The sequence below is a fragment of the Prionailurus bengalensis genome, chromosome B4, assembly GCF_016509475.1.
Source record: "Prionailurus bengalensis isolate Pbe53 chromosome B4, Fcat_Pben_1.1_paternal_pri, whole genome shotgun sequence".
Classification (NCBI taxonomy): Eukaryota; Metazoa; Chordata; class Mammalia; order Carnivora; family Felidae; genus Prionailurus; species Prionailurus bengalensis.
Window position 1 is genome coordinate 73177861 of NC_057358.1, and position 139649 is coordinate 73317509.

Consider the following 139649-nt stretch of genomic DNA (forward strand, 5'->3'; position numbering starts at 1 on the left):
TTTATCTATCCTATAGGTCTTCTCTTTGGGTTTATTTTTCATTATTTGCAATTACATTCTTTACTAATTTTTTCAGAAATGATTTATGGTTGATAAATTTTTTGCATCTTTACATTTACAAACATGTCTTTGCTTTCAAAGTGAAGTTATACTTTGACTAAGTCAAAATTTGGGGGTCAATTGTTTTCCTTAGAGCTTTGAAGTTGTATAATATCTTCTTGATTTCAGTATTATTGACGAGGTCTGATGTTAATATTATCTTTGTTCTTATGTAGGTTATCTGTTTTTTACTCTCTAAAGCCTTCATTATTTTTTTTAAAGTAAGCTCTATGTCCAGCATGGGGCTTGAACTCATGACCCTGAGATGAAGAGCTGCATGCTCTACTGACTGAGTCAAACAGGTGCGCCAACTCTCTAGAGCCTTTAGAATGCCCTCTTTATTATTTTTGTTCTGAAATTTCACAAGAATGGATCTAGATGTAAAGTCTTTTTTCATTTTTCCTGCTTAAATCCCATTAGACACCAATATGATTTTTTTTCTGAGAGAAATTTTATTTTATTAATTCTTCAATTATTTCCTCTCTTATATTCTCTGTTCTCTTTCTGGAACCCCTATTAAATGGCTATGGGAATCTGTGACTCAATCTTTATGTCTGTTAACTTTTCTTTCATATTCTCTTTGTTGTTTCTCACCATGTTTTTTTTTTTTAAGTTTATTCATTTATTTTGAGAGAGAGAGAGAGCATGTGAGCAAATGAAGGAGAGGCAGAAAGAGAGAATCCCAATCAGGCTCCACACCGCCAGTGTAGAGCCTAATGCAGGGCTCAAACCCATGAAGCACGAGACCACATTCTGAGCCGAAGTCAGATGCTCAACCGACTGAGCCATCCAGGCCCCCCTCCTACTATGTTTTGAGACAGTTCTTCAGCTTGGTATTTCAAAATGCTACTCATGTGTCCATTCTACTATTAACTCCCAAACTGATCCTTTTATTTTAATTATAAAATTTTTTATTTCTACAATATTCAGTTAATTAACTGTTTTAGTTACAGTTTCCTACACTTTTCCAGAGATATTTTTACACTTATTCTGAAACCTTGTGAGTTCTCTTACATCTTATTCTTCAAAATTCTTTATTTGTTGAATTTTGGCCTTTGTTGCAAGGTGTTAACTTTTCCTGAAATGTTTGCATAATCTTGGTTGTTTGTTTGTCTTTTGAGAATCAGTACATTGGTCTGTTCTGTTCAAACGCTGTGTGGGACAGGCAAGATGTGCTAGGGGTTCAGGTTGGTGCTGGTAGCCTGTCTTCTCCCACCCCTAGAGGGTGCTCTTTTTGGTTTCTTGCCCTGCTTCTCCAGCTCCAGGGCATAGCTTTCTGATTTAGCCAATGGATTGATACTACTACTTTTGTCCTGATTTTGTACATTTCCCTGTATCTTTCAGACCCTTACTTGGCTTGCCCACTGCCCCTTTCCCGCTATTGGCTGACATTTCCTGAGACGAAGAGAATTGGATGATAAGGTCTTTGCTACCCTCAGATTCATTGTTGTTGTTTTAGCATCTCTTAGGAACTCAGGGAGTTACAAATCTCCACAAACTGGAAGAAAAAAAGAAAGTATGTTTAACCAATAAAGTTGGGATCCCTACCTCAGACTACGTAGTGCTGACTTCTTTAGCCTCCAATGCTAGTTAAAATGCAGGATATGAAATTAGGAAAACTGATAGGAGTTTCACTTCTGCCACTTTTTCTAGGTGTTGTGACCCATTTCTGAACCTCAATTTCTTATTTTTTCTTCATCAAGACATTGAGGATAATAAGATTATTTGCTGCATGTGTTCTGTGAGGATGAAATATGGCAGGAAAGTGAACATACTTTGTGAGTGTCAAAGAGCTACTGAAAAGCCATTATTCATTACACTAAATAATGCCTCCTCAGACTCTGGGGTGGAGAGGAGTAGGAAGTACTACATGAAGGAAGGAGAAGAACATGAGAAAGTAGGAGAGCATGAGAAATGACCAAAACAACCAAGATGGGAGAGGAGGAGACTGCCACAAGGTCTTGCCCCAGACTTCTGTTTTATAACCACTACCCTCAATTCCATAGACTTTTTAAAACTAAAATTTTCCATGTGTCAAATCCAGAAAGCCTACTTTCTTTATGGTATAAAATGTAGTCAAAAGAATCACTGTGAAGATTCTCATTTAATCAGAGTTATGGGGGAGAAGAGGGGAAGGGATGGCTATTGATAATAATCCTAGTAGATAGGATTATAAACTCAGATTAACTTTTCCCTAGGACTTTTTCAAAGTGACAGTTTTATATATATCTTGCTCTCTGTGTAAAAGAACTTGGAATTATCTAAAATATGTATCTGAAAGTATCTTCTATGAAGTGAGGACTTTGTAGTGGGTTTTTTTTCCCCTCAATGATGAAAAAACTGGATAGAACCATAAACACTTCAAACAATCTGAAATCCTTGTGGGCTGGACTCATAACCAGAGTCCCCACGAGGATCTCTCTCCTCAGAGGATTCTCATGCTCTTCCCTTCTTTAGGGAATGCAATTTCTTAGGCAGTTCAGCCCAAGATGTGCTACAGTTACAGTACTGACTTTGGGGCTCAATGTTAAGAGGTCCAATGAGAATCGATAATACTACAATGCAATGGATACAGAGATTTCCTTCCAGTGTGCTTTCATATGGGTTATAACAGATGGCCTTAGCTAAGATTGGAATTCTGTGTTTTACTTCTTGGTTAAAATAATTCTTTGCCAAAACGTTTTCTTTACTAGTGTGAAAATGTCTAGCTGAATCAAAATGATGCTGCCTGCATACAGATTTCTTATGTTGGCTGATTATTGTTTTTTTGTTTGTTTGTTTTTTTCTTTAGGAAGGAGAGAATATTTGAATATTTGTTTCCCTCCATTTTCATTCAGGGATTATTTTGTCATACAGGTTTCAGCATGGTTTACCCAGCCCTCACTCACTATTCATAAAGGATGAGTTTGGTCCAAGGTTTCCTGTATTTTAAAGGGTGCCTGGGTGGCTCAGTCGGTTAAGTGTCCGACTCTTGATTTCAGCTCAGGTCATGATCTCATGGTTTGTGAGTTCGAGCTCCACATTGGGCTCTGTGCTGACAGTGTGGAGCCTGCTTGGGATTCTCTGTCTTTCTCTGCCCCTCCTCTGTTCTCTCTCTCTCTCTCTAAGTAAATAAACTTTAAAAAATGGGTTTTTTTTAATTAAGGAACCTAGTGATGGTCAGGATTCAGGGAGGGAGTGGATTTAATAGACCAGAAGGAGGACAAGAGACTGGACTCCATCTGGGGTCATTTTCAGCCAGATCAGCCAGATTGTTATTAACCTAAAGCTGGCAGCTTTTCTGTGGCCTGCACAGTATGAATATACTGAGCTCAGCCAATTCTCAACTGACTGACTCTCATGTTTCTAGGCATTCCAGCAGTGGTTCCCAGAATGTAGATTACATGGACAAGTGCAATTAAAAAAATAAAAGAAATATGGAGATAAATAGAAGACCAAAATCTTGGAATAAAAGTCAGCCCTTTAAATTTCAAATGTATAAAAATTTTCACTGTAATATCTTCCATTTTCTCATTTTTTTTTCTTGACCAATGAAAATCAGATCTTGGGTCAGTACTGAGACAAACAAACAGATGTGTGAAAACCCCTGTCCCTAGTCCATGGAGTAGCTTGTAGCTTTTCAATCTGCAAATCCATTCCAGATGTTTAAACAGCACCTACTCTGTGGGAATATGAAAGTGAACAAAAGCTCTCCATTGTGAATACACTTGTGCAACTAATTACTCAGAACACTTCACCAGTAATGTCTTATTTGAGTTCACTATTCTTTCAAAAATATGTGTGCAATTATAATCACTCAAATAGCTGTTTATGGCTATTACTTCAATCACAAATCTGAATGATGCTGAGGTGAATAAAAGGCTAATGTTTAAAAGTTAAAAGTTTTTTGGGAGCGCCTGAGTGGCTCAGTCAGTTGGGCATCTGACTTCAGCTCAAGTCGTGATCTCATGGTTCCTTTTGGCCCCGTGTCCTGCCTGAAATTCTCTCTCTTCCTCTCTCTTTGCCCCTCCCCGACTTGCACTCACTCGCTCTCTCTCAAAATAAAATAAGTAAACTTTAAAAGACAATTAAGAGTGTTTTTGTATTTGAGCTGATGATTTTAAATATCTGCTTGCTGAAAAAGCAAGAAAGGGGAAGTCTGAAGAAGCATGAAGTATGAAAATGAGTATGTATATCTAAGTGAGCTCATTTCTTTGGTGTTAAGTCTGCATGCCTAAGAAGCTAGAATTTAGATAAATGAATTGCAGTCTTAATAGCATGCTCCTGGAAAACCAAAACTGCATTTCTCTTTTGTCAGGAATGGAAATACGCATTGTTGCCCAATTAAGGAAAGGTTAACTGAAGGGGAAGAAGGTTTCACTCTTCTGCCCTTACTGCTCAAGGAGCTTGTTTAACAAGCTAAATGTGGAGCTGGGGTGGGGGGACTGCTTCACTCTCAGTATTATTGGGCAGTTGCCAAACACAGTTTAAAAAATAAACTGAAATAAAATTGCTCAGGCATCTAATGCCGTGGAGTACAAGATTGACGTGTTGGGGCTCGCAGTTTAAGTTACAGCCAACTAATTACCACATACGTAATTTCTAGTTATGGATAAGTGGCCATTTGCACAGCATCTAGTACTTTTCATATTATCTCACCCAGGCATCTGCAAATTAATAGGGGTAATATATTATTATGGGAAAAGATTGAATCTGACGATGATCTCAGGCACTGAAGGAACAGGCTGTCCTACAGCACATGTGAATTTTTCATGTTTCTTGGAGACTAGTGTCCTTAAACTTCCACTGGCATTAATTTTTACTGTTAAGCTTTTGCCCTTGTGGCCCTGTTTCTATGGCTCAGCAGACCACAGATCTGATGTTACAGTGTAAGTCTCCCTGTCCTCTGCCAGGAGTCTCTGCTCTGTGCACACTTTCCCAATAAGATTCTACACTGCTTTGACTCTTGACTGCATCAGTCTCTGCCAATTACCCCTGTGAAAAGAACTCCTTCAAAGCGAGCGGTGTGTTTGGCTTTTATACAATGGTCTAGTCACAAACTGTGACGACTCTACCTTGAGTAGCCCATGTGGGAATCCAGAAGAGCTAGGGCTGCATTTGGACTCTCTTTAACTACAACATTCTTTTGGCTTTTCTTCTGGCCTCAAACATGGTATACACAGTGATTTTGTTCTTGCTGAGTAGAGTTTTCTCACTGGTTTCTGCCAAAACGTGGAATGCAGGCCCACAGATAAGATCATCACAATGATAACAGGTAACCTTTGTTACAGGCTTACTATGTGACAGGTACTGCACTGAGCAATGTACAATGTCCCCTCTCTTCCTCACAACCACTCTGTGGAATGGCTATGATTATTCCCATTTTATGACTGAGGAAATTGAGACTGAGAAAGATTAAGGAAACCTGCCCAAAATCACATCGCTTGTATGTGGTAGAGGCCTGATCCCAGCTAAGGTCAGTCTCAGTTCAAAGCCATGTACAGTTTCTCTAAGGCAAGACATTTGTCCTTGTTCTGTGTGGGTAATTCTGGAAGAGAAGATCAGGTATCACACTCACACACACACATACGCACACACACACACACACACACACACACACACACAAGTCTAGGTTTGCTCCCAATCCAACATGGGATTAGTACTTGTAGAGTTGACTGAGGGAGAGTCTCCACTCTGCTTAGGGCACCAACTCTCTCCAAAAGACAGTCCTTTCCTGAAGCCTCTGCTGGTGGTGGGTGGCCATGATACACCATTTTGTTCAGGGCAGTTCTCCACCCCAAGAATGAAGCTTTTCCCCTACCCAAACCACCTAAGGACCACTTTCCAAATGGGAGACCCAAGCCAGTTTTCTAAAAAGCAGGGTCTCATGGATGCCTCTTTGGCAACATGGAAGACATGTTTCCTGTGTTATTCTCGTTTTCTGTAGAGGTTTGATCTAAGGCTTCTTTGGAGGCAGTATTGTAGTACTGATATGTAGGCGACACTGCCTTATGAGGACAACCTCCTTTGTCAATTAACAATTCTCTTTACCAACTTGCCATATAAGATGGACCCTGCCTACCAAATTCCTCTCTGTAGTAACTAGTGTTATGCAACCCTAGATTTAATAAATTTACAAAGTATTCAACCACCTCTCCCAAAGAGAGGAAAATTTTGAGAACTCACAACTAAAACGTGATACAGAAATAGGGATGCCTGCCTGGCTCAGTCGGTAGAGCATGTAACTCTTAATCTTGGGGTTGTGAGTCAGAGCCCCACGGTGGGCATAAAGATTACTTAAATAGATAGATAGATAGATAGATAGATAAAATACTAAATAAATAGGAATTCCAAAATGGCAAACATTTCCGTGTACTCTTCTGAAATGGTGATTAAGAGAACTTTTCTTTCTCAAGACAACTGGGTTCTGCAGAAACAGGGTATGTTGAAAGTTTCCTATTCTCTGAAAGGGTTTTGGCATTCTGCTTGATTGCCAGAGGTAGTTGGAGTATGATTTAGATAGTGAGATAACTCAACACCAAAAATGGGTCTGTTTGGAATTATCCCAGAATCTGCTAAATTCTCTTCAGCCTCAAGGATAAGAGAAATGAACTGGGCAAAAAGAGCTTCCTTTGAATGTCTCTTTGATGAAGCTGACTTGTTTTATTTTAGAGAAAAGCTGGAATGATAGGAATTTTAGTACATAAATTTCTTCTATTGAACTTCTCTTTAAGAAATATTCTGGAGGATCTTAAGATTATCCAATTATTTGCTAAAATAAAATTGAGTGATAGCTTTTGGAGGAACTTTCTTAGATATGACCTTATATCTGTGCTGCTCAGTCCATGGGTTGGTCTGCAAGGGAAGCATAGCCAAGGACTGCATTTCGTGAATACATTGTCGTAAATAATGGATGATGTCACAGATGACAGGCTGCCTAGCATAAATTGATCTTGAGCTAACTGATATCTGGAGTCATATTTTAGCTTTAGTTTCTTCTGTGTTCTTGTATTTGGTGTGAAGCTGTCCACTTTCTCCAAGAGGCAATCCTTAAATTCAAAGGAAGTATTGGTCTGGAGTTAGGGGCAAGGCAATTTAAAAGTTCAACCAGAAGAAAAGAGTAATTTGTATGCCTGGTTAGTATATGGATTGGTGCTTCTACTCCTCCACCTAATAATAAGAAGAACAGAATAAAATGGGTCACAGAAATTATTGAATCAAGTCAATTTCATCCGTTAAGCTCCTAACTAATCCCAAACATGGGTTCTTTTCAAAATAAATTCTTCTTTTTTATGTTTTTAAAAGTGAAATAAGAAGTGTGAAACACCAAATAAAAATTAAACAGCCTAGACACATTAAACTAGGGCAAAATAATCCCCTTCATTTATAGCAGTGTTTCTCAAACTTCAGTATGAATCAAAATTATGTAGGGAGCTTATTGAGTGTACATGTTTCTGGCCTTACCACATGATTTAATAAGTTTGGGAAGGACTCAGGAATTTACATTTTTAAGAGACATCCAACTATTCTTATTCAGGCAACCACAGATCGTACTTTGAAAGACATTGAAATCATTCAAGAAAAGATTAATGTCTGTAGATGCTAATATAGTCCTTCAGGGAGAGAAGCTTCAGGGAGAGAAGGCTGAGCAGAGAGTCTTGGGAGCAGAGATTTAGATTCCTACTCTAAACCAGCAGGATTAGATTCTTGGGAACCGTCTTTGGTTCATTCCCTCTGGATTAGATAAACCACATCCAGGAAAAAATGGGAGCAACATCAATACACACACACACACACACACACACACACACACACCTACAATTTCTAGACTTATTAATATTTTCTACAAATATATTCTAAGGTACTTATTTCATCATTAGCAAAGTCTTTCTTTACATTGAATAAACCTTTGACCTTTCTTACTTTCTTCATATCTGGACCGTGTAGAACTCTGCAAACTCCAACCAGGACTGATAAGGGACCTCTCAGCTAACACTTCCACTTCTTCTCCAAGCTTGTGGGGATGTAAGGGAGCTGCTGACCTTTTTTTTTTCCTTTCTGTACACCTACTCCTTTCTTTTTTTATAAATTTTTTTAATGTTTACTTATTTTTGAAGGAGAGAGAGACAGAGTGTTAATTGAGAAGGGGCAGAGAGAGAAGGAGACACAGAATCTGAAACAGGCTCCAGGATCTGAGCTGTCAGCACAGAGCCGGACGCGGGGCTGGAACTCATGAACCACGAGATCATGACCTGAGCTGAAGTCAGGTGCTTAACTGACTGAGCCACCTAAGCGCCCCTCCTTACACCTACTTCTGCACTGATTAGACTCTCTTGTTCAGATCTGTCAGGTAGACTTCATCTATAAGCTCTGACCTGGCCCAGTTCCCGATCCCATTTTGTCTGAAATAAGCAGGATGTTAACAGATTTAGGTTCCTACTCTAAACCAGCAGGATTAGTTTTTAAATCACTTTCAATTCATTCAACAACATATGAATGCCTACTCAATATCTGACTGCCTACTATGTGCTAGGCATTGTTCTAAACATTGGGATACATAGTGAACCCAGCAGAAAGATCGCTAATCTTGTAGAGTTTATATTCCAGTACAGGAGACAGACAGCAAACAACATAATTAAGGCAATAAGTGCTATGAAAAAATGAAAAAGTAGAGCAGGAGATTCGCACATGTGTGTGTATGTCTGTGTGTTTTCATATGTTTTGCATGGAGTGATGTGGGTCAGCCTTATTGAGAAATTCAGAATTGTGCAAGGATTAAAGGATGGGAGGGAGTTAAAGGATATTTGTGAGGAAAGCACTGTAGTCAGAGGGATGAGCTAGGGCAAAGACCCTATGGCAGGGGTGTGCCTGGCCTGCTCAAAGAATCGTCAGGAAGCCAGTGTCACTGGAACAGATTGAATAAGAGGCTAATAGAAGGAGACAAAATAAGAGATAATGGTGGGGAAAGTCAAGAAAAACGTCAACTGTTTTCTGCCAGTTGCTAGAAGACTGGAGTTGACATCAGCTGAGGCAGGGAGGGCTATGGGTAGGAGGGCTGACATGGAGCGAGTTTAGGGAACAGGGAGAAATCAAGAGGTTTGTTTTGGAAATGTCAGACCTCCAAGTGGAGACTTTGAGTAGGCACTCGAGTTCTTGAGCTTGGAGTTCAAGAGCAATGTAAATATGGAAATCATTAGCATATAGTTTTTATTTAAAGACATGGGACTGATTTAAATTACCAAGATAAAGATAAAGAAGAGGTTCAAATTCTGAGCTTTGGGGAATTCAAACATTAAGAGGATAAACTAAGCAAAGCAAACAGCAACAGAAAGGAAGCAATCACAGAGATAGGACACAATGAGAAAATGTGGTATGCCAGGAGAATATTAACAGAGAGAGAGCACCATAAGCTGCTAACGGGTCAAGGTCTGAGGTCTGACCATTGTAATTAACCACATGAAGGTCATTGATAATGCTGCCGAAAGCAATTTCTGCAGAGTAATGGGGGTAAAACCTGATTGGAGGGGGTTCAAATGGAATAAAAGTAAGAAAAGTGGAGACAAATAAATATACACAATTCTTTCTAGGAATCCTGCTACAAATGGAAAGGAAAAGAAATGAGGTAGGAACTCATATGGGGTTAAGAGAGGTGTTGTTATCACCATTGTTTTCAAGTGGGAGAAATAGAAATATGCCTATATGACTAATAAGAACGATCCAATAGAGAGAAAAGGGTTGAAAGTGTGGGTGAGACAAAGTAAAATTGCTAGAGTAACATCCTTGATTAGATGAAAGGAGTAGGAATCCCAAAGCCAGAGGGACTGGCTTTGTAAGAGAGTTCACGTAGTTCATCTATGGTAATGGGCAGGAAAGCCAAGCATGTAGGAGATGATGCCATTTGGGCACATGAGATGGTATGAGTTTGGAGAAGTTCTCTTCTGATACTTCCATTTTCTCAGTGAAGTAGGAAATAAAACCATCTGTTAAGAATGAAGATGAGGATGAGGTTTTTGGGGTTTAAGAAAAGAAGAGAAGGTGTGAAAATGTTATCTGAGCGGGAGAATGAGTGATCTTGACATATATGGTATGATTGCCTGTAGGTGTCAGGGGCCCAGTTGTGGTTTCTGGGTATGAAGTTAAAGTACAACTTGTCAGGAGTTTGTGGTTTTTCTCCAGTCATATTTAGCTACACAGGTGTAGGCACAGAATAGGCTGATGATTGGGTTTAACCCAGGGAGAAAAGGGAAGGCACTTTCAAGAGGAGTTGATTGAAGAAAATGTAACGGAGGGACAGTTTTCAAAGGCTCCAGCAATGTGAAGAAAATCAGCAAGGTTGGTGCAGCACCTCAGGGTTAACAACAGTAGGAAGCCATTACCACCTCCAGGCTGAGAGGGCAAGAGATGAGTAGTTATCTGAACCCTGTGAGAGGTGCAGTTGCAGCAGAAGGACCTGTCAACCCAGGGATGCGGCCTTAGAGAAACACAGCCACTGCTGAACTGCAGCCTGACCTGGAGGGAGCAGAGGGTTAATACCTCTTCTCCTTTTCTCCTCCCCTTTCCTGCTGGCACCTCTCATTGGCTGAACCTAACTGGTACTTAAAGGGTAAAGGAGCCTCGTGGACCCATCAGTAAAGGGCAGCTCTTAACAGACAGAGCAGAGTGGAGGATGGAGAGTGGATCTGGAGGAGCAAACACAGCTGGACCAGAGTTGTGCTTTCGCTGAATGAGTGCACTGGACTAAGAGAGGGGCAAGTGAGTCAAGCCAATATGCAAGGGAGTGATTTTAAGAGTTGCCTATGGAATTCAGATGGGTAAAGAGGGAAAGGAGGACATCAAGGGCATGAGGAATGGTGAGAATACAGAGGAATTGCCATCAGTGAGAGTCAAAGATAGCTGGCCTCCAGGTAATAGAAGGAGTAAAGACAGGAAGTAAAGGTAGAAGGTGGGTGGTGTTCAAAAAGGTCAAAAGTGAGATCATGGAGGTATTGCAGGTATTGACAAGGAGATGGTCTGGATATTGTGCTGTGAGTGAGTGGTTAGGGTAGGGTGAAAGACGAAGTCATCAAGGGTGGGGATGTCAAGGAACTAAGAGGTCAGACCTGGGATCTGGCGTTATATTGGCCACTGGGCTCAAGAGCTACTCCCAGACCACTGCTTGGTATTATCAGATATGACAGCGAGGTCCTCCCGTTGCTCTGCCTGCTTGCTGCCTCAACCAGTGTCACCTGTTTTTGCCTAAGTACTGGTTTCTAAGTTCCAACCAGTACCCTGTTTAGTACTCTGGTCCCTTCTTGGAGACTTGCCCTGAAGTCCAGGACAGTTGACTCTGGCTCTGTTTTCTTTGGAAAGTTTCCTGGCCAATGCCCATAGTTGTCCTGACCTGGGAATCACTTCTGATTTCCTGTTGTAGAGTTGCACCACTAGGAGGAACCTAGCCACTTTCTTCTTGGACTCTGTCACTTTGACAGATAGCTGATCATGACTGAAACTGGTACAACACTCCTTCTGGGCCTCCCTCACCTCCCCAAACCTTCAGAGTCAGTTTTGGCAGCTGGGTGGGTTCCCTAAAGAGCCTATCCTCACGCAGAACCTCTTAACCTCCCTGCCTGTTCAGAATGCTACCAGGCCATTTTATAACTTGAGTCAGAGGACTGAGTTATGAAATACTACCAAAGGGGGGATCTATAAATGGACACAGGAAAAATGGCAGGTACTAAACACATAACAGTCTTTTTCAGAGGAATCCTAGATCCAACTCCAAATCCTCCACACCTAGAAATCTTTCTCATAAATATTTGGATCACATAACATTCCTTTAGTCCATGGCTAAAAATTAAGCACTATGTGAAACCTTTCTGGTAAAGGAAAATCATATGAGTTATATATAAAGCACATAATATAAAGCAGAAATAGCTTACCAAATGTACTATAGATTTTCAGATCTAGAATAATGATAATGCTAAAAAGAAAAAAAAATGTCAGTGATAATTTGACAATGCTGGGAATGAGGTGCTTCTCACTGACATAATAAAACAAAGCATCTGGAGTCTGCTAATAATCAGAAATAAGGACAGAAAAATACTCAGTTTAAAATAGTGACAAGGACTATAAAATTCTTAGGAATTAACTTTTTTAAAAAGGAAGGTACAGGGCCTATATGAGGCAGACTAGAAAATCCTGCTGAAAGATATAAAATAAGATTCACATGAATTGGGAGATATTTTTGTTCTGGATGGGAGGGAGACTTACTATAAGAAAAATTCTTCCCAAGTAAATAAGAGTCAAGTATTGGCATTCCAGCTTGAATCCCAGTAAGTTCTTAAAAAGCTGGGCAAAATAATTTAGAGTGAAAATAGAATCTAAAAGTGACCAATAATGTTTTTATTTTTTTCTTTCTTTTTAAATATTTTTAATGTTTATTTATTTTTGAGAGAGAGAGAGTGCGCTAGAGTGAGAGCAGGGGAGGGGCAGAGAGAGAGGGAGATACAGAATCTGAAATAGGCTCCAGGCTCCAAGCCGTCAGCACAGAGCCCAAAGTGGGGCTTGAACTCACAGACTGAGAGATAATGAACTGAGCCAAAGTCGGACACTAAACCGACTGAGCCACCCAGGCGCCCCATCCAATAATATTTTTAAAAGAAGGACTGAGGGGGGATGCCTCACTGGTTATTAAAATACAATATGAAACAACTGTGACTGTAGTTAACACTGTATTGTGTAATTAAAATTTGCTAAGAGAGTAGAAATTAAATATTTTCAACAACAACAAAAAGATAAATATGTGAGTTGATGGTTGTGTTAATTAACTAGATGGGAGGACCCCTTGCGCAAAGTATATACGTATCAAATCATCATGTCGTACACTTTAAATATCCTACCATTTTGTCAATTACAACACAATAAAGAGGGGCACCTGGGTGGCTCAGGCGGTTAAGTGTCCCAACTCTTGGTTTTGGCTCAGGTCATGATCTCATGGTTCCTAAGATCGAGCCCTGTGTTGGGGGCTCAACACTGACAGCACAAAACCTGCCTTCAGTTCTCTCTCCCTCTCTCTCTCTCTCTCTCTGCCCCTCCCCTAGTTGTGCTCTCTTTCTCTTGATATAAATAAACAGACATTAAAAAAAAAAAGTACATTAAGTCAATTGAAAACCAAAAAATAAAAATTAAAAAAAGACTGTAATTCAGAAAGTTTTAGCACAGGACTACAAACATTGATAGGAAGAATAGAGTCCAGAAACAGATCCAAATACAGGAACTTCATAAAAAATGGACAAATCGTGGTTTATATAATAAGTGGTGCTGAGTTAATTACATATTCATCTATAAGAAAAGTTCTAGTCCCACCTCACATACACAAATATACTACAGATGGATTAAAACCTTGAATATTATAAATAAAATGATAAACATGTTAAATGGAATTAGGAGGATATGTTTATTACTACTAAGAGAGAATTTCTTATAAAGACTATAAATATAGAAACAGGAAAACCAAAACCCATACAGTAAAGGTAGCTTTATTTGACTATGTGAAAGCAAAAAAAAAAAAAAAAAGGATTCCAGATATCATAAAGTCCCAAAACAAACATGATAGACTGGGGGAAAAATTAATATTTTACAACACATGCTGTGAACAAAGCATTCCTTTGTCCCTTTTACACAAATTAATAAGAAAGAGACAAACAATCCTATTGGACAATGGATAAAGAATTTGAATAGGCATATCATAAGAAAGGAAATGAAAATGGCAATGAATAGGGGGACCTGAGTGGCTCAGTCGGTTAAGTATATGCTTGATTTCCACACAGGTCCTGATCTCATGGTTTGTAGGATGGAGCCCTGCATTGGGATCTGTACTGACAGGTCGGACCTTGCTTGGGATTTCTCTCTCCCTCTGTCTATGCCCCTCCCCTTGGTCATGCACCCTTTTTCAAAATGGAAAAATAAACTTTAAAAAAAAAATAAAGAAAATGGCAATAAATATATGGGGACAATGATCAATTTCATTGGTAGTTTAGCAATTTAAAATAAAATAAAAGCAATATCCCATTTTTTGGTCATCACTTGACAAAAACTTTCAAAGTGGCACAACTTCCATTTCTAGTGAAGAGGCCAAAAAAGGGGCAGATTGTATATGATTTGTGGGTGTGTGGATTACTACTAATAGTTTAGAAAGTAATTTGGTAATTTCTATTAAAATTCAGTAACAGACCTTTTGGTCCAGCAATCTTAGCTTTGGGATTTTTATCCTAGAGAAATAATACACCAATTTATAAGGTCCTACAGTCATGGATATTTATTGTAGCATATATACTGTAAAAATCTTATGTCTATCATAGGAAAAAGATTGAAAAAATACACATCCCTGGCTAATTCATACCAGGGAATGCTAATGTACCTATTCATAGAAGGAGTTTAATCTGTAGGTACTGTGTTGGAGAGATATCCAAGATCTATTGTTAAATGGGGAACAAACTAGATAATTTGCTTAGCATTTACATTATGATGTATACTACTGTGAGTTTCTGTTCCTATTTTAATTAAGTCAGTTAATCCTCACAGCAATTCTCTGGAGAGGTTCTGTTATTGCTTCCATTTTACAAAGGCAAAATCAGGCATTAAGATACTAAAGTAATATGTCTGAGCTTGCAGATCTGATAAGTTTGAATCCACTCAGTCTGACTTCAGAATCCGTGTGTCCAACCACCATACTGGAAGTCATATTTTGGATGTTTAGTATATCAATCTAGTGTTCCAAAAGGAAACAAACAAAGCCAGTCCTACATCTATGTACATCTGTATGAGCATAGGGAATAAAGGTGATAATTTTGGCTACCTCAAGGTGTGGGATTATGAGAAGATTATTACCCATTTAAAAATTTTGAGTTGATTTGATTTATTTTTCTTTAGAGAGAGATAAAGAGAGTATGCACCCATAAGTGAGCATGAGCAGGGAAGGGGCAGAGGAAGAGGGAGAGAGAATCATTAACCATTTCTATTTTATTTTATTTTATTTTATTTTATTTTTCTTTACTTTATTTTATTTTATTTTATTTTATTTTATTTTATTTTATTTTATTTTATTTTATTTTATTTTATTTTATTTTATTTTATTATTTTGAGAAAGAAAGAGGGCACAATCTGGGAAGGGGCAGAGAGAGAGGGAGACAGAGAATCCCAAGCAGACTCTGTCCTGTCAGCACAGAACCCTGTGTGGGCCTTGAACTCCTGAATTCTGAGATCATGACCTGAGCCAAAATCAAGAGTCAGACACTTGACTCAAAATCAAGAGTCATACTGAGCCACCCAGGCACCTGTCATTAACCATTTCTTAATACATCTCTGTAATGTTTGACTTGTTGCAAGGAGGGGTTTATAAGTTTTTAAAACCCTTATAAAGAAAAACATCTTAAAATTAAATTAAAAAATTTTAAAGGCTTTTAATTGCTATTTTGTACACTTGAAACTAATATAACACTGTACATTAACTAAGGGGAATTAAAATAAAAACTCAAAAAGAAAATTAAAAAAGGGAAGAAAAACAAATCTGGGAACATGGTGTTGAATCCCGCATCTAATTATTCCATTTACAGAGGGAAAGTAACTTAATGTAAACCCTTTTATTTATTCATTCACTCATTCAACAAATATGTTTTGAACACATACCCTGTTCCAGGTACTGGGGAATATAGCAGTGAAGAAAATACACATAGACCCTGCTCTGACAGAGTTAAATTCTAGCTAGAAATATACAAATAAACAAGCTACCTAACACATTTCAGATGGAAATAAGGGTTCTAGCAACAAAAATAAAACAAAATAAGGGGTATTGGAAGTGAGGTATGAGTGAGTGCTGTAGGTAGGTGAGCTGCTGTCTGTTGTAGAATGGTCAGAGAAGGTCTTAGGGATAAGGTGGTATTTGGGAGGAGAACTGAAGGCAGTGAGGCTAACTGCCATGTGGATAACTGTGGGAATAGTGTGACAGGAGAAAGAACAGCAAGTGCAAATGCTCTGAGGTCAGTATGCTTGGTATATTCAGGGACTAAGAAGATCATTTTGGGGTGAGGGTGGTAGGGAGGAAGAGATCATGGGAAAACCATGTAAATAAAGGATTTAGCTTTTTCTGTGAGTGGTGTGGGAAGCCAATTGGAGGATGTCGAACAGATAATGACATGACGTGACTTACTAACCAATGATGGATATTAGTTGGTCATTTCAAATTTGAAGGTAGTACAGTATTTGCCATTTGCACACACAAATGCTGCAGTGATTGTCTCCTGAGAGGATTATTTGAAAAGAGAATTTTCAAATGGCCTGGGAATGTTTTCAGGGAAGTCTGAGAGGGCAACCAGGTGGGATCCCAGAGAGCGATTAGAAATCCCACCCTCATTTGAATGGACCCTCCTTGACAGAATGTGCTGTCCTGTGGCTTGTTTTGTGGTTATCCCATTCAGAGAAAGAATCTTGGAAAATTGATAAGGACATTTTATTCCCGAAGGAGGATTGTTTGTTTGTTTGTTTGACTTTCAGCAAAGGTGAGATGGCTTCACAGGACTTATCTAAGGCCTGAATTCCTCCCCCCAAAACGAAAACAAAACAAATAAACCCCCCAGGATTTTGATTTGTCAAGAAAGCTCACAACAATATGGGGGAAATGATTATTTCAAATATGTTTTACACACTGTAGGCCTAGGCAAGCTTAGTGTCTTAGGTTGGGTTCCCCAGAAGCAAATCTTGAGGCTGATTTGTGTAAAAGTTATTTATTGGGGAGTGTTCCTAAGAAGAACTACAAGAGTAGGGCTGGGAAGGGACAGAACCAAGCAAGGAAACATGCAGTATCAAGTCTGAGGGGAAACAGGCACCATGGCACAGGAGAGTTCTGCAGACAGGAGGCACACCTCCATGTTGGCCCCATCTGGGCAAGTTTGCTGCACTATTTAGCTCACACCTTAACGTCAGTGACACCTTATGTCATCATTGGTCAAGTGCTGTAGGAAGGGAGGAAATGCTAAATCCTAAGGCATACAGATCACAGAACGGACTCCACTGAAAATCTCTGAGAGAAAAGGTCCAGGATAAAGACATCATTTGACTGCCATAGGAGTCTTTGAAAACTATTAGTGGAAAGTATATCTCACTCTTTTCCTTTCATGCTCTTCCGAACCATCATGCTTCCACAGGAAAATAAACCTTTGCCTCAAACATCAACTTAGATGTTTGAAGAGTGAAAGCAAGATGCTTCTCTAGCAGAAAAGACAGCTTTTTTTTTTAACTACTTAGAAGAGCTGTCTTTTCAAAAGGTATAGACGGTATATAATACTTTCTCTGATGCCCAATATCCAAGTTCATGCAGACTTGGTTGCCAATTGCCTGACTGAGGAAAAAGGCACCCACTAGTGGTCAAGAACCTATCCTGCTCTCAGACATGCTTTGTTTGACTGCTTATGTTTAAAAATTGGAATTGCAATATTTGTCTGCATATATCTTGCCCCCAAAGAATGTATCAATTTATTCTGTGTTCGGAGTGTTCATATTATGAATAAAAGGCTGAGAATCAAAGATATAAAAGAAGCAATGCTGGTCTGGGTGGCTCAGTCGGTTAAGTGTCTGACTCTTGATTTTGGCTCAGGTCATGATCCCTCAGTCATGGGATTGAGCCCCAAGTGGCGCTCTATGCTGACAGCGTGGAGCCTGCTTGGGATTCTCTCTCTCTCTCTCTCTCTCTCTCTCTCTCTCTCTCTCTCTCAGCACATGTGTGTGTGTGTGTGTGTGCGCACATGCTCTCTCTCAAATAAATTTTTAAAAAATCCTTTAAAAAAAATAACCTATGCTAGGGACAGTGAGTATAGCAATATAAAATATCACAACAGAGATAGGAATTTCACATCCTTCAGATAGTTTCCTTAAAAAACATAATAAGCCAAAGGTAACACACAGCCAACCTGGAGTAAGATGGTAAAACCAATTTAAGGGGCACTTTGAGGAACTGATTGTTTATTGGCCTTTTAAAAGGGGTGATAAAATAAGATTGCTAAAGTAGATACTAAGTTTTTGAGGTTGTATTTCACTTGGACAAAATCATTTGCATCTCTATTAGACAAAAAACGAGAAGTAAACATTTAACATGCAAAGTACACATCCTAACGTAATATTTACATAAAAACATACATGTAATTATGTTATTACATATTACAAACCACATATGCAAATATGTAATTACATATTACATTTAAGTATTACAATATATAATATCACAACATACAGGTTTATCACAAAACCTGGGCCTTTAGTCAATAGTAAACAGTGCATCAAACAAAAGTACATTCCTCTAGGGGCATCTGGGTGGCTCAGTCTGTTAAGGGTCCAACTTTGGCTCAGGGCAGGATCTCACAGCTGGTGAGTTCGAGCCCCACATTGGGTTCTGTGTTAACAACCTGGAGCCTGTTTCAGATTCTGTGTCTTCCTCTCTCTCTGCCCCTCCCCTGCTCGTGCTCTCTGTCTCTCAAAAATGAATAAATGTTAAAAAAAAATAATAGTAAGTTAAAAAAAAAAGTACATTCCTCTAGATGATTAAATAATGTATGGGTGGGATTGGTAAATAATGTCCTGGTCCAATATTATATCCTTCCTTTGTCTTATTTTTAAATTTGGGGGTAGTTTTTAAAATATTTCTGGCCATGCTGCTAGAGATTATAATTTAATTGGTCTGAAGAAGGACCCTGGCATAATTATTTTTTAAAAGCTATCCTAAATTCATAAAATACATAAAACCCTACCCACCACCATTTTGGAACTGGCTATGAAGAGCCAAGCTGTGGTTGAGCAGGCATCTACCACCAAAAATTTTCTGATGCATAAGGCCAGGAAATGTCTCCAGTTTCTATCTATGATACGGAGCTAAGCTAACTGGGAGTCTGAGTATGGAAAATAAGGGCTGGGGGCTGGGTTTATGTGGGGGGAATGTTAACATATGGACTGTCCTAGGGCTTATTAAGAGAAGAGATGAAGAAACAGAATAAAGGACAACAGAAACAGTAGAAGAAAGACCGGAGTATGAATTGAGATAAAGAGAGAGGAAGAGAATCTGACAGTATATTGTTCACATATTTTTGTACCTTCTGAGTTAGAAAAATTCACAGACAGAATTGATAGGGCAAAAGTTAAGAGCATTTACAATATTAATAGATTTTGCCAAGTTTCTCTCCAAAAAAGTTGTAACAGTTTACACTCCCATTGGCCAAATATGAAAATGGATGTTTCTTAAATCCTTACCAGAACTATAAGAGCAACTGTTTTGATTTTTGCCAATATGAAAGGAATAATTTTAAAAGGCATACACAGATGTTCTAATTTTCATTGATTTGATATAAACTTTTTTAAATGTTTGTTTATTTTTGAAAGAGAGAGAGAGAGAGCAGGGGAGATACACAGAGAGAGGGAGACACAAAATCCAAAGCAGGCCCCAGGCTCTGAGCTGTCAGCACAGAGCCCGACATGGGGCTCAAACCCATGAGTGTGAGATCATGACCTGAGCTGAAGTTGGACATTTAACCAACTGAGCCACTCAGGTGCCCCCTCTAATTTCCGTCTGTTTACAACTATGACTTAGGCTGTTAGATTGAACATCTTTCCAAGTGTTTCTTTTTCTGTCAGCTTTTTATATCTGTGGATCCCATTTTTCTACTGGGCTTTAAATTGCTTTTTTCTTAGTGATTTTTAAAACTTGATTTATTAAGGAGATTAGCTCTATGCTGTGTAGTCAAGGACTGTGTGGGCAGAACCTTAAGAAGCTTCTCAGTACTTCTTTTTGAAGACAATTTAGTCACTTTTAAACAAGGAAGACTCAACTGAATGGCCCTTCTTAAGTTCTATATAGGAGCCAAACTGGCAGGCATCACCCCTAGGGAAAGATGTAACTGGAACATTTTGTGGTTTAACTATGACTGTCCAAAACCACACATCCCTTGGTGTGTTGACACAGGAACTGTTGAAAGGGTCAGGCAAATTTGCAGAGGCACCAGGAAACCTCCTGGGAAGATAGTGTTGTATCTTCTACCCAATTCCTTCCCTTTTGAGTTTTACTAGTTTCAAACCCCTCTTATAGATTGAGATGGTCCCAGAAGGGGCAGGAAACAGTCGTAAGAGTCTCAAAGGGAAACTCACCATAAGGAACATTTGGAATTGAAACCTGAGATCAATATCGGGTTTAAATGCCCATGGATTCCGAAAGGAGAAGGATTGGCTCTGATACAGTTCTCAGCTCTAATTGGAGCCCCTTTTGAGCCAGATGGCCTGGAGGGCATGAACTGGGAGGAGATTTCTGGCAAACTGAGGAGCTATTCATTGCTTGAGCTCTCAAGGTGACAGCTACCATCGCACTGCATGGATTAAAGCCATCCTTCCTCCTTCCTATGAGGTGATGGAAGGTGACCTGTGAGGGCACCATTGTTGCAGTAGACACATGTAACAAACTGTGCAGTGCTGGTGTTCAACAGTGACCCCATGTGGCAGCAACAGAAGCTGCACCGCAGTGGGGAAAGGGGCCTGATGTGAATGGATTAAATTCACCAGTTCTCTTTTGCCTGGAATTTGGAAGCAGGCAACCCTGGGATCAAATGCCTCAAGGGTTTTTAGACAATTTGGAGGTAGGAATATCAAGAAAGAGATGTTGAATAATCTGGTAATTTGACCGAGGGAATATTTTGAATAATTTTGACCTTAAACTTGAGAGACGTCTTACCTAGTGCAGCATATGTGTGGCGAATGTGTTTCACCTCTAATCTGGGATTTTAGTTTTTGTTTTTGTTTTTGCATTTTGGCACTTTTATAATCGTAGAGAGTTTTAAAATATTTATTAGTCAGTTACTTCCTTTGTGACTCTTGTGTTTTGTACCAAGAAAGACCTTCCCTTCTTTTAAGATTTTATATATATGAGATACAGAATGATAGTGCCAGGAAAATTGTGAAAGACCTTGAAATGAGTAAAAAAGATTACTGAATGATCTTTCAGTGGCACATTACCCGGCTTTTCAAGGTGATGTGGAAGAATCATGATGATAGAATGGATGCCCATTAACTATCATAGTATGTTAGCCATAGCATTCAGTCTCATTATCAAATAGGTTTCTGCTTCCTGAAACTTTTCCTGAAGTTCTGTAACTAACTACAGGGCAAAATCTGGTTCTCAAGCAAAGACAGACTCCCCCAGAATCTCATGGAGTTGGACTGTACCAAGTACATTAAATTATTGATGCTTCAAAGAGTAGACCCTTGGGTACAAGCTTGAGCAGCCACAGCTTCGACAACTTTCAGTCTGTACCTGTGGCAGGAGTGTGGACATCTAGGACTCTATTCCAGAAGCGGACAACTTGAGCAGAATGCTGAACCCAAGATCCCATGGAATAGAATTTCACAGGATGAAATGAGCTGATGAGGGAAATTTTATTGTGGTTGTGTTGAGGCTGTTTCAATGCTCTATTTTCTGTATATATGAGGAGGCCATTCCTCTTCTTAAGAGATTTTTAGTCTACAATCCAGTAGGCTCAGCTTTTGTAAAGTGACATTAAAATTTTTTTCTGCCTCTCACTGAACTCCTTACCACTCCTAAATTAAAAAGCTCTGAGTTCCCTTACTTTTTCACAGCAATACACTTATTTGCATAGGTTCAACAAGAATATTTTCCTTTCTACTGGTACATAATTGGAAAAAATTGATGGTATAACCATGGCCTTTTTTGGAATGTCATTTTTGAGAATGATGCACATGTAATCAGTTATGTCCAACAACTCAAAGGAACAAAGGTTGATTTTACTTATGGAGCCAATGCCTACAAAACCATTCCAGGAAAACTGGCCTGGTACTGCCCTTAAAGGTGGTAAGAAGTAGTGGGGTACTTTTTTGAGGGACTCAAGTAGAGAGGAATTCACCCAAATTTACAGATACTTGCAAGTGAAATATGGTAGAGTTTCTTGGGCTTGCTTCCCAAGTCTTGAGCTAGCAAACAATAGAAACTTTTAAACGTGCAATTAGCTGTGGCTCCAGTAGCTGTTCAATACTGCATTGGCTCTCAGTTTTCAAAGCAAAACCAGGGAATCCTATATGATTAATTAATACTTCTTGCACCTATGAAAATTATCAGGCCAAACCAAAAGAGTCCAGCCTTTTTTTATGACCAAAAATAATCTTTGGGATTTTTATGGTCACAAAAGGGGAAGTTGTTAGGAAAATTGGAGACTTTGAAAGGGGCAAAAAAAAAATTACTGGGAATACTTTGATGGTATACCAGATATCTCTTCTGGGTTATCTGATTCTATACACATTTTGCCTTTTTTTTTTTTTTTTTTTTTGGCCTTTAAGTTATTTTATAGCCTTGTAAATTACAGAAAATTGATGTAGAAATGAGCATTGCCCAGAGAAGTAAAAGAATTCTGCTGGTGGAGATACAATTGATTTCACTGTGGAGGCCTGTTTTGCATCTATTAGCAAATTCATTTCAGCTCCTGATTGCTTATGTATGTGTCTGTTCTTTGAATTCTCCTTTGAACCATTTTGTTAAACATCTTGTTCTTTCATTAATAATGAGCTAAATAAAATTTCCAATACATGGCCGCTTTATGAGAGTCATAGATTTACACTTGTGAAAAGACATATTTAATGCATGTGTTGTGTTTAAAGTCTTAAATATATTTGAGCTCTTTAGATATAAGGGGTAAAACAGGGACCTAGATTTACTTTTCTTCTAAAAGCTAGTCCTTTTTTCAGTATTTATTGAGTAACCCTTACTTTCCCTATTGATTTAAAGGCCACTGTTCTGATGTTATTTGGGCCATTTATGTGCTATTATGATCCAGTCATTTATTTCCACATCAGTAAAAATCTGTTGTAAATGCAGTAGCTTTATAATACGCTTTGATAATCTGACCAGTTAATTTGATGTTGCACTGAGCCCATAGAGAAAGAAGAGATTACCCTGCCAATTTGGATTAGTCTAAAATGTAAACCATTTAAAGATAAAACATTGGTATACAAAAAGTTGGCCCAGTTATTTGGGCCTCATAACTCCTTCCAGACTATCCTACTCAGACAGAATACAACTAGAGGTCCAGAAGGTAGGTGAACAGGTCTTCTGAGTTGCAGGGTTAGTAAACCCATAGTTTATTCCCTAGGGGAGGTAGAGAATAACTCTTACCTCAACAATTATATATAAAACAGAGCAGACTAGAACGGTAATGGCAGACATTCATGGATAGTGGAAGAAGTCAGAACTATCAAAACCACTAGTGGATTAGACCTTTTGATTTAGAACAAAACCTGCTCGTGCACTCAATGGCCTTTTGGGTGTTCATACTTTTAACAACTGCTTGAGTTTGAAAAGTAATAATGACTTATACCCTTTACCTTTGGAGTTTTGATCAATTAAGACATAGAGACAAGAGGCTCATATGCATAAAAATATCAGCTTTATTGTTAATGAAGCTAAATTGGAATGCACAGCTTGGACTCCTGTGCCCCAAATTTCCACCTTGAGATCCGCATGTGCTCTGCAGAATTGGCTATCAACCAGGCAGCTCAGGGAGAGTCAAGAAGGGCCTCATACCCAGTTATATGAGGTTGTTTTTGCAGTAACCCTGTCCAAAAAAGGAATTTGGGTATCAGACTCTGGCCATGTTGCTGGTCTGATAAAACTTTCCTAAGATCATGGAGAGGAGGAGTCAGTGATGGATAAAGCAAAGGCCAGGCTGCAGAAGCTTTTCTCTTAATAGTTCCTGGAGAAATGGAAGTACTAATAGAAGTTTCTGTTTTATGGGGCGCCTGGGTGGCGCAGTCGGTTAGGCGTCCGACTTCAGCCAGGTCACCATCTCGCGGTCCGTGAGTTCGAGCCCTGCGTCGGGCTCTGGGCTGATGGCTCAGAGCCTGGAGCCTGTTTCCAATTCTGTGTCTCCCTCTCTCTCTGCCCCTCCCCCGTTCATGCTCTGTCTCTCTCTGTCCCAAAAATAAATAAAACGTTGAAAAAAAATTTTTTTTAAAAAAGAAGTTTCTGTTTTATGATGGCTACAATATGAGTAGAGGAAGATTAAAGTCTTGATTACAACATAGCACAGAAATTAATATTCATAAAGAAGAACCTGAGTTTAAAAAAATTATGTTCAACCTACTCTGATTACAAGGAATGGAGAAATATGTAATGTTTCAAATCAGATAGGTTTCTATCAGAAGTACTTTAAGTTTGGGGAGGTAAATATAAGCTCTCATGAACATACAGTGTTCTAGAACACTGACAAATGTGTGCAAATCTGTCTCCAACAACCAAATGCCCCCATTTTAGTATTGCATCCCAAAAGAATGAAGGCAAGTTCAAAAATACTTTTAGTTCACATTTTTAATGTTTAAAAACTATGTTAACAGAACAATTATAGAACAGAACTTCTTATATTTCTTTATTTACACCACATCCTGGGGGGAAAATAAACTATTTGATTAACCATGAATAGCAAAATTTTGTGACTTGTGACATTCACTTCTATCACCCATCTGAAAGTCATTTACACGTTTTTACATTAATAAAACTGTGGTGTGCTACATATATTGGACTTATATGAAGTCTAAAATACAACTGGACTCTGGAGAGTGGATTAAGTACCAATGATCAAGATTCAAATGTTTTGGGTAGAAATGGCTTCAGACAGTCTATGTTGGCGTCAACACTGAAAATGAAAGGCAGACATGCGAGATTTTCAAAAACTTGATAAAATGGTCCGTCCTCCCCCCCTCCCCCCGCCCCTTCAAATTCGTGTTCATAGTTAATGTGCAGGTTTTTCCCCCTTTCAAAGATCCCAAAGTTTGGGAAATGCAGCAGTTCAATTTTGGAAAAAATTCTCCCCAACTTCTGTTTTTATAAACACTGTATAGTGGTATCAGTGTTAACAGTGAAAGAGCAGTATGAAGAAACAATTTGTCATTTTGAGTATACCTATATGACAATAACTTGGGTTTAAATATTCCTTATTTGTAGCTCAGAGGATTATCTCTTAAATAATTGAGCTTAATACCAGTATAAGAAATCAATACAGCTATTTCTCAGACATTTTGCTTTCTAAAACAATTAAGATTTTTAGATTCCAAGTTTACACTGAGAGAACAATGTTACCTGGGAGAGAATGTAAATTTGTCTAGTTCCCAAACAAAACCACTAATATCTAGGACAACATTTATTCTTGATATGTAGACTAGATTCTTGATATGCAGACTTCTATTTCAGTGTGGACCAACGACTGAAAAAATATACAGCCTCCTGTTTATTTACAACATATTTACATACAAACGAAGTACTTCCTACAATAAACCTCAGCTGCATAGATTCTTCCTTTTAAAAACACAAATTCAAACTTGTAGATAGCCAGGCCCAGTTCAAAGCCCTTCCTCTGAGAAAACCCTAAAGAAGGAGAGTGTCTGAGCCTTGTGAATTTTACAATTTCCAAGAACTTTCCCTTTTAGATTTAGTGATATTTTTCAGTTGTTAGCCACCCCATTCCCAATTTGTACCTGAAAGCCCTATGTCATCATAAATAATCCACTGTGTGTATTTTAGAGGAAGTGTGTTCTTCGCTAAAGGATTCTCAGATCTGCCATCCCTAAGGAAAACCATGTATTAGCATTGCTAAATGATATAGTCTGTACCTTCTTTGTTTTGAGAGCAGCTACAAGTTTACACAACCAGAATGGAGGAATTCTATTCTTAAAGCTTCGCCCTTTCTAAGCCTCAAGCCATTTACATTGATAAACTGAGGGAAACTAATGGCTTTTGCTCTAAGGCATAAAATCAAATCTGATCTTATCATCAACTTCCTCCCCACTCCAATAAATGTGCCCTTCAGCATTCCGATCTATTGAAATGGAGCTGGGCTCTACATCCTTTTCTGAGCAGCTTGGAGATGCTTATGATGAAGTGCAGAACTTTCTAGAGAATTCAATTTAAAAGAGGGACAGAATGGGTCATTACACAACGCACACCAACACTGTGGAGAGCTTACTCATGACACTAATTCAGTATCCAAAATGCATGTACAGAGTGTGTTTTCTTTTCATTCTCCACACACACACACACACACACACACACACCTCACCTCCTTCGCAGCTTCAAAAAATGTAATCTTAGTGTGCCTCAGCCCAGATACCCCCGAGCGCAGGCAGCCTTCCTTTATGATTGTACACCTGCACCAGCGTTTCCTAGGTAACATACTCTGAGGTAGGACTAATGGGGAGAACAAGTGAAAGACAAAGTGACCTGGAGTGGTTCTCAAACTTGATGTGCATCAAGATTGCCCAAAGAGCTCATTCAAACCCAGACTGCTGAAGGCTTCCACCTTGACAACTTCTGATTTCATTAGTTCTGGGGTGGGGCCCAAGAACCTGCATTCTGACAAGGCCTCAGGTGATGCTGTCGCTGCTGATCTGGGGGCCATACTTTGAGAACCACTGGCTTAGAGGCCTAAGTCCAACTCCAGAAAGAAGTCCGTTGCAGGGCAACTGTCTCACGTGTCCCCTGAGACACTGAGGAATCTTACCACAGCTCCTTGTCCACCCCCAGCCCCATGACCATCACCCATGTGCACCTTTCTCAACACGGTCTGGAAGTATAAAGAAGGAAGGTCAGCAGAGAGCTTTTTTACACCGATCTGATTACTAGGCAGTTAAACAATGGTTTGTTAGCACTAAACCCATTAAAAGTGCTGTGTGCTTCAACGACTGGCATATAGGAGAAGCTAGGCAGCAACATCCTGTTCTGTAATGGGCAGGGAAGGAGACAAACGATAGGAGCAACAGGTCCTACGAACAGAAGAGTCAGGCCAAGCCTGAGAACTCCAGGCAAAAGAAAGGATAGCAGGGGAGGCACGTCCCTGGTGGTTTCCAGCCCACAAGAGGTCCCCTCATCCTCCTTCATCCTCCTTCTACCACCAGGCTCTCTGGTGGCCCTGGATTTATTCTCCCCCTCCGACACCCTGCTTCAGGCCACTGTGGTCACCACTAACTGGTGGTGGCTCTACCCCCACCACCCAGCAGCTGGTGTGTGGCTGGCGTGGGCAGTCCAGACTTCATTCACAGGAATGACATATTCTTGGCAACTCTGAACAAATACTCCTTAGAAACAATATTATTTTTGGTGGTTAGGCTTTTTAGCAATCATGTTACATTATCCTATTCTGCTAAACCATGGGTCTGATCATCTTTCCTAGCTGCTCTGGGAGCCTAAACACCATGTATAACATAGTTCCCGGAGGAAAATACATTCTGGCTTGCAAACAACCAACTAACAGGGCTTTGTAACATGATCTGCTTATAAATTGGGGACAGCCCGTGTTTCACAAGACTAGATTTCTTTCCTGTACACAGTTTACTACTCCACTCCCAGTAAGTAACGTTAAGTAAATTAGGGATTTACAGTATATTGTGTTATAAGAACTAGAGAACAGTTCTAAATCCAAAGTATGAAACTGGCACTGTTCACTAGTGTTAAGGTTCTATCTACCAAAGGAAAACGTGCTGCTCCCAATGGCTAAGGTATAATATTCTTTAGTCTACTAATTTAGCAGAAAAAACTTCTATAGCACTTGACTGTTGTTTAAATTCTACCTAACATCTGTGATACATGTATTTTTGGCTACCAGTTCACTATTCTGAACAAGAATTATTGCAGTACATTGACAGCTAATCCCACACAAATGATGTAATTAATCAGCGGTATATAACAAATGAACAGTGGGGTCTATTATATTCAGTCGATAATGAACTTAGATCACACACAAAGAAAATTTTAAAAACCCATGGTATCACAGACATCAACAACGTGCCTCCTCTAAATAAATATTTTAAATAATAATAAAAATTCCTTGTGCTGACACATAAAATCCAGAGATCCAAAAATACCACTACACATCCCAAGAGTTCATGATAATTTTCTAAACTGACTTTGTGAGTGTAAAAGAAATTGTTATAAATTAATGAGGAAAATACAAAGTAGCCTAATATTGCTTTGTAAACTAAACTATGTATTTTTTTATGGAGGGTCAGTCCACTACCTGGCTATTTCACTACTCGGTGCTCTAGACAAGCCTCCAAGGGCCAAAGGACTTGCTTTGCTTTTCATCCAATATGGAAGATACTGCTGAAAGGGACAGAGGTGGCTGTGGATTTTACTAGGTTAGGTATTCATGTATAGGTAGGCATTCATATCTAATTACCTGGACTCTGTCTGACCTAATGTGGATGTAATTCAGGAGCATTACATTAAAAGCTATAATGATCCTACCAGGAAATGCAGGAAACAACCTTTCCTTCTCCCAAAGAGGATCACAACAAGGTACTTTGATGATGCCTTTTCTATGGGACATTAGTCTGTAAAGGGGGAGCGGACAGTTCCTTGTTACTCCCAGTGAATGGTGAGCAGAGGCCTTTGGGGATTTGAGTGAAGGAGGAACAGAACTCAGAGCTAAGTGCTTGGAAATCCTGCTAAGAGTCTGCAGTTAGATTCTGATCTCTGGATAAGAAATCCGTGCTCGGTGAACTTAGGTGTTTGAGAAATTCAACCAGAATATAAATGAAATACAAATCCTGTTTCAAGAGACCAGCTCACAGAACACAAACATTTCTTACTGTGTGATATAGACTGTCCAATCACAGGTGATTGTCCAGCTTAGGGAACATGTGGTTCTAGGTTTCCTTACTTTCCCCCAACTTTCCAAGCTGTGTGACTTGTCCCCAACTCTCTTCTTTTTCAGTCTCTGTGGATTTTCCCTCTACCCTGTTTAGGGGACAGTGGGGCTGGGGTAAGAGTGTGAGGCAACTCTGTCCTCTTTGTGGGTCACGTCAGACAGGCAGTAATGGCCCACTCCTTGGTTAGGGACAAGAAGAAGAAACAGCACAGGCACCAGAGTCCCCATCTGAGGGAAGGAAGGTACACTGATTTTGTCACAAGTTCTTCTCAAAGGCTATTTCTGAGGGTGCTATGTTTCTTTTCTTTTTTTCGTTTTTTGTTTTTTTTTTTTCCAAGACTCTGGGTGGATTGTTAATGGAGAAGAAATAGGAATGAGGCTTATATTTAAGGTACAAAAATCTTGTATTTGTAATAACCTAAATTTATAGATATAAAACAAGTCTTTTAAAGACCCCCCTAAAGTACCCAATATAAAACAGGAATTACTTCTCTTAGATCGTCCTTGGCTAGATACACATTATTCCCTGTGCAAAAAGCTGGTGGACATGAGTAAAAGCTGCTGGGTTCATAATTTAAGAAAATGCTTTTTCTCCTTTCAACAATATAGGTGTAGGGTTGAAGGCCATTTGTATCAGAGGAATATTTTCTTAAGCATTTTGGATACTCTTGCTTCTCAATTTATTGCAAAGGTGTCATGGGTCTCCCTCAGTGGAAGGTGACTCAGCTTAGAGTAACTTTGACACAATTTGCCAAGAGGAAAACAAAACTTCACTTGCTAGGTAACCCAAATGTGTGGTTTAATATGTTTACCAAGGTAAGAAGTCATTCTCACCCCCTTCCCAGCTGAGAACACTCATTGGAGAATGTCTCTGCATAAAGCAGGATGTAGTACCAATGAGGCCACTGGACTGCTAGAGCCCCCCGGCTGCCGGGTGATCAGAGCCACCTCAAATATTGGGCAGGTTCTGATCCAGCAATGGCACACACCCTGTCACTCTCTTACAAGTATCCCTGTGTGCTATGTTAACCAAAGTAGGCAAAATACTTATGAAACCATTTTTTTTTTCTGTAAAGCAAAATAACTATATACAATTCAAGATTCTTTTCTAAAAAGGTACAGATGATGTGAGTGGAACATCGGCAGGAAAATTATTACAGAATCTGGATGTGTAATAAATAAACATGATTGATGATCATGTTTTCAAAGTTTTAAGGGACCAGGAAGTCACAAAAAAATAGAGTTAGAAGAGTGAAAAATAACTGTGAAGAGCACGGAGATACACAATTGCATGAAACTTAAAAAAAAAAAAAAATATCCACAATCCTTAAATTGATCTGAAATCTTAGAGGGACTGGAACCATTATAGAAACTGGTTTCTGTTTTGCTACCAAAATGTTATTCCATTTTAAGTATGTTGTGAATTTCTGTTTGCTTCTGTAAACTTGCAAAAGAAGTGATGAAGATTGCTGATGTGGGGTGACATGGCCGAGCAGCGGTCTGGAAATGTCTCCTGTCCTCAGCTGGTCTCAGTGGCCTTCGTCACTATTTGATGAGCAGGCCCAGTCATAGATGACCAATGGGATGCTGACCAGGGAAAACAACACCCCCAGGCCCAAGAAGAGGGCAGCCTGGAGCAACACAAAGGCAAGGGTTATTTTCAGTGAAGCCAACCACATACACCTGGGAAAAAAATAGAAATGCCTTCCCTCTCTTTTTGTGTCCCCTTGTATTTGGGGTTTGTTACAGCCATTGCTGACCTGTGAGAATCATTCCAAGGCTGTATGGATCTGATTCTCCAAGGATGGGGAAACGAGGACTAAGCTATGCAGGGCCATCCTCTCCATTCTAGTTCTTTGACTTCATGGTCACCTCAGAATGAATCCATTCTGTAACGCACTGGGTATCCTTACAGTTTCTTTCACACTCAGACTACAACTAAAAGGGAAAAATGGTCTTTAAAACCATACAGGTCATTTCGTTGCTTTTTACCAACCAACCTAGGTTATCGCTGGCAGGCAAACATTTCTGTTTGAAAAAGTGGGGAGAAAAGATATATAAGAGCAAAGTAGATTTGATCAAGTGAAATAGGAAATGAGTATCCACAACTAAGTTATTTTAAGGGTTGAGGAAGGCCAGAGTGGGGATAGGTTACTAAATCCAGAATCTGAAGAACATGAGGTTAGAAATTGCTCGGCCTTAAAAGTGTCCAATGAGAGCTTTGCAGGGAGAAGGATAAAGCAACAGAAGAGCCAAGGGGCTGGACTGGAGCCTGGAGGACAGAGCTAAGGGAAGGAGAAAAGGTGAATGGTGGAGTTGTACAGACTTCACCGTCAGAGAGCTGGTCTGACTCCCAGTGGGGCCCCACATGGACAGGATCCCTTGTCTAATGCTGTCTGGTAGATCCTATGACCAGCTTTAACATGGGAGCAGGGTTGGGGAGGCCCAGCGAATTCATGGGCAACAGGCCTCTACCATTTTCTGATTTAATCTGAGTATATTTTACTGCTGTGCCAAAGTGACTGCTCCTTCTCTGTCCTTGTGAAACCCCTACTGGGAAGGTTTAGAAGGGTTTGGGACATACGGCTTCAGGGATAATCCTGTTGGGGAGGTAGGTACTGTATCAGCATCAATGCTGCCTCTCCTAAATGTACAAGGATGATCCCTCCTGCCTACATCTCTGCTGACTCTGTAATACGTGCAGTTGGAGCGCTTACACTATTTGGGAGGGCAGCTGAGAAGCCTTCTCCGAGGCCAAACAAAATGGTGCTCCAGAAGGTACTCATGTAGCAGCCACTTCACCCCTGCTTCCCTCACTTTCTCCAAGTGCACCACCTCCAAGATGCCTTTGAACTTCACCAGACCTGGAAACAAGAATCCCAATATAGAAAGGTAGTTTCTGAATCCAGGTCTGTTGTTCCAAAGCATTTTTGTCAAACCATAAAAAGGCTCTTTAAGCTAACTCAGCCACCTTAATTAAGGTGTCCCATGTTCCCTGGGTTGTCGGAAGGAGTTGCAGGACTAGGAATTCTACAGAAAACAGTGGGCTACATGAAATCTTTGAGTCTCTTTCCCTTTCCTGTCTTGATAAAGACAAAGCATTGCCTTACAGAGAAATAGGATGACAGCTGGCCCTAACCCTAGCTCAGAGCAAAAGCTAAGGCACAGTAAGAGTAACACATTTTGAGAGAATAGAGAAGATTCTGATGTGATATTTTAAATCTCCCAAAGGGGAAAACTATAGGACTGGTGTCCCCTTTTCAGGTCACTAACAGTAGGATTAGGTGGTAGAGATGGACTATTAATTTGGTAAATTTAAATGAAAAACTAATCAGAAAACTTAGAGTGGCCGGCATGAGACATACCCAAATTCTTTGAGTCCCTTTATCTCCATCCTGACTTGTGATTTTTAAATAAAGAGATGAAGGAAGAATGAAAATAAGCATATTGGCAGATGTAACTCCTGTAAAATAAGAAAAAAAAAAAAAGTTTGAAGTTGTTACGGTGAAACTGTAGCATTCTAAGCAGCTGTTGTAGAATGAGGAGCATAAAATAAAGCCATACCCATACCTACGACTCCAAAAATATCCTTCATGGAGGGTATGAAGATCACCAACAAGTTGATAATAACCAAGAGTATGAAGGTAACCAAGACATGACGACATAAATTAAACTTTGTTTTCTTAGCCAGTTCAAATAAAGATGAACGAACCTACAGGATCAAAAAACAAAGACTCTGTGAGGGCCTCTGGCCCGGCAACCCTCACATTCTCAGCAGAAACGAACATACTGGTGCATGGGAATCTGTGAAGTGTTTTCTAAGACCTTGTGCAGTATGACAACCAGGGGGTCTTGATTTCAGGCAGGTATTTTTATTTATAAATAGGTAGTTTTCTTTTGTGGGGAATAATTTCTGTGTGTGTGTGTGTGTTTTTTAAGTTTATTTATTTATTTTGAGATAGAGAGAGTAGGGGGAGGGGCAGAGAGAGAGGGAGAGGGTGTGAGCCTCATGAGGGGCTCAAACTCATGAACCATGAAGTCATGACCTTAGCCGAAATCAAGAGTCAGAAGCTTAACTGACTGAGCTACCCAGGGGCCCTGATAAATATATTTTTTTAATGTTTATTCATTTTTGAGAGACAGAGTGCAAGAGGGGGAGGGTCAGAGAGAGAGGAAGACACAGAATCTGACAGGCTCCAGGCTCTGAGCTGTCAGCACAGAGCCTGATGTGGGGCTTGAACCCATGAAGCACGAGATCATGACCTGAGCTGAAGCCAGACACTTAACCGACTGAGCCACCCAGGTGCCCCCCACTTTTAAAAAAAATTTTTTTAATATTTGTTTATTTTTGATAGAGAGAGAGACAGAGCACAAGTGGGGGAGAGGCCGAGAGAGAGAGAGAGAGAGAGAGAGAGAGAGAGACAGGGAGGGAGAGGTAGAATCCAAAGCAGGCTCCAGGCTCTGAGCTGTCAGCACAGAGCCCAGCACAGAGCTCAAACTCATGAACCATGATGAGATCATGCATGACCTGAGCCGAAGTTGGACACTTAACCGACTGAGCCACCCAGGCACCCCTGGGTGTTTTTATCTATGACTAAGTATTCTCTTCTGGTCCTTTTATGTTCTCTCATCATGGACAATCAAGATTCAAACATTCTATCTACATTTCTCTGTAAAGGAGGAACAGATTAATTAGAATTAAGATTCATTCCATCAAAGGCTACCCTATCTCACTGATCCTACTTTCTTTCTGAAGAGCCTCAACCGAGTCTCGGGGTCCTTTCCTGATACAGTTTCAGTGACACAGGATAGTTACCTGCAGCAGGCTTTCTCTGGAACAGCCTCCTTAACACAGAAGGAAAGGCGAGACCTCAACTTTTCTCATATTGCACCGAGGCCTTTTACTCACCGTGAAGAATAACACCGGCACTGTGAGGATGACAGCAACAATTACAGCCAGCCGCACTGTCAGGATGAGAATGTCATCTTTACTCTGGTACTTGTGAAGGAGGTCTGATTGCACATTTTCTAAACCGAGGAAAAGAGAGTATTAGAAAGAAAGCACATGGCCGAATGACAGTTTTTCTGAACATCAAAGAATTTATAAACTAGAGGGCAAGGAAAGCAATGTTCTGGGTGTTGAAATAACTATTAAAACAATTTATAAAGTTGAAAAGAAAAATCCCCGGTGTGAGACATGCTCCACCTGTCCATATGTAACTTCAAAAGGAATTTATAGTAATCACTAGAAAGAAGCTACACAGTGTAGGGATGCTTAATTTATACTAAATTCAACCTAGGTGTGAATTGGGATTAAAAATAACATACAGCTGAAGAACAAAACCCTTCTGGAGCACCTGAGTGGCTCAGTCAGTTTAGCGTCCGACTTTGGCTCAGCTCATGATCTTAGGGTTTGTGGGTTTGCGCCCCGTGTTGGGCTCTCTGCTCTCAGTGCAGGGCCCACGCCGGATCCTCTGTCTCCCTCTCTCTCTGTCCCTGCTTCACTCACACGCACTCCCTCTCTCTCAAAAATTAATATTTTAAAAAATGTTTTAAAATGCTTTAAAAACCCTTCTAATAATCTAGATTTTCCCTCCCTTGTTGCCACTCATCAAACAATGCCAAATTGCTGCAGTCTTGCTGAGGGGACTATGGGCTACATAGAGCGTTTTTCAAACCCTCCTCTTTTCGCACAACTTCCAGTGGCCAAGCAACAGAGGTTCTAATGGAACTTCACCACAATCAGGAAGTAATTCTCTTTCATGTATGGTTTTCTTATTTAAAAAAAGTATTTAGCTTCTGTACCACTTTGAACTTTTTCTTAACTCTGAGCTTCTGAATGTTATTTCAAAGACAACCAAAGCTAGAATGAACCAATCTCAAGAGTCTGGGGGTGGGATTCCAATTCTATGCTGGGCCATAGACTGGCCTCAGTTTTGGAAAAAGGAGCCTAGGTTGTAATAAAAATCTCATTGGTTTTAATTTTCTTGATTTAAAACTCATAACCATCTAAAAATAGCTGAGCCTTTCGCTTTAACCTAAGAGTATGAAAGGGTTTGTATTCTACTTTATGTGGAAAAAGAAATGGATTTGCAAAGAAAACTCAAAGCTTGAACAAGATAACAGTGAGACTGTTCAACTAACATGAAGCTCTCCCTCCCTCCCTTTACCACCCCCTCTCCCAGGCCTGCAACTCTGCAGGAAACTTAGAAACACCATTTTTATGCAAAAATTTAATGTGGCATTTATGGATTCATCAGACAATGCTGTCTGCCACTGCTTGTGAAAATGGTAACAATACAACTATATAATCAGGGTAGCCTTTCTCTCCAGGCTGAATTAATCATCTCTAAACATGTTTAAATTTTGAGGCGTTTGTGTTTATGAAAAAAAAAAAATGCCCCAGAGAAATATTATTTAATAGAGAACAATGTGAAATATATGTATTCAAATTTAAATCAGGTCCCAAATTATAATAATAATGAAACATGTTAAATACAGCTGGAGGATAATTTGAATAGGAGAGGATGAAGACTTAGTAAAAGAAGGTAAACTATTCATACAAGGTCAATAAATTACAAATGAAATACAGTATATCTCTTTTTCAGGTTTCATTCCTTTTAACCTTCTCTGCCATTCCTTCAAATCTTTGCAGGGCTCCAAATTGCAGTGAACAGTCAGGCGTTTTATTTTTAATTAACACAAGTGTCAGGAGGGTAGCGCCCTGCTCTTTCTCACTTGCAAAATCTGTCTCTGTCTCTTTTCTATTAATGGAATCTGACCCAATTCACAATAGCAATTAAGAAAGCCTCCTCTGGTATAGTTTTAAACTTTCCTCGGTAAAAGTGGAATACTTATAAAATGCAATTTCTTTTAAAGACAGTAGTAGGAGAAAAAAAATACAGTATCTTGTTTCAGTAATTATTCTACTGTGCAGTCTGCACAGATATATAAAGGAGTCATCACCATTTGTATAAGGAAAGACCAGCAAAATCAATGGGTAGATTTGTGGCTTTTTTGGGCTATCACGTTAAAAGTTATTTGGATACTAATTTTCGCTGATTTATTTACAAACACCTCTATTTATGTGCTAACAGAAGCCACTTACCATAGAATGTCAAGTAGCCAAAAATGGCAGTCAGGAAGTACATAACAAACATGGCGAAAAAGGAGATGTTGGAAACCATCTGCATCTTTTTCTGTGATCGACTATGAAAAAAGATAAAGGAATTTTAAAAATTAACAACCATGCTACTGAACTTAAGCGCCAATGTTAATACTGAAGAATAATAACAGCCTTCTATCAGGCTAGGACAGATCTGACCAGCTGAAATTACCTCCCTTTCCCGAACCCTCCCCTGCCCCCTGCAATTTCGCCAGCTTAGAATAACTTCTTTTATACCAAATGGGTATTGTGACAGAGAGATTCATGGAACTAACAATCCCTTGAGTGTTCTTCCCCATTCTTTTGAAAGAATATCAGGTTCTCATCTGAAGGGCAGAGAATATTTTTTAGTATTTGTTTTTGATATTATCTCCATACTCAGCATGTACGAGGAAAAGGGCAGAATAAATTCAGATGCTGTTCTCCCAGCCCCAGAGATCAGGGGCAAAGCTGGAACTTGACCTCAGGTGTTCTGTTGCTAAAGCTGCAGTTTAGGTTCCTTTTTTCCCACTGAATAGCCCAGGGATGCACCAGAAAGTCTCCGTTTCCAGAGCGATTAGTACACAAGTGGTCATGGATACGATGATGAAGGGCTCCTAACTCTTAGGTCAAGTTTACCCTGAGAGTTTGGACAAACCTGTAAGTTGCTTTAATGGCCCAAATAATTAATCTACAAGACTTGTGCTCAATAAGAGACCACGACAGTCCTAACTTTTGTTTGTGTCGTAATAGGAAATACGGCAAACAAGAAAAATTGAGAATTACACACATCAGAAAATTACAAATGAAAAGCTGGACTATTAAATTTAAAAGATGTTAAAGACATATGTAAATACCCTAAGTATAGGATCATAAAGTATGATTGATGTACATTATGACTGATGTACACATAGGTAGCTGTAGGTATTTCAAAATTTACCCATATATCAATTAAATATGAAAGAGTCCTGAGTGAATCAATGCTAAATGACATCTATTTTATTTTTGTTTCAAAATGGAAATAGACAGCTATATTGTATACATTTGCTGAGCTTAAGACTATGCCATGATGACTATTTTTGTATGGAAAGTCTGCTGACAGTGGGCTAAAAAGAGAACCCAGGATGGAATTTATAAGCAGGACTTTAATTTTCTCAAGAACAGCAATCAAAAACGTATCTATAGAATCATCTTAAGAGTTTAAAATGAATAATAATATACTTTTGTCCAGTTTGTGGCCTTAACATTAATTTCTTTCTGCCTGATTGAGCAGCCTTTTCCATCTAAACCAAGAGGCAAATCAGACACAGCGCATTTTGCAACCTGATTATTATTATACACTTATAAAATAAGCGTAAGTTACGTAAAGCAACACAAATACTTGAACTCGCCTAAGTAACACAGTATCTGAAAAATCAATTTAACAAAAAAGTCCACACACTTGGCCGCTTTATATATTTATGGTCAAAATATGCTGCAGCTTTCTGATGTTTCTTGCTCTTTTTTTTTTTTTTTTTAAATATACTACTTGCTCAAGAATGTGAGAAAGTAAATGCTGAAGCTGGGTGATGAGTCTGTGGGGTTCATTATACAAGTCTATTTATTTCAATATAGGATTTTCCCATTAATGAGGGAGATTATGGGGAGAAAAATTATTAAGGGGAGAAAAAAAATCTCTTACTCTTTAAGTTCACTGTAAATCGGCAGGACTGATGGGTGACAGACAAAAGCAAACGCAATGGTTGGCAAAGCATACACGGTCTATTGGGAAGAGAGAAATAAACATTAAGAAAAAGCATTCTTACCATAAACATTATTCAGCTCCAGTATTTTTTATTATTATTAATACGTTTAGTTATTTTTGAGAGACAGACAGAGAGTGGGTTGGAGAGGGGCAGAGAGAGAGGGAGACACAGAATCTGAAGCAGGATCCAGGCTCTGAGCTGTCAGCACAGAACCCGACCCGGGGCTCGAACCCATGAATCGTGAAATCATGACCTGAGCCCAAGTCGGATGTCTAACAGACTGAGCCACCCAGATGCCCCTTTCTGAGCTGTCTTTTTGTCTGATAGCTCTTCAGAATCCCCGGATTATTTGGTTATTAGGAGGGCTTTGATCTCTAAAATAGAAGCAGCTTTTCTAAGAGGTCTTATCTAGCTGGAGACATTAGGCACTTGGCACAGAGGGGTTCAAGGTTCACCTCACCTATAGCATATTTCACATACTTCAGGCATAGCATCGTGCTGGCTGGTCACACAGCATGTTTCTTACGTTATTTCACTGAGTCTCTACAACCATACTGATTAGTAGACAGACCACTGCTTTTCTCCTTACTCCCTCCAACAGGTTAGGTGACATGCCCAGGACTTCCGCCTCTATTTCACTGCTCTTTGCTTTATAGGGCATGTCAATCAGACATAAAAGATGGCTCTAAAAAGAAAACTACTTCCACATTCACTACTTTGGCTGTATCATTAGAGTTGAGAGAGAGAGATCTATTTAGTTTTCTTAGATAAGACTTTTTAAAACTCAAACTCAGTGAGACTTCTTATGCAAAAAGAAGGAAGAAAAGTAACAATATATCATGCTCCAATTCTGCCCGAGCACTATACCAGGCACATTCTAAAAAATCCCGTAAGATACAGAACAGAATCCTGTTTTTCACAGGGTTTGGTAACTTGCCTAAGGATTTAGACCCGAGCCTGACTGGTTCTATAGTCCACTGTTCCCCACACTATTAACAGTATCTCAACAGTATGCAAGTTTCTTAAGCGCCAGTTTGTGGTGGTATCTGTACTTCTGCCACCAGCAGATAAGGCGCAGTGGGCTAAAGATGTTATTTATCATTTTTAAAGATCTACAAGCAAGAGAGGAGCTGAGACAATTATCCAGAGAGAGATTTTCGCAGAGAAAGCTTAAAGTTGCCCTATGTGTAAACTGGACAAGATGGAGCATGAAATATAATATTTGTCTATTTCCCAAAGGTCTCTCGATTGTGGGAATTTGGAAGTACTGGTATGCTGTTCTATCGAGAATGAATATTCTCATCAAGGCAATTTAACTACAAATATGAAAAATATAATTCCCTCAATAAAATGCTCTTTATTATATTTAAAAGATAGGGAAACTTACCTTTGAATTGAAGGTAACATATTTTGGTGTACACATGTCAGGATTGGTTAAATTAGCACTTGTTGTTGAATTTAGCTCTGGAACAATGCAGGGAATTTGAAATTTCTTGTAGATAACCTGGTATTAAGAAATATGGGAAAAACAATATAGACTTTATCAAATAAAGCCAAACAATGAAAAATTGCTGTGTGGCCTTGTACTATGGCAAAACCAAGCCAACCATTTTCGTCAGCACTTACCACTATTAGGAAAAAAACCATACAGCTCAAAGAAAAGCCACTGGTATAGCCAAGATACCCTAAAAGAAAAGTTGAAAAAATTTATCGTTATTATTTCACACATCACCTTGTTTCCTCCAATGCATCATTTCAAGCATAGTTCCAATAATATACAAATATGCTTATGTAAATATAAGACTTATTACTTGAGAGTGCTACTTGATTTGGCAATATAATGGTGACTTTAAATAAAAACATCATATTAATGTTCTGATTCCAGTTTTCGCTGATAACACCAGACAACGCAGATTCCCAGATCTAGGGAAAAAGAGACTCCCAAATGTGGCCATTGCTCTCTTTTGCTATACTCTGATGGATTCCTATTGCCAAATCCATTTACTCTTTGACTCTGATCTACTCAATAGTTCTTTACTATGCACCTATTGTGCACGTACTGAATATCAGCTATAATGCTTCTCTTCTCTGATGAGGGGGATGCACAGAGGAGATGAAGTGATTTCTAGGAATAAACTGAGCATCTGTGGATCTTCACACTGGCTGCCTTGGAATCCCCCAACCCCTATAACCTCCACATGGGCAGAGTTAAGTTGTTTCTGGGAGGATGCGCTATTCTTATCCCTGGAGAAGAAGAGGCCTTCCCTCCTTAAACTGCAAAGAGCTATGTGTATATACATAGACAAGCCAAAACACAGACCTCAAAACCAGAAAATTAAGTCACTTTTTAAGAAATATACCTATTTATAGGGGCACCTGGGTGGTCAAGTGGTTAAGCGTCCAACTCTCAATTTTGGCTCTGGTCATGATCTCACAGTTCATGAAATCGAGCCCTGCAGTGGGCTCCGCGCTATCAGCAGATTGGGATTCTTTCTCCTCTCTTTCTGCCCCTTTCTGGCTTGCGTTCTCAATCTCTCTCTCTCTCTCTCTCTCTCTCTCACAACAAATAAAAACATTAAAAAAGAGAGAGAAATATCTATTTATAGATTTTACAGAACAGCTACAGAGGCTTGGTATTTTTCATACAAAACACTATGGTTAGCAATCATTTGGGGAAGAACGTTAATCTAAAAATGTCTGCCTTGAGGGGTGCCTGGGTGGCTCAGTCGGTTGCATGTCGACTTTGGCTCAGGTCACGATTTCACAGTTCGTGGGTTTGAGCCCCGCGTCGGGCTCTGTGCTGACAGTTCGGAGCCTGGAGCCTGCTTCAGATTCTGTGTCTCCCTCTCTCTCTGCCCCTCCCCTGCTCACACTCTGTCTTTCTCAAAAATAAATATAAACATTAAAAAGAAAATGTTTTTAAAGGTAAATGTCTGCCTTGAGTTAGCCCAGAATTAAAGGAAATGCATTTTGGATTGGATAGCAGTTTGGCCACATTACTCAATGTGTAAAATTCCCATAACATCAGGCACGTCTGTCTCTGAATACACACAAAAAAATGTCAGAACCAAATGGATGGGACTTAGTGATTATCTATTGAGTTTGACTTCACTTCTCCCTTCTTCCTCAGTAAAGCAAATAATTGAAAATGGTTAGACTGATAATTTAAGAGTGATTCATAATACTTTTGGGGATAAATATAAGCAACTTTCTGTCTTGACAACAGATTTTTTTTTCTTAAAAATTTTTTTTTAACGTTTATTTATTTTTGAGACAGAGAGAGAGACAGAGCATGAACAGGGGAGGGGCAGAGAGAGAGGGAGACACAGAATCGGAAGCAGGCTCCAGGCTCTGAGCCGTCAGCCCAGAGCCCGATGCGGGGCTCGAACTCACGGACCGCGAGATCGTGACCTGAGCTGAAGTCGGACGCTTAACCGACTGAGCCACCCAGGCGCCCCTTGATAACAGATTTTAAAATCTACGTATCTAAATTATCAGGATATATAAGATCTTGTGTAAGGAGAATTCCATTTTTGGAACTTTTCTCAGAGGAGCCTGTAGGTTATGCTATTGGACATAGCACTGTGTGTGTTCCTGACCCCAGAACCTCCCTTTTCCCTCCACAGCCTGGTAGAGGGATTGCTGAGGAGGTCACATATTGACCAGTGTTTTTATCTCATATTAAAGTAAAGCCTGATTAATACTTGTAATTTATCACTCACTTAATCTTGACCCTACAAGGGAAAGTAGAGGGCAAAGTTGTTCATTTGTATTAGGTTTCTGATTCATCTGGGTTGGGCACTGTAGAGACTATGATAAAAGCAAGATCTTTCCTTACCTAAGTTCTTCAAGAGACACAGAGGGAGGATTATGCCAAAGGTAACTACCACCACCAAAACACGGCCATCCACATACCAGGCTCTGAAAAAGGCGTTTAAGTGGTTGGGTCATATTTTCTTAGAAAGTATTATTTTTTCTCAAATGTAACATTTCACAATTTTACTAATTTTTTGCTATCATTATTTTCTATTATTGCTATTATTATTTTGCTATTTTTTGCTGTTATTAATTTTTACCATGAATTTCTATCATTATTCAGGCTTACCCAAACACTATAACCCAACCAACCACTCCTGTTTACTACAGTCTCTCCCAAGTGATGGAAGAAAGGGATTATTTCCCGTCCCCCCATCCGCTAACTGTGGCATTCCTTTGAATTATTTACCTGGTTTCAAAGCTGAATGCATACACTGCATTCAGTCAGATTACAACATGTCTGATCAATTATTTAAGGAGAAGTTCCTTTTTGTTGTGTTTGGCTAATACCATTGAAAAACAAGTCACCACAGGTAGGCATTGCTTTCTCCCTAATCTCTTGTACTTGACCTTGAGCCCTGGTGCTACACCACTAGGAACTCTGGCTTCTAGGATTCTCCCTTGAAAGAAAACAGAGAAACTAAGACTAACAAGAGCAGTCAAAGAGGAAGTCAAAACAAGGGATATGTCAGGTGCAGCTGTAGCGTTTTCCAGTTGGCTCATGTAAATTTCGCTCTCCAAGACAGAGACTAGGGTCTTCATGTTGTTGCATGTTCCACTTCTGTGTTAAATATACTTCTGTGTTAAAAATACTCCCTATCTGTTCTATTTTCTAGAAACCAGACATAGATTTTAGGCGCTTGGGGAGATGTAGCATCTATTGTTTGCAGCATGACAGATAAATCTACCTTTTAAATGTTCATATTCAAATAGCTTTCCCTGCTTCTTTCATTTACATAACCCCAGGGAAATTTGTTGGAGCTAGGAAGAAAGAGAAAAACAACCTAGGGAAAGCTAGGGTTTCTGCGGTTTTCAAAAGACACAAACTTTGGTCAGTCCACATTTAAGTTAAAAATATTTTAGTTATCTCACAAAGGGAAAAAAATGGTCCGAAACTTACGAAAATGCCTCTTCCTTTCCCATCAGAAACTTTATGGCAGAGGGTAGTTCATTTTTTACGATGAAGAGGTAGCTCAGCATTGCTAGAGGAAGATGAGAACATTTTTAGAAAGGAGATACTAAGGCTCACGTTGCAGGCTGCATTAAAGGCTAACAGCCTGTTCTTACACTGACCTTCAATAGGACACAAAGACAGTTTTAGATACTCAGTATACTTGGTTTTGAGTAAGTGCTCTCTCTGCTTCACTTTCCATGTGCCATTTAAGCAATGAGAAGGACACTGCTTCCATTTTGTTAAAATTCATGTGGCCACCCAACCACCAGAATTAGAAAAGATAATAATATTCACATACTTCAAAGTTATGTATAGAAAAGCGAGTTCTTTTTACCTCCAGTGTTCTGTAGAGAGGTGGCTCCGAAGATTACGAGCTTCCCTGTGGTGCCAAAGACCTGTTCTCCCAGCTTCTCATAAACCATGCAGCCTATTTAAAAATCATAGTTGAGGACACAAGAAATGACAGCGTTCTAAAAGCTAAAGAAAGCCAAGATTTCATCGTTCTATTGACTATTCCCCAAGTTATTCTGTGTCTTTCTCAAAATTACACAAATGGCCTTTATGGCTTTGCAAGGGTTAAGGTGTTGCAACCTCTTGACATTTTAAAATGTCAGACATGACCACTATTTCTCCTTTTTCAGGTTGGCTACAAAAGCATTCCAATTAAATTGTTAGGTCGTAAGGCTTATTTTTGACTATCTCAAAGAGTCTTCCTACTTTACTGGGGGGAAATTCCTACTCTGACCTCATTCTCAGGTTTGGTGCATATCATTAAAATAAAGATTTGATTTAAAAATAAAAATCCTGATGACTGGGATGAAAGTTTCCTTTTGAATTAATTACATGAACTGATTAGGCTAACAAGGAATTATCTTAATAATATTCCATGAATGCCTCATGTGTCCTAAATAGAGTAACAAACTTAGAAACATAATAGTCAACACCAGAATTTTGATCATTTGTAAAATTTACTTCAAAGATATGCCACTCACAAAAGAGACCAATAGATAAATCTGTCAAAAGAATAATTTGGCTACAGCAAAATCCTAAAGTGTTCAATTGGCTCATCTCAGTAAATACTAAACTGTTAAACCATTCATTAAAAAAACATGTTTATATTTCTTTATGACGGTTCAGCTCATGTTTTCAAAATGTTTACAGAAAGCAATATGGGTCAGACTATAATTAAACCTTTGTTTAATCCTTCATAAGACTGGTGTTTAAACTAGACAATGGTAGATCCTCCATCTATTACAAAATGTCCCAGTTAAATGGAGCCGTCTATGTACAATAATAGCTGGCCAATGTGGTTTTAGCCAATGTAAAAGTCAGAGTATTACAAACAGAATCCATTCGTCCCAGGAATAGAAAATAAACACTTCAGGTAGGACATTGCCCAGAACTTGGAGCCTTTCCACAGTACCCTCACTCCCACGTTGCCTTGGGAGTAACATTTTCTCCTTGGAATATACACAAAAAAAGAATGAAAGCTCTGTTTACTTTTAAAATCGTGAAGGTTATAATATCAAAACATGGGATCCTTGTTCTGAATTTACAAAGAACTAAGGAAAAACTGAAGCCTTTCACATGGAGTCATCTTAAACTAGAAAAACAGGTATAATTGAGGGTTCACTTTAAATGGCAACGCTATTTTCTCAATGTTCATGACAATTTAATTTCTATGGTGCTGTATCTATTTCTCTGGGTAAATACCACTAGAGGTTTTCAAGTGACTGTAGGCCAAAGTGCTCTTCAATAATCAGTGGCTGAACTGGGAGGGTATCATTTGTTCACAGTACCCTGGCTTTCACAAAATAGACATATTATCAGCTTACCTGTTTCCTTTGAACAGATCAAAAGAAGGTTTATTGAATATATAGACAGCAGTGTCACAGAAGTCAAAAGTATCCTAAAGCAAAGAAAATAAGTCTTGTAATAACTATAAAAGAACATACTCTGACCTTACATTTTTTAGAAGGGCAAAGGCTTGTTTATATTGTTAACACTATTCGTTAGTAGCACCCAAATTTTGGGAACTATTACTCATGCCCTCTTTAAAATCCTGAATAAAAATGTTCTACCCAATAAAGAACTGCTATTTAGAATCAGAGTAGCCCTAACAGTGCAAATCCCCTACATAATTCAAAGTCTAAATAGCTCTCTGAGGTCATTTCAGTTGAGATGACTTTCAAACAATATTATGAAAGATAGCTTTTATGGTCTATGATGCACTTTCCCTTACATCCGAGTGAGAAAGTGTGAGGAAGGGGTGAGGGGATAGGGTGAGGGTGGGGGCTGAGGAAAAGGCTTTTGTGACTCTTAGGTCAATGACCATGTGACTTTAGGCAACTTGCTCAATTTCTCCCATCCCTAGATTCCTTACCTATAGCATAGACACAGGCTCAGTGATGTCTAAGGTACTTTTCATCTAATTACTCTAATTACTCTGTGGCTACTTTTGAATCTATACACTGGACCACAAAGATAACCCACTGTTTTTTGCACCTGGTACCTTACTCTTAAAGAAAAAGCACTTCTTTTAACTGATGGGAAAACTTTGATAAGAAAAATAAAAAGACTTTTTTGAATGACGACCTCATGTTTTTGTTTTAGTACATCCGGCTCATTATCAAGCCCTCCTCAAGAAAAAGCACAGTTAAAATGATGCAGGAGATTACACAGATTATTTCTGAATCATTTGGTTCATATTTAGTAATTGAAAATAAAGCCTATTTACTAAAAAGAAAAAAAATTCTAGTCCCCGTAGTGAAACCAGTCACTTTTCTGAGGTAGGGAAATATAACCTTAGAACAATACGTTACTGCAGTTGATTCAACGTTTGAGTAATTAAGGCAATGATTTTTCTAGCAAGTGCCATTGAGAGGTACTTGGCACATCATGTGTGGGCTCTCTCTTCCCAACCCTTCCCCCACCTTGCACACCCTCTGAACCACTGCCCTTGGGCCCAGCTCAGATGTCACCTCCTTGGGTGCCTTCCCTTGCCCCAGGCAGAAAGACAGCTCTGTGGCTCTCTCTTGTCTTATATCTCTCATGGCAGTTTGCTTCTCTTGTGTGCAGTGTGGCCATCAGGAGATAAGTGGGGACTACAGAATGGTTAACTGCAAAGTAGATGGAATGCCAGAGATTGGCCACAAAACATAAAAGAGGGACAGAGCTCAGTAGAGGTAAAACAAAACACTGGGAGAAATAATAGAAAAACCTAACACTTTGGGTGAAGACCAAACTGACCAGCTAATAAAAAAGGGAATTTAGGTTAAGATAGGATTGTAAGAAAGTGCATTCAGACACAGATTGACCTAGCTAAGATCCTTGAGTAGGAGGGTGATTAAGAGGGTAAGTCCCTTATTATCTATTCTGGCTGAGGGACTCGAGAAATAGATAGTTTCTCAAGAAACTGAGAGCAAGCATTTATTAACCAATCCAGTAGTTTTGAGATATGGTAATGGAACATGATTTTATATACTCTGTCAGATAGGAAGATATAGGACACAATTGTGGTATGACTTTTCTTTCATCTTGAAGAGATAAACAATATTTATTTTAAAGAAGCAAGCTATGAAATTCACTCAGAGCTCACTCATACTTTTTGGGACACTGAACACACACTGGCAACTCCTACATGAGCATGCAACAAGCCACAGAGAAATTCTGTGTGACACAGAATAGCATGGACTTCCAGTTGGGGACAGGATAGATGTCATTTTAGGAATCGCCATGGAGTGACCGACATGTCCCCCATTGAGTCTGTTCTCCCGCAACTGACCTGGGGAGGAGAGGGGATATTGCCACTGAGCCCCAGGCTAATGAGTAAAGAGCATGGCCTTGCAGGAACTATGTGCCTAGCAGGCGAGAGACTTACCAACGTCTACATAATGATTAACCAAAGGCCCTAAGCCGAGAAGAACTGGGTATTTATTAGCAAAAGAAACATTATCAGGAAACATCGGTTACTCAGCTAAGTAGCCCCTGGGACCACATGGTTCTCACACATGGTTGCCTCTTAACATGTTCTACTTGGTTGAATCTCTTTGTAGGTGATGCTCGGCTGGCCTGTGGCCCTTGGCAAGAAGAAAAGGATTTCTTCATAAACTCCTATCACCTCTTTTTCTTTTGCAAGTGGGAGAAAAGTGTTGGTCAGGGAAGATATTAGCAGGGAGTTCACCTATTTTTTTCCCCACACTGAACAGCAGCACAGCGAGGTCCTCCCATGGTGAAGGAAACGACCCTCCCACTCCCATGTTTAAGAGACATAGCATTGCACCCCCACAAAAGGACCTGTAGTAAGAGCCTGACAACCTCTGCCTTTAACCACCCAGTCTCTAAGACTATCTTCTCCATTCCTCCCAAAATATAAATCTTCCCTTCGAAAACTGAAAACTAACATAAAACAAAACCCTTTTTCTATCAGGTCATAAGAGACAAATTCTGTATGTAAAATGTTAAGACTGCTTTAGGCTGTAAGAGAATCTGGTGGTATTCACAGAATTAAAATTTAGAGAAGGACACCTTCTTGTCTAGATTCTTAGAAACACTAAGTTGTATAATTGGCTGTCATAGATCCTAGAATAGTGTAAGGGGATCCAGAGATGTCAAAGACACAAAACATAACATCAACAAGAGTAGGAAGAATGAGTTGGGAGAGAATGTAATGACTTATTTGAACATTTCTCCTGTCTTGAGCATTGTGATTGTGCCTCTGTTTGTCCAGTTAGATATTTGTATACAGTTGTGGTTTGTTGGAAGAGAAATATAAGCTGGAATTCGTGTTCTGAGAGGAACATGTGATGCATTGTTTTCGTCTCATGTGGATATCTAGACACACTTCTCATATTCACCAAAAGTTTTAACATGGTTATGGCAAAAGCTGCATGCTGAAAAAGGTGTTCCGGTGGGAACTAAACCTCAGCAATAGGAACTGAGCTGTCAATGTTGATATTTCAGTCTTATGTTTAGCCTTGAAGAGAAGGGGATTCAGAACATGTGACTGGCTGGACATGGGCACTGGGGAAGCAGTGGCAGGAGAGTTCTCTTGTTAAAAATGTGGTCAGGAACTTCTGAGAACCCTTGTGTCATTAACACTTTGAAGATATGTATGGTGTGGGGACATCCTCAGAGAGTTTGTGTCCCCTGAGAAGAAAGAGGCCTGTTAGGAAACAATTCTAGACTCCTGGATCAGGGAGACAGCTTAGAGGCCACCCTGTCCAGCTTTGCACCCAGCACAGGAAACATCTATGCTCCATCCAACACACAGACATCCAGATCTATAGAGTTATCTTACCGGGGACACATATGCAACCCATCGTGTTTCTGGAAAGTGCCATGCACGGGAACTGAGGCTGAGCTGAAACTACCGCTACTATTTTCTACCCTTGGGTCCTCATTTCATCCTGTAAACCTACTTGAATCTGCTTGAAACCCTCTCCCACCAAACGGTCCATCTGATGGGCACTCATTTTAAGACTGTACCCTTTGACCCAAACCTCTCCAGTTCTTCCAGCTTTTGTCCTGTGATGGAGTGCTCAGGCTCTACATCTCAGTCATGGTCCAGTTCCTCCACTGTACTTTTTAATGGCTGTATGCCAAGAAAAGCACAATGCTGTCACCTCAGTTTCAGGCCCAACAGTACAAAGCATGTTAAGATTATTAACTTGAGTTGGACATCATGCTTTCTTTAAGGCAACCTATTTCAGTGTTTGTTTGTATGGTAGCCATGCTACATTCTTCATTCTTGAGCTTCTGCTGTAAACTGCTATTAGGCTACTCTTCCTGGTTCTATCCTATGTACTTTTTTTGAAAGCTAAGTGCAGGACTCTGCACTTATTTCCACTACATTTTAGCTTTTCAGTCTTGTGACATCTTTTAGAATCGTTGATCCTTTCTCCTTATGTGCCAACTACCTCATCAAGCTTCATATCTTGAATTTGCCTTCATCCAAGTCACTGGTATCAACTTTGAATAGAACAAGACCATCTAGAAAATGGCCCACCATCCAGTCAACTGCTCAAGCCAGAAACCTGGGAGTCACCCTTGATCTTTTATCTACCCTCTTATCCCTCATACCTAATTCACTGGCAAATGTCCTATCACTTCTACCTCCAAAACATATCCTAAATCCATATGCTTTTTCCCCCCAATCTCCATGGCCACTACTCCAATCCAAGTCACTATCACCCATAATTTCTGGGCAATTACAGTAGTCTCTATCTGTCTCCTGTTTCTTGCCCCAATGATCCATCCTCTACCCAAGCACCCAAGTAATATTTTTATTTCATTGCTTTATTGTGTTCCTCCATTACTGGACAGGCCATGACAGTTTAATTTGGAGTCATGGCCTATCCTCTTTGCCTGTTTACATACAATACCAAACGAAGCACACTCTCAGCTAAGAATAAGTGCATTTACAAAATATTAGAATCTCATTTGTAAGTCATGTGAGATTATGCCAAATGTCCTGCTAAAATCAAGATACACTTTGCCTAAGACAGTCCTGTGACCTACTAGTTCACTGTTGTCTCAAAAGATGAAGCTAGTTTAACACAACTATTTAAGAAAACACTACTGGCCTCTGTGGAGCAATATTTTCTGCGGTATTTGCACATAAACAAGCTGTTTAATAAATTGCCCTAGAATATTACTTGGGATCTACTTTTTACCACTTCTGAAAGCTGGGATGAAACTTGCCTGTTTCTAGTTCTCTGGCGATACTACCGTTCTCCATGGTCCACGATATATTTACTGTATTTGGTGCAAGAAAATTTTGACTCCTACCTTAAACGGTAACATCTAAACATCTATTTCAAAAACATTTATTGATTGTTTTGAATCACATTGATAAGACAGTAATTCTTTGTTCTTCCATAACTTACCCAAAGATTACATGGGTGACCTTATAATAATTTCATTTCTTAAAGCACTGTTTGCTTAGAAAATGGAAAACCATGAGAATAAACAGAACCAAAACATTCAAGGCATTTGAAATGTTCTATCCCATGACTGTGGTGGTGATTTCACAACTGGATTTGGGCAAACTTATCAAATCCTATCCTTTAAATTGGAAAATTTTGTTGTATATAAACTATACCTAAAACAAAACAAAACAAAGGACCAATGCCACATCACTTTAAGGATGATGAGATTATCTTTTAAAAGCCTAGCTGAATAACAAGAAATCATATGACACACTCCCCACCCAGCACCAGAGCCCTGGAAAGAGGTGGAGATGAGGCAGCAGTCACTGCTGCGGATCCAGAAATAGCACTGATGGGGGTGTGCAGAAGGGGGTGTTCGGGGCTGCCATGCAGGTGAGCGCTTTCAACTTCTCCAGGACCCACCCACTCCTCTTAAAACATAAGGGAACCCTTCCCAATTACTCTCCCCGCATTACTCTCCCTGTCCTCTTCCCTTGCCAAAGTTTAAGGCAGCTGTCCTCAGACTTTAATGCTCTATACAGATCTCCTTAGGATCTTGTTAAAATGAAGGTTCTAACTCAGTCGGTCTGGGGTGGGACCTGAGATTCTGCATTTCTCCCAAGCTACCAGGTATTGCGGATGCTGCTGGTCCAGCACGTATCTAAATCTGCAAGCTCTGGCCCTGTGGCATACACCATTCAGCGTTTCTGTTTCTCACAACCGCTGAACTGGTGCCGCATCGCCTGCCACACTGTCTGGGTGAGGGGCCATGCCAGCACCACAACGTGATTAGCTGTAACACGGACCCCATGGCTGTCCAGGTAAGACTGCAATGAAGGGAAGCATTTGCAGCTGAATCATTATTGTTCCCGTGGGACACTGACTGGCTCTCAGTGTGAATGCAAGGTCTGGTCGACTTCCTCAGGGCATTAGGGCATCACTTACTTGACCAACGTGTATATTTTTAAGTGATTTTCAATGCCAGACCTCTCCCCCCGACCCCACCCCCCAGCCAGGTCTCTTTCCTTCCAAAAGGGATCTGAGGCTCACCACACTTTTTAATTCTTCCTCTTCTAAACCAGGTTAAAAGTATAAAACTTTTGGGGCACCTGGGTGGCTCAGTCGGTTGAGCGTCCGACTCTTGATCCTGGCTCAGGTCATGATCTCACCTTTTGAGTTCGAGCCCCACATCGTGCTCTGAGCACTGACCGTGCTCTCTCTGCCCCTCCCCTGATCGCACTCTCTCTCTCTCTCTCAAAATTAATCAATTTTTTTAAAAAAGCTTAAAACTTTTACTGTCCTCATGGCTAGAACAGTCCATATAAAAACTCCCAGCACTGGAAGAAAAGTAGTCTTTAGTATTAGTCTTGCTTTTACCTACCATCATCTCCCGCCAAACCCACAGCCCCTCTCTCCAAAACTCAGAGACATGTAAGCTGGTTGAGGCAGAATACTTACAAGAAAATTTAAAACTCCAATACAAGGGAATTGGACAAACTGTAGGAAACATATTGTTTTCTGGCCCACCATCTTTCTCCAGTCCTTATCCTTATTACTGGTCTCTCCCTCACTCTCTTCTACCCCTTCCCTTGGTCCTACCTTTCCCAACTGTCTCCCCCTTCCTGTCTTCCCCCTCTCCACTTTTCCCTCATCTCTAATCTCCACTAACTCTCCCTACTCTTCCATCCCCTCCCTGCCAACTCCTCCGAAGGGAAGTATCAAAATGAGGTGAGTAAGGATTTAAAAACACAGAGAGCAGAGCGCTAGCTGGGGATGAGGGAAGGGTTGGGCAGCATGGAGAACCCAATTGAGGAGGAATTGAAAGTGTTACCCATCTGTGTGGTTAGATAGAGCTCAGTTTCAGGGGGTTTCCAGCTAGTGTGACAGAGAGCCAGTGGAGAAGGGAATTTTAGCGTGTGGGAAAGAGAGGGGTTTTCAAGTGAAGGGCTTGTGACAGCCACATGGGACAGGAAAAGCAGCACAGTCCAGAGGTTCTCCATGACAGTAGAGGACAGGCACAGTGGCAATATCCAAGGGAGGAGCCTGGAACTGGAGGGGGCTGTGGTCAGTAGTAGGATGTCCGGCGGGTAACTGCAGAGGTAGGGTGGTGCATGCCAGCAGAAGGAGACAAGAGGAAGGATTGTCTATTTAATGAGAGCCCAGATGGAAGGAGACATCCCTGAAAGTGAGGAGAGAAGAATGAGGTGTCTGAGTCCCTAATTCAGTGAAAATTTTAAATATTTTGGAAAATTCAAAATTATCTTTTGTATACAAATGCATTTCCTAGAACTTTAATAGGGACTCAATATAATTACTAAAACACTTCACTGATCATTACCAATAATAAATTTAGCATATTTCCACTATGCCAGGCCCACACTAAGCCCTTTTTTTATTAAATATTTCACCTATGGGTAGTACTATTACTACTTTACAGATAAGGAAATCGAAGTTCAGAGAGGGTAAATATTTGTCTAAGGTCACACAGCTGGCATCAGAGCCCCAAACCCTTATAGTCTGATTCCAAAGTCCTTACCCACTATGCTATATTGTCTGCCAAAGTCAAATGTCCACAGAAGAATGAGAGTATAAAAGGTAAAACCTGGGGCGCCTGGGTGGCTCAGTCGGTTAAGCGTCCGACTTCAGCTCAGGTCACGATCTCGCGGTCCGTGAGTTCGAGCCCTGCGTCGGGCTCTGGGCTGACGGCTCAGAGCCTGGGGCCCGTTTCGGATTCTGTGTCTCCCTCTCTCTGCCCCTCCCCCATTCATGCTCTGTCTCTCTCTGTCTCAAAAATAAATAAACGTTAAAAAAAATTAAAAAAAAAAATAAAAGGTAAAACCTAAGCAAAGACAAAAAAACTTGGAATGAAATATGCCACAATGTTACCAGAGCCTGTTCTAACAGTGAGACTCTAGGTGATTTCTTTACACTTAATTTATTTTATGTATTTTCAAAATGGTCTTTAATGATTATCTTACTTTTACAGTAATAGTATTAAAATGAAAAATATTTCAAATGATAGTATTATTATTCGAAACTTTTTTTGCGGGGGAGGGGGAAGAGTTGCATTTGTTTAAACCCCCAAGGTCATTCATTAATATTGTCCCTATGTCATTTAAAGAGCTCACAAAATACTTTAAAGGAGCAGAGGGGCGCCTGGGTGGCTCAGTCAGTTAAGCATCCAACTCTTGATTTTTTCAGCTCAGGTCATGATCCCACAGTTCATGAGTTCGAGCCCTGCACTGGGCTAACAGAATGGAGCCTATTGGGATTCTCCCTGTCTCTCTCTCTCTTTGCCCCTTTCTTTTTTTTTTTTTTTAATTTTTTTTTCAACGTTTATTTATTTTTTGGGACAGAGAGAGACAGAGCATGAACGGGTGAGGGGCAGAGAGAGAGGGAGACACAGAATCGGAAACGGGCTCCAGGCTCTGAGCCATCAGCCCAGAGCCCGACGCGGGGCTCGAACTCACGGACCGCGAGATCATGACCTGGCTGAAGTCGGACGCTTAACCGACTGCGCCACCCAGGCGCCCCTCTCTTTGCCCCTTTCTTGCTCATGTGCTCTCTTTTGCTCTCTCTCTCTCAAATTAAATACATAAACATGAAAAAGAAAAGGAAGGAAGGAAGGAAGGAAGGAAGGAAGGAAGGAAGGAAGGAAAGAAAAAAGACAAGAAAAAGAAAAGAAAAGAAAAAAGAAAAGAAAAGAAAAGAAAAGAAAAAGAAGCAAAAATGTAAATATTCAATCCCAAAGTGCACTTTTTATCATTAGATCCTGACTGACTTTCAACATTCTAAGGAGCAGAGGACCAGCACACCAGGTCTGATAGCATGCAATTATTTGTAATATTTACACATTAAACTAGGGAATGAAAGGGATGGTTTTTAAAGGCTGAGCCAGGAACAGGCAGGGATAAATTCTTTGTACAATTCCTTCCATTTATTTCCTCGTAGGTAAGTCTAAATTGGTGCAAAGTTGCTCTTAAACTAACCTCACTGCTGGTTAAGTATTTTGTTTTGTCTAATGAAAGAAATATGTCTCACTGATGACCAAATCAAATAATATCTAGTATAATCCTAAAAAAAAAAAAAGAAGTATTGAAAAGAGGTATGCAGATAGAACTTGTTGGTTTAGTTAGTGCTTTAAGAGGTAAAAAATTTAGGAGGAGGTCTGACTTTAAATGAGGAAGCTGTACTGGTAAGAAAGAAAACTGTGCACCACCACCACTTCCTGTTTTTGCCTCCAGTCCTTAGAGGGGGTTGTGGGTTTTATGAGCTCTCCCTTTATAACTTGACATGTCCTCCTTCCTCTTCTTCCACTCCACAAGAATAACTAGCTTCCTTTCCCCTCAAACCTAGATCCTTACTTTTCAAAGTGATGCCCTCTTTATCACATTCTTAAAATGTATCTCCTGAGTGACAGAAAATGCCATATAACCATTAAATAAAGGTGTGTGCTGTTTGGGGCGGGTATTTTGGACTTCCACTCCAGCAGGAATGGTGGATCTGGAGCTTCATTCATACTTTCCTACTCTTTTTTTTTTTTTTAATGTTTATTCACTTGAGAGAGAGAGAGAGAGAGAGAGACAGAGGGAGGGAGGGGGAAGGGCAGTGAGAGGGAGACACAGAGTCCCCAGTAGGCTCCAGGCTCTGAGCTGTCAGCACAGAGCCCAACATGGGGCTCAAACCCATGAACTGCAAGATCGTGACCTGAGTCGAAGTCGGAGGCTTAACCTACTGAGCCACCCAGGCGCCCCCCTCTCTTTTTTTTTTTAATGTTTGTTTCTTTATTCTGTAACGTGGGAGTGAGCAGATGAGGGGCAGAGAGAGAGAAAGAGAGAGAATCCCAAACAGGCCCCACATTCAGGGCAGAGCCCTATGTGGGGCTCTATCCCATGACCATGAAGTCATGACTTGAGCGGATGTCAAGAGTCAGACCCAAAATAGACTGAGCCCCCTGGGTGCCCCCCCATTATTCTGTTTCCTTGGTAACAATTCACATTTAAGGAGAGATGGAAGAGGTCAGAGGACTACACCAGGGGCTTGTTCCCCTCCCTCCCCAGCCCCACCACCAATCACACAGTCATCCTAACAAGTTCCTTAGCCTCGTGAGTTCTTAAGTTTCTTTACCTACAAAACAGGAATGATAACTAGGGGTTGTTCTAAAGATCCCATGACACACGTATACTTTATAACTAGCTTCTTTTTTTTTCTAACTCTTAAAAAAAGTAAAAGCTATTCTCAGTCAGCAAGCCACGCAAAAAAAAGAGGCTGCAGGTCAAAAGAGGTTTTGGTCAGTATGTTGTAGTTTGCCAACCCCTGGGTATAGACGTAGATCACTGATACGAGGTACCTGATGTGAGGTGAAGCTTGTGGTCATAGAACAAGGCAAAACTAACTGGCCCACACCAGGGCGGTTTTCCACTCTACTAAACCAACTACCACTCTGAATAGTAAAAGTTCAAGCTAACTCGGAAATCCCAATTTCTGAACTATGCTGACCTGCAGTGCGGATACACATCTGGGAAACCCAGGAAAGTGAATGAAAAGGCCGTGTGCATCATGGAGGTATTAACACCGGTAAGACCTTAGAGAGTACACTTAAGTTGCCTCTTGCAGGCTACGAAAAACACAGTGCTACAAAATAGAGGCCACGCTCTTCTCCTTGGGTCCTCGTCCTTGCCCGACAGCAGGTGCAACTCAGCATCAATAGGACGGAGCCCACTCTCCGCACATGCTCTTGCGCCCGCGCGCTGCACACACACGCCCACCTCTCTGGGGCCCCGAGAACTGCCTTCTCGGAACCCCTTATCAGACACATCTTAGATGACTCACCAACTAAGCTTAACTGCTCAACTTTTAAAAACAATGGGTGGGACTCCTCTCCTACGCTTGCCAACGCTCTCCGTTTAGAAAAGAGGCACTCGTTTTAAGCACAACATTAACCACTTTCCTATTTCCCTATTTCTGAAAAGCTTCTTAATCCAATGCATTTCATTAGAGTTCAATGGCACTGCCACTGTCCTTTCTACATGTATTTCAAATGTTGGCAAGCCTGAATGTGCCACTTCTCCCCTTCCAGCATTATTATTCCCAAACAAGAGGCTCTGATGCCAGTGATTTTCCCTGCCAGCTGAAGGGCAACAATTTTCTCTTCAGATCATTTCTAAGGAACGGTGACTATAACTCAAAGAATTTTAAAAACAAGTAACTGATTGACAAGAGGGTAGATGAATGTGACTATACGGATGGGCCTCCCAGGATCACTGGAAGAGCAGGGCTTCCCTATTGACTTCCTCTTTAATCGCATCATTTTTAGATCACAAGATCCAGCGTCGTCTCTCCTCAAGAGGCAAAGAACTGCCGGCTTAGGAGCGCACAGGGGAAGACAACTTAACATTTACAAGGAAGAACCTGATAAATAGCCACACAGACCATCTTCATTACTGCTAAGAGCAAAGTGACCCTCTTGGCGAGTGTGATTCATACTTTTGGGAATCTACATAAAGTAACGAAGCAATGGCGGTTCTTGAACGTGCAGAGTACATATTTGTGAAGCTGTGCTGCAATCTCACCCGAACTCATAGAATTTGCTGGAAAAGATGCAGACTTCAGAGCTATGCTGAGGCACTTATGTAAGCCTTATGCAAGCCTCCTGATATCAGGAGAAGCCCATTTTTGGTGACAGGATAATAATGATGAAATACCTGTAAGACATGAACAGGACTTAGGGCACTGTGCTGATGGGTCTCTGGTTCCAATTCCATTTCTGTCTTCCTTTATGTAGGCGAAGGCCCCTGGAAGTCTGATCTTGGTTTACAGAGATCCTTATATTTTAGATTTACCCTTACTGGCATGGCTATTTACTGGTATGTTTGTAAACACTGTAATTATAGGTAATACAATGTTGCATCTTTTTGGTGGAAGGATAATGAAAAAAACGCTCCACAAAGGTAAATATTAAGAAATAGACAGAGAGAATTCACCTACAATTGAGGCAAACACTCAACCACAAAGTGAAGGTAATTGCTGTAAACTAAAAATGACAATTACTGTCCTTTTTGCAAGTAGCAATTTAACAACAAATGCCCTTTTAGCAACGCAATACCAACCTCTTACAGTATTTAACAGCCTCTGAACTATTTAGAATTTTCACATGAAGGAGGCAATCCCAGGAAAGTAACCAAGTAATCACTTGTGGTGAGTCCCGTGCTAACCTTGTTATTATCATTATATCTCCAAAGCCCATTTCAAATTTGAGGGTGAACTAAGGGTTTTGGTTGATATTTTCCCTCTGATAAGTCTGCAATAATTATGAGAGCCCTTGTTTTGCCCTAAAGCCTTGTTTTTTGTTTTGCAAAATCTAATTCTTATATATTCATTCATTCATTCATTCATTCATTTCAATGAAACTTTATTGAGCATCATCTTATATGCAAGCAACTATTCTAGATCTTGTCGGGGCAGAGGGGATGTTTGAACAAGGAAGAATTAGACATTAGTCCTGCTCTTGTAGGGCTCAGAGTTCAATTGGGAAGGTAAAATATATGCCTAATTAATGGAAGTAATACTTGTAATTAGAAAGGTAGAGATTACACTGGAAACACAAGAGAGGGAGAGCTTCCCCTGCACGTAGGAGGATCAGGAAAACATTTTTGGAGATAGCATCCAACTGGGCTTTACAGGCCTATTGGCATTCAGCAGCAGAGACGGGCACAGGAATAGGGAGGTGAAAAAATCAAGGTGACGAGGACAGTGCAGGTGACCTTTACAGAAAAGAAGGGGATTAGTGTAGCTGAAAGGGAGGCAATCTAAAGGGAGATGGGGTTGAAAATATAGTTTGGAACGGGTGGCACAGCACCAACGGCTTATTCTCGCGCTCGTGGTCTAAACATCAACACTGAAAATCTGTTTTTCCTCAAGTTTTCTGTAGGCAAGAGGGAAGAAAAAAAGCCTTATTGCATTGGTTTTAAGTTCTCTAAAACACAAGGTTTTTTTCCAACTAGATTCGTCCCCCAAAAACACATGGTAGAAAAGAGAATACAGGGGCATCTGGGTGTCTTAGCTGGTTAAGAATCCAAATCTTGGTTTCAGCTCCAGTCATGATCTCATGGTTCATGAGTTCAAGCCCTGCATCAGGCTCTGTGCTGACAGCTTGGAGCCTGCTTGGGATTCCATCCCTCTGTGCCCTTCCCCCACTAGCATTCTCTCTGTCTCTCACAGGATAAATAAACTTTACTTTAAAAAAAAAAGAGAGAGAGAAAGAAAATACAAAGAGTGTAAACTTTGCACTTCTGCTCCACCCTAAACCCCGTGTCACTCTCCAGAAGTATCCACTGTCCACAGCTTGCTTATGTGCCCTCCCAACTAGTCTGTAGGGTATATACGTATACAGTCTCCCTCTCTGCTCACTTCCACCCAGCATTCAGGTTTTTTCACATAATAATATTCCGGGGAAATTTTTCCACACCAGTACATATAAATCTAGTTTACTCTTTGACATAGTAGCCTAATATTTTATTTTATAGAACTACTATGATTATGTAAGCAATTCCCTAATAATGGACTTGGCATCATCTGACATTGCTAGTACTTGTGTTTTAATTCTCAGGAAGAAAATTTAAATCTTTGGAAGGAATTAAATTCAAGGCCTCATGAAGACAGTGGGGAATCTTAAATAGCCACATGAGACCAAGTCAGGTGTAGATATGACAAATATGAAGCAGTTCAGAAGTTATATTGGTTTTATAATATACTTTAGGCATATATTTTACTGGCTGTGACCAGGAACTTGACCACTGCTGATCTACAATTTGGTGCATTTGATATTGCAGAACTATTTCCATTACAATGGTTCTTTTCGAAACAGTAAAATAATCCAGGAATACTGACAGATTATACAAGATGACTTTATTTTTTTTCTTCCAAGATTTTATTTAAATTCAAGTTAGTTAACATATAGTATTGGTTTCAGGAGTAGAATTTAGTGATTCATTACTTACATATAACACCCAGTGCTCATCACAACAAGTGCCCTCCCATACAAAGTGATTTTAAAGCTAAAATATTAACTTGCTAGTATCTATTGATAAGAATAAAATTTCTCTTGTGATGTACAGTAATAATGCAAATTTGGTTATGGAAGAGGCATCACTAAAAGGCAGTATAGTGTTTTGTCCCTTTTTCTTTTTAATGTTTATTTTTGAGAGAGAGAGAGAGAGAGAGAGAGAGAGAGCACACAAGGAGAAGAGGGGGGTGCAGAGAAAGAGGAGGACAGAGGGTCCAAAGCAAGCTCTGTGCTGACAGGAGAGAGCCTAATGTGGAGCTCGAACTCATGAACCATGATATCATGACCTAAGCCGAAGTCAGACACTTTAATAACTAAGCCAGCCAGGCACCCAAGCAGTATATAGTTTTAGTTTTATAGTATATAGTTTTAGATCACACAGGTTCTAGAGTCAAGAAAGCCTGGATGGAACCCTGGTTCCCCAACTTGCTAAGTAGTTATTAAGCCTCAGTTACTTCATCTGTAAAATGGAGCTAATACTTCTGAGTGGTGATGAAGATTAAATGAGATAATATGGCAAGTAGAATAGTGGTCAATAAATGTTAACCGTTATTTAGTGACTACCTAATTAATACTTCAGCAAATACTTACCATATAGTGCTACTGAATACCAGGTGTTAACATTACTGGTACTCTCTTCATCTCTTTCTCTCCCTCACACACACACTCACAACATACACACCCACACCCACACACCCACACACTCTCTCATAGCAGCCCTATGAGGTTGGAACAGTACATAATCTTCTTGCATGCCACTTTTCAAAGTGTTTTTAGCTATTTATCTTTTGTATCCTTACAGCCATAGAAAATAGAAAACAAGACTCAAAAAAGTCTGGAGTTGTAATGAACCATAATAAAATTTAAACTATTGTATACATAGATTGTTATGTTGTTTTAGAATTATATTTCAAACAGATGGTTTAAAAACGCACTGTTTACAATAAATGATGACATCATTGAGCTCTCAGAAGTATCATGAATTACATTCTCCTTTTTCGTGGTTTTATACCTAAGGGCTACATTATTAAAATAATAATAAACAATAACACCTGCTAAGAAGTTATGGGAAAACATAAAGCATTTATTGCTTTGTCAGATTCTGTGTAGTTTAATAAACCTCTCATTTACCTACTACTATGAGATGATACGTTCTAAAGACATTAACTTTCTATATAATGTATGCCTTTAATAGATATCTTTAGAAATGTAACTTTCCCGTTTTGGGCCAGAGTGAGGGAGACGGTAAAGTGAAATAAAAACAAAACCTGCCATTCTTACATGCCAATATTTACTTTTGATGCCACTTTGGCTATGACAAAGTTAAGGAGAAACTATGTAAAAAAAAAATCAGTGGTAGAACAGGAAGTTACGGTGGAAGATTCTTCAGCACCCATTGCATTTTCCTAGGATACCCACTCTTAGGAAAACTCAATTCAGTGGGTGCATTTTACCCTGAGATACTTGTGCCTCAGCACATCCCCAAACGGCTGCCTCTGGGTACGGCCCCGTTTTGTTTCCAACAGAGAACACCTACTGTCAGAACAATGGTCAGCTGAGATTCCCCATTCCCATACCTCCTGTTCCTCAGATGGAATTATAGGGCTTCGGAATTCAGGAAAACACAAAACTGAACTGTATTCTTACAACAGGGCAGAGTTCGCCGAATCCAACTGAATCAGATGTGTGTTAAACAGGGATGACAGCCATTATGGTTAGGTCAAAAAAAAAAAATGAGCCCCAAACTCATCCAAGAAAAAGAAATCACTCCCGCAAGTTTTCAGATGACTCCAGCGAAGAGCTCCGCACCCAGCCTCAGGGAGACTCGGAGGAGCCTTCCGGCTGCTTTTCTAAAGAAGTTTGGACAAGCTTGGACTCTTTTTCCATGTTGGCTAATATGAGTCTGGAACAGGGCCTTGTACCAGATGAAATATCTTGATCCTGCCAACTGCTTCTTGGCTTTGAGCAGCTGTAGGAGCAGCTGGTTTTACAACACACAGAGTGAGTCCTTGTTCTACATTTTGTGAAAAACTTTAAGTTTGGGTCTTTATACAGCTACCTTCGTGAGCTTTCACTGGATGATTTGTTGCGCCCGCTTTTCATGCATCTTGCAAATAACCGAATGATCTATAATAATTTTATGTAGGGGAAGTCTTCCTGCAACCATAAGAGTCAAGTTTTTCCAGTTCTTTGCTTCAGTTGGAAACTAAAGAGTCATGAGACAAGAGATCAATTATCCCTGAATCACTATAATTAAAAGTCAACTGAATTCTAGGAATGGTAGATTGAATACAAGAACTTACTCCTGCTCCCTCCTAAGAGCATGAGAGGACAATAATAACAAAATTTCAGAACTGGAAAGCAGACAAAGCTGAACCTTAAATTAGCAGTGGAGAAAGCCAAGACCAATCTAATTTTCACCACAGAATTCTCAAAAGGCCCTGAGGGCATTACTGGAAATAGGGAACACTGGAAGGGATGAGCTAGAATAAAGGGGATCTTCAAGAGATAGTGAGATTCCCCAGACCAGGCCCCTGTTCTGTAAAGCTATGATTGCTCCCCCTCCATCTGGCAGAAGTATATACGTGAAGATACATTCTCTGGAAAGTATAAAATATAGGTCTCTGGGTGAGGGACTCAATACAACTTGTTGGGGAGTGGGTACTGTCATGAAAGCTGGGATTCGGTGAACACATGCAAGTGAGATATTCACCACAAGCCCTACCCCCACCTTGGTTCCCAGAAAGATGGCAGAAATGCTCAGACCCTCCGGCAGGAGACAGGAAGATGCTGGGCAATCTGAAACAGCCAAAGAGTTACTGACACTGGTGGTTCCCCAAGTAAAGGGCTGTAGACAACCCTTTTAAGTGAAGCTATTGCCAACAAGCTCCCACTCACCTGTGCCGGGCTTGAATTAGGCTGGTTTCCCCCATCCCTTATTTTTAAATATAACAGACAAAGAAGGACCACCTGATATCTGAGGAAGGATTCCAAAATGAAAGATAGAGTCCAAAGCCAACAAACAAACCAAAAATGAACTTGCAACAGAGATTACAATCAGCACAATTCAGACTGTGGGACCTCTATAGGACAAATGGCCCAGTTTCTTCAACAAATATATGGAATAGAATACAAAGGAGAGAGAGAATTGGGGGAACCTATAGATTAAAAGAAATTAGAACACATGTCAACCAATTGCACTATATGGACTTTATCTGAGTACTGATTTGGAAAATCCAATTGGTTTTTTTAAAATGAGATAAACAGGCGATTTAAATATTGTTTGGCTATTTGATGATATTAAGGAACTGTTGATAATTTTTAGGTATGACTATTATGGTTATGTTTTAGTAGTCCATTATATATGTAGGTATATGTATGTATATGTATGTATATATGTATACGTATATACATACATATACACACATATATATGCAATACATATATATGTAATAAATATACATATGTATACATATGTAATACATACATATATGTAATACACATATATATATATATAAAATGAGAAATATACTGAAATATTTATGGATGAAATGATATGAGAGCTGGGATTTGCTTTGAGAGAATCTAGGTGAGGTGGATGATTAAATAAGTGAGGCCAGGAGATGACGGGAACATGGGAATCTCATACTATTCTTTCTACTTTATGTTCAAAATTTTTCGTAAAAGAGGAAAACTGTCATTAGAATCCTTGGAGAATACACTGAAATCATAAAACAAAATAATAGAATATCAAAAAAGAACATTCCAAGAATTTTTTAAAAGCTCCTGTAAATAAAAAAAATAATAACAGAAATAATATTCAGTAAAGAGCTGGGAAAAAATTTTCCAGAAACTACACATATTCCAGAAACTACAGAGAAAAATTATCAAAATGAAAATTTAAGAAAAGAATAAAAATTAGAGGACAAGTCCAGAAAGGTCCAGAATCTGGGAAGTAGTTCCAGAAAGAGTAAAAAGGGGAAAGAGGAGGAAGAAATTCATTAACACAATAGTGTATAAGAAAATGTCCCCGGGGGCACCTGGGTGGCTCAGTCAGTTAGGCTTCCTACTTTGGCTCAGGTCATGATCTCACAGTTTTTGAGTACAAGCCCCATGTCAGGCTCTGTGCTGACAGCTCAGAACCTGGAGCCTGTTTCAGATTCTGTGTCTCCCTCTCTCTCTCTCTGTTCCTCCCTCCCTAGCCTCTGTCTCTCTCTCTCAAAAATAGATAAATGTTAAAAACATATTAGAAAATGTCCCCAAACTGAAGACCATGAACTTCCAAAAGAAAAGGATGTACCAACAGCCTGACACAATGGATGAAAACAGGCCCACATCAAGACACATCACTGTAAAGCTGCAGAACATGGGGGACAACATCACTGTAAAGCTGCAGAACATGGGGGACAAAGAGATTCAACAAATTTCCAGAAACAAAATAAAATAAAACAAAAACCCTGGCTATACAAGGACCGGGAATCAGGAGGATATGGGACTTCACACCAGAAGAGACGGGAAAACAAGGGAGCAATACGTTCAAAATTCTGAAAGGAACTTACTGCCAATATAGAGTTCTATATCGAGCCAAACTGCCAATCAAAGGTGAAGTCAGAATAAAGTCATGTTGCAGACATGGAGGCCTCAAAAAATTATTTCTATTCATCCCTTCTCAGCAACAAAAGGAAGAACATTCAGAAAGAGGAAGAAATGGAACATGGGGAACAAGGGAAGGGATCTAGCAGAGAAAAGAGGTGAAGGGGATTCCCAGAATGGTGACAAAGAGAGATTCCAAACTAAAAGTCTGTTCTCTCTGTCTTGGTTCCCTCATCCATCAAGCAGGGAAGTACTAATAGGACCTATCTCACAAAGTTGCAAGGATTCAGCAGAGAACACTTAAGAATAGTACCTGCTACAAAGTAAGAGCTGCAAGAGTTGCTGTTGTCACCACCATCAAAGAATGGACCCTTCACTATGTTAAACATAGAACTAACTACTTGATATACTGCAGTAACTAAAAAAAAAAAAAAAAAAAAAAAAAAAAAAAAAAGTAAATCAATGTAAAACACATTTCTGAGCTGAACATATTTCCAGCTTTGGAATAACTAAAATTAGTCACAGAACCATAGGGTTTCGGAGGTTGGCAGGGTTCTGAGATTTTTCTAGGGCAATTTCCTTGTTTTACAGAATAGGAAACTGAAGCTCAGAGTGGCCAAGTCACTTGCTTAAGATTACACAGCCATTTAGAAGAGGAATTGGGACTAGCAGTCAGGTGTCTCCTGCCACTGCTCTGAAAACCACAAGCACAGCTGCACAAGCCACCCCGTGGCACCGTCAGAGAGTCAGAATTCCACAGATACCAATAAAAAAATCGCCAGAGAAATATTTTGTCCAACTCTTATCATTTTACCCTAAAACCTGGCACCTGGCTCAAGATATACATAAACAGAAAGGCTACATAGAAAGATCCACCCAGGGCAATAGAGAGAAGAGGCTAAAGTTGGATTTACTGAGTTGGATGGACAATAAAGAAGAAATGCATTGAATTCACTGTCCTATACAGAGTTTTAAGTCTAGGAAGGACATCTTTAGTGATTTACACATAACAGTATTAATCACTAGAGGCGCCTGGGTGGCTCAGTCGGTTGAGCGTCTGACTTCGGCTCAGGTCAAGATCTCGCAGTTCACAAGTTCCATGAGTTTGAGCCCCGCATCGGGCTCTGTGCTGAGAGCTCAGAGCCTGAAGCCTGCTTCGGATTCTGTGTCTCTCTCTCTCTCTGCCCCTCCCCAGCTAGTGCTCTATCTCTCAAAAATAAATAAAAACATTTTTTTTTTTAATTTATAAAGAGTATTAATCCCTAGTGCTACTGACCAGTATGGCACAGCATGGCTGGACATCACTGATCCCTGAGTAATGGAATGGGTAACAATGTACTTTCACTGCAGTTTTCTAAGTCTTTCTAAAGGTGTATACACAATTTGTAGGATTACTAGCCATTTCGGTCACTGCTTCCAAGCATAGATGATGCTCCTATCTAAACGACCCAGGGATACAGACTACTCAGCAAGGCCAACAAAGACGTGAGTGTAGTCTTGTGGGGAAAAGGCTGGAAGAAGAGAATGTCCTCCTTGCCTCATCAGGCAAAACACCCCTGACACTCCTTAGAGGTTTGAGAAGGGAATCAGGCTGGGTGAGAATTTTCCTGGTATAAATTCTATGTCTGTTTTCATCTTGTTCCAACTAAAAATAAGCTCTCTGTACATTTGCAGAAAATCCCATTCAACAGTGTGAGAAAAAGTTATTTAAAAACAAAATTGCTTAATTTCTTTTAACTAACTCTCAGAGAAAAGTACATGCTAATTTCTCATCTGTGCTTCTTGGCTATTTATTACAAACAAATTTACAATCACCTTTGGATATAGTACATGTTCCACTGCAATCCAAACACCGAAGTGGTGAGTGGTTGGATTAAATACCTCTTAATATTTTGACCTTTTAGCTGAGATTTAAAATGACAGGTAAAGAATCCAAAAATACCAAAAAATGCTATCTTGAAATCTTTTAATCCTTTTTATAAATGCTTATTTTGGTGTTTCTGATTAATGAAAAGATTTTCTCCTTCCACTTTCTTATAAACATTAGGTGCAACTTGGAAAAATCATTCCAATAAACAATATAAAAGTATGTACTCACAACTTAGCCAAGTTAGTAAAAACATAAAATGAAATAAAAACTACTTGGAAATATTTCCAGTGTCTTCTGTACATGAACAGGAACATACAGAAAATACAGTTTTAAAATGGAAATTACAGCACTGTCAACACTCACAGAAAAAGTAGAATTCCGGTGTTTGCCAGGGCAAAGGCGAGTCCCAAAATCCCACTGCCCATAATGGCATTGCTTAGGTTAAAAACAGACATGCCTAAGGAGGTTGTTCCTGGAATCTAAACACAGAGACAAACATAAGCAAAACCGTCCCCAAGAAAGTTCATCATGTCAAAGTCTTTAAAGCACTATTAGGAACCAGTGCAGAAATAAAATTCAAGAAATACTTGTTTAGTGGTCTGGTTATTTTCCAAAATGGGTTTCAGGAGAAAACACAAAGGGTCCATGGAATATCCTGGGGAATATAAATAGCTATACTTTTGGTAGGATGCTACATGCATTGAAAACATCTGTCCCAATTTATGGGATTCAAACAAATAAGCAAACTTTATTATAATGACACTTACATAGTCATCACATTTCTTTTTTTCCAAGTGGCTGTTAGTGAGACTTCTTCTACTTTCACGATCAGAAATAAATTTGCTGTAAAGACATGCAGAATAATTTAATTTCACAATAATGATTGAAGGTTAACATTATTACTTATCAAAACATCACACAGGGAAAGTTATCAATTACTTAAGAGTTTACAGCCCTATTCAACCACCTTTCTGTTTTATTTTGCTTTGTCCCTTGCCAGTATTAGTTGTTTACACTCTTGTTTTACCAAGTAAACTATGAGTGTCCCAAGGGCAGATACTTTGCCTCATTTGTTTAAAAATTTTTTTTTAATGTTTATTTATTTTTGACACAGAGACAGAGCATGAGCAGGGGAGGGGCAGAGAGAGAGGGAGACACAGAATCCGAAGCAGGCTCCAGGCTCTGAGCTGTCAGCACAGAGCCCAACAAGGGACTTGAACTCACAGACCACGAGACCATGACCTGAGCCGAAGTCGGACGCTCAACTGACTGAGCCACCCAGGGGCCCCACCTCATTTGTTTTTATACCCCTCACTGTACTTAGTACAAAACACTATTAACAGCAGGTGCTCATCCTGAGATGAAATGAAAGACAACCCTAAATCAAAAAGAACTATAATCTCGAATCATTCAGATTCGAATCATTCAATACTAATAAATGACAATACACAATACAAGCTAACTTTTATGTAGATTTTTCTCTAACTGAAAATTAGGTAATGTCAAGGATACTATAAAGCTGGCATTTATTTTTTTTAATGATTATTTTTGAGAGTGGGGGAGGGGCAGAGACAGAGAGAGAGAGAGGGAGAGGGAGACAGAGGGTCCAAAGTGGGCTCTGCACTGACAGCAGAGAGCCTGATGTGGGGTTCGAACTCACAAACCATGAGACCATGAGTCAGATGCTAACCAACAGCCACCCAGATGCCCTATAAAGCTGGCATTTAAAAGAATACTGGAGCGGCACCTGGGTGATTCAGTTGGTTAAGTGTCTGACTCTTGATTTTGGCTCAGGGCATGATCTCAAGGTTTGTGAGTTCAAGCCTTGTGTTGGGCTCCTAGCTAACAGCCTGCTTGGGATTCTCTCTCTCCCTCTCTCTACCCCTCCCCCACTCGCACACACACACTCTCTCTCAAAATACATAAAAACATTAAAAATAAAAATAAAAATAGGGGCGCCTATGGGACTCAGTCGGTTAAGCGTCTGACTTTGGCTCAGGTCATGACCTGGCAGTCCGAGGGTTCAAGCCCCACGTCAGGCTCTGTGCTGATAGCTCAGAGCCTGGAGCCTGCTTCAGATTCTGTGTGTCTCTCTCTCTGCCCCTTCCCTGCTCATGCTCTGTCTCTCTCTTAAAAATAAAAAAAAAAAAAACTTGACCCTCCCCCACTCATGCTCTCTCTCTCTCTGTCTCAAAAATAAATAAACGTTAAAAAAAAAAAAAAAAAAAGAGGGGCGCCTGGGTGGCTCAGTCGGTTAAGCGGCCGACTTCAACTCAGGTCATGATCTCGCGGTCCGTGAGTTCGAGCCCCGTGTTGGGCTCTGTGCTGACAGTGCAGAGACTGGAGCCTGTTTCAGATTCTGTGTCTCCCTCTCTCTCTCTGACCCTCCCCCACTCATGCTCTGTCTCTCTCTGTCTCAAAAATAAATAAACGTTAAAAAGTAAATAAATAAATAAATAAAACTTTAAAAAATTAATAAATAAAATTTTAAAAAGTATGTTTTAAAAAATTGAAGCAGGAATTCAGAAAGCTCTAAGAATCATCAAATATATTCCGGGTTAATATGAGAACTTTATGGCCTAAATTTCTAATTAAAAAAGAAAATTCCCCATTAAGAAAACAAATGTTATTATTGTCAAAGAAAGGGCCATTCATAGGTACACTGTTGTATGTATTAGTAAAACACGTTAGGGATGATTTTAGGCTCTTCTGAAAATGTCATTGTCCGGTCTCAGCAAGAACTAGTCACAGTGAATTTTTTCACTAATAAACATGAAGCCGCTTGAACTGGACTATTTTCAAGCAGGTATCTTTAAACCGTACACTAGATTTTCATAAGCTGTTTTGAATGATGTGGTATTTCACAATAAAACATTTTTAAATGAAAGACAGATATCATCAATGTTGGTTTACTATAGCTACCTACCTTTTTCATCTTTAATCTAAGAGGTCTGGCTTCTCCCTGGCATTACTTCTCCAAGTTTGCTTCATTTTGCCCTGACAAACTAAAGACAAGCAATATACATACTATGAACTTCCTCTGGGACCATCACCTCATATAAGCAGCACAATCTCTGGCTTATTCCCTTCAGCATCTGCCTGTGTCTACAACCTGTCCAGTTACCGTGAGAGAGCGAAAGGAGGTAGAAGGAAACCTCGGTCTCCTGAAACTCAGGAGAAACTGTGCCACTAAAACCAGAATAGGTTTGACTGTGCAAACCTGAGATGAGATCAGGAATCCAGAGAAGGAAACGCTTCTTCTATTGGGTGGGACTAGCCAGAGGAAACTTAAAGGCAGACGCCTAAGAAATAGTATTGCAGGCTCTTAGCAAGAGAATGACATAATGAAAGTATCTTTGGAGACCAATCTGGCAGCTGGATAGCATTGTTATTAATGATTGGTGTGGCCCTTCTTTTGCCCTTAACATTTTAAAACTTTACACAGAACTGAGGTTTACAGATCTGGCTGAAGAGGGGCAAGGGAAAGGTGTCTTCCTTTTCACACGGGCAGCCCAAAGAAAGTGGGTGCTGGACTTGCCAGGGTGAAATGGACTCCTATTTAGCGTTGCTATTAAGTAAAAGGCTCTATTTAATCAGGTTAATTTTAATAACTCAATTCTAACCAAATCTTCATCTAGAAGCTCCCTCATTTGCCTTTCTTGTGGAGGGACCTGTTTTCCATATAGAATTTCCATTGTTTTTTTAATGTTTACTTATTTATTTTGAGAGAGAGAGAGAGAGAGCGCGTGTGCACAAGGAACACACAAGCAGGGGAGGGACAGAGAGAGAGAGAGAGAGAGAGAGAGAGAGAGAGAGAGAGAGAATCCCAAGCAGGCTCCGTGCCATCAGCACAGAACCCAATGCAGGGCTTGAACCCACAAACCATGAGATCATGACCTGAGCTGAAATAGAGTCGGATGCTTAACTGACTGAGCCACCCAGGTGTCCCCAAGAATTTCTATTATTTTTAAGTCAAAAGAAAAACCCCAACATTTTCAAAGAAACCAAACCAAACACCGATAAAACACCTGTGACAGCAGACCTAAGTTCCTAGCCTGGCGGCACTCAGAGCTGGTGGCAGAGGACTGGTGGGCAGGGGATGGGCCACAGACACCTTGACACCAGGGGCCTTCAGTAGGGTCAAACATTGTGCAACATAAAAGGATAAAGAATAAAGTCCCTGCATGATTGCTGGGTCTTTCTTACGGAACTTCTACAGAGGGAGTATGATAAACTGACATACAGTAGCAAGTAACCATTAAGAAGCACATTAGAAAACACTGTGTATCAAGTGTCTCCCTGATTCTGCCTCTTCCAGTCTACTTTCTGCGGAGGTTAGGCTTAATAGGTTTTCCCAAAAATCTTCACTGGCTCCCCCACTGAAAAAGCTTCAAGTACAGATTCCCTGTACTGCTTAATTTAATTTTGTCTCAATGTCCCAATCTTAGCTCCCCCTGCTTCTCAAAATGATCTTCCCAAGAGGGGTGAGGCCTGAGACAAGACCAGTGCATTTTGAGAACAGAGACTGAAAACTCTGAAAAACAAGTACAGTTGACCCTTGAACAACACAGGAGTTAAGAATGCTGACCTCCTGTGCAGTTGGAAATCTGTGGGGAAACAGGTTTTGCTTACATAAATGGGTTAGAAGTTTAGGACAGAAAGCCGCCACCATGGGGCGAAAGCACCCAAGGTTAGCTAGCAAGATATTATAATGGGATCACGAGTGAGACTTGTTATATCACTTGCAGGAAATTACTTTCCATCTGATGCCAATATACTATTGTGCTTTGATCACAAACTCCACTTGCCCCCCAGACCCTTTGCTTCTTACACACATAAGTTAATGATTACTGTCTGACTGTTTTCTCCATGCTCACGTGTGTAATATCTGGTTTTCTTCATGCTCACCATGTGGGTAATATCCTGTGAGCTCAATAAATACGGAGACAAAACACCTGTTTGGGGCTCTTGTCTCCTCCCTGACATTAGCCTCTCTTGTATTCAATTCTGCATTTGCTCTCTTTCTGGACAAGAGGGCACTCCAGACTCATAGTCTGCAACAGAAATCCACGTATCACTTTTGACTCCCCCAACACTTAACTAGTAATAGCCTACTGGAAGAATTACCGATAACACAAACAATTGATTACACATACTTTGTATGTTACATGTATTATATACTGTATTCTTACACTGAAGTGAGCTAGAGAAAAGAAAACTGTATTAAGAAAATTATTTCCGGAGGTGTCTGGGTGGCTCAGTCAGTTAAGCGTCCCGACTCGTGGCTTTGGCTCAGGTCATGATCTCATAGTTTGTGAGTTTGAGCCCTGCATCAGGCTCTGCACTGACAGTGTAGAGCCTGCTTGGGATTCTCTCTCTGTCCCTCTCTCTCTGCCCCTCCCCTGCTCTCTCTCTCTTTCTCTCAAAAACAAATAAAAACTTCTAAAAAAATAAAAAAAAATTATTGCCAGTACTGTACTGTATTTGCTAAAAAAATTGGACCCATGCAGTTCAAACCTGTGTTGTTCGAGGGTCAACTATAGTCGGAATCCACTCTCTCTTCAGGAGACCCTCCTCTCAGCCAGGGCAGTTCTGCCTGTTCAAAATGCGTTTTTTTTTTTTCTTTTTTTAAGATTTTAAAACGTTTATTTATTTATTTATTTTGAGAGACAGAGAGAGAGAGAGACTGCAGGAGGGGCAGAGAGAGAGAGACAGAGACAGAATCCCAAGCAGGCTCTGCACTGATAGCACGGAGACTGATGCAGGGCTCAAACTCAAGAACCTTGATATCATGACCTGAGCCGAAATCAAGAGCTGGACACTTAACTGACTGAGCCACCCAGGCACCCCTGTCCTCCCAGTTCAAAGCCCTCATCTTCCATGAGTCTTCTTATACTCTGGTCTGAATGGAGTTTTCTGGCTCTGACCTATTTACTATTTTTCTGTGGCACAGACTGAGCCATGAGGTCACTTTGCATCCCGAGCGGTTATGTGGTGTCCTCACTCCCTCTCCTTCCAAATGTACCTGCCCATGCAGTAGCAACTCAGAAGACCCTCCACAAACCAAATATGCATCTTCTTTTTAGGAATTATGGAGTAGCTTAGGCTGCAGGGAAATCTAGCTCAGTAAGAATGAAGTACTGAAAGAACGCCTCTTTATTCTCTTTGTGTTGTTCCAAAATGTTCTCCTCTTTATATCTCTTTATATCTTTGTATTTCTGTAAACTATTTTCTAAAAACAAATAAAGCCAACCCTTTTTGTAATGGAAAAGTCTATTCAAAATAACTAGGTCATGCAGCTTATCACAAGTTTCTGTTATCTCACCATTTAAAAAATGCAATTGTGTGTTAAAAAGCACTGACCTCTGGCAAAGAAACTGAAATAAAATTTCTATTTACTGACTTAAAAATGGGCTATGGGCAAGGGTGCCTTTGACATGTGGTCTCAGATTATAAAGGTATTATTAAAAAAAGAGTTTCCACAGGGTCGGTCTGTACCCACAAAGCAGAATTCAACCAACTCTTAGGTAGCCAATTGTTCTGCAAACAAAACAAAACAAAACAAAAACCTACAGTGTCTGTCGTGGTGACCTTCAATAGACAAAGCCTTAAAGAGGATGTAGGCATTATACTGAGGTAGTGTGAAAGGAGGAGAGAAACATAGAACAGTTATTTAAAACCAAAAATAAATCAGCAACAACAACAATCCAGTTAAGGATGGGTTGTACAACAAGAAGAAAATCTTCCTATTGTAATCTCCACCAATCAGGTTCTTACTAGATTATAGTGTTTCATTTGAAGATTCGTCACACAAAAGGGATGAGTGGTTGAACTTAAATGACCTTTGTGAGTTCCTTCCCTGAAATGTTAACAATCTATTAAAAAGGAAAAGGAAAAAAGAACAAGAGCAAAGAAGCAGGTAACAAAGAGACTGGAAAACATGAAAGAATGAAAGACACAGGAAGGCATTTCAAGAGAAGACTGATACAGATGGTCAACAATACATGGAAAGATGATCAACATCACTCATCATCAGGGAAATGCAAATCAAAACCCCAATCAGATATCACTCCACACTTGTCAGAATGGCTTAAATTAAAAAACACAAGAAACAATAAGTGTTGGTGAAGATGTGAAAACAAAGGAACCCTGGGGCGCCTGGGTGGCGCAGTCGGTTAGGTGTCCGACTTCAGCCAGGTCACGATCTCGCGGTCCGTGAGTTCGAGCCCCGTGTCGGGCTCTGGGCTGATGGCTCAGAGCCTGGAGCCTGTTTCGGATTCTGTGTCTCCCTCTCTCTCTGCCCCTCCCCCGTTCATGCTCTGTCTCTCTCTGTCCCAAAAATAAAAATAAAAAACATTGAAAAAAAAATTAAAAAAAAAAAAACAAAGGAACCCTTTTGTACTGTTGGTGGGAATGCAAGCTGGTGCAGCCACTGTGGGAAACAGTACAGAAGTTCCTCAAAAAGTTAAAGATAGAAATACCATATGATCCAGTAATTCCACTACCAGGTATTTACCCCAAGAATATGAAAACACTAATTTGAAAAGATACATGCGCCTCTATATTTATTGCAGCATTATTTATAATAGCCAAATTATGGAAGCCACCCCAGTATCCATTCACAGATGAATGGATAAAGAAAATGTGGTATATATCTACAATGGAATATTTCTCAGCCACAAAAAAGAATGAAATCTTGCCATTCACAACATGAATGGACCTAGAGGGTATTATGCTAAGTACAATGTCAGTCACTGAAAGACAAATACCATGATTTCACTCATATGTGGAATTTAAGTAACAAAACAAATGAATAAAGAAAAAAAGAGACAAAAAACAGACTCTTAACTATAAAGAACAAACTGATGGTTACCAGAGGGCAGGTGGGTGGAGGGATAGGGGAAATAGGGGACTGGGATCAAAGAGTGCACATACTGTGATGAGCATGGAGTAATGTACAAAATGTATACAATCGTTGAATCACTATATTGCATACCTGAAACTAATATTACACTGTATGTTAACTATACTGGAATTAAAAAATAAATTAATGAAAAATTAAAAATAAATAAAGAGAAGACTGAGAAGTAAACAAAGCCTTACTTGATGGGTAAACTCTACTGAAAAGAGAAAAAAAGGAGGGGAAGGAGACTTTAACTGGAACAGGATCCATTAAAGAAAGGAAAGAATTTTCTGACATGAAAACTGAATTCAGGAAGTTATGGAATCTCCTTCCCTAAGGTTTAGACAAGATAATTAAATTTTCAAGGGTCCTTCCAAGTGATACATATTTAGTACATAAATTCTGAAAGACAAAGAGGGACCAAAACAAAGGCTAGTACAGGGCATAGTGACAAGAGTTGTCCCAGATTCTTTTAAGAAAAATCTTAGTTAAGACACTCAAATTTTGTTAGATGCTTCTAGGGTCGTAACAACACTAACTCTACATCGAGATGAGAACAGCAGTAGATAGATATTAAAATACATGAATATGTGCATGGACACAGAATAATCTACTAATATTTCGACAACTTTAACATTTCAACAGCTTTAAGGTAACAATAACCGGCCACCATGCAAAACCTTAAGCAATGCTATTATTCCTTGGGGTGGAGAAGGCAGACATGCTTACCAAAGAAAGAGGGTTGCACTGTTATTGATACATACTTTTCTCATACTAAAAGGCTTACTATTGCCGGACACTGCCAAGTATTTTACATGGGTTTTCTCATCTGTTTTCACAATAATTACACGGGCTAGTACTATTATTAGCTCCATTTTATAGAAATTAAGTAACTTGACCGAAGTCACATTGCTAACAACTAAAACTCTTGAGCCAGGATTTGAATATGAGCTGGCTGAATGCAGAGCCTGAATTTTAACCTACAAACAGTATAACAGTATTGCATTTAATATTCCCCAGCGATCCCATGAGGTAAGGTATTATTATTATCCCTGTCCCACAGGGATGGCACTAAGGTTCGAAGCACCAGACCACACAACATCTATTGATGGAGCCAGGATTCAATACAAGTCTAAATCCAAACCATGCACTAACTGTTCTGTGTGTGTGTGTGTGTGTGTGTGTGTGTGTGTGTGTGTCTTTGTCTGTCTCTCTCTCATTTAACAGATATTTTGTAACATCCACCCTGTACCAGGCACTATTATCATACCATATCATACCATTACAAGGTATAAGAAATAGAAAGATGATTAAGATGGCTCTTTCTCTTAAGCTTACACCTAGAAAGTTTAGAGCTTGCTACTACTAAAGTGTAGTCCATGGATCAACAATACAGGCATCACCTGGGAGCTAGCTGGAAATTAGAATGTCAGGACCCATCCCAGACTTCCTGAACCAGAATCTGCATTTTAACAAGGTTTCCAGGTGTTTCATACGCACGTTAAAATATCACCACTACTGGTCTAGTGGACATTTTGAAAGGATTTGCTGTTTCAGGTATAGTTTTCTATGACTACAACCCCAAAATTAGGGCATGAAAGAAAACAAATGAACTGGAATAAGGGCAGGTGTCCTAATACCAAAATGGCTCTACTCTATTTTTAACTAAACTTAAAAAGACTAGTCTTTTTTTTTTTTAAGTTTATTTTTTTTATTTTTTGAGAGAGACAAAGACAGTGCTAGCTGGGGAGGCGCAGAGAGAGGGAGGAGACAGAGAATCCCAAGCAGGCTCTTCAATGCCAATGCAGGGCCTGATGCAGGGCTTGAACTCATGAAACCATGAGATCATGACCTGTGCCAAAACCAAGAGTTGGATGCTTAACCAACTGAGCCACCAGGTGCCCCAAAAAAGATGATTCTCATAGTATCCTAGTGGGGAGTTTCTGGGCAAAGTTACCAGTTACATGCCAGGTAAGGAGAGACCAACATTTGTTTTCAACATTCTCTCTAGCTTCCTAAAAAGAGGCAGTGTGACCTAAAAACTCACTCCTTTGGGAGTTGGCTCTCTTAGATTCATATAATTGAGCCTACTTTCCTCTCACCAATGTGAAAAAGCCACAAGAAGTGTGAAAGGTATTTAGGTACAGCTTTTGCAGGAATCATGATGGGTGTCTTTTTTGTTTTTTTGTTTTTAATTTGCCTTTTTTTTTTTTTTTGGCTTCTCGTTGTCATATCCTGTTTTTAATTTGAATTGTCCTAGAGCCAGGAATGAAGCAAGATTCATGAACTGTGTCAGTGAAAGAGAGGATATTAAAGAAAGAAATGCCTCACACTGTATTTGCAGCAGCGGAACCAAATTCCACAAAGCAAGCGGTCAGCACCAGCCAGCTCTCCCGCTGTAGCTGCTTACTGCCTGAGTCACAGCCTGTGAGGAAGTGAGCTCACCCAGGCAAGGTGCCCAAGCCACAGGCGAGAATGGATATTTCCAGTCACTGCAAGCTGTAACCTCCTCAAAAACTTAGTATTTTCAGTTTAGTAAGTACAACATTTAAAGATCTGGCTCAGATTCTAAACTGAATATTATCAATGACTCACTTGAAGGTCCTCCAGGTTTGCACTGCTTTGGGAATGAAGCTTCATTATCAAACCAAAGTGTCCTAGTTGTGAAATGGTTAGAATCCCATGCACCATTAAGTGGAGGTCAGCAGTGACTGCGGGACGCTCCAGGTATACAGAGCTTAAAATAGCACTGGTAGAGTTAAATAAAACCAGTAAAGACGATCTTTTTCATTAATGCCCCAGCATTATAGTCAGAGGCGGCAGGAGAGGAGCAGAACGACAGGGATTTCTCACAGTCCTGCGTGTGCCCTTGGGCAAGTTACTTTATTTCTCGGAGCCTGAGTTTCCTTATTTGTAAAACGCATTTTTAAACCATCCTTACTTGCAAAAGAATGCATTGCATGATGTTATAAGGAAAAATGGCAATATATGTAAAAACACCTGGCGCTCAAGAAATGGTAATTATTATTGACAATTACTCAGAAGAGGTGCAAGAAGCAAATTTGCATCCAACAATAAGAAACATCATAACACAGTGAACTTGGATAATAACGAGGAAGTGTCTGGGTTGCAGACTTAACCTCTAAGAACATTTAAGGAAGGGATAAAGGGAGATGAGGCAGGGTCGGAATTTCTGACTTGTAAATGATGGCAGCTGAGTCCTTTGCTGGACTTCCAACTGTACACCGTATCAGAACACAGAGCAGATTTCCAGAAACACTTTCCACAAAGATGCCTGGTGAGCTGACATGTTTTCATTTTCCTCAATCCCAATTTCCTTCTGACCACCCCCCCAAATGTATAGATCGGTGGTGATCCCAATTTCCTTCTGACCACCCACCCCCCAAATGTGTAGATCGGTGGTGTTCTAATAAGGGGTCGTGTCTACTCTGCTCTCTTCCCCTGGTCTTTTAGGAGGGCTGCATTCTTCAAGCAAACCACAACACTGAGCCTCAAGCTGGAGAGCGTCCTGCTAAGGGATCTACATATGCTGGCTATAAAATCAGTATGTCAGAGAATGCCTCAGATCATTTTTTTTAAAAAGACACTGGTCCTGGGACACCTGGGTGGTTCAGCTGGTTAAGCGTCTGCACTCAGCTCAGGTCATGATCTCACAGTTCATGGGTTAGAGCCCTATGTCAGGCCCTGTGCTGACAGATTCTCTCTTCTTTCTCTGCCCCTATACTGCTTGCACTCTCTCTCTCTCTCTCAAAATAAATAAATAAATAAACAAACCAAAAAGAAAAAAGACACTGGTCCTACTCTTCTAACTTAAGAAACATAGGACCCGAGAGCTGCAAGGATATGCTGAGGTCACAACTGGGGCCGAGAACTCTGAGGGCAGACTCTTCCCATCTGCCTCCCTACTTTCTCTCACTCGTGCTCTGTTTTCTTTCTGTTTCATGTACTAATTCTCAACTACATTTTCTCAGAGAGCCACTGGGGCTAACCCATTGTTATTATTATTTAAAAGCTGTGTCATAAATGATGCTTGCAATAATGTGTTTGCAGTTTTAAAATGGGAACATTGGCAAATAAGACGTGGACCATTGTTGATTAGTATGTGGGTGAGGGCAGACGAGAGTGTTACACACTCAGATACGGGATGCAGCGAAATTCCAGTAGTCTGTCTAATTCACAAGCACAGAGCTTTGAAAAGTTAGGGCTGGTTGGGGTCCAGTGTATTGACATTTTTTTATTAGACTCAATTGAAAGGATGAATAAATTACTTTCCTATTTGTTTCATCTGCTATTGCATACTGTGCCCAACAGATGTCACATAAGAAATTCAGATTAGATTTTCAAATGGAGCATAACTTTAGTAATGAATAATTCAAGGGAAAAACTGAAAACCAGAATAATATTTTAGAGACATTTCTTTCATTGGATAGAAAGTGTTAGTGGAAAAATACTCACCTATTTATCTGACCATTTTCTACTTCAGTGAAGTCATTGGAATCGTTGCTAATGTTATCATCTTCAGGCACCGTCATGTTTTGCAACTCTGTTAATTCGAGTCCACTTTTGAAATGCATCATGTTTAGAAAGTATCTGTGGTCAAAAAATTAGTCCAAATTCTGCTCTGAGTGTATTACAAAGGGATAGCAGCAAAAATAGAAGCTTGACACCCCTAAAATACAACACAAGAAAACATTATTAAACATATGAATACCACCACTGATTAAAGATAAACTATTACAAGCAAAAAAAAAAAAAAGTTTACCGATCATTTAACACATTTTGCTATCTAATGCATTAAAGCAATCTTTGTACATCTAGTTATAGAGGCTTATCTCTAAATTTTATGCCTGTCATAAATCTCTCTCCATCTCAACTACAGAGGGAATCATGTGCTGTAATCTTTGTGTTCACGTTTATAGGAACACCATGTCAGCTGCAGGCAATACCGATGCCCTTTTATGAAACAGTGTGTTTAAGATGAAAGCGACTCAGTTATTTTAGTGCATCTGATCACAGGGCACACACATCGTGGGTGCAGACGACAAAGACACAAAAGCACCTCTGATTTAGCAATCCCAGTTTAATAACAATGCAGATCCTCAATAAATGGCATCATGAGGGATCAACTACCCAACCTGGAGGTCAAGCAGCAAAGGACAAATCTGTGTTTTGAAATTTAGCAAACACTTTATCCATCAACTGCAAGAGATTAAATCAATCTCTTCAATGAAATCACTCCATGTCAGGGAATTAGGGAATTAAAAACTCATACTCTGGGGATTTAGGTTAATCCACCTAAAACTATATTTCCTCTCCAGAAACAAAAGACTTGCAGAGTTCATATTCTCCCCCACATGGATGAGCAGAACTTACATTTCAATGGTGTAGAAGAAGGAAAAAAGTTTCAGACACACAACATCACAAATTAAGAAGCAGATGGCAGAGTGCCTGGGTGGCTCAGTCGGTTATGCAGCCGACTCTTGATTTCAGCTCAGGTCATGATCTCGTGGTCCATGGAGTCAAGCCCTGTGTTGGGCTCTATGCTTAGGATTCTCTCTCTCCCTCTCTCTCTGCCCCTCCCTCGTTCACTCTCTCTCTCAAAATAAATAAATAAACGTTAAAAAAATAAAAAAAAGAAACGCAACCTAAAAACCCAGGTCTATGCACATAGAGGAGCCTCAGCAGGATCATCCCAGTGAGGGGATAGAGACCATGGAATGAAGCAGAATGCCAATAAGTTTGTTCTTCTTTTTACCTCCAATGGTAAACCCTTTTGGATGACATTCTGTCTGATCCTGAAACCTGTAAGATGACGGTAGCCTAGTTAAGAGTCAAAACTCTAGGGGCTCCTAGGTGGCTCAGTTGGTTCAGCGTCTGGCTCTTGATTTGGGCTCAGGTCATGATCTTGCGGTTTGTGGGTTTGAGCCCTGCATCCGGCTCTGCGTTGACAATGTGGAGCCTGCTTGGGATTCTCTGTCTCTCCCTCTCTCTCTCTGCCCCTCCCCACTCACACACATACTCTCTCTCAAAATAAGTAAATAAACTTAAAAAAAATAAAGGGTCAAAACTCTAATGTGCCCAGCTAAGCATCCTAGTACATCCCAAGAAGCATTTTGCGAATTGATAAAATTTTCAGGACCCATAGAAAGTACCTTAGAATGATACCTTTTTTAGAAATTTTCTTCTTCTCTTTCCCACAACCAGGCCACACAGTATTCCCGTTTGTTCATGCAGACTCACATCTAGAATGAAACTTTCCTGGCTCCAGAATCCTTTACAACTTCCAGCAGGGAGATTCCCCCAGTGCTGGGGACCTTCTGTTCCCCTTTGTACCTGTCCTCTTGAGCCTGGACCCCCAAAAGGATCGGGAGAAACTTAGACACCAGGCATGGATGGGGATCCATGGGGCCAGGGTAAATGGACCCCGGAGTGGGGGCCTGGAGCTTCCTCCCACGCCCCCAGAGAGAGGGGGACATCTTTGTCCTCTGCTTGTGAAGACACTCTCACTGCCCACTAGCAGTGAGACTGGGGAAGCTAGGCTTCAAAAAAAAAAAAAAAAAAAAAAAAGGAAAAAAACATTTCCTAATGCCTCATGTTTTGAGAGCCTCACCTGCCTGCAGGGCAGGGCCTCTCCTGGAAAACAGGAAGCCAGGACAGGGAGAGTTGAGTGCCATGTCTCCTGGGCTAAGGCAAACCTGGCAGCTCAGGGCTGATTCTTCTAGCCAGCTAGCAACAGGGCCTCTCTGTTTTCTGTGCCTTCACACAGCAGCAATGTTTACAACTGCCTTTACTTCATAAAAGCTGAAGTGCGTTAACATGTGCTCTTACTTGCTGACCGCCTTAATGAAAGCTGCACGGATGGGCTAGACTGGGCACTTCCCAGGAGTCTTGCCACACTAGCTGTCTCCTGTGCAACTTCCTCAGAGTCTGAAGTGACATGAAGTGATACCGATTCAGATACTGAAGTGACACTACAGGGCTGGTAGAAAGTTGATTCACTGGATGGCGTTTCCAATTTGGGTTGAGTCCTTTTCTCTCTCCAAATTGGTAGAAAATAGGACACTGGACAAAAATTTTCTGGGGACAGGAAAGATCGACTGATAATAGATCTAAAGTCTCCTGTTTGAATTTCAACTTTCATATCAATATATATGTGTGTGTGTGTGTGTGTGTGTGTGTGCATGTGTGTATACAAATCATTTAATAAATGGGCATAAAAGCAAAAGAATAAAAAGACGAGAGGAAGTCCTGGCCATGAAAATATGTATTAGGCAAATCCCAGTACAAAGTTAATCACACAGAATTAATTCCCCCCCCCCTCCCCCTTTGGCTTAAAGAGAAAATATTTTTTCACAGTTCTGGAGACCAGAAGTCCAAGATTAAGGTGTCAGCAAGTTTGGTTTCTCCTGAGGCCTTTGTCCACGGCTTCTGGCCAGCTGCCTTCTCTCTGTGTCCTCACGTGGTCTTCCCACTGTCTGTGTGTTGTCTGTGTCTTAATCTCCTTTCTTTCTTTTTTTTTTTTAGAATAAATTTTTATTGTTATGAAATAACCTATCTGAAATCTAACTTGTTCTTGAAAATGAAAACTGGAAAATGGGGTAAATTAACAAAGTTAGTGACACCTCTCACCAAGGCTGAGGTCACATTTAGAAATTACTCTCTATTCAGTTTATTTATTGAGGCTAGATGATTAAGGAATTTAAAAGGTTGAAAAAGGTCAAATTCAGGGATCTGAGGCAGCTTTGTAGAAAAGTCACATTTGGACTGCCTCTTGAAAAAGAATTTTTTCTTTTTCTGATTCTAAAACTAATACATACTCACTGTATAATCTTTAGAACAGAACTTGCAAAAGAAATCCCACCTGCGGGGGAGCCTGAGTGACTCAGTGGGTCAAACATCCAACTCTTGATTTCGGCTCAGGTCATGATCTCACAGGCTTGTGAGTTCAAGCCCCTCTGTGCTGATCTCTCTCTGCCCCTCCTCTGCTCTCTATATCCCTCTCTGCCCCTCGCCTTGCCCTCTAACTCTCTCTCAAAATAAATAAAAATAAACTTAAAATAACATTAAAAAAAAAAAAGAAATCCCACCATCCAAAATTGGGCCACTGTTAGATACTGGTGTGTTTCCTCTCTTCTTTTCTTCTTTTTTATTCCCCTTTCCTTCTTTTTCTTTTTCCCTCTCTAGCTCCCTCTCCTCCTCTTTCTCTTTTATTAACATTGGGATTTTAGACTCTTTTTAACCTACTTTTCTTCATGTAGCATTACATTATAGGCATTTTGGAGAATAGAAATGTTTTTTTAAAAACATTACTTCCTTATTAACGAATAATATAAACCTTTATAGAAAAATTAGAAAATACATGTTTGTTACACAAGTAAAAAGAAAAAAGTCACCTCGTATCTCAGCAAACAGAGAGTATGACCTTCCAGGGCTTTTCTATGCACATAGATACAGTGCCTGGCATACAGCAGGCACTCAATAAATACCTGTGAAATGAAAAGAATGAATACAAATAAAAAATAGGTATACATTTACAAACATGGAAATTGTACCAGAGTTTTTAAAACGTATTTTTTCACTTAACAAGATATGATCTCCTACCCTGAGTTATGTCGAGAAAGTAAACACGGCCTACACCATTACTGCAAATGCTTGCTTATCTGCTTGACTGTGCCATAAACTGACATCCAACCTTTACTGCTGGACAGTCACACTGCTTGACAGACAAGTGACTGACTAGAGATGGGGCCTGAGCTGAGACGTCTCAGTAAAGGAGAACATGGTCAATGGCACAGAGGCAGGAAGTGCAAGTTGAGCTCAAGAAGCAAAAAATTACAGTTTCACTGAAATACAGACGCGATTATCAGATCACATACAATTAATTAAAAGACCTAATAGGATCATTGTGTGAAGATCATGATGTTAGCCCAACCATAATTACTATCTCTCAACTTTTATAATAGCTTATAAATTAAAATTTACTCAGCACAGAACATCTTTTATCCTTTACCACAACCTTGTGAGGTACTCTTAAGCAAGCATTATCTTGGTATGCTTATTGGTACATTTTACTAATAGTACCAACATAAAATACATAAACTTATTCTCTATTCTTCATAGTGTTATATATCAAAGGAGAAGATCTACAGAAAAACTCGTCTGGCCTTACACTGTTTAGACCCTGTTTAAGCAAGGAAGACCATCCCATATAAAGTGACAGTATACTATAAAATATCTGCATGATAGAGACCAAACTATAGGGCAGAATAAAGAAAAAATCCAGAAAGATTTCAGAGATATACAGACATACCGATGTACAGAAGGAAGGAAGGAAGGAGGGAAGAAGGAAGGAAGGAAGGAAGGAAGGAAGGAAGGAAGGAAGGAAGGGAGGAAGGGAGGAAGGGAGGAAAGGGAGAGTTAGAGAGTGGGAGGGAAGGAAGGCGGCAAGAAAGAGAGGAGAGAGGAAGGAAGGAAGGAAGGGAGGAAGGAAGGAAGGGAGGAAAGGAAGGAGGGATGGAGAGAAGGAAGAAGGAAGGAAGGAAGGAAGGAAGGAAGGAAGGAAGGAAGGAAGAAGGGAGATGGGAAGTTGGGAAGGAAGGGAAGGAGGGAAGGAGACAGGTATGAAGGGAGGGACGGAAGGAGAGAGGGATGGAGGGAGGGAGGGAAGGAAGAAGGAAGGAGGGAAGGAAGGAAGGAAGGAAGGAAGGAAGGAAGGAAGGAAGGAAGGAAGGAAAATAAATGGTTGCCTGGAGAAATTGCTAAGGTTTTACAAAGAGTTAGAACTTGAACTATGTCTAAAAACAGGTGGATTTAGACCAGGGGGTTGGGAAGGCATTGCTTGTACTGGGAACAACACAGGCCAAATGTACACAGAACAGCCCTGAGTGACCATTTAGATGAACCTACCTAGAGTAAAGGGAGCAAGGTACATGTTCTTAAGTAGTAGAAGTTTTATAGGTTTGGTAAAAGCCAACTGAAAGAAAACCAAACCAAAGAATATATTGTAACTTAAACAATGTCCAAAATCATTTTTAGGGATAAATACAATTTCAATTGCTCATGTACTTTGTGGTGGATCCTGCTCAATATTTGCTCCTACTTCTTTCTAGTCTAGTTCTGTAGATGATGGAAAGTTGATGGCATCCATTCTGCTGGTACAATTCTAACAGGTGCAGCAGAGAGTTCTGGAGCCAACAGTGTGGCTATGGATTCCTGATCATTGGATGTGGCTCAAGCGATGTGTTCCTGGAGCACGCAGTTGAGACAATAAGAAACTGGCTTCATGGTTTCCTGCCTTCCTGACAGAGGCACAAGTAGCAGTTCCCTTAGCAGACTGTTTTTAAGTGGTGGTATTCTGGTAATTATTTCTAAAGACCCAGCCTCAGGCGATCTGCCATCTCTTCTAACCATCTTACAGGTATTTAGTTGTCTGTATTAAATCTCTTTCACTTAACATACATAGGAAGATCTCTGTTACATGCGACTAAACCCTAATTGATATTCTTATTTTTATTTCCCCCCTTTCAAACTTTTATGATGGGAACTTCTAAATACATATACAGAATAGTAGACAGAATAGAATAATGAACCTTCATGTACCAACTTCAACAATTATCAGGTCAGGCCAATCTTACTGAAGTTTTACCCCCAACCATCACATAGAATTATTTTAAAGCATTCTGATATCGTATCATCTGTAAAATATTTTAGCACATATTTGTAAAAGAATGCTTGTATAAAACAATACCAACAGATCACTATCAAACCTAAAAACTAACAATAATTCCTTAATATCACTAAATGTCTGGTCACACATACTTAATTCTAAAATTGTTATGAATCCCTCTTGTTTTTTTTATTATTATTATTCTGAAAAACTAATAACATCAAACCTTTCCTAGTTCAACTCCTGAGAATCAATTATAATAACGGGGCCAATAGTTTTGAGAGAGTGTTAGGCCTTCAGGCCAGTGATGGTCCTCTTCCTCCTGCCGTCTCTTCCCGGGCCTGAGCCAGTTTACCCACCTGGGATCCTTGGATCACCTGGCTCTTAGCTGGTAATAATGCGAACCCATGAGCTGCTTTTGTGTATCTCAAAAGGCCTCAAACATGCCAAACAGGTTGACTAAATGTCAGGTATCCTTGCTTTTAAGTAGATTGCATTAACTTGGTGTGATGATCCTAAATTCTAACTGGCAATTTTATGTTTCTTTGAATAACAAAAATAGGAAATAAATTCATATATTAAGGTTGTAGTCAAAACCCATTAAACGGTATCCTTAAGATCTAGATATTGTATCTCATATAAATTATATTTCAATTAAAACAAAAGCTTAAAGGGGTGCCTGGGTGGCTCAGTTGGTTAAGCGTCCAACTTCAGCTCAGGTCAAGATCTCATGGTTTGTGGGTTCGAGCCCACGTCGGGCTCTGTACTGATAGCTCAGAGCCTGGAGCCTGCTTCGGATTCTGCATCTCCCTCTCTCTCTGCCCTTCCCTTGCTCGCACTCCGTATCTCTTTGTCTCTAAAAAATGAATAAATATTTTTTAAAAATTTAAAAAAAGAAAAGCTTAAAACTGATAGAATCTTTGAAAACCTGTGATCTTTGGACCATGGGGAATAATACGAGTGCCTTTTGATAGTGAACAGGCTGGGAGCCAGTAAGCAATCTCAAACTGTAGATGTTTTCTCTCTTTCTTACTCAAGACTCACGTGTTAACCAAGTGCAAGTGGCCTCAGCCATGCCAGCACTTTGAATCACCACTTCCTCTCCACCGGTTTCCCTGACTTCCGCCAGTTACTCTCAGCTCCATATCTGGGAAGTGACTTTGTCTATAACCTTGAAATACCACCCCCACCCCCTTTACTGCCAACAGTCTGAACAACTTGCTCCTGTCTTCATCACTCCCCTGAAACCACACTCAAGTGGCAAATTCTGGCTCTACCAATTAGGAGCTGTGGACCCTGGGCAAGTAGGTTTTCTCTTTGCCTCAGTTTCTTCATCTGCAGACGGGAGACGCAGAATACCCACCTCATTAGGTCGTTATAAAGATTCTACGATCGGCGGGGGGGGGGGGGGGGGGGGCCTGGGTGGCTCAGTCAATTGAGCGTCCAACTCTCGGTTTAGGCTCAGGTCATGATCTCACGACTTCATGAGTTCGGGGCCCACATCGGGCTCTGTGCTGAGCGTGCAGAGCCTACTTGGGATTCATTCTCTCTCTCTCTCTCTCTCTCTCTCTCTCTCTCTTCCCCTCCCCAGCTCACACTGTCTCTCTCAAAATAAATAAGTAAACTTAAAATTAAAAAAAAAAAAGGAGATTCCACTATCGGGCACATGGGCAGCACATACACCAGTACCTGACCTGGTGCCTACAGGCTACTGTGACTATGCTTGCTACCACTGCTATGACTTCTAGTCAAGGCAGGTGGCCTTGTCTCAGTCCTCATTTTCCTCAACTCCTTCCACGACAGGGAGCACTGCTTCCTGACCTCCACCAACATGCTCCGGAGCACTGCCTCCAAGCCTCCTTTACCAGCCCCCTCGCTCCTCCCTTATGCGGAAAGAGGGGTAGCTCTTCGGGCACACGCTCCAAATTCTTTCCTTTTTAAGGTTTCAAGCTCATAGTGTCAGGCTTCATCCCACAGAGGCATCTTTCCGATTTCTTTCCCCAGTCTTTTTCATCTTATAAAACTAGCATTCCTTTGCATTACGCAATAGGATCTCCCTTGTAAATACTACTTGATAATGATCGAGTCACTTAACATGTCACATGTTTCTTCATCTGTAAAATGAGAAGGCTGGAGGGAAAGTGGATCTCTCAAGCTCCTTCCTGCTCAGAAAAATTTCCACAAGTTCTTTGTAGACTCCAGCTGCCCGCTGGACTTCTCCACGTGGATGTTTGCCATTACCTCAAACTCTGCATGCCGAGCTGAACACATCACTGACCTCACGCATCAACTGTCCTATTCCTGTTAAAGATAACGTTCCCTCTCCTCATCACTCAGACTTGGAGTCTGGGTATTACTTTAATGCTGCTGAGTATCTAATCAGTCACCAGCCCCCATCAACATTCTTTCATACGTGCCCCCATCCTCTCTGCCCCTCATTCCTCTCCGCCCACAATCCTAACTTGCAGAGTTCAGTGCCTCTGTGCTACCTGCTGACTCTACCCTCTCCCTGCTGCAGACACACGTTCTGGCCCACTTCTCTTCCCCTCTTGCCAACTGTAACTTCCCAATGTCTGCAGGATGAAGTCTAATCTCTGGACCCTTACAATGCAACACGGATTGCTCATAACAATCTTTAATTTTCTCTCCCGTGATGTTCCTCCTGAACTTTCCGTTCCCCACCACGGATCTAGTTGTACGCAGTCTTCTGCTTTGTTCACACCATTCCTTTGGCCCTGAACATGCTTCCTTCCCCCTTCCAGTGAAGCCCATGCTTACTTAAGGACAACATTTCTTTCAAAGCCCAGCTTGTTGACTTTCATGCTTTTTTTTTTTCTTTTTAATTTCAAACCAACCTTCTCTGTGATATCTTTTTCCCATGACCAACCCACGACAGATTGTTTACCTGTGATGAATTCTTTCAGGACTTTTGTATAGATTACTCATTGGCTTACACAAGGATTCTTATATATCTTAATAGTCTCCTTGCATTCTATCATCCTTCCTAATTATAATCTCAACTCCTTGAGGCAGGGACCATAAACCTCACAGCTCCCTAGCACATGGTAGCAGCAAATATGTTAACAATAATAATGATAACTAAATTTAAAAAGCAAGCTATGATCATCTGTCTGCAGATAATGTATCAGTGCTCCCCACAAACACACTTTCTCAGGAAAACAAAATAACAGGTTGACCCCTGTGCATCCTACCTTGTTCACAGTATCCCAACCCTGGCTCTCACGGCTCCCAGAATTCCTCTTCTGTTCTGGTTCCTATATGCTCTTTCAAATGTCTGTTATCAAAATGCCCAGCCTATGATGTCCGGGAATTAACCTAATCCACATTCAGATGTTTTGAAACTACTGTGATTTCTCTAAGACAGAAAATACTGATAAACTTCAGAAGTCAATGAAGTCTCTGTATTTAACTGTAACGCTGGATTTAAGAGGACAAACTGTATGTTACATTAAGAAAAATCCACTTGAAACTTAATTTAATGAGAACAGCGAATGTATCTGAGCAGTGTGTATACCACAAAATTAAAAATCTTCCTCAATGGGTTCCTGGGTGGCTCAGTAGGTTAACATCAGACTCTTGATCTCTGCTCAGGTCATGGAGATCAAGCCCCAAGTGGACTCCATGCTGACAGCACAGAGCCTGCTTGGGATTCTCTCTCCCTCTCTACCCTTCCTCCACACGTGTATTCTCTCTCTCTCTTAAAACAAATAAATAAACATTTAAAAAAATCTTCCTCATCTACTGAAAATTCATAGATGTAAGTAATTCCTAAAAACACAGAGTTGAAAGCAACCTGCAATAGTTCAGCCTTTGAGAAAATTCTCTTTCTTTGCACATGTATATTTTTGCTCTAATGATATTTTTGATTATGGTTGAACTAAAAACACTGGATGGGATTTTCTTTGTTATTAAGGCTTAGCTAAGCTATGACAGCTAGCTCCCAACAAAAATACTCAAGAAATAATAGAAATAAGGAGAATTTTAAAGCATCACAAAGTGGTACATGTAAAAAGGATAATTTGTAAAAGAAAAAAAAATTTACAAATATGCCTTTACATGAAAATAGAAAATGAAAAACACACTATACCCTAATACCAAATGATATAATAATCCTTGGACAAGTTTTTCTTCCCTCTAGGCCTGTTTTCTCACTTTAAAATAGGAAGATCACATTAACTGATGCTCTCTCAAAGATATCCTCCAGTTTTAAAACCCCCTGGATTTATGATTCTATAATGTTTCTTAATGGATCACTTTCAGAGATAAGAAATGGGCTTGTGGACAAATCTTCTGAATAGGTGACTTAGGCTAGAAGTTGTCAGTTCTAGACAGAGAGGAATCACCTTGGGAGGTTTTTTTTATTTTTTAAATAACCTAACACACACCAGTTTCTGATTTAATTGGTCTAGGGTGGGATCAAGCATGGATATTTTAAATGCTTCCAGGAGAGTGTAACGTGCAGCCAGTACTAAGGTCTACAGATGCATACCAAGGGTTGCAAATGCAAACAGTGCCCAGGTCCACGAGAAAATGGGCAAGACAGACTGGCATAAGGAACCGGAGAACATGTACCCTATCTAGTTCAGTGGGAATAAGCCAGATCTTCCCTTTTTTTTTTTTCCAACAGATGCAGATTTTAAGTGAAAATCTGATGTTTAAATACTGACAACAGGGGCGCCTGGGTGGCGCAGTCGGTTAAGCGTCCGACTTCAGCCAGGTCACGATCTTGCGGTCCGTGAGTTCGAGCCCCGCGTCAGGCTCTGGGCTGATGGCTCAGAGCCTGGAGCCTGCTTCCGATTCTGTGTCTCCCTCTCTCTCTGCCCCTCCCCCATTCATGCTCTGTCTCTCTCTGTCCCAAAAATAAATAAACGTTGAAAAAAAAAAAATTTTAAATACTGACAACTAATTCCAAACAATTTTAAGAGAAAGTGTAGGTCACACAAAATGTACTCACAGACTTTATTTGGCTTTATAGTCACCAGTGTACAACCTCAACAAAATGAGTCCCATCAATCAAACACAACTTTTTCTCTGCACTCTGTCCTGTCTCTCCTGCTCAGAGCCTCTTCCTCCTATACCTGGGTCAGAACCTATCCCTTTCCTTTTCCTTTCCATTGTCTCTTTCTTTTCCAATCTTCTTCATCACTCCTAAAACAAGGAAACTGAGATCCACACATTTAATCTTTTATGTGTGGCCCTGGCTGTATCACTGGACAGGATTTTGTGCCTGGGAAAATTCAGGTTGTAAATTGTAACCTAAGGCTATGGTCCCATGATGTCAAAACTGGTTGGGTTAGTCAAATCAGGGAAAAAGTCAGTCAAGCTCACAATTCTGCATTACTTAGACTTTATCAAGCAACATACGGAGGTCTTCATTTGATTTCTGACTTTGTTTTGTTTGCTTTAAAATCTAAGCCACTCAGTCAACTCAGTCAGTTGAGCATCTGACCTTTGATTTGGGCTCAGGTCACGACCCCAGGGTCGTGGGATCAAGCTTTGAGTCAAGCTTGCGAGAAGCATGGAGCCTGCTTAAGATTTTGTCTCTCTCCCCTCTGTCCCTCCCCTGCTCGCGCATGCATTCTCTCTCTCTAAAATAAAAAAAATAAAAAAAATAAAAATTAATAAAATAAAATCTAAGCCACTGTGATTAGAATCATCCTTGGTGTTTTTAAAAAGCTCCTAAGTCTGGGCTCCACCCCAGGTCAACTAAATCTAAAGATCTAGAAATGGAATCTAGGCATTCACTGGTAGCTTTTCAAAGACCCCAAGTAGGTCTAATATGAAACCAGAGTTGAGAATCACTAATCTAACTCATCCCCTAAAGCAGTGGATTAGCAGCACATTTAACTCCAGATAACTGGTCATCTTGGATGACATCTTGAATAGATCTTTTAACTTGTTCAAGGGTTTCCTCAGCAATATTTTCATTGTTATCTTCACAACTCTGCGAGTCAGGGAGCTCAAAAACTATTACTAGCATTGGAGAGATGAGAAAATGAGGCATAAAAACGTTAAATGATTTGCCCAAGTGTGCCCAGCTAGTTAATTGGCAAAGACACATTGTAACTTGACTTGAGGCAGAGTTCCTGGATTGTGAACTTGGTGCTTGCTAAATTTCCCCAAAACATAGTGCCTTCCTGATCACCAAATTCCTTCACTCTCAGTAGGTAACCCTAACACATAGGTGGGCACTAGAAAGTCAGTGACTATAATGTGGTCCGATTTCAGAAATAAGTATAACAACGTTTTTAAAAGCCTCGGTCTAGGGTCAGTGGTCCAAGGTGTCTTTTTCTGAAGTCTATGATGTGATTTTGAAAGTGCTTACTTCTACACGCACCCTTCCCCCACCCCCACATCCCCTCTCAGAGTTTCCATTAAGGTATTATTTTGAGAAAAGCATTTTGAATGATTAACTATGCACACAATTTCAGAGGTAAGGGGAGCTTTGCTGATCAACTTTCCCAGCACCTCTGATAGATGACAAACCGAAAATCTCTTTTAATTCAATACATACGCAACACTAACATGGTGCCAAGCACTTCATACCCGTTATCTTAACTACATCGTCAGGCTAACTCAATGAGATGGGTACCACTACCACCACCATTGTCATTCTCTTCATTCCCATTTAACAAACAGAAAACAAGGCAGAAACCCTGAAGTTTAGAGATGCTAAACAAGCTGCCCAATATCCCTGGGCGGGTACGTTGGGATCTGGAATTCGTATCTGACTCAAACCCTCTGGCCTCATCCCCTACCTTCCATCACCAGGGGTGACAAAAGTGCAAGAAGTAAAAGATAAATCCTTCGTAAAAAGTAAAAGGAAATGCTAAGAGATGATCAGTGAACACTTATTTGAAAGGGCAGAGAAGTGGTATTTAGGCTAGGCCTTCACAGATCCATAGGATTTTAGTAGGCATTCCAGTCCAGAATCAACACCGATATTGAAGCAGAAAAGCAACAGGAAGAGCATTGGTGGACTGAGAGAAAGAGAGGGAAAGATTCAAGGAGTCAGATCATGGAGAGTCCTGAGTGTCCAGCTAAGGAACCGAGACTGATTTTAGGCAATGGGAACCCCCTGAAGGTTTTTTTTTTTTTTAATTTTTTTTTAACGTTTTATTTATTTTTGAGACAGAGAGAGACAGAGAATGAACGGGGGAGGGGCAGAGAGAGAGGGAGACACAGAATCGGAAGCAGGCTCCAGGCTCCGAGCCATCAGCCCAGAGCCCGACGCGGGGCTCGAACTCACGGACCGCGAGATCGTGACCTGAGCCGAAGTCGGACGCTCAACCGACTGAGCCACCCAGGCGCCCCGAGAACCCCCTGAAGGTTTTTAGAAGCAAAGTCATTAGGAAAGCAAACTGAGTTTTAGAAATTCAGATCTCATGGAAATGTGGAGATTGAATTAGGGGAGCAGAGCTTGGTACTGGAAGAGAGCAACCAGAAAGCTGTTAACACCTCATTCATTCCCTGCTTCACTCTTAACCACGCGTCGCACTTCGATGAAGCACTGGTTTCTTCAGGGCACCTCCACATCTGTTTCATGGTCCTCATATCCCAACACACTACTCGAATTGCCCTGTCTAGGTCAGGTGACAGGAACCTGAACTTGGGCAAGTGGGAATGGAGATGAGAAGACAGGTTGGAGAGGCATTTGCAAGGGCCTGGTAACCCAGGGGATAGGGGAGTGGGTAAGAAGTAGGGAGACGGTAAGAAAGAAGGAGAAGCAGGGGAGCCTAGTTGGCTCAGTTAGTTGGGCATCCAACTTCAGCTCAGGTCAAGATCTCACAGTTCGTGAGTTCGAGCCCTGTGTCAGGCTCTGTGCTGACAGCTGGGAGCCTGGAGCCTGCTTCAGATTCTGTGTCTCCCGCTCTCTGCCCCTCCCCCACTTAGGCTCTGTCTCTCCCTCTCTCTCAAAAATAAACAAACATTAAAAAACCTTTTTTTTTTAAAGAAAGGGAAGCAGAGTTTAAAGAAAAGAAGAAAAAAAAATCTCTCATATTTAAACTTGGGAGAAAAGGGAACAAATGAGATAGAAAAAGGAAGGGATGGTCACCAGTAGCATAAAGAAATGAATGAGGTGGCTAAGGTCTCAATCCAAGAGGCATTTATTAAGCTGCTGCTCTGTGCTGGGCACTAGGGGAACAACAGTGAGTAAGATTGGTTTTTGTCCTCAACTATCACCAGGAGGGAGGAAAATATAAAACTAGAATAACCAGATGCCTGGCCTTCTAGTCTCTGGACAAATGTCACCCTCCCACACAGGCCCCGCTAGAGGGTTATCTATTTCAAGCACCCATCCCTATCATGTGATCCTGTTTTACTTCTTCAATGCGCTAACAAAGATCTGAAATTCATTGTATGTGTGTTTATTGTATGTTTCCCCCACAGAAGCAGGAACTTTATACAGTTACAAATAGTTAAGTCCTCAGTAAGATATATTTATTGAATGTGCTGGGGGGTGGGGAGAGTAAATAAACCTCATCAAGGTTTCAAGACCTCAAATCAAACTAGGCAAGCCTCCTAGATGCCGAGAATTGAAGCCACTCTGAAGAGTAAAACCCGTTTTGAAGTTGGGACCCACAACCGGTCGGTGCCCCAGCTGGACTGTTTCACATAGCTTTCAACCCACCCCGCCTGAGATGTTTAAGAATGAGGCCGGCCGGTCACCTAGCTCAGGTTTTATTTCCGTTGTTCCTCTGACGTCAGAAAAAGCACGAGTTGCCGCACAGTTTCTTCCATCAAGGTGACAATTACAGCCTCGCTGTGCCCCGCAGTCTGCAAACCATACATTTATTCTCTCCTCCCCCTTATGTTAAAAAAAAATTTTTTTTTAAACTTCACTGCAGAGATGTCAAATCCCCATTTGCGTGTAAATAAATACCGTTTCTTAGTGCTGGGGGTCTTTTTCACTCTTAACTACCTAACATCGCCACGGATTCGTCAGAGAAAGTACGTGATCCTGGCGGCTCTGAGGTTTCCACCGGAGAAGCAGTGCTATAAAAACCGGGCCCGCGCCGCAGAGCGAGACACAAAGGACTCTCAACTGTAGCACCACCTTCTCAAGCCCCAGACAGCCTGTGAAAGGCATCCCGAAATGCGGTGACGCTGTGACCGCGAAATTCCTTTTGCCGCCATAGGCTCTTGTACACCCTGATTACAGTTCACCCCAAACCCAGGGGCGGACGATTCCGCAGGGAAGCAGCGCCCGTGCAGCCCCGTAACCTGTGGGGTCGCAGTGGGTGCTGAGCAGTTCGACGCTAGGGAAGCGGATTATGGGGGGGGGGGGGGGGGTGGACGGGCGCCCCAGGGCGTGCATTAGGACCGAGGAGCGCTTTCCTTCCGGCACAGACGCGGCGAGTTCAAAGGCCTTTTGTGGCAACATTTAGGAACGCGAGCGAGGTGCCGGGGACTGGGGGGAGGCGGGAGGAGAGGAGGCGAGGGCAGTCCGCGCCCGGGCCCCGCGCGAGCGGTGGCCTTTTGTTCGCCAGAGGAATCCAGCTCTCAGAACAGCACTTCTCTTTCTCCCCTTCTTCATTTAGGAAAGCACCTCTTCGGGGCGGGAAAGGGCAGTGAATCACCGCCGGCATCCTTTAGTAACCTTCCCCCCGCATCCTCCTACTCTAGTCTCCCTACAGAGAGAGGCAGACCTGGAGGAGAGACTGCAAACGTGCTCCTGTTTACTCGCGCTCGGCGGCTCGGTTCCCCGGCGGCGCCCAGGCCTCCAGCCCCAGCCGGACGCACGCATACCCCCGGGGGCATCACCTGCCCTCCTCTGGGCCAAGCGGACGCAGGAAATTCCCTCCAAAAGTCCAGGATTCGAGCACTTCTCGCGTACGCAGCAGCGCCCTCACGCCCGCTATACTCCTCGCCTCCCCCCGCCCAGACCCGCGTGGTCCCTGACCCCTCGTATCGTTTAACTAGATAACTAGATCTGAAGCCACACTCTCCCGCTATGAAAACAGACCCAAAAAGTAAGCCACAGCTCACGCAAAGGTGAAATCAGAGGCCCCTGCGCCTCCTTACGCTGCCGAGTGCGTCTGAAAGAACAGAGGACCTGGACTTTTCCTAAAGGCAAAATCCGAACGCATCCGGTAGAGCCGCACACTCATTCCTTCCATGCCCGCATGGGTGCCTTGTACGTTACCGCCTCCTCTCTCGCATCTAAAACATCCCTTTCCTTCCCGCTGCCGCTCCCTCAAGCTCCCCTAGAAAAGCAAAATCGCCTTACCTCGGGCAATAAAGGGAAAAGTGGCCAAAGGAGACCAGGTGTCCGCCCTTCCGGGATTCCCCCCCGGCCGTGTGATGTCCTTTGTATCAAGGTCTGGCTGTCTCGGCCGGGAAAAGGTGGCCTCCGTCAGCGAGGGCTGGGCGGGGAAGCTTGGCGTGGCGTGGCGGATTTCCGAGGAAGGTGAAGGGCGGAGGTTCCCGGCGACCTTCAGGCAGAGCGGCGTGGCCACCCCAGCCCGCGCTCTCTGGCTCTCCTCCTCCTTTCTGGGCCGATTGCATCAGAGCCTCCCCCCACCGCCAACCCCCACCCACACTCTGCTCGCCAGCCTCGCACTTACATCCACACGCTAGGGCGCGAAGGGTCTCGAATCGCAGTCATTCTCCTACTGGGGGGCGCGTCGCCTTTGCGCATCCATGGCTCGTGATGGTTTAAAGGGGGAAAGTCAGGCCATTCCTCCGCATCCCGCGTCCCGCCGCCTCCCCTTCCGCGCGCCCGCTCTTTAACCAAAGCTGCGTGTCACTGAGCGGTGCCCGTCACATGGTGTCTCCGCTGGCGGCCGCGCCTGGCGACCTCCCTCTTGCCGCTCTCAGAGGATGCAGCGACTGCGACTGGCGGAGACCGAGCATCGGGGAAGGGGCGAGGGAGGGGTTGCGGGGCGTGCGTGTGCCGGGCGCACTGACGGCGGCACCGGGAGCGGAGGCGGCGTGCAGCCTGGACACCTGCCCCACGCCCCCCCTGGGGCCTGGCAGCGGGCCCAGAACCCGGCTGCGGGGCCGGCTGGAGACCCGGAGCCCTTGGGAATGGAAGTGGGGGCGGCTAAGAGGGCGCCGGCGGAGGAGGGCTGTGTTAGGGGGCCGCATTTCGGGGTACGCCAGAGAGCAGATGGGCCGAGGGAGCCAGGGGAGTTGCATTGTGGGAAGGGCGCAGCGTGAGGATGGCCGCGGGAGTGGCTGGTCCGCGCGCAGCCTTGCAGGCGGCTGGCAGCGTCTGGAGCTGCGGGTGGCGATGGAGCGGTGTGTTGGCTCGGGGGACCGCACCGAGACGGGCCGGATCGGCTGGGGACGGGGGTGGGGGGCAGCAAGGGCACCTTTGGAAACCCTTTGTCCCTACCCCGCGGTGGGAGGCGCCTCCCCTCTTCCGGATCCAGCACCCGCAGACCTAGCCAGTCTTCCCTGAGACCTGTGCTTTGGCGCTCTGTTTGGGGGTCTGGGTGTGACGCGACCCCATAGATTTGCCGAGCTCGCAACGCGCACCTGCCTGGGCGCGAAGGGGCGCTCTTAATTCAGGGGCAGTGGGGAGCGAGGGATCAGGATGCAGGGGAGTGGGCAATTCGGCCAGTTTCCCTTTCTTTTGCTTCCTCTTTGTTTCAGGCACAGACCCTTTTAACTGGGCACTTCCCTGCAGGGGAGTTGTGTTTCCTTAAAATGGCGACAGGAAATCCCACCTGCGTCCCAGCCAATTAGGCTGTCATTATAGAGCGAAGTTGCGGGGTGGAAACTCGAGCTTTTTATTGACAGGAATCGTTCAGTCTCCGTGTTCCATCAAAACAGGAAAGGGAAGGTGAATCATAATTCAGAAATTAATCTACCTGGAGCGTTTCAACCGGGCAGACTGAATACGCCCTTATAGTAGTGGAGTGGCTATCACTTTTTTATTTTTTAGTTTTTAATCACTGCTGCAAAAGTGAGAGGACAACCAAATTTCAGACTCTTGACAACTAAAATCCTTTTTCCCTTTGAGCGGCAGTAAATGGGTTTCGTTAATATAGCAGTAGCCTCCTGAGAACCCTATTTCGAAGGTAATGTTCTTGCATAAACCCGACAAATTGAAAATGCAGTGCAAACAGAAGGGGGCAGAATCATGGCCGCTTACCTCCCATGGACCTGTGTTCAAATTCTGCCTCTGACAGTGCTGCCCTCCCAGGCCTCACTTTTGTCCTAGCCCTGTTTTCCCAACTTGTTGACAGAGGGTTAATTGTACCCACATCATAGTAATGTTCTACAGGTCCTCAAAAAGTTGATTTCTTTCCTACAGGAAGCTAATTTAGTATGGACTTACTAATTTGAAGTAGTGTGTGCATCTTGCCTGGCAAAATAATTCTGATAAATAAGGAAAGAAATCCGAATAGGCAAGATAGGTTAAACCGTGAGCATGGCTCTATAAGTCTCTTGAAATCTTTACTGTATGGGACAGAAGGTATATTCACCAATATTTGTTCGGAGAGCATATGATCTCAAGCTCATCTTTTGATAACTTATTTGCCAGTTTCAGGGTACCAAAAATGCTGCAATTACCTGGCATTTTTTTGAATTGGATTCAAGAGTGATGAATTCTACTCCTTGCCAGCTTCTGTGCTATGCACTTTACACATAAATATTATCTCATTTAATCCCTTCAACCACTCAATTAATTGGGTATTATCCTCTTTGTATAAACAAGAAAGCAGGTTCAAAGAGGCTGAATTGGCCTTGTTCACTGAAGGCAGAACAAGGTGAAGGTGGAAACCGGGAAGTGATCCCTGGTCAGGTCTCAACTGAAAGTCTGTGCTCGAGTCTTAGCCTTTTGCAACTAGACACTCTTGGTCCTGGAGTTGAGAAAGATCTTTGGCCTCATCTGGATGTTAGTTGACAACCTGGAAGGGGAGTGCAGGCATCAACATGGAAGCTGAAATGAAGGACTTCTGCTGTGTGGAGAGCTTGGGGAAAGGAGGGAAGAGGTAGTGTTCAGGACAAGCGACCAGTCACTGCAGTTGGTGTGTTTTTCTTCAGGACTGCTTGTAGGTGAAACTTCCTTTGAGTAGCTTAGCACTTAAACCCAAAAGCTGTGGCCTCAAATGGGGACCAAGGGTGTCATGGGGACAACTCCCCCATTCACTTGATGCTTACTGAGAGATCAGCATCAGGATAAGCACTTTACAGATGGTTTCTTATTTAATCCTCGAGACATTCCTAAGACGTACAGACCATCTGAATCTCTGATTCAGATGTTCAGCAAATCATCGCAAGTTCACACAGGTCTAATTGGCACATCTAGCTCTAGAATCCCAAGCTGACTCCAAAGCTGATTCTCTGTGTGTCTGGCTCTAACATGTTCCCCGACATGTGAACAGCTTTCTTTGGAGGGCCAGGAGGTGGGACAGGCCCCAGGCCACTCCACCTTCAGGTCCTTATGACGGCCCTGTTTCTGGAGAGCTCAGGGAGTCAGTTTGCTCTGAGTTCCAAGGGCATTGTTCCCAAACGGTACTAAGGTGGTCAGGACACATTAACGGTTGTATTGTGGGCTGCCCTATGCAACTGAGAAGATAAAAATTCTCTGTCTGCCCTGAATGTAATGCCGGAGAAGGAATCTATACTGTGAAGGGAGAGTTTAGTCCTCTCGGGTCACCTGGGAGTTTTCTAGTACCCCATGGGTCCTTTCTGGACGGTTCCAGGAAGGAGGGGTGGGTTTGTGAAGAAAGATCCCCAAAGGAGATTCAGCCTGAACTTGAGTCACATCTGCTCTCAATCCAGCTTCACCCCGTACTCACCTGGGCTGCAGGTTGCCCAGGAGGACAGTGGGAAGGGTCACCACTAGCTGCTCACTTACAGAGACACTATGCCTTCCTCCATGCATTTCCAGAGCTTTCCAATATTTCTTGTGGATGAATTTTGAGTAATAGGATAAAAACTGTCTTCTGAATATGTAGTTTTTCTTTTTAATCTATAAAGAACTGTTCTAGGACAGTCTGAATTTTAAGAATGGCGAAACCAGAAAAGTCAACTGGTGAGGTTAATTCAGTCTAAGCGTCCTGTACTTTTTCTGCTTGTAACAGAAGCAGTACAGCCATCTGTGAACAAACCTTACCTTGTTAGAAAATAAGTTATTTATTCTGAAATCAGTTTTTTGTTCCTATGTATAGGGTCCACTCTAAAATAACAGATGGTCCTTAACATTACTGGTCTTTCTTTTGACTGATGTAATCACATTTCTTTGCCTCATTAACCCTTTTTACCATCGTTGGTCTTTAGATCTTATCCATAGATGACAATATTTTGACACTAGGAATTAGTTAAGCAGCCACAGCAAAAAGCAATTTGCAACTGAAGTTCCCAGTTGTCTTAGCCATCTTTCTGCAGATACATAGCACTGTGTGTTCTAACCCCTCTCCACAGCACTGTGACAGGGCCTGCTGTCACCTCTTCCAGCAGTAAAATGAACATTCTACCTCATTGGATTTGTAATTGATTGGTCCTGGCAGGAGGTCAACAATCCCCCTGACTCTAAACTGAATTTAAATTAAAATCTCTGAGTGGGCCTCTTTCAAAGTGTGTATTGTCTCTGATTTTTGGCCCAGGGCACCTTAGTGGGGTGGTTTGTTTGTTTGTTTGTTTATCTTGGGGAAGCAGGGAGTAGGACTCATTAAGTATTGTGACTGTATGGCAAGCTGATAGAGAACCAGGGCTGAGATCAGTGTAATTGATGTGTAATTTACCTGACACTTATGCATCATTGTACAGGTCAGCTGTGAGTGTATCTCCCTAGCTTGTTGGCAAATGGGGTAATGATACCCATCTTATGGTCAAATGCGTCAGTGTGTACAGAGTACTTACCACGATGCTTAGTACATAGTAAATGCTGAATAAATGGTATCTGTTATTATTTTCACACTTTGCAGAAAAAAGCATGGAGCAATGACTTTTCAAAGCCTGAGTTTAGAGGCACAAACTATCAAGCCCACACCTCTACGCCCATTTGTCCCACTGTGGGAATGGGGAGGCAGACGGTGTCAGAGAATAGTTAGCCCTCTGTTTCAACTCTCAACCTTATCTTTAAGGTGAGAAAGCAAAGTTTAGGATCTACCTAATAATGTATTAATTAAAAAGTAGAAGTGTTCCCAAGCAGTATGGTCTCTACTTACTAATGGTGCCAGTGTAAATTGGTACCACTTTTTGTAAGGTAGTAAGTTAGGTGGTTGAGGGTAGGCTCTGGGCCAGATTTCCTGTGTTCTAATTCTGACTCCATAGCTTACTAGCTCTGTGACACTGGGGAAGTTACTTAATGTCTTTGTGCCTCAGTTTCCTCTTCTTTAAAACAGTAATGAACAATAATACCTATCTCACAAGGTTATGTGAAATTTGTATGTTAATAAGTGTAAACACTTAAAATAGTTCACCACATATCTTAAGTATTCAACAAATAATGAAAATTGTTAGTGGAAAACAGTATGGCAATAAATAGAACTTGGATTTCATTGGTGTCACTTCTGAGACCCTGTATCCTAAGAAAAATGCACAAAGATGTTCACTACTAGCACAGAGGGCACGGGCACAGGCAAGTAAAGGTTAAAAGCATGTTTATAAATATTCATTTAAAGCAAGGATGACATAGGGACGCCTGGGTGGTTCAGTCGGTTAAGCAACTGACTTCGGCTCAGGTCATGATCTCACAGTTTGTGGGTTTGAGCCCTGCTTCGGGCTCTGTGCTGACAGCTAAGAGCATGGAACCTGCTTCCGATTCTGTGTCTCCCTCTCTCTCTGCTCCTCCCCCTGCTTGCAGTGTGCCTCTCTCTCAAAAATAAACACTAAAAATTTTTGTTTTAATAAAATAAAGCAAGGATGACATAAATTCATAAATGACCTATTGAAATAAAATACTCTACTGGCTAGGCTTGGACAGAGCTATAAACCCTCCATAAGCCCTTAGAGATACTTTGGGAAAGAGGATACAGGGCTGACCTGTCCTTTATCCTGATCCAATGTGATCCTTCTTTCTTTCTTATCAGTTTGGGTGCCCAAAGGCAATAGACCTAGAGAGAGGATCTGCATCCAAGAGTGAGGGTTGAAAGGCATCAGGGAAAGATTAGAAAGATAAGAAAATGAGAAAATGAATGACAAGATCAGGAGACGGGAATGTCTGAAACAAGTCACGTGGCAGGGTAGGACTAGAGCTGGCTCATCTCAGGATGTTGGAGGCTTTCATGCTGCTATTTGATGCTACAATCTTACTGGGGAAAAATAAGGGTTTTTGTCTTTTCTGATGACAAGATAGCTTTGAGAAGGAGGGGCTGTTTTTGTTTTTATTTTATGTTATTTTATTTTTTACTGCTGGCAGTACTTAGGGGGAAGAGTCCTATTCATTACTTGAGTAGAGTAACACGCTTTACTAAAATAAGATTCTATTCTAAATGATTGTTCTTAAAATAGGAAATACCCAGAAATATCCATTTTGAAGGACTCTTTATTCAGTTATATTTTAGGCACACGAAGCTACTTCATAATCACAAAGGGGATAATTTTAACAAGAAATTTAAAACTGATAGTCCTCTGTTGATAAGTATTTATAGTTTTTTATACCAACATATATTTATGTGCTTCTAAAATAAAATGCTCAAGGTTTTTATTCAAATGTAACATGTCTGAGATTGAACTCATCACTTCTTTCCCCGACCCAAAGGGCCTTCTCCTGTAGACGCCACCTTGGGAAACAGCACCACCATGGACACAATCACTCAAGCTAGGAGAAGGGGAGTATCTTGGCTGTCTCCCTCACTCTTCATGTTAAGTTAATTAATTCTTCGAATTAACATTTACTAAGTGTCAGGCATTTTGCTGGTCTATCATGGAGCTTGGAGTTAGAGTGGGAGGCCAATATTCCTGAGGTGGTTTTGGCAGTGGATGTGAAAATTACAGATGGAAAGGAGTGCTCAGAGGAAAAGAGCATGACCCTGTGAGCGTAACAGAGGAACATGTACTGGCCTGGGAGTCAGGGAGGCTCCCCTGAGGATATGAGCCTTCTTGGATTCTGTCCTCTTCTTACTAAGGTGGGTGTTTTTTTTTAATTATCTTTAGCGTTTATGTATTTTTGAGAGAGAGAGACAGAGCATGATCGGGGGAGGGGCAGAGAGAGAGGGAGACACAGAACCTGAAGCAGGCTCCAGGCTCTGAGGTGTGGGCACAGAGCCCAACATCGGGCTTGAACTCACAAACGGTGAGATCATGACTTGAACCGAAGTTGGACACTAAACTGACTGAGATGCCCATGCGCCCCTTTACTTAAGGGTTTTAATAGGGAGGGGGTGATGAACATGGTCCAGTGTGCATTTTCAAAGGAATAATTGCCAGTCCCATTGCTCTGCTGCCTAAATACTTCTGGCATCTGTTCCTTTTTCTCTATCCTCATGGCCATCACTAGCGTGAGCTTCCATCAACTCACTCCTGGCCAAGTTCCTTCCAAAGAACATTGATTATGTACTTAATCATTAAAAAGATCTGGATTATACTTATTCAACACAATATGTACATGTACGTATTTCTCAATAACATATATGTATTACTGTCCCATTTATTATGTACCTTAAAAACGTTCCCCCAAATTTTTAACAATTAAATAGGATTTTACATTTTGTATTTATTTGTTAACAATATTTTATTCTATTACTAAAAAGATTCCTAATGGTCATTAAAACATTAACATTTAACTTTAAATTTTTTTTTCAATCTTTATTTTTGAAAGAGACAAAGTATGAGCGGGGGAGGGGCAGAGAGCGAGGGAGATACAGAATCTGAAGCAGGATCCAGGCTCTGAGCTGTCAGCACGCAGCCTTACACAGGGTCAAACCCATGAACCGTGAGATCATGACCTGAGCTGAAGTCAGAAGCTCAACTGACCAGATGCCCCAAAATATTAACATTTTAATTATGTAAATTGATTCAGTATACTTTATTTTTATTTTTTAAATATTTATTTATTTATTTTTGAGAGAGAGAGAGCAAGCAGGGGAGGGGCAGAGAGAGAGAGAGGAAGACAGAATCCCAAGCAAGCTTCGTGCTGTGAGCACAGAGCCGGATGGAGGGCTCAATCCCACAAACAGTGACATCATGACCTGAGCCAAAATCAAAAGTCAGATGCCCAACTGACTGCACCACCCAGGCACCCCAGTATACTTCACTTTTTAAATTGTGTTTAACACTCTGTGATACAGCAATTCACAAGTCTGGTTCCAGATTTGATTTATTTTGACTCTGAATTTAGTGGCTGTGACAGCTAGAAAAGAAACCTCATAGACACATGTGGACCCAGTGGAGACAGTGCAGAGATGGCTGCACTTACCAGATGAAGCCAGTCATTTCTTCATCCCATCCCCTAATTTACAAAGATGTATTTTATTCATTGTTCATCTACAAATGTATGCTTAGATGAGGGTCATCATTAATAACTACAGAAGTGAGCCCATAAACCCTACTTGATACTTCCGTATTGGTTTTGATGGACTTCTTAACACTTTTGTTTAGATGGGCATTTCTTTACCTTGCAATGTGGCCAAAGAGCTCTTATGAGAAGTGAAAGTGTCAGCTCTACTTTTTCTTATTTCCTTATGCTTGTATTATCCATTTTTGGAGGACAAGTTAAACTAAAACGTAATTTAAAATTTTAATCAACTAAGCACACAGAAATGCAATACATCACAATATGCCAAAAGGTGACAAATTAACAAGGGCATCATTGTCACCCCCCTGGGTTCCTTCCTCAAGATACCCTGAGTGTTGCAAGTGACAGGGGGCCATCTAATGTGTGGGCTGAGGGAGGGTCACCAATGATCTATGTATTAATCTAAAGAGGAGTTCCAATATTTTCTCCCTGCAGTCTACTTTGTTACTCCATGTCAGCCTTCCCCCAGAGCCTTCTAGCAACTCCCTCCTCCCTCTCTTGATCACCTAATCTCTCCACTGCAGTTTAGAAGCTATTGCCATTTCTGAAATCCAAACTAGCTTAAATGCTTCTCTGAAATTATTTATTCAAAGACCACCTTCCCCACTAGTTGACAAGCGTCATAAAGGCAGATAGCGTGTTTTCAACTGTTTCCAAGTTCCTCAGACATAATGGAAGTTCAATACATATTATTTGTCCAATTAATGAATGTATGAATGACTAAATAGAATATCTCTATAGCTAAATAGCTCTAATTCTTTCATATTAACTTTAAATGTCAGGTCCCTAAAAGGACAAGGAATATAACAAAAATACAAAATATGTATCAGGGGCGCCTGGGTGGCGCAGTCGGTTAAGCGTCCGACTTCAGCCAGGTCACGATCTCGCGGTCTGTGAGTTCGAGCCCCGCGTCAGGCTCTGGGCTGATTGACGGCTCAGAGCCTGGAGCCTGTTTCCGATTCTGTGTCTCCCTCTCTCTCTGCCCCTCCCCTGTTCATGCTCTGTCTCTCTCTGTCCCAAAAATAAATAAACGTTGAAAAAAAAAAAAAAAAAACAAAATATGTATCAAATGTACATTTAACTAAGTTTTGAAAGTTTAGCAGTCTGTATATGTGTATCAAGCGAATAGCCTTATTTATTTATTTATTTATTTATTTATTTATTTATTTAGATTTATTTATTTTTGAGAGAGTGAGCATTCAAATGGGGAAGGGGCAGAGGAGGGTGGGGACAGAAGATTCAAAGCAGGCTCCGTGGTGACAGCAGCTAGACCAATGTGGGGCTTGAACCCACGAACTGTGAGATCATGACCTGAGCTAAAGTTGAACACTCAACCAACTGAGTAACCCAGGCACCCCTGAAGAGCCATTTTTAGAATCTTGTGATGAATAAATTGCAATTTTAAAATGCCAAGGGTGTCTATTGAACGTCATTCTTAAAAGGGAAAAAGAAACCTCAGCCTATGTTTAAAAAAATAATATATTTAGGGGTACCTGGGTGACTCAGTCGGTTAAGCATCCGACTTCGGCTCAGGTCATAATCTCACAGTTGGTGGGTTCGAGCCCCGCCTTTGGCTCTGTGCTGACAGCTCGGAGCCTGGACCCTGCTTCATATTCTGTGTCTCCCTCTCTCTCTGCCCATCCCCCACTCATGCTCTGTCTCTTTCTCTCTCAAAAATAAATAGACATTAAAAAAATTTTTTTAAGTAATATATTTGGTTTAACAGTTTTCTAGTTTATGTGAATTATCTGGGAAATTCAGAACCCAACCACTTCCTTAATAATAAGTATCGTTTTTACTTCCAGAATTTTCTGGATATGTGCCAGTGTTCTCCAAGTCACATTCTCTGCATGATATTAACATTCGTAAACGCAGTCTAATTAAATTTTGTGCTAAAAAAAAACAGTTACAGTTTGTTCTGTTTTTCCTTCTTGCTTTTTATATAAAAATGAGAATTTAGACATAATCCTATAGTTAAGATAGAAACCATTCAGCAATATCAATTTAATGATGAATATGATAGTTCTTTGTCTATATTCAGATTCTCATTTTTAACCTACTGATCTCAATTTTGAAAAGGAGCAGAATTATAGAAAACAGTCTTATTACTGCTTGGCATTCGTTCGTTCATTCATTCGTATGTTCAATGGATGTGTTCAAAGTTACTTCCTTTTAAAGGCAGCATTCTTTATTGGGTTCTCTCACCTCCTTTGGAAACTTGCTCCTGAATTTATTTTTTTACTACTGTATTTTCATTCCCTTCTCTACTGAGAGGGTAAAATATTCAAACCTCTCATCATTAAAAAAATAAGATAGAAAGGAAGGAAGGGCGAGGAAACAAGAGAATACAGGAAGACAGGGAAAAAGAAAGGGAGTAAATGTCCCTGGATTTTACTTCTCTCTAGGTACAGCTTTTATCTTCCTTCTCTTTAAGAACAAGTTTCCCCCAAGAATAGCTAACAATATGTTTCCAAGTTTTTACCTCCCATTCATTCTTTAAACACACACACATAGGGGCACCTGGGTGGTTCAGTTGGTTGAGCTTCCGACTTTGGCTCAGGTCATGATCTTGTGGCCTGTGAGTTCGCAGCCCACTTGGGGCTCTGTGCTGACAACTCAGAGCCTGGAGCCTACTTCGGATTCTGTCTCCCTGTCTCCTTGCCCGCCCCCCCCCCCCCCCCCCGCCATGCTCTGTCTCTCTCTCTCTGTCAAAAATAAATAAACATAAAAAAAAATTTAACACACACATGTACACGCACAAAATTGCAAAATTGTTTCTCACTGTAAAAAAGTTGGAAAATGCAGTAAAATCTCAAAAAACCCAAACTCATCTCTAAGTTCATAGACCACTAAATAAACACTATTGATATTTGGTTAATTTTGTGTATGTGCCCATCTTTTTAAAATTCAGAATCATGTCCAGTTTTGCATTTTTTAGCAACATTAAATTATGATCATTTTACTATATCATTAATGATTCTTCAAAAACATAAAGTTTAATGACTACAAAATATCCTATCATATGGTTTTTGCATTCTCATTAACTTCAGATTTTTATTTTATTTTATGCACATAATGCTTTTCCCCCATCTCTGATTATTTCTTTTTTTATGTTTATTTATTTATTTTGAAGGGGGGATGGGAACATGCGCATGGGCAGGAAAGGGACAGAGGGAGAGGGAAACACAGAATCCCAGGAAGGATCCATGCTGTCAGCACAGAGCTGACACCAGGCTGGAACTCAGGAACTGTGAGATCACAACCTGAGCCAAAATCAAGAGTTGGATGCTTAACCGACTGAGCCACCCAAGCACCCTTGACTATTTCTGTAGATAAATTTCTAGAAGTAGAATCAAAGGGTTTAAGTGTAGCAATATTTTAAAATATTTGATATAAATTTAAAATCACTTTCTAGAAAAAGTATGCATTAAAACATTGATAGTATGTGAAGGTGCTTGTGACGTTGCATCTTTAGCAGTCTTGAGTATTATAATTTCACTCATTTTTATTAACTTAGTAAGTGAAAAAGAATTTCTGGATTGAATTTGCATTTCTTTTGTTACTGATTTTATTGAACTTTTAAAATGTGCTTATTAGACCTTTTATTTCTTCTATGAATTGTGTATCATATGCTTTACTCATTGTTCTAATATTTTGATGTTTTTAAATCTATTTGTGCAAGCTTTTTATACTTCAAAAGACATAATTGTAGCTAATTATACATCTTTTCAATTTTTGCTTTTTATTTTTTATCTTCAGAAGTTTAAACTTTTTATGTCAATGAACTGTTGAATTTTTTTCTTACATCTACAAGTTTATTTCTCATACAGACACAATATTCACCAGAATTTGGCCTTAGTTCCTATGACTTGGGTTCCCTTCCCCCATTTGTTTCATCCACCTAGGAGTAAGAGTTAAGAATCTAAATTGATTTGTTCCAAATCACTAACCAATTATTCCAGTACCAGTTGTGAAAATTCCTTCTCTTTTCCCCTCAGCTGTGGTGCTTCCTTTATCAGATTTTATTATATTTTAATATATATATATGTAATAAGGTTCTACTCCTGATCTAACTATTCTGTCTGCTGATCTGTCCACTCTTTTATGACCTATATGTATTTAGTAGACCCTTCTTGTGTGTTTTAATATCAATTAGGGCACAAGTCTTTTTATATTTTTCTTAGCTCTTCTTCTCTGTTTATTATTCTGGGTGAATTTTAGGATCATTATGAAGACAATAAAACAAAACCCCTAGATTTGGACTTTTATTATGTCTATAAGTCAATGCAAACACACACATAAAACATTTACAATAAAAACACATAAAAATCTAGGAATTCCCTTGAAAAGAAATGTGTAGGCTCTCTTTCTGTAATTTTGAACATATAGGGGTGCTGGCTCATAGCCAGCTGGCTGGCTCAGTTGGTAAGGCATGTGGTTCTTGATCTTGGGGTTGTAAATCCTGGAACCCACATTGGGCCTAGAGATTACAAACAAACAAACAAATAAATAAAATACACTTTAAAAAATGAACATGAAAATTGTCTAATATATAAATGAAGTACTGCATACATTGAGAAATATACCATACAATCAGAAGGTAATGAATTTTCCTAAATTAATTCATAGAAAATTAACTTTGCACCAAGATACTTTTTATTTTTTTAAGATTTCATTTTTAAGTGATACGATACTCAAAGGTGGGGCTTGAACTCACAACCCGGAAATCAAGAGTTGAGTGCTGTATGGACTGAGCCAGCCAGCACCCCCCCCCCGCCCCCAGCCCCATAAATACTTTTAAAAAATAATAATAAAATGAATTATGTTAACCGTTCTCAACTAAGGCCGCCAGTTTTAGGTAAATTACGTTTCTATATTAGGAAAGCATAAATCATAAATAAGAACCTTATGTGCATGGGTTTTTTCTTTTTGGTTTTTGAGTTTTGGATTTTGGTTTTGGTTTTGTTGCAAAAAGCTTCATTGTTTCCCCTCAATCCACGGTTGGGGGGGGGGGGGGTGCTCCAAGTGGCTGAAAAGCTGCCTCGCGGCCGCCCAGAGAGGCTCGGGCAGAAGCCCAGGACCCAGGCGGAGGCCCGAGGAGCCCCCAAAGGCTGCCGGGCTCCTCGTCGTGCTTGGGGGGCGCCTGGGGCAGGGCCCCGCGCCCAGGCCCGCGGTCGTGCGGGCAGCGAGGAGCCGGGCGAGGAGCCGGGCGCGTGCGCGGGCGGCCCCGGGCCTACAGGAGCCGCACGAGGGCCTCCGCGGGCGCTTCTCCGGGGCCGCGGGCGCCCCCACGGCGTCCAGGCTTCGGGCCCTCGCGGCTCGGGGAGCAGGGGGCTTCCGCACGCCCTCCGGGTCTGCATGCAGAGGTGCCGCGGGCGCCGTCGGGTTTCTCCCGGGCCACTCGGGGGACGAGGCGCCCGCCGTCCGGAGCCCGGGCCTGGCGGCGGACGGGGGCCCCAAGACCTGTGAGTAGGGGGCCGCGAAGATGGTGGCGTGGGTTGTGACCGGAAAGGAGGTTGGAGGGTGGCGGGAGGCTGGATGAAGGGGCGTCCCTGGGGTCTGCTGACCCAAGAGACAGATCCGGGACTGCCAGGGGCATAGCCCTTAAATATGCTTAAGTTTTAACCATCTACAATACATTTGTTGCCATTCTTACTATATAGGTTGAAATGAAAGACACCCCTTGTGTTTGCTGTATAAAGAGAATCTTGGTCCAAGTTACCAAAAATGTTTAATAATCAACCAATTAGGTTATCTGTCGAGGGTTGGGTTCTCTGGGGAGGAATCCAAGACCGAGATTAATGAGCAGAAAGTTTATTAGGGAGTGCTCTTGGGATCCACATTTGAAGAAGGTAAGGAAGCAATACTAGGGAACAGATAAGTGGGACTATGGCACAGTCTCGGAGAGGGCCTAAGCAACCCCTTAGGGAGCCCTCAGGTTGTGATGGCCCTTCAGAGTTGTCTTGAGTTAGGGTGAGGGGCTTTTTACCGGCTTGTGGCCCAGTCATTGGATGCCGAACGTGGCGGGAACAAAGTGTGACCTTGGGAGAATCCGCTTTCTGTAGCTGAGCTATTTCTGTAAGACAGCAGATAAATGAGGGCTTCTGTGGCCTCTAAAGGGGGACATGGACAGTGTCCCATGGTGTCCTCTGCAGTACGGACTTAAAGTAGGCCTTACAATTCCACATCATGTATCAGTGCATACTCAATAAATATAAATATAAATGCAGAAGCAGAAAATCCTTGAGAGAATTATTTTTAAATACAGCCCAGTCTGCTTCATGTCATAAACAGGAAGGAATATAAAAGGAAGGATTCTAGGGTTCTCATCGTTCTGACTTGTCTGACTCTTGAGCTTGAAAAACTAGAATGGAAGAATTTGAATCTCATCTCCTTTGCTTTCCAGTCATTCCTTTCTTTAGTGAAGCAGCAAAATAAAAAGAAGCCAGGAGACATAGTGAGGGATCAGAGTTCACCATACATTCTTAAACAGGCGGGGAGGGGTTGGGGCAGTCAAGATTTCCTAGACAGCAGCTAAGCTGAATTCAAACTCAGACCCGTCTGCTTGTACTGCCTGTGTTTCTTTTTCTGTATGTTATAAATATTTGAAATAGAACAGGACAAAACAATTAGAAACTATTCCTCCATTCTAGCATAACTCCGTTTTGTCATTCACTGGTTTAATAAATGTTGATGGAGTGCTTACCAGGCACTCTACTATTTGTTTAAAAAAAGATATAGTAGGCACTTTACTGCTTGATTAAAAAGAGATGGATGAAATACAGTTTTAGTCATGAAGATCTTCCGAGCTTATAAGTCCCGTTAATTATTAGAGTGTTTGTTTTGCTATTTTGTTCCTATGCAAGTGGCAAAGTGACTGAAATAGTTATCCAGTTAATTCCTTTGATAGCTTGCCCGAGTTACCTAAATCCATGTTGAGTGGGCATCTGAAAGCCATTAAAAACATAAGGTACACGTTGAAGTAGATTTTTGGAGATGAAAGGTGGATATGCTAGCATGGGGAGGGGGGACACAGGCAACCCATTTTTTAAATAGAAACAAAGTAAAAGAATGTCCTATAATGGGAGTAAAAATGCCAGCGAAGAGGGGCATTCCTGAATTGTTTGTTGACTTTAATGAAGAACCTAAAATAGTAAGTTAGATGCCATTTATTCTTTCTTTTTGTATAGGGTCCTGCTTACAAGCATGGGCTTTGTTAACTAAATATACCCAAATTCTAGTCTTATCCACGCAAGATGCATGTGTGGGCAAGTAACTTAACCTCCTCAGTCTTGTATCATCACTTGTAAAACAGGGATGATAGTACCAATCTCATAGGATTGTTGTGTGGATTACATGAGATACAAGCTTAAATAGAGCCTGGCACTTACTGCTTACTACTTCTTAGCTCTTGTTAAGGATTCGTATTCTTGGGGCACCTGGATGGATCAGTAGGTTAAGCGATGAACTCTTGATTTTGGCTTATGATGGTCTCATAGTTGGTGAGTTCAAGCCCCACTTCGGGCTCTGTGCTGACAGTGTGGAGCCTGCTTGGGATTTTCTCTCTCCCTCTCTCTTTGTCCCTCCCCTGCTCATGTGTGCGCACTCTCTCTCTCTCTCAAAATAAATAAATAAACTTTCAGCCAAAAAAAAAAAATTGGTATTCCTTACTTGAACACCTATTTAACTCTGTTTGTAGTTAATATAGGAGATGGTAAAGCCTGATGGTTACAAAAATGGTCTCTAGAACCAGACAGCCAGAGTTCGAACCCAGTTTCTGCCTTTGGCAGGCTGCATGACTTTGAACAAGTTACTTACCCACATTGTTCCTCAATTCCATTGTCTGCTAAGTGGAGATTATACAGTTCCTACTCATAGCGTTGTTGTGAAGACTGAGTGAGTAAATGTCTGTAAAGCCTCTAGCATACTACCATGTAGAAAGAGCATGTAGAGGAGCCTGGGTGGTTCAGTGGGTTAAGTGCCTGACTCTGGGTTTCAGCTCAGGTCATGATTTCACGGTTTGGTGAGTTCAAGCCCCACATTGCTTGGGATTCTCTCTCTCCCACTGTCTGTCCTGCCCCCACTCTCACTGTCTCTGTCTCTCTCAAATAAAATAAAATAAAACTTAAAAAATTTTCAAAAAAAGAAAGAGCCACGTAAATATTAGCTATCATCATCACCATCATCATCATCATTATCACTGCTTGGGTTGTTAAAGACGTGTGCTTCTCTAAACAATAAACAAAACTAAAAGGTAAACGATGGAATGGGAGAAGATATTTGCAGAAGCTATATTGGATAAAGGGTTAATATCCAAAATCTATAAATAACTTATCAAACTCAACACCCAAGAACAAATAATCCAGTGAAGAAATGGGCAGAGGACATGAATAGACACTTTTCCAAAGAAGCCAGATGGCTAACAGACACATGAAAAGGTGCTCAACGCCACTCATCATCAGGGAAATACAAATCAAAACCACAATGAGATGCCACCTCACACCTGTCAGAATGGCAAAAATGAACAACTCAGGAAACAACAGATGTTGGCCAGGATGTGGAGGAAGGGGAATCCTTTTGAACTGTTGGTGGGGATGGAAAACTGGTGTAGCTACTCTGGAAAACGGTATGGAAGTTCCTTAAAAAGTTAAAAATAGAACTACCCTAGGAGCCAGCAATTGCACTACTAGGTATTTATCCAAAGGCTACAAAAATGCTGATTTAAAGGGGCACATACCCCGATGTTTATATAGCAGCACTATTGACAATAGCCAAATTATGGAAAGAGCCCAAATGTCCATTGATGGATGAATGGGTAAAGAAAATGTGGTATGTATATACAATGGACTATTACTCAGCAGTCGAAAAGAATGAAATCTTGCCATTTGCAACAATGTGGATGGAACTTGAGGGTATTAAGCAAAATAAGTCAGAGAAAGACAAATATATGATTTCACTTGTATATGGAATTTAAGAAACAAAACAGATGAACATAGGGAAAGGGAAGGAAAAATAAGATAAAACCAGAAAGGGAGGCAGACTCTTAAATATAGAGAACAAACTGAGGGTTGCTGGAGAGGTGTTAGGTAGAAGTTGGGCCAATTGGGTGATGGGCATTAAGGAGGACACTTGATGGGATGAGCACTGGGTGTTATATGTAAGTGACAAATTACTAAATTCTACTCCTGAAACCAATATTATATGCTATATTATATGATAACTGCAATCTAAATTCAAAAAATAGAATTAAAAATTTAGAAAAATTTAAAAAAAGACGTGTGCTTCTCTAGATTAGTTGATGTTGCAAGACACACAGCCCTCAGACATCCACCAACACACTGGAATGCACACGAAGGCAAACACACCCCAGCTACAAATAGTCCAAGCTGCTACACACCGTTCTCTGGGGAGACTAGCAGAGCACTTATCCTCTACTGAATTTCTCTGGGAAAGGGAACCAACTTCTCTAACAGTGTAAGGGCAAGATAAGACAGGAGGAATGAACTGCCAGCCCTGGGGCAAAGGGTAACCCTGGTGCCCTTCTCACCTCCCTTATCAGCCTCCTTTCCTTCCTTCTGCCACTCCCACCCTCTACTGCCCTCCCCCCCCGCCCCCCCAGGGCCTCTCCTGTGTCTAGTCCTCAGTTTCAGTGACTTTCAACAATGAGCTCTTGCCAAAGCGTGAACTCTATTTAATGTATTTGCTGAGAACTTCAGGTACAAAACCTCCCAGAGGGCCTTTTCTTTTTTTTACAGGAGGAAGGGGCAGTCCCTGCTTTGTTTCTTCCACCTCTCCAACTCTCCCTCTTCGTAACATCTGTTAGGGTCTTAGTGAGAGCCCACAGCAGGTGGAGCAGTGGGACTGTTCATTCAGAACAGTGCCGGAGGTGCTGGGTTATGTGTGCAAGGTTTGCTGGACACAACCCACGTCAGCTCTTCCACTCCCTTACCAGATTATGAGTCAACGCAGGGGTTCCTACCTTTGGTTCAGAAAATGTTGTCATCAGTCAGTCTCTCTGACTTGTCTCCCATAAGAAACATTCCCACTTTTAGTTGGAAAAAAGAAGGGAGCCATTAAAAAGAGGAAGGAGAAAGAAGTTTAAGCGAGGGCTTTGACAGGTTCCTCAAACCAGCTAGACCTGCCTGAGTATGCCAGTGGCCAAGCAGGTGTTGCTGAATGTGTGAGCAGACAGATCTTGGAAGCATCATACAAACACAGCATTCCAAGCTGGGACTCTGGAATTTCCTTTATAACATCCCTGGTAAGTGGATAGGTCTAGCCAGTTGGGTTATTTATTTTGTTTTCAGGTTATTCTGTTTCTCCTGACTCTGTCCTTCACCACCCACTCCCCCTTCCCTCTGCCACATGACAGACACTAGAGCAGCCTCTCTTGCATTCTTTCTTTAGCCACCATCTCACCCAGGCCAGCCCCACCCCAATCTGTCTTGTCTTCTCTTCCTCAGCATGAGTATTTCTAGTTCCCTTGATCATCCCATATATGTGTGTTGACAATATGTTCTGCACTTAAAATTTTCCAATATGTGATCTGTGCTCACTTTGGCTATTCCATTGTCAGACTTCACATGTTCTAAATATTGTTTGGAGAAGATGTTGCTCTGGACCACTAGGCTATTCCTCCAAGTCCTCTAACTCTGACTCCTGATCTTGCTCTCTTCCTCTCCCTTCAACACATTACAGCTTCCTAAATACTTTGCACAGGTACCTGTAAAAGTTGCTGATCCCTAAAGAACCCTAAACATTATCTGAAGGTAGTGGTGCATGTGCAATTCAGGAGTGACTAGGATGTATTAGGAGGGGTACAAGTAAATCTTAGATGGTGGAGGGGAACACAGAGTTAGGGTCTAAAGCTCATATAAAAGAAAAAAAAAGGACATCTAGTCAAGCTTATACTCCCTTTAAACTTTGGGTCTTTCTGTTCCTTAATAAATATTTGCCTTTTGTAAATGATTTTTGTTTCTTTATCTCTTTATTTGTTGATAGTTTTCTATGGGCTTCAATTAATTCTTCATTTTCTTCCTGGAGAATATCTACCCAGCCCTTGCTACACAAGAATCAACAATGTGGGCATCCCATGGGAGTTTGTTAGAAATGCAGAACCTTAGGTTCTTCTTCAGACCTATAGAATCAGAGTCTGCATTGTGAACAGATCCCTGAGTGGTATTACCTTGCACCCTGAAGTCTGAGAAGCGCTGTACTAAGCCATCACAGCCACCTGCAAATATACTACTGTTCTTTGTCAGTGGCTGGAAAGTCTTAAAATAATGATACTTTGTCCCAAAATTCCACCAGTATACACTAATCATTTTATCCATGATACATGCATTGGTTTTTTTTTTTAAAGGCGAGTACAGTTAAATTCAGGGCCTTCACTATAATTCTAGGAAACGATAGACATTTAAAGCCTTGCCTTTTGATAAAAATGGTGATGAGGAAAGAAAGGGGTATGAGTAGAATCAAAAGCAACCTCAGGACTGGAGCTGTTTTCAGGAGTAGACCTGGGATGACCATGTTTGCTTGCAATGAGAATGAGTTAACGGGCACTAACACAATCCCCGTGATTGGAAAGCTGAAGCCATGTGGGGGCAGTTAATAGAACATCTTGTGGACAGTTGAGCAAAGAAATCATGTGACTAAAAAGGGTTTTGCCATTTTTTTAGGGAGCTGTAAAGGATGAGCTGGAATTTCTCTAAGCCTTAGTTTCCCCATCTGGAAAATGGAGGGTAATTTCCAGTGTACAGATTGTTGTAAACCATGCAAAGAGCTTAGACCAGGATCAGCACATAGGAAGCCCTCCACTGGCACAGAGATGGTTGTAATTATTCAGGCATGGGGGATGAGAGACTGAAAGCAGAGAATACATATGGGAGGCTCTTCCAATAGTAATAATGATAGCAACAGTGCTTAGGTGCTCCCTGTGGCAGGGCACTATTCTAAAAGCACTTTACAGGGGTGCCTGAGTGGCTCAGTTGGTTAAGTGTCCAACTTCTGCTCAGGTCATGATATCACAGTTCATGGGTTCGAGCCCTGCATCGAGCTCTGTGCTGACGGCTCGGAGCCTGGAGCCTGCTTGGGATTCTGTGTCCCTCTCTCTGCCCCTCCCCTGTTCACACTCTGTCTCTGTCTCTCTCAAAAATAAATAAACATTTTAAAAAGCGCACACATACTTTTCACCATAGTCCTATGAGGTGGAGATTGTTATTCCCATTTGTCGGATTGGAAACTGAGGGACAGAGAGTCTAAGTGACTTAAGTTTCCACAGACAATTCAAATGCACAGTGTGACTTCACGTCTGACACTCCTGACCACCGTGCTATTCTTTTCCTGGTGTCTCCGTGAAGACAAGGAGGAGGGGTGTGATGGGAGAACTAGAAGAGAAAGGGAGGAGCAAATGCCCATCGGTGAGGAGAGATGGCAGTGTGTGAGCAAACAGCCCTGGATGAATAAAGTCCAAAATAACTCTGAGCTGGTAAGCAGAGCCGGAAGGAAAACGGCACCAATGCCAGAGATGGAGGCTTGTTTTGTTTTTGGCTTACTCTCCTTGAAATGTTTAAGGTTTGATTTAAAATGCTGGGATCCTTTTGGAGCTATAAAAAATTATTTCTGAAAAATAGCATTGCTTTTGTTTTTTGAACAAAGAACACTTCATTCACCTGAAGCCTGTGTGTTCAGTGATTAGTTCTGTACACAGGTGAGAATTTCTCTCAAGTAGCTTATATTTAAAGAGCATAAGTGGCTTTTTTTCACACCCCATTTAATTTACACTGGTTTTACCTTCCTGCACAGATGGCCTGCTTTTCCTCTTCCTGTGCTTAATTCTCACTGAAGCCAGAGAATGCTAAATGCCCATGAGGATTCAGCGGAGTTAAGGAATACAGGAAAAGGAGTCATATAGTGCTAATATTACAACACAACTGCAGGGAATGGTCCCTAACGTTCCGATTTTATGCATAAAGCATTGAAAGCATTTTTGCCACACAGTCAGTAAAATGGCAGAGATATAAGTAATGTGAAATAAAAGAGAAAACTCAATAGTATCTGCAGTATGATTCTCAAATGGTAAAATTAAAAAGCGTTTATAAGTGTATGTATTTTTTAAAGGCCAGGAGTTTATTTCAAAAAACCATTAGTGGTAATTTTGGTCGAAAAGACTTAGGGTGATTTTACTTTATTCTTTAAATTCATTTTCAATTTTCCATGCTGAGTATGTATTCATTTTATAATCAGAAGAATCCCATATTTTCAAAAAAAGAAAAACGGCATTTAGAATCTGTTTTTACCGTTAGGTGTTTGAATCTAAATTAAGGCTGCAGTTTCAGCTGAGTTTCAGCTGAGTTTTTTGCCTGGTGGGGGCAGTATTGGTCCCCAAGATTTCTGCAGTTACCATGTTCTCTGTGCGACTGGGAGAGCCCGAAGTGCAGGGAAGAAATGAGGCTCCTCTTCCATCACCAGTTGTTAATTGATTAGCAGCGCTAAGTAGAATTGTTCTTCCTATTAAGGGGAAGAGTCAGCCTAGAAGAACAGAAAGAGGGGGTGGTGGTGAAGGAAGAACCTTCAGGAGAGCTTCCTCTTCAGCATTTTTCAGTGATGATTACTCCAGGGTCTCAGCAGCTGCAGCATGCAGCTGTGTTTCCAGCTGTGCCTAGTGGGGCTGGATAATGTGTTTGGCAAATGCCCCAGTGGCCCTTGTCAGGGGCATGTAGACCAGCCAGTAGCTATGGTAGAGCTGTGACCACACTGAAACTCTAGGGAGCGAGCTCTCCGGACAGCCCTCGTAAGGTTGAAGGTGTACCTTTCAGGTGTCAGAAAGATGAAGTGAGCCGATATACATAAAATTGAAGCTTACGAAGCACAATTGTGATGTGTTTGTATGAGGTTACAATTATTTCTCTCCTTAAGCTCTAAAACTTTAAAGCTTAACCATTGTTATTTTCATAAGTGGAATAGACATCATTTTTTATTACTAAGCATATTTTAAAATTCCGAAAACAATATTATAATGATCATAAAGAATGCTTGAGAACAAGAAAAGGATCCATGATTTAAGAATCCAATTAGTTTGGGGCGCCTGGGTGGCTCAGACGGTTGAGCGTCTGACTTTGGCTCAGGTCATGATCTCACAGCTTGTGAGTTGGAGCCCCGCATCAGGCCCTGTGCTGACAGCTCAGAGCCTGGAGCCTGCTTCGGATTCTGTGCCTCCCTCTCTCTCTGCCCCAACCCACTTGCATTCCGTCTCTGTCTCTCTCAAAAATAAACATTTTAAAAAAAAGAATCCAATTATTTTCATTTGGGAGGGGCTTGAAGTATTTATATGCTTATAAGAATAATGAAACTATAGGGGCGCCTGGGTGGCTCAGTAGGTTGAGCGTCTGACTTTGGCTCAGACCATGATCTCAAGGTTCCTGAGTTCAAGCTCCACCATGGGCTTGCTGCTGTCAGTGAGGAGCCCCACTCCAGATCCTCTGTCTCCCCTTCTCTCTGCCTCTCTCATTCAAGTGCACGGTGGGTGCGCATACGTGTTCTCTGTCTCTCAAAAGATAAACATTTAAAAAAAAGAATAATGAAACTATATTACAGAAAATTTGGGGGAAAAATGTTATCCCCCTGAGATTATACTACCCTAAGACAGCTGTCACCAATTCTGTGTATTATTTTTTAATGTCTTTTTATTCATTTATTTATTTGAGAGAGAGGGAGAGCATGTGTGAGTATGTGGCAGGGGCAGAGAGAGAGGGAGACAGAGAATCCCAAGCAGGCTCTTCACTGTCAGCACAGAGCCCCACGTGCGGCTCGATCTCATGAACCATGAGATCATGACCCAAGCAGAGATCAAGAGTTCAATGCTTAACCGACTGATCCATTCAGGCTCCCCCAATTCTGCCTATTTTCTTCCAAGTTTTTTTGTAGAGGCAACATCTTTAAGTTATAGTGGATATAATAATTTTTTAACCTGATTTCTTTTTGCTTTTCTGTTTAACACGATATTAAATAGGAGATAGTTTAGGGTAATGGTTAAAAATGGTTAAAAATCCATGCTCTGAAGTCAGGTGAGACCTTCTTTAAGGAATTCTCTGTTAAGTAGAAAGGGAAGTCAGGGTGGAGAGATAATTGAAAGGAAAGGGGGGATAAAAAAGAACCTTCAAAAGAACTTTCAATAGGAGTAATACCTACATCACAGAATTATTGTGAAATAGAAATGATATCCACAGTATAGCTACTATATGGCCTGGGACATACTGAGTATTCAGTGAATGGTAGCTATTGTACTGTACGTATATTGTTTTATAGACTTCATAATTATTTTAATACCAATATCATTATTTTAATTTCAATATGGAATTTCAGCAGATACATAATATGATAATATCTTTATTGGTAACCATTAATTTTCTTACAATTTTTCAGCATAATAAATAATGCAAGACATGGCTTTTTTCACATTTTAGATTATTTTTTGAGACTGTATATAATTTAATAGAATTATTGTGTCAGTGAACATTTTTATAGTTCTCAATACACTTTGTTTTATTGATTTTTAAACATGTTCCAATTTACAATGCCATCATCAATATTTAAAAGCAATAGTTTTAGCGTACCGTTGCCAGGATTGAATATTAAAGTTAATGTATGTGTGTGTGCGCATGCTTGCATGCATGAGCACACATTGTGTGTTTGTGTATGCTTACTAACATGGTGAAAAGCTAATGATGGTACAGGAGTATTTTTGCTAAGCCACAGCAAAGCCTCTGATAGGCTGGCACGTGGAATTAGGAAGCACTATTCCCCTAAAGGTACTCTGCAGGATATGGGTGAATTAACTTTTTAACTGCATTAGAAAGTTACAGAAATTTAACTCCCACAGGATATGTGGGACAGATGCCCAAGTATATTTCCCAGTTTGCATTGGTCCAGGAATGTAATGGGAATGAATTAAAATTTAGCTTACAAATGGGGCTCAGATGTAGAAAGTTTTAATGGTAAAAGAGATTTTCCGGGGCTCCTGGGTGGCTCAGTCGGTTAAGTGTCTGACTTCGGCTCAGGTCATGATCTCGCAGTCCGTGAGTTTGAGCCCCGCGTGGGGCTCTGTGCTGAGAGCTCAGAGCCTGGAGCCTGTTCCAGGTTCTGTGTCTCCCTCTCTCTCTGACCCTCCCCCATTCATGCTCTGTCTCTGTCTGTCTCAAAAATAAATAAACGTTAAAAAAAAGAGATTTTCCAAAAAAATGAAAGATATATCACAGTTCAGGAAGATGCAATGGAGAGTTTGAGGAAAAAGTTTCTTTGAATAAAGATATATTCTCACAAAGTAGCTCGGGCTCAGCAGCAGGAACTAACTGCTGAAAGGAGCTGGCGTGCTTCGGGAGCTCTTAGAGAGAGAAGATGATAATAAAAAGAAAAAATATCACCTAGGGTACAATATCTCTGCTGTGGCAACCTTTCTCTGAAACAGCTGGTTAGGAAAAGCAGGTGTGTCCTAGCTGGAGAGTTATAAAAGCCCTAGAATGGAAGGAGAGGCAATGTGTATGTGAGGGGGAGCAGAGCAGTAACCATCAGTGGAGCAGTGATAGCTGAGACCCCAAACACTGAGTTGGTTGGGGGGAGCAGCAATGCTTTGGCACCACTGAAGATACGTTAGACTGTGGGCCTGCCTGTAGCTGCTCACTTTCCTCTTTCTAAATTGCTGCTGCTTATCTACTATGGGCTTGGAAACCAGATACCTAATCTTGTCAGAATTGTGGGTAAAATAACAATAAAAAGTTTCTGGGATGATGGTGGAATACCAAGTGCCAGAAATCTGTTTCCCTACCTAGACAAAAATTGTACTGGCAGAATCTGTGTGATGTAACTATTTTGGAACTGTGGAATCTGTGGAAGGCTTGTAACTTTCAGAGGAAGGCTTGGATGGTAAATTGCAGTAAATTTTGGTCACTTTCAGCTCTTAGCACAGTATCAGCTACCCAGCTCTCACCCCCTAGATCCATGACAGGCAGCCATGTATGCATTCCAGAAGAAGTTTGTATGCAGCTTACAGGAGCCAGGGTAGGCAAATGTTGGGGATCTGCACTCCAATTGCTAATTACTGCTCTGATCACACAGATGCAGACAAAGAAGGTGATGGCCGTTGTTGCACCTCCCCCCATTGTTGCAAGCCCCTCCTCCTCTGGCTGACATGACTTCCAGAGAACTTAAAGGGCCAGTGACCTTTTTTGCCTTCATTTTTCTTTTTCCCCTTCCATGAGCCAGACCTTAAAAACCAAGACATTAAAAAACAAAAAAGACCCCAAGATTTTTCAAAAGCAACTGCAGGGGTGCCTGGCTGGCTTAGTCAATAAAGCATGTGACTCTTGATCTTGGGGTTGAGTTCAGGCCCCACGTTGGGCATAGAACTTACTTTAAAAAAAAAAAGGCAACTACATATATGGGGACATTGGAAAGTCACTGCACACACCGAGGAAAGAGCACAAGCTCAGAAAAGACCTGAGAAAACATTACTATTACTCCTCAGGTCGATCCCTGGCATAGAGATAGCTCACATCAATCGAAACAAAAACAAAAACAAAAAATAAAAACAAAACAAAACTGAGCAAACCCTGGGCAAAGGGGAGAATTTGATCTTCAGAGTTACTATATTATTAGATTCAAATGTTAAGTTTTCAATAACAACAAAAAAATCACAAGACTACAAAGAAACTGAATAAGGCCCATTCAAAGGGGAAAAAAACATAAATCAAAGAAAAAATTGTCCTTGAAAAAGCCCTGATGGAAGATCTTCTAGACAAAGTCTTTCAACAACTGTCTTAAAAGGCTCAAAGAACTAAAAGAATATGTGGAGAAAGTCACAGAAACAATGCATGAACAAAATGAAAATAAATCAAACACAGCAACATATACATTGTGGGAGTCCCAGAAGGAGAGGAGAGAAAGAGGCAGAGAGAATATTTGAAGAAATAATAGCTAAAACTCCCCAAATTTGATGAAGGCATGAATATAACCAGCCAAGAAGCTCCATGACTCCAAATAGGATGAACCCAAAAACACTCACACTAAGATACATTATAATGAAACTATCAAATTATCAAACTATCAAAACACAGGTATCAAAACCCAAGAGTGAGAATCTTGAAAGCAGCAAGAGAGAGGTGACTTGTCACATATAAGGGATCCTCAATAAGATTATAAGCAGATTTCTCTTCAGAAACTTTGGAGGCCATAAGGCAGTGGTCTGATATAGTCAACGTGCTAAAAGAAAAAAATTACCAACCAAGAATCCTATCCTATCCAGCAAAACTATTTGTCAGAAGTAAGGGGAGAAATTAAGTCATAGCCAAATAAAATCTAAGGGAATTTGTTACCACTAGACCTGCTTTACTAGAATTGTTAAAGTGAGTCCTGCAGGTTAAAATGGAAGGACAGTAGACAGTAACTCAAAGCTGTATGAAGAAATAAAAAAGCGCAGTAAAGGTAAATACATGGGCAATTATAAAATCTAGTATTTTCATAACAATGGTGTGTAACTCCATTTGTTTTCTGCGTGATTTAAGAGACTGATATATTTTAAAAAACAATTATTAGTCTAAATGCTAGTATCATTGTGACTTTGCTCTATAACTTCACATTTTGTTTTTTACATAATTTTAAGAGACTAACACATTTTTAAAAATTGTCAGTTTATGTTTTGGGACACACAACGTATAAAGATGTAATTTTATGACATCAATAACTGAAAGGGCAGGAGCAGAAATGTAAAGGAGCAGTTTTTGTATGTTAATGACATTATGCTGTTATAAATGCAAATGTCATAAATGCCGTTAAAAATGCAAATAAATGACATTATGCTGTGTTGTAATGTTAGGATGTTAAATGTAATCTCCATGGTAACCACTAATAAAATAAAACAATTCAAAAATAGGCAAAGGACCTGAATAAACATTTTCCCAAAGAAGATATACACATAGCCAACAAGCACTTGGAAAGATGCTCAACATCACTAATCACTAGGGAAATGCAAATCAAAACTACAGTGAGATACCACCTCAACTCACTAAGATGGCTACTGAGAAAAAAAAAAACAACAGAAATTAACCAAGTGTTGGCTAGGGTATGGAAAAATTGGAACCCTTGTGCCCTGTTGGTGGGAATGTAAAATGGAACAACGGCTGTGAAAAACCATCTGGCAATTCCTCAAAAAATTAAAAATTAAATTTCAGTTTGATCCATTAAACCCCATTTCTAAATTTTTTTTTTTAAGAATTCAATTACATTTTATTCCACTGGTGGTTTCATCCCCCCCCTCCCTCCCCCACCTGCTCCTTCATTTCCTCTCTAATTCTTTGCGGCACTGCAGGGTGTACTGTGTCTTCCAAAATGATTAAGGAGGACTATTCCATCCATCCCCAGACTGGCAGAGTCGGAAGGGATCTTGGAGGTGATGTCAGGCTGCCATTTACAAGTTCTAGTAGATGAATCAGTTGTCCTTCAGAACCACAACTGGAAATTCTGATTGTGTGGGTCTCAGCAGGGCTTGGGAATCTGTATGTGCCTCTGTGAGTTTCTCTACCAGTTCCTGTTCAGTCCCTGTTCGGCCTTGCTGTCCCCTGAGTTGCCCGATCTCAGTTACTCCTTGGTAAAAGTGATGTACCTGAGGTACCCAGAAGAATTCCCGGCAGGGCTGTGACCAGGACCCACCTCTCTCCACCCTGATAGCAGTGCTCCTGGTCTTGGAGACCATTTCTAAATTTGAAGGCTGAGTCTTGAAGAGATGTTTGTTCACCATGTTCATAACAGCGTTATTCACAATAGCTAAAATGTGGAAACAAACCAAGTGCTCACTGACAAATAAATGGACAAAAAGAATGTGATATGTACATACAATGGAATATTAATCAGCCTTAAATGGGAAGGAAATTCTGACGCATGGTGCAACATGCATGAACCTTGAGGACATTATGCTAAGTGAAATAGGTCGGTCACAGAGAGACAAATACTGTGTGAATCTATATATGAGGCACTTAGAGTAGTCAGATCATAGAAACAGAAAGTAGAATGGTGGTTTCCGGGGCCTGAGGGGAGGAGGGAATGGGGAGTTACTGTTTAATGAGCATAGAGTTTCAGTTTTGCAAGATGAAAATAGTTCTGGAAATGGATGTGGTGATGGTTGCACAACAGTATGAATGGACTTAATACCACTAGGCTGTACACTTAAAGATGGTTAAGGTGGTAAATTTTACACTATGTATATTTTAGCACAATAAAAAGTCTCTGAGAACCTGAGGAATTATCATATAAACAATGTGTGTGTATTTTAGTGTACAAGGTTTATAAATTCCATTTTGACTACTTACTCTTTTTGGTTTTTTCCTTGATTCTCTGCTCTGTTTTATGCAAAAGAGTTTGTCTAATAGCTGAGTTCGATATAGGTGAAGTCCTTTGACAAATTTTATATAGGGTTTTTTTGCCCTCATTCAGGTTCATAATATATAAACACACTTTAACAGAATGGATAAAATTTTAGGCTCTGGAGTCAGAAAAAGTCAGGAAGACCTGGGTTTGAATTTGAGTTCCACAGTGACTACTTAAGTGACTTTGGGAAGTTATGCAGCCTGTGTCAAAGTTTATTCATTCATGAAATGGAGATAATAAGTTACCTGTGGGGTCCCTTGGGAAGATTAACGAGAAAATGGTTGTGTAATGGTACAGTGCATGATGCCAGATACCAGTCAGGGTCAAGGTGTATTAACACCATACTGAGAAGCTCCAGCAGGATGAGGGCAAGGTGGGGAGTCTCTCTTGTTCATTCTGCTTGGTGGTGAGTGACCATTTTAGCCAGTTCACTTTACAATGTGGAGGAGGAATTACACCCAGAGCATTGCTTTATTATTAGATGTTATCAACAATATGCGGATTTGTAATGATAAAATTTGTAAAACTTCTTTTATAAAAGAAAAAAATGATTTTTCAATTAAATTTAGAAAATGGGCAATGAGAAAAAAACTTATTTCACATGAGTTTACCCTATGATCACAAAGTGGGCCTGAGTGAGCATATGGCCTCTTAGAATAAGGGTAAAATAAAGTCTTTCAAGACGCAGTGGGGCACATTGGTTTTCCCTAAAAGGCCTAGGGACCAGATATTCAAAAGAGACATAACCATATTTAAGTTTGAAAGCCTTCTTTCTCACTTTTTATTTGCCTTTTGGATGGAAGCCTTTATACATACACATACAGGTGCACGCACACACACACACACACACACACACACACACATACACACTGTGTGTGTGTATTCTTAGTTTTCCTACTTGTATTTCTTTTTACAGAAAAAAAAAAAAGAAACATACAGTTGCTGGATAACCTTGGTGAATACACTTCTTCATTTGGAACCAGGAAAGGGATGTTTGGGGTTCCAGGTCACCCTCCTTTTACCTCTCTTACCTATTCTCTTCTTTATTCAGACTTAAAGACAATGTGAGAGCATAATTGATGATAAAGTGTCTTTCTTTCAGAAGCAGGCATGCAGAAGGAAAAAAGCATATGTCAATAAGCTATACAGATGTATACTGGGATTGAAAGCATATGTCCAAAGACTTGGACATGAAAGTTCACAGCAGCATTATTCTTAATAGCCAAAAAGTTGACATAACCCAAATGTCTATTCCCTGATGAATGGAGAAAATGTGGTGTATCCGTACAATGGAATATATCTGTGTATACATAAGTATATACATATTTGTATTTAGTTTATTCAGCTTTGTTGTATTCACCGAGTTGTATACCTTAAAAGTGTAAATCTTAACAGTATGTGGATTATATCTCAATAAAGCAGTTTTCAAAAAAGGAAAAGCCTCAAAAAAAAAGGAAAAGAAAGGCATGACTAGATTCTCATAGAACTGTTGGTTTTATGACATCTGTATGTAACTTCACCATAGCAGAGTTATAACATTTTCATGAATAACCTGAAGGTTATTTACATAGAGCCAATTTATTCTGGGAAAAAAAAAAAGAGTTTCCCAGGAAAAGCAGGCAACATTAATGGTAAATTAGCTCCAACTCTCTTGGAGGATTATGGAAATATTTGCACTCTGTATTCACATTCATCAGTTGAAGCTTCTGAGGCAGTGTTTGTTTTCTGAATGTTTCACGCTTCCTGGAGAGGTTGAAAAATTCTTATTATTAGGAGTAATACCAAAACAGCATTACGCATTTCACGTGAAAAATTCAAGAGAATGACTAACAAAGTTCTAGCAAAGCTGCTTTTACATTCTACCTCTGTTCTCTGCTAATGTGTGTGTAAGTCTTGTTTTCCGATGCCTGTTTATTTAAGCATTGAATTTCTTCCAGAAATGGAAAACCCAGTAAGCAATGATAAAGTCCACTCTAAAAACAAAGTTGAGAAGTTGAGTTTTTCATTGCTTTTCCATTTGATCTTCTTTAATGATTAAAATGAACAATGTCCTCAATGTGCTAAAGTAAGGAACTAGATGGAAATAATATTACAGGCTTTAAGTTGTGCAATGCTTTTAATCTTATAGGTATGGCAACTGGTATTTTGGGGCTAGGGATCATTCCTTAACTATCAATAGAAAACTTCTTTTACAGAAGAAAAGTACATTATGTGGTTAGATTTAGAGCTTATTTGGATCATACATTTAATTATGCTTTTTGAAAAAAAAGAAATTCTAATCTATAAAACAGATTAGAAATAACAGTGCAAATCCTTTTAGCCTGCAAGCCAGTTTTATTGTCAGTTATTATCAGAAATTATCTATAACATTCAGTGAGCCAGTCCACTGCCAGCTCCTCTAAGAGCATAGATTCCAAAATAAAACAAAAATAAATTAAATGAGAAATAGAGACAGAGTCTTTCATTTGCAACCTCCTTAAAGTCAAATGAAATGATTCCTTCCGGGGGTCCAAACAGCTTTCTTTTCAGCTGATGTCACTAAAGAATTCCACACCCAGCAATGCCTGAGGGTTATAGTGGAAGTGAAGGGCAAAGATACCCTGGTTTCCAGGGACAGCTTCCTGGACTAGAGACATTGGAAAAACTGCCCCCTAACAAGTCTTTATTACACATTTTTAAAGTTCTGAAGTCATTCTTGGTGGCCCTACTCTTGATATGACCCATCCAGCAACGAGGCGCCCATGGCATCTGATCAGGAAGTAGGGACCACTGCACTCATATCTGATACCTTAGGAATCACTACAGTAGACTTACGTTTTCATCAGTGTCTCTCCCATACCATTTAAAAATCTGTAGCTCACCAAAGTGATACACTGTTCCTCTACACAGCAATCCCATTTGCCTTAATTCTCACTACCTCTGCTTTGCTTGTCAAGGCATACATTTTCTCTCCATGTAAACAATCTCTGTGCATGCCAATTTTGGAAAAAATTCCAAATCTCCACTGAACACTCACCACCCACAGATTGGTGGAGCATATTAAGCTGGACCTAGCAGAACAGCTCTATCTGTTGCTAGACATTCTACAGACAGCTGGGCGAGCAGAGTACTGAGCCACTGTGGTATTTACAAACAAGGTACCACTTCTCCCACAGTACATCCACTTCCACACCAATTGTCTGTTCTCCCCACCTGACTCCTGAGCTTCCCTGCACCATAGTTTCTCCAGCACCCGGCTAATGTCTGAAAGAACGGCAGGCAAGTCATGAGAACTTTCAGAAGAACTTCCAGTGGCCCAAAGAGCACAAAGAATACAACAACTGGCTGAGAATGTCCAAATGGGAGAGACTATTAGGTTCTGCTTCCAGCACACATGTCCTCTGCATATATCCTGCATTGGAAAACCAAAGCATGGAAGTCATCAGATTCATCACCTCCTCGAGTCATCTATCCCAGGCTATTTGTAGTGACCTCTCTGCAGGTATTTTCTCTCTGCAGGTACCTCTCTGAGGTATTTTCCCCACCAAGACCTCTATCCTTTCATATCCCAGGGCCCACTTCAATAATCTGATAGTAGAAACCCAAGTACCTTATCAAAAAGATTCTGAAAGAATGGAAATAATAAAAAACATGAACAAAAAGTGTTGCTGAGAATATGGAGAAATTGGAACTGTGCTAATGGTGTAGCCACGTTGGCATATGATTTAGCAGTTCCTCAAGAAGTTAAAAGTAGAATTGCCATATGACCTGACAGTTTTACTCCTGGGTACATACCCCAAAGAACTGAAAACATATGGCCACACAAAAACTTGTTAACAAATGTTTACCACAGTATTATTCATAATAGCCAAAAGGTGGAAACAACCCAATCATCCATCAGCTGATGGATGGATGAACAAAATGTAGTAAGTCCATGTGATGGAATATTATTCAGTCATAAAAAGGAATGAGGTACTGATACATGCTACAACATGTATGGACCTTGAAAACATTATGCTAAGTGTAAGAAACTAGTCACAAAGGACCACATATTGTAGGATTCCATTTATATGAAATGTCTAGAGTAGGCAAATTCGTGGAGACAGAAACTAGATTAATAGTTGCCTAGGGTGAGAAGAAATGAGAAGTGATGGGCTCTGGGATATGATAAGATAGAGGTCTTGGTGGGGTTAATGCCTCAGAGAGGTGTTAGCGTTAGGGTCATTGCACATAGCCTGGGGTAGATGGCTTGGTGAGGTAATGAAGCTGATGACTTCTATACTTTGGTCTTCCAATGTGGGATATATGCAGGGGAGCAGGGATATATATGTGTTGGGAGCAGATCCTGATAGTGTCTCCCATCTGGATATTCTTAGGGTGATGAAAACATTGTAAAACTAGATAGTGGTGATGGTTATACAATGAATTACTTAATTGTATACTTCAAAATGATGACTTTTGGGGTGCCTGAGTGGCTCAGTCGGTTAAGTGTCCAACTTCGACTCAGGTCATGACCTCACGGTTTGAGGGTTTGAGCCTCACATTGGGCTCTGTGTTGACAGCTCAGAGCCTGGAGCCTGCTTCAGATTCTGTGTTTCCCTCTCTCTCTGCCCCTTCCCCAGTCATGCTGTCTCTCTCTCTCTCTCTCTCTCAAAAATAAATAAGCATTTAAAAAAAACCAAAAGGATGAATTTTATGGTATGTGAATTATATCTCAATTTCAAAAAGATACTAGATTCCTGGTGAAATGACCAGTTCTAACATCTGGTTCACTGAGAAGCATATAGGCCAGAAGAAATGGGAACTTGCCTTCTACCTCAGGAAAGTCTTAAGTCTAATTTATTAAGACTGTCCACCCATGATGAGATGAATCAGAGAAGTGCCAGTGCAGACAGGGTAGAGGTTGCATTCATGTAAAGCCAGCTCCTAGCTGTCTTTGCCCAAGTTTATCTTCCTCTTTGTTTCTTCAACCCACCTATACTTGTTAGTCTGCATTTGCCCCACCCCCAACCTCAGCCCATTATCTATTCTTTTCCACCCTGAACTGTGCTTTTCCAGATTGACCTTCACTGATGCAGCTTCTGGGTTTTTGGCTTTTTGGAGTCCAGTTGGATTTGGCCAATGGGAGGCACCAGAAGTTAGATTGGAGGGCGAAGGTGGAGAGGATGGGATATTAATTCTTCTGGTCTTCCTTTCTCCCCAACTCCCATTCTTTGCCTCCTTGGGATCCTGGCAATGGCTTCATCCCTCTATAGCCATAGACCCTTCTTCCACATCTCCTACTCTCAGTAGGCATTTCCCTCCCTTTGCCTTTTCAGACCGCGTTGTGATAATGGCTTCCTGCTAGTGCTTGCTGCAGATGCTTCATCTTCCCTTGTTAGTTTCTTTAATCCTGCCCCAACTGTTTCTTGTTGGGACAGTGGCTGGTATCCTACTCCTTTCCCTGTGTATCTCCCTGATTTCTAAGTCTGAGGCTTCTTGGTGCAGCTCCTACTTCTGAACGCCTTCCTTATTCTCTAGGAATAACCACATTGGTGATGGAGAGTAGAGAAAGAATTGCAGATTTATAATTCCCTTCCTTCTATTTTATTCTCCAAATATTATTGAGAGATGGCAGCTACCTGTAACACAGTGCAGGGCTTTCCTGTATCCAGAACATTAGTGTCTTAGAGGGATAGAGACAGAAGGGGGCTCAGTGGACAGTCTGGCTGTGCACCAGTGGAATTTTTAGAGACAGCCTGGGACCCAAGTTGCCCTGAACCATTAAGGACTTCATCCATTTTTATTTCTAAACTCCGCAGCTTTTGAATGAGGGTGTGTGTTATATAGACCCTGGCTTCATTTTTCCAGGAAAGGGGCAATCTTTAGAAAGTTCAGACAGTTTTTAGAGTCAAGGTAGGGCCTGACAAGAACCTCCAATTGTTTCATTATATAAAATACAGATCTTCCAATGCCAAAAGTTTATAGTGAGTTGAACATTTTCTCTTAGTCCGATCAGCTCCAAACCACTAAAATCAAATCCTTTATTAGGCAAATCAGGTTTTTTTGACCATTGCTATGGGGCAAACTACAAGGCATCTCACTAAACAAAGGAAAAAGAGTTAGAATTGATAGAATTTTGGAAGAGTAGAGTTTAGGTAAAATTTAAATAATTCAGTGTTTTGATGGGTTCCAAGCAAAGCAAGGCTGCATAAAGTGATTAATATCAGATCCCGAATGCAAAGTAGACCAAGGGCCTTATTTCCTTGCGGGGGGAGGGGCAGGGGGAAGTTGAGATAGATGTGGAATGTTGTGTGTTAAAACTCCTTATCTGAAGGTCTGCACCTGGGCTGTAAATCCAGATTGCTTCTCTGTGTCCAAGTAACTTACCCCAAACCCTGGGCAAGTGGGTTGTTTCATTCTTACTGACATCATTTCAAACAATTTAAATCAAAGTATTTAAAATTTCGATAGTCTCTGATTGCAGGCAATAGTTTCTCAGTGAGTGAGAAAGCAGTAGTCTTTTAAAGGAGGAGGGTGTTATGACAGTTTACAGCTGCAGTGTGTCCTCAGGGGAAATATTGTTTCCTGTTAACTCTGCAGCTGGCTTTATCTGTGTCTTTTATTCCAATCTGATGAATGGCGGACAGATTTTTACAGTCCTAGCTATTTTTACTTTCTCATTACCTTGATGAACTGCACTGGACACGTAGCATTAGAAAGAAATAAACTTTTGTAAGATTAAGCTGCTGACATTCTGAGGTTTTTGCTTTGTTTTGTTTTCCCAGAGCATAACCTAGCCTATTTGGGATGTTATAGAAATTTCTATTTTAATTAAATTTCCATAAAATGAAGTATTGGCTTAGGGGTTGGTAGCAGGTGGTAGAAAACTATTACTGGAAAATGGAAGGATGTATATCCGTATTATGCAGGAGCAAAGCATTTGGTACAGTTGTCAGCTGAAGTAATTTGTAAGGCACATTGAATTTCTAATAATTTGAGGTTTGAGAAGAAGAGGTTGGAAAATAGAATGTTTATAGCCTGTGTTGGTTGCTGATGATTATGTTTGGCAAAGTGTTATAAGAAATAGATAAGCTCAGGAAAGAATTGGCCAGTTTGCAGACGGGAAAGGGAATAGTGTCCACAAATTTGGGAATTTATAAGGGTTGCAGAGGGCAACCATTTTGGAACCTCAGACAGCAAAAAGCATTGAGAAATGCTCCAATGACAGAGTCTGATTAAAACTCAAACCTGTGGCAAGGATCAAATCAAGGTTAGCCATGGGACATATTGTTAAAATCTCTGTATGGGTCGAGGTGGCACTTGCTATATCTTTTCAGTTGGACAGATTAGCTCTGGGTAAATGTGGCTGTCCCACCAAAGACAGGCCCAAAGTAATTGCAATTGAGAGCAAGAGAGAGAGACAGAGAGAGAGAGAGAGAGAGAGAGAGAGAGAGGAGCGGTGTGTGTGTGTATGTGGTGGGGGGTGTCAATAAAACAAAGAAATGTGGAAAATTCAAGAAGTATGACTAAAGAGAAATGAAAACATATGTCCATTCAAAAACTTGTACACAAGCATTTATAGCAGTATTCTTCATAATAGCCAAAATGTGGAAACTACCCAAGTGTGTCATTTAATGAATAAATCAAATACATGTATCCATACAGTAGAATATTATTCATTAGTAAAAAGAAATGAAGTACAGATACATGCTACAACATGGATGAACCTTGAAAACGTGCTACATGGAAGAAGCCAGTCACAGTAATTGACGGTCCACTTCTCTTTTTTTTTATTTCATTTTATTTTTTTAATTTAATTTTTTAAATTTACATCCAAATTAGTTAGCATATAGTGCAACAATGATTTCGGGAGTAGATTCCTTAATGCCCCTTACCCATTTAGCCCATCCCCCCTCCCACAACCCCTCCAGTAACCCTCTGTTTGTTCTCCATATTTATGAGTCTCTTATGCTTTGTCCTCCTCCCTGTTTTTATATTATTTTTGTTTCCCTTCCCTTATGTTCATCTGTTTTGTCTCTTAAAGTCCTCATATGAGTAAAGTCATATATTTGTCTTTCTCTGACTGACTAATTTCACTTAGCATAATAGCCTCCGGTTCCATCCACGTAGTTGCAATGGCAAGATTTTAATTCTTTTTGATTGCCGAGTAATACTCCATTGTATAGATATACACCACATCTTCTTTATCCATTCATCCATTGATGGACATTTGGGCTCTTTCCATACTTTGGCTATTGTTGATGGTGCTGCTATAAACATTGGGGTGCATGTGTCCCTTCGAAACAGCATACCTGTATCCCTTGGATAAATACCTAGTAGTACAATTGCTGGGTCATAGGGTAGTCCTAGTTTTAGTTTTTGAGAAACCTCCATACTGTTTTCCAGAGTGACTGCACTAGCTTGCATTCCCACCAACAATGCAAAAGAGATCCTCTTTCTCCGCATCCTCGCCAACATTTGTTGTTGCCTGAGTTGTTAGTTAGCCATTCTGAGAGGTGTGAGGTGGTATCTCATCGTGGTTTTGAGTTATATTTCCCTGATGATGAATGATGTTGAGCAGTTTTTCATGTGTCAGTTAGCCATCTGGATGTCTTCTTTGGAGAAGTGTCTATTCATGTCTTTTGCCCATTTCTTCACTGGATTATTTGTTTTTTGGGTGTTGAATTTGATAAGTTCTTTATAGATTTGGGATACTAACCCTTTACCTGATATGTTGTTTGCAAATATCTTCTCCCATTCTATCGGTTGCCTTTTAGTTTTACTGATTGTTTCCTTCGCTGTGCAGAAGCTTTTTATATTGACGAGGTCCCAATAGTTCGTTTTTGCTTTTGTTTCCCTTGCCTCCAGAGACGTGTTGAATAAGAAGTTGCTGCGGCCAAGACCAAAGAGGTTTTTGCCTGCTTTCTCCTCGAGGATTTTGATGGCTCCCTGTCTTACATTGAGGTCTTTCACCCATTTTGAGTTTATTTTTGTGTATGGTGTAAGAAAGTGGTCCAGGTTCATTCTTCTGCATGTTGTTGTCCAGTTTTCCCAGCACCACTTGCTGAAGAGACTGTCTTTATTCCCTGGATATTCTTTCCTGCTTTGTCAAAGATTAGTTGGCCATATGTTTGTGGGTGCATTTCTGGGTTCTCTATTCTGTTCCATTGATCTGAGTGTCTGTTCTTGTGCCACTACCATACTGTCTTGATGATTACAACTTTGTAGTATAGCTTGAAGTCTGGGATTGTGATGCCTCCTGCTTCGGTTTTCTTTTTCAAGATTGCTTTGGCTGTTTGGGGTCTTTTCTGGTTCCATACAAATTTTAGGATTGTTTGCTCTAGCTCTGTGAAGAATGCTGGTGTTATTTTGATAGGGATTGCATTGAATATGTAGATTGCTTTGGGTAGTATCAACATTTTAACAATATTTGTTCTTCCTATCCAGGAGCATGGAATCTTTCCATTTTTTTGTGTCTTCTTCAATTTCTTTCATAAGCTTTCTATAGTTTTCAGTGTATGGATTTTTCACCTCTTTGGTTAGATTTATTCCTAGGTATTTTATGATTTTTGGTTCAGTTGTAAATGGGATCAATTCCTTGATTTCTCTTTCTGTTGCTTCATTGTTGGTGTATAAGAATGCAACTGATTTCTGTGTGTTGATTTTATATCCTGCAACTTTGCTGAACTCATTAATCAGTTCTGGCAGTTTTTTGGTGGATTCTTGAGGGTTTTCCATATAGAGTATTATGTCATCTGCGAAGAGTGAAAGTTTGACCTCCTCCTGGCCGATATGGATGCCTTTTATTTCTTTGTGTTGTCTGATTGCAGAGGCTAACACTTCGAATACTATGTTGAATAACAATGACGAGAGTGGACATCCCTGTCTTGTTCCTGACCTTAGGGGGAAAGCTCTCAGTTTTTCCCCATTGAGGATGATATTAGTGTTGGGTCATTCATATATGGCTTTTATGATCTTGAGGTATGATCTTTCATCCCTACTTTCTCGAGGTTTTTTTTTTTTTTTTATCAAGAAAGGATGCTGTATTTTGTCAAATGCTTTCTCTGCATCTATTGAGAGGATCATATGGTTCTTGTCCTCTCTTTTATTGATGTGATGAATCACATTAATTGTTTTTTGGATATTGAACCAGCCCCTGCATCTCAGGTGTAAATCCCACTTGGTTGTGGTGAATAATTTTTTTAATGTATTGTTGGATCCGGTTGGCTAATATCTTGTTGAGGATTTTTACATCCATGTTCGTCAGGGAAATTGGTCTATAGTTCTCCTTTTTAATAAGGTCTCTGTCTGGTTTTGGAATCAAGGTAATGCTAGCTTCAATGAGTTTGGAAGTTTTCCTTCCATTTCTATTTTTTGGAACAGTTCAAGATAATAGGTGTTAACTCTTCCTTAAATGTTTGGTAGAATTCCCCTGGAAAGCCATCTGGCCCTGGACTCTTGTTTTTTGGGAGATTTTTGATTAATAATTTGATTTCCTTACTGGTTATGGGTCTGTTCAAATTTTCTATTTCTTCCTGTTTCAGTTTTGGTAGTGTATATGTTTCTAGGAATTTGTCCATTTCTTACAGATTGCCCATTTTATTGGTATATAATTGCTCATAATATTCTCTTGTTGTTGTTTTTATTTCTGCTGTTGGTTGTGATCTTTCCCCTTTCATTCTTGATTTTATTTCTTTAATTAATTAATTAATTAATTTTAATTTATACCATGGGCTTTTGTTTTCTTTTCAAGAAAACAACAACAAAAACAATTTATAAAATTGTTTTTCAGATTATTACTTTACTCTTGTTAAAAGTCCCTTTCCTTTTTCTTTTTGATCAAACTGGCTAGTGGTTTATCAATTTTGTTAATTTTTTCAAAGAACCAGCTTCTGGTTTCATTGATCTGTTCTTTTTTTTTTTTTTTTTTGGTTTTGATAGCATTAATTTCTTCTCTAATCTTTATTATTTCCTGTCTTCTTCTGGTTTTGGGTTTTATTTGCTGTTCTTTTTCCAGCTCTTTAAGGCGTAAGGTTAGGTTGTGTATCTGAGATCTTTCTTCCTTCTTTAGGAAGGCCTGGATTGCTAAATACTTTCCTCTTATGACCGCCTTTGCTGCATCCCAGAGGTTTTGGGTTGTGGTGTTATCATTTTCATTGGCTTCCATATACTTTTTAATTTCCTCTTTAACTTCTTGGTTAGCCCATTCATTCTTTAGTAGGATGTTCTTCAGTCTCCAAGTATTTGTTATCTTTCCAAATTTTTTCTGGTGGTTGATTTCGAGTTTCGTAGCATTGTGTTCTGAAAATACGCATGGTATGATCTCAATCTTTTTGTACTTGCTGAGGGCTGATTTGTGCCCCGGTATGTGGTCTGTTCTGGAGAACATTCCATGTGCACTGGAGAAGAATGTATATTCTGCTTCCTTAGGATGAAATGTTCTGAATATATCTGTTAAGTCCATCTGGTCCAGTGTGTCATTCAAAGCCATTGTTTCCTTGTTGATTTTTTGATGATCCACTTATCTGTTATCCTCACCAGTCTGAGTTCTTTAAGGGCACTATATCTTTGTATTCCCTGCTTCTGCAAATAACAAATAATCAATAAATGATGATCACAACAAGTGTAACTTATGGAAGGCTTACTATCTATCTGTGCTAAGGTAAAGGCTTTACCCACATTATTTCATTTAATCCTGATAAGTCATGTGTAGTCTGTTTAACACAAATCTGGTTGAACGAACCTCCCCAAGTCTTCCAGGAGTCCGGGATCTTTGTGTCGTTAGCACACAAGTCAATATCATGTGAGCCCTTACCATAACTGTCTTCCCCAGGATTTCTGCACCCTTCCGAGAGCTTGTTTTTTTTTTTTTCATAGTGTCTTCTTGCTTTTATTTTTCCATTCCTCCTGAATTCCTGACCTCACTTGGATCTTTCCTCTTGCCTGTGTCACCTCTCAGCTTTATATCAAACATGGAACATAGGCCTTTTCTTTCACTTCACCACACTCATTAGCATAAGGTAGTTGCAGGTGGCAGATTTTTTACCAAAGTCTTGAGAAAAATAAAGTGGCATATTGCATTGCAGCACAGCATGCACTATAAAATTGATCATTATGCCAAATATCTCTGAAGGGATGCACAAGAAACTGCTAATTGCAGATGCCTAAAGAGAAGGGAACTGGAGGGTTAGGGCTCAGGAGTGAAAGATGGGCTTTTAATTTATACCATGGGCGTTTGTTTTCTTTTCAAAACAACAACAACAACAACAAAAAAAGCAACTTATAAAATTGTTTTTCAGATTATTACTTTGCTCTTTTTAAAAGTCCCGTGGCCATTCTCATCCTCAGAACATGTCCTCTGGCTGCCTCTTGTAGTACCTCAGCTTTCTGAGGTGGACTCTCTCCTTTCTCCCGACTCCCTTTACTCTCAACCCTTCCTTTATTCTCCACTTCCACACCTCTTTTCTGGTTCTCCCTTAATTGTACCTTTTTTTCCAATTTTCCAGACTAGGCCCAGAAGGATAGAGAAGGAGGAGTCCTATCTTTCATGTCCAAAGAGACCATCTAGCTTCTCCATGAATCATGCAGGAAGCTGCAGTCTGTTCTTATTTGAAGTCACACCTGCTAAAATGACTATAATTTTTTAAAAATGAAAACAACAAGTGAAGATTGTGAAGATCAGAGAAAACGGAAACCTCGGGCATTGCTCACAGGGGTGTAAAATGGTACAGCCACTATGGAAAACGGTTTGACAGTTTCTCAAAAGGTTAAACTTAGAATTATCATATAACCCAGCAATCCCACTCCTAGGTATATATCCACAAGAATTGAAAGCAGGGACTTAAACAGATATTTGTATGCCCATGTTCATAACACAGTAGCCAAAAAGGTGGAAACAACCAGTATCTACCGGATACAGATAAATAAAATGTGGTATATATGTACAATAGAATATTATTTAACCATAAAAAGGAATGAAATTTTGTTATGTGCTACAACATAGATAGACCCAAAAAACACTATGCTTGGGGCGCCTGGGTGGCTCAGTCGGTTAAGCGTCCGACTTCGGCTCAGGTCATGATCTTGCAGTCCGTGGGTTCGAGCCCCGCGTCGGGCTCTGTGCTGACAGCTCAGAGCCTGGAGCCTGTTTCAGATTCTGTGTCTCCCTCTCTCTGACCCTCCCCCATTCATGCTCTGTGTCTCTCTGTCTCAAAAATAAATAAACATTAAAAAAAATAAATAAATAAATAAAACAAAACATTATGCTTAGTGAAATGAGCCTGACACAGAAGGACAGATATAATATGGTTCCACTTATATGTGGTCCCTAGAATAAACAAATTTATAGAAACAGAAAGTGGGATAAAGGTTATTAGGGACTGAGGGGAGGGGATAGGGAGAGCTATTGTTTAATGGATACAGAGATAATGAAATGGGGATATTGAAAAAGTTTTGAGTACAGAGAGAGGTGATGGTTACACAACATTGTGCATGTATTTAGTGGCACTGAATTGCATCCTTAGGAATAGTTAAAATGATAAATATTACGTTATGTAAATTTTACCATGGTAACCCTCCCTCCAAATACCATATTTTCTACACCTGCTATGTACAATTTCCCCCATGACAGAGATGCAAACTCGGGCTGAGGAAAATAACATTGTCAAGGACACACATCTAGGAAGTGCAGATTGGAATGCAAATCCAGTTGTGGACTCAGGCCTTCTCTTAATCCTAAACCACTAAATCATTATCTCTTATTTACTGTACTGGTTTGTGATAACACTTTTAATGTTAAAGTGCAGTTAACTGTTGGTTTGTTCCCCTGGCTTGATTGTGAACTTCTTATAGGAAGGAAAAGCTTTCTCCATATTTGAATGCTTAATGATTAACTCAGAGGCTGACACATGGAGTCTTCTGGAAGCTGAAAGCGTTGCTAAGGGTTAGGCCAAGACCCAGCCAAGGACTTGATCTGAAATGGGGCTGTGATGGATTCTGTTAAGGAACTCTGCAAATGTGAACATAGCACTTATGCCAGCACTTAGATGTTGGGGTGCAGGGCCAAGGAACACAGTCTCCGACCTCAGGAAACTTGAGTCTAGTGGCCCAGGAATGGACAGTGAGACAGTCTTAGAGAACCACCAGACACATGCTCAGAGAGCGCATAAGGTACAATGGAGGAGGCAGCGCCTGATCTGAGTCTTGATGAAAAGACGGGGAGAAGAAGAGCAGGAAACAGTGTTCCAGGCAGAAGACAAAGCAAGTGTGAAGACATGGAGTGTATAAAAGCATGGTGGGTACTGGGAATAATTCTTTGTGGCTGGGATATGGAGTAAGGGGAGGGAGATGTGCTATGATCCAAAGCCGGAGAGGTGGAAGAAGTCCCAGCTAGGAAGGGCCACTGAGATTTGGGACTTCGTGCTGACAGATGGTTGTAAAAAGAGAACTGACAGGGGCGCCTGGGCAGCTCAGTTGGTTGTCTGTCTCTTGATTTTGTGTCAGGTCATGAGCTCATGGTTTGTGTGATCAAGCCCCGAGTCGGACTCTGTGCTGATAGTTCACAGCCTGCCCGGGATTTTCTCTCTCTCTCTCTCTCTCTCTCTCTCTCTCAATCTCTCTCTGTGCCCCTCCTCACCTCAAAATAAATAAATAGACATTAAAAAAAATAAAAAAGAGAACTGACATGATCACATTTGTTCTGTGGAAAAATCAGTCTGAATGCAATGTGGGGAATGGATTGGATGGCGACAGACAAGGCTGGAATCCCAGGGTGGATTCCAGAGATGCCAGTGGCTTGAAACCATCTGAGAAGGCTTACAAGCCAAGAGTTACAGGCAGGGCCCTGTCACTCAAGGGATGTAGCACAGATGTCAGAAATAGGGACTGACAGCCAAGCCTGACAGTCTAAGGAAGCTGCTGTCAGAGAATGGCTGCAGAAGTCAAAGATGGAGTCCCAGGAGCCAGGCTGAGTCAGAAGGCAAGAAAGCGGGTGCCAGCATGGGGCATGGATTCCAAAACTGGGATCTCAGGGACCCTGAAGAGCCTTCAACATTATAGAGGAAATGTCAAAGCAGCAAGACACATCCCCTTGTTATGAGAGGCGGGATGACCAGGAGCCAACCATTCAGGTCCTGAGATCTGTTCTGATTCACTTCTCTGTGCCCAGTCCCCTCTACTTACTCTCCACACAGTGTAATCTTTTTCTTCTCCCATTGAACTGCATTGAGATTTTGAGTGACCATTAATTCAATGATTATTCAGCACCCCAAATGAACTTATCACTTTGACAGAGTCCTTGGGACACAGAGGCCAAAAATTGGTAGTGGGATGGAGACACCTGTCTTCCTTGGAGCCTCGGCTGAGGGGCACTGATGAGTTCAGGGTGCTACAGTCTGTGTAAGCACCTCATCATATTAAGCAAGCTCAAGAAGGGATAAATAGAAAAAAAACCCAATATTTATTGATTAGATCTTTTTAGTTCAAAACTAATTTTGAAATTTCCAGTTGTGAAGGTGAAAATTGAGAAAAAATTGACAATTTCATGTAGTGCAGACATGTAAAAGTCACCTTGTTGTGAGCCTCAGAAACACATAATTGACTTAATCAGTCACATTCACCGTTGGTTCAAGTTGGCCACCTGTTGTCTGTCAGTTTTCCCACCCCCCACCCCCAACACCAAAGAACTAGAGCACTGACCACAGCATCCATCTCTCTGCATACTTGCCCCACCCTGCCCTTTCCAGAACCCTCCTGAAACAACCACTGTCTTGAATGTTGCGTATATCACTCTCTCTCTAATCGTTGTATCCAGCACATAGGTAAAGCTGGTCTAGATACTGTTTAGTTGTTGTTTTGAAACTTATGAAAAGAACATAATGCTGCAAGTATGTGATATTCTGAGGCCTTGCATTTTTCATTCAAGGTATTACTAAAACGAACTGTAGTTTATTCATTCTCAGTGTTTACAGTTTTCCGTTGTGTGATATACACAGTGAAAGGCACTTTCTGGGTTATTTCACTCCATCTCCAAAACAACCCTAAAAATGGGTGTATAATATTCATCCTTACTTTGGGAGCAAATTAATTAATGGCACATCAGGACTGAGGCTTGAGTCTCAACTCCCTCACTTTCTGGGCAAGTTACATAATCTCTTAAGGTTGAGACTGGATTTGTAAGCCTCACTTTCTTCTTCAGTAAAATTTGGATTGAAAAAAAAAAGCCCCTCCCTTAGGGGATTGTCGTGATTATCTCAGCATGGCACCTTGCAGGTGGTAAGTACTAAATGATGTGAATTACTTTAGATTTTATTACAAAGTGAGGCAACTGGGCCATTGGCAGGTTAAGGAGATCTTTCTGGAGATCACACAGCTAGCAATGGCAAACCAGAACTTAAACCTGTCTTTGCACAACTACAAGGTTATGCTTTTCCCCCAGACCTTTAAGTGTAGAGTGTGTGTGTGTGTGTGTGTGTGTGTGTGTGTGTGTGTTAAAAAAAAAGGGTGCTTGTTTAAAATGCAATTCACTAGGTTCTCTCTCACAAGCAAGAAGGAATTTCTCTTGCTTCATTGCCTTTAGTACAGGCAGTAAGTACTAAACATTTCTTTTTGGAACAGTTTATGAGAGAAAAATGTTTTCAAATTTATGAGGCTCTCATGCATTTTGAGAAGAGATTTTCATATTCCACATATTTCCTTCTTTGGATCTTTCTATTTAGGGATCAGTTTAAAAATACAATCCCTCTCTCTGGAGCAAAAAGGTTGTGAACCCTGAGTTTCATATCTCTTGAGATTTTCAGTCACTTTAAAGGAGAAATACAAAGAAAATGAAAGGAAATAAAAAGAAATGTAGCTTATTTTTGGCTTGGAAAACAGCACGATTCCATGATAGGCTGCAGTAAATTGGAGACACTGAAAGAAAATTCATCATTTACCAAAACTTATGGGATGCTTTTCCCCTCAAGAAAAATAAACAGTTGCGTACTGGAATTACATCCTTAAATAGGCCTCTTCAATATATCTGGTTCCTTTTACTGCCTGTTGACCAGATGCCTCTCTTTAAAAAATTTTATTGATGTGTGATTTTGCCACATTTTTAGTAACAATGTATATAGCTTTAGAAGCT

General features: G+C 40.7%; 1 protein-coding gene across 2 annotated transcripts; it reads right to left on the reverse strand.

The window, feature by feature from the left end:
• Positions 1–24439: 24439 nt before the first annotated feature.
• On the reverse strand, positions 24440–94686 carry SLC38A1 (solute carrier family 38 member 1). Of its 2 annotated transcripts, none has more exons than XM_043563505.1 (17): positions 94302–94686; positions 81440–81532; positions 77502–77715; positions 65890–65965; positions 65486–65601; positions 44502–44575; positions 43001–43093; positions 42613–42694; positions 41515–41597; positions 39303–39361; positions 39064–39180; positions 37613–37692; positions 35896–35996; positions 33697–33815; positions 32358–32499; positions 32153–32250; positions 24440–30418 (listed from the first exon to the last, which is right to left on the reverse strand). In XM_043563505.1, exons 3-17 carry the CDS (start codon positions 77621–77623, stop codon positions 30317–30319), a joined length of 1464 nt encoding a protein of 487 aa, XP_043419440.1. In that variant the 5' UTR covers positions 77624–77715; positions 81440–81532; positions 94302–94686; the 3' UTR covers positions 24440–30316. The 2 variants fall into 2 exon arrangements, with proteins under 2 accessions (XP_043419440.1, XP_043419439.1); XM_043563504.1 differs by having other exon boundaries at positions 93965–94663.
• Positions 94687–139649: the final 44963 nt, after the last annotated feature.

Excerpts from the sequence above, each read along its gene's own strand:
- SLC38A1 (XM_043563505.1), bottom strand. The coding sequence starts at position 77,623 with ATGATGCATTTCAAAAGTGGACTCGAATTAACAGAGTTGCAAAACATG. Across the intron at positions 39,181-39,302 it reads TGGTTTTTTTCCTAATAGTG|GTTATCTACAAGAAATTTCA; the intron begins GTAAGTGCTGAC and ends TCTTAATACCAG. Across the intron at positions 37,693-39,063 it reads ATGTTACCTTCAATTCAAAG|ACCGTGTATGCTTTGCCAAC; the intron begins GTAAGTTTCCCT and ends TCTTCCCAATAG.